The sequence below is a fragment of the Hoplias malabaricus genome, chromosome 8 (assembly GCF_029633855.1).
Source record: "Hoplias malabaricus isolate fHopMal1 chromosome 8, fHopMal1.hap1, whole genome shotgun sequence".
NCBI classification, from domain to species: Eukaryota; Metazoa; Chordata; class Actinopteri; order Characiformes; family Erythrinidae; genus Hoplias; species Hoplias malabaricus.
The window spans coordinates 38,848,185-38,976,515 of NC_089807.1; the positions used below are offsets into that span (position 1 = coordinate 38,848,185).

Sequence of the window (128,331 nt, forward strand, 5' to 3'; positions counted from 1 at the left end):
GAGGAGTGTGGTGTGTTCTCCCTGTGTCTGTGTGGGTTTCCTCTGGGTGACTGTCTGTGAGGAGTGTGGTGTGTTCTCCCTGTGTCTGTGTGGGTTTCCACCGGGTGACTGTCTGTGAGGAGTGTGGTGTGTTCTCCCAGGGTCTGCGTGTTCCTCCCACAGTCCAAAAACACGTTGGTGACTCAAAAGTGTCCATAAGTGTAAGTTTGTGAATGTGTGAGTGTGTGTCAAACGGTGAAGGACTGTTGACCCCTCCAGGGTGTGTTCCTGCCTTGTGCCCAGTGATTCTGGGTAACCTCCGGACCCACCGTGACCCTGAACTGGATAAGCGCGTATATACACTGAATGAATGAAAATGAATCACTGACTCAGGTGAATTCATTCATTATCATCCTGTTCAGTGGAACTTATCGTTGTTGTGGTCTGAGACTATTTCACACAGCCAGTCCACTTACCAGCATGGGTTTCTGGACTGTGGGAGGAAACTGGAGCACCCAGCAGAAACCCACACAGACACAGGATGAACAACATATTCCTCAAAGACAGTCCTCAGAGGACAAGATCATTTTAAAGTCATGGTGGATGGGAGTTATAGAATCTATATAAAGTAATATCTTCACCTACAGGTCAAACCACTTCTGCTCCACCATTGTGTAATGAACGTGATGCAAAAACCAAATAGGCTGAAATTCCCCTGACAATGAAATAATATTAGACCTTACTTTTAAAAATGTCCCAGCACTCGCTCTCTGTTCAGATTTCCATTTGTGATCTAATTACCGCAGTGTGAATGGGCTGTTTTCCATTCAGCTTCAGTTAAAAGCCCCATTAACAGACTAACACTCCTTCTCTCAAATGCTTCTCAGCAACCAGCATTACAGACACACAATACAAGGCCATCAGAACTGCCCAGGAAGGAGAGGGTGATAGAGTTTACTAAAATGATGTTTGTGAACGTGTACCGTACCTTTCTGACAATACATTTGCAGACACCTGCTCATCCGGTGTGTGTACGACTGATATGAAACGAACTGTGTGTGATTTCTGATAAAATAGCATTTAGACATACTCAGTTGTTGGAACACTGCTGTGTAGATTTGATTGCATTCTGCTCTATAAGTGAGCTCAGGTACTCATGCTGATCAGCCCACTCCGACTCATCGCAAACACTTTTGGATGGTGCTCCATAACTCCAAAGAAAGCAGTTCAACTGCTGATTCAGATACAGAGCCCTGTAGCCTTAATCATGGTGAATTAATACTAGCTAGCCTTGTGTACAGTGGACATAAAGACCTTTTCAATGATTGTAAAAGGCAGTTGCATTTCAAAATAAATGCATTAAAAGATACTGTGGAAGTCAGGGAAAAGACACTCGAAATGAACGTTCAGTGTAAACCTTCCTCATGCCAGAGTCACTGGTCATTTTCAATGTCTTTATGGTCTGCCAAAAGCTTGTGCTTTTGTTTCTTCAAGAGCAGCTGGTAGAATGTAAAGACGGTGAAAACAACCATCTAAACCAACAGGGCAAATAATGTAACAACCATGGAAATGTGTGGAAAAACTGTATGTCAGAGGAAATGATTGGATAGCTGTGAAAATGACTGTAAAGACATTGGAAATGACTGTAGAGACTGTGTAATAGGTGTGGCTACAGTGTAAACGAATGAGAGAGAGAGTGACAGCGATGCAACGGCAGTGGAACTTACTGCAAAGGAATTAGAAATTATATTACAACAGTAGAAATGAGTGTAGAGACAGTGCTAAGGACAAAAACAATAGGAAATTAATAAAACAAAAGTGGAGGGGAGCTGGAAAGAACAGAAATGACTGGACAGAGTGGAACTGACAATAAAAAGATAGTGGAAATGACTGCACTGTAAAAGAATGCTGTAAATTTACAGCAAGTCTGCTACAGTATTTTATTGTAATACTCAATTACAGTAATATGCTGTAAATTTGAAATACAGTAGTGTTCTTGTAAAAATACAATAAATGGCTGGGAACTCTGCTGCCAGTATTTTACTGTAAATCACAGTATTTACAGTAAATTATTGTATTATTCAATTACAGTAATATGCTGTAAATTTGAAATACAGTAGTGTTCCTGTAAAAATACGGTAAATGGCTGGGAACTTTGCTGCCACTATTTTACTGTAAATCACAGTATTTACAGTAAATTATTTTATTATTCAATTACAGTAATATGCTGTAAATTTGAAATACAGTAGTGTTCCTGTAAAAATACGGTAAATGGCTGGGAACTCTGCTGCCAGTATTTTACTGTAAATCACAGTATTTACAGTAAATTATTTTATTATTCAATTACAGTAATATGCTGTAAATTTGAAATACAGTAGTGTTCCTGTAAAAATACGGTAAATGGCTGGGAACTTTGCTGCCACTATTTTACTGTAAATCACAGTATTTACAGTAAATTATTTTATTATTCAATTACAGTAATATACTGTAAATTTGAAATACAGTAGTGTTCTTGTAAAAATACAATAAATGGCTGGGAACTCTGCTGCCAGTATTTTACTGTAAATCACAATATTTACAGTAAATTATTGTATTATTCAATTACAGTAATATGCTGTAAATTTGAAATACAGTAGTGTTCTTGTAAAAATATGGTAAATGCCTGGGAACTCTGCTGCAACTATTTTACTGTAAATCGCAGTATTTACAGTAAATTATAGTATTATTCAATTACAGTAATATGCTGTAAATTTGAAATACAGTAGTGTTCCTGTAAAAATACGGTAAATGGCTGGGAACCAGTATTTTACTGTAAAATTTACAAGAATTTTTTACAGTGTGGAAATAGTGTAATGTCTCTACCATTAAGCCATTAAACCCTCTTCTTGTCAAATGTCTCCGGTCAGTTGTGTTGTTAATTTGCCAGTAGCTTTAGCAGATACAGCTGCAGTGTACATCTCTGTGACTGTACTCTTCCTCTGTCTGTTCTGTACACTGCCATCCTCATGGCTCCAGTCTGAGAGCAGTGGGTTTCCCAGCCTCCTCCCTCTGCTCTGCTGTTCTGTGCCGTGATGGAGATGTGTGTGGTGGAAAGCTGGCAGGGGAAAATGTCTTCCACATGCTACAGACGCAATAATGGATGGCTTGGCTGGCTCCTCTGGTTCTGCCCTGCCGGGCTGCCTGCTATTTCCAGCCCAGCCGCTCCACTGCCCCCAGCTCAGGCCTGTGTTTTACTCTCCCAGAGCGGTCGCTCAGCTTCACATTAACACACGCTGCTAATGACACACCACTGTAGCCTGTGTATGCTTACTTCTGTCCCTCCTTAAACACAACATCAAAAACCAGGATAGAAAAAAAGCTCAGCCACACCAAAGGAGACCAAACTGAGTTTTTATGAGAAGAGTTTAAGTGCTGAGATGTCGAGCTGAAACTGTACAAGGCCCATACTTAAGTTCCTGGACATAATTAACATACGTTTTATGGCCAAGAGATTTCTTCTGCAGTCAAGTGTGTCAGTAAGTATTTGTCCTTCACTAATGCAATAAAAGCATCTGCTCCTCTAAGTACCTCTAGCTTAAAGGAACAGTAGGTATTATTTTTACCTTGAAATTACAGCTTCAAAATGATTGCGATGCTTCGCTAGCCTGTAATAAAGAAAACAGAGCTTTTGTCATTGCTCCTCCAAACTCAACACTGCAGAAACTTCACTATGTAACTTTTGAAGGAGGGTAGGAAACCACCCTTCTCCCTTTTATTGAATATTTGGTTCGGTCTTACATAGATGCTTATGTCCATAAAAGATCAATATCATTCATTGGTTAGCATATCTGGCTTGTTCTCTGTAGCCTGGTGGAATAGCCTCTCTCTCTCTCTCACTCACTCAGATGGTGCTAACCAGTAGAGGTGGGCGATACCGGGAGTTTTGGTATCGATCCGATACCCAGTAAATACAGGGCCAGTATCGCCGATATTGATACCGATACCGATACCGATACCGGAAGTCTTCGCCATATGCACTATGATCAATCCCAATACCAGCGTTGGTATCGATATTATCGATATTTGGATCGATCCGCCCACCTCTACTAACCAGTGCAGCCATGTGTGAGCTGACGGAACAGAACAGGGAGTTTGTGTTCTCCTCCAAGCGTGCTGAGTTGTCTTATGACTGTTTTAGCAGCAGACGGAGCAGTTGCAGTGGCTTAACGTGTCTAAAAGGAATCATAACCACTGAAAAATATGTACTGAGTATAAATATAAAAATTATAAAAAGCACTGAAAAATCCAAATGGAGTTTGGAGTGATGTGGCATTCATATTCTGCTGAATTGTAGGCCTTAACACAGGAATGAACTTGTTGTTTTTGTGGGAAGCAAACCCTGTATATCCCAAATAACAACTTTAAAGAATAAGGAACAAACCTCTTTAGCTATTAACGGTATTAAACGAAACACAGATACAAGGTTTTGTTCCAACAATGAGATTTCGGCAAAACTGAGAGTGACCTGTTACAGATTAACTCAGACCCAGTCCTTCTAACTATTCAATGCACGTTTGTCTTGCTCTAACACTGTAGACTAGACTGGGCTCATAAAGAGCTCTGTAGCCGCACAGTGGGCTTTATAATGTGCCTTAACGCAAAGAATACTACGAGAATATTGGACCGAGGACCACCTACATAGTTTTGTCCGTATCTACGTCTACTAATTATGATTTGGAGATCTTTAGATAGCGTCTTTTGAAGGCCAACTCCTGTGTGAAGCTCTTTGAACCGCCCTGCTGCCTGACTGAGGTTAGGAAGAGGGTGGTGTCTGTAATTTCTTGTTCTGTGAATAACTGCAGCTGAGTTATTACAGGCTAGCAATGGACTTTCTGAAAGGAACAGCAGGCTCCAGAGTTACAAGGTCAAGAACATGGTTGTTTAAAAATTCACAAGGTTCTGTTGTTCAAGAATCTATGGCTCATTTCATAATCATACAGCAACAGGTGCTCAAAACTTAGCAACATCAACTCTCACAACACCAAAAGTAGATGAACTGCCTGGCTTTCTTAACAGTTGTGGCGGTAGGAACCAGAGGTCACCACGTACATTAGCATTTGGTGTAGCTTTTATATGTGATTTTCACACTGATAATATGTTTGGTAAAGCCCAAATCATAGTACTTTGTATTTTATTTAAAGGTACAGTGTTATGTATTTATGTATTATTTATCTAATATAGGCCAAACCTATATCTACTGTACCACAAAACTATATAATAAATTCATATCTTAAACATCAGCCAGTAAATGTGTAACAATATACTGTAGTAACTCGCTGTCAGAGGCATTAAACTCTTCAGACGTCTAGTTCCTAGAACCACCACTGTGAAAAATTATGTCTCTTATGTTTCTTTAGAATAGAACATTGCACATAAAACTCATCTGAAAGACTTTGTATATTAAATATGTAGAAAAAAATGTGGAGTACCACTGCGTTGATTCCAAGCCAAAAGTAAGTAGAGTAGTTTAAATTACAATACATAATATCAGACGCGCTGTGTTTGAAAACAAGTAAAAGTAGTATTAATGCACTTTGGATTGATAATGTGTGATTAGTCTTGACTATAAAGCAACAGCTGTGCCAAGGTCTGACGCCTTCATTAAGGTAGGATTAATGCCATATTCAAGGCTTGTTAGAATTGCAGTAAATGGAATTGGACATCCTCTGGTAACATCTGTACAGTTTTATAGTTCTAAGTGATAAAACCTCCACTCTTCGTGGTGTAATGTTTCCACCACTGCTGTACCTGTCACGATCACCGATTCATCTGATTGATTAGCAGACACTCAGTAGGTACCAATAAATACCAACAACCAATATAAAACATGCACTACAGAACACTGCAAAAACTGTACTCAGTTGTAAGAGTCTTACCTCACTGCTGACCACCCAGCTGTGTCCGCACGTCTGCGCAGATGAAAATAGAGCTGCTCTGCTCAGACTCATGCTCCTCCCAGCTCTCAGCACATGCTCTAAACACTGATGCTGTAACACTGGACTGTGGAGCTCTCATCACTGCTGCAATCCGCGGTTCAGTAGCAGCTTGCTCTACATCTGTTTTATATCTCTATACATTCTCCTTTGTTTTTCTGTTTCATCTTGATGTCCTGGGGGAACCTAGTTCTACTGAGCCATCTAGGAGAAGATGGATATATTTTTAGAATTTTGGACAGATTTTTCTAATAAGGAGAGCTTGTTTTATTTATAAATATCATGATGCTGTATAAAAAATGCTTAAAGAGCTGAGAAATCGTGTCTTGTGTTGAGTCTGAATGAGGATCTCAGTGGTAACTCACACTGGGCTTAGATTTGCCAAAATATTAAGACTCGTTTTTATCTGTAACAGAACAGACAGGAACTCGAGAGCATTTATCAACCCAGATTAAGAGTCTTAGTATTATTATTATTATTTAATCTGGGCTAGAAGGATGCCCTGCCTTCTTTTTGTCTAGTGCAATTTGCCTGTAAGGGTCACTGAAGTACAACTGAATACTGATGTGACATATTTGTAGCGGATAATTGGGTTAAATCCACTCTACACAAACCTGGTTATAAAGCAAAGCTATGTGCTTTAATGCGTTCATGCAGGTGAATCATTCATGGACTTGCACTTTTTCCCACATACTGACCAGTGCGCTGCAGCCATAAACATAAAATCCAAATGAAGTTCACCACTGTTAAACTGTGAAGAGTTGATTTCACATAAAGAATAAGTTTAGCACAGACCATGTGACTTGGGTGAATGACACAATCACATATTGGTGCTGTTATAAAAAACAGTGTGGGTGCAAATTTCCCTTGGGAACTGGTTGACTGATTTATTAATCGATTGATTGATACATTTTTGACCACACACATACACACACACAGAGCAGCAGGCAGCCATCGGACAGCCCTGGGGAACAGCTGGGGGTTAGGTGTTATTTGAGGGAGGAGGAGTGATGTTCCTTGACAGCATCTGCCCCCAATTTTCCTGCCAATTTTAGGGACCAGCGACCTTCCTATCCTTCTCTAATCATTAGGCCATAGCTGCCCCTATTGTACATGTGCAATAGCCTGTTGCTTTAATATATCTTTAGATAAATACATTAATAAATATGGGCCTGGAGGTTGTGGGTTCGATTCCTCCGGGTGACTGTCTGTGAGGAGTTGGTGTGTTCTCCCCGTGTCCGTGTGGGTTTCCTCCGGGTGACTGTCTGTGAGGAGTTGGTGTGTTCTCCCCGTGTCCGTGTGGGTTTCCTCCGGGTGCTCCGGTTTCCTCCCACAGTCCAAAAACACACGTTGGTAGGTGGATTGGCGACTCGAAAGTGTCCGTAGGTGTGAGTGAATGTGTGTGTGTCTGTGTTGCCCTGTGAAGGACTGGCGCCCCCTCCAGGGTGTATTCCCGCCTTGCGCCCAATGATTCCAGGTAGGCTCTGGACCCACCGCGACCCTGAATTGGATAAGCGCTATCATAATGAATGAATGAATGAATTAATAAATATATTAATATTTCTGAGGATATTAGATAATCCGTTTGTATAAGAAAGAGGAAAATATGAACAAAATAAAGATAAAAAAGACAGGTATTCATACATGAATTACTACCGAGTAGAAAAGCTTTAATTTTTGTGAGATGAGAGAAAAATCTTTTGCAACTTGCCACCCAAGAGACCCCAAGGGAATAACTGGATCCTGAACCAGTTTCTGAGAGTAAACTTGGAAGGTGTAGAAAAATAAGTCTTTCTTCTGAAAGACTATAAGCTGTAAGGTGTCAATTTAAATATGTTACATAACTCAAGGGCGGCACGGTGGCACAGCAGGTAGTGTCGCAGTCACACAGCTCCAGGGGCCTGGAGGTTGTGGGTTCGATTCCAGCTCCGGGTGACTGTCTGTGAGGAGTTGGTGTGTTCTCCCCGTGTCCGCGTGGGTTTCCTCCGGGTGCTCCGGTTTCCTCCCACAGTCCAAAAACACATGTTGCAGGTGGACTGGCAACTCGTAGGTGTGAGTGAATGTGTGTGTGTCTGTGTTGCCCTGTGAAGGACTGGCGTCCCCTCCAGGGTGTATTCCCGCCTTGCGCCCGATGATTCCAGGTAGGCTCTGGACCCCCCGCGACCCTAAATTGGATAAGCGGTTACAGATAATGGATGGATACATAACTCAATATGTTTTGAACTCTATGTCTTATTGCCAGAATAAAGTGATTTTGTGGTAAATGCACAGCAAAAATTCTGTTGGGATTGGGGTATTTTGTTTACATTTAGTTTTTCTGAATATGGATTTTTTTCCCCATTAAAATAATAATAATAATAATAGTAAAAAAGCCCTACATTCCTAATATGGGTATGACGTTGCCCATAAAATAATGTCTCGAGCATTCTTTTGAAATACAACTTGAGGGAAAAATTGCCAACATTATTTTAAAAATATACAAATAGGCTATTAGCATAACGGTTTAAGCTAACGATGTGGGCATTAGGCAAGGACCGATTCATTCGGCTTGTAGCTGTAGGTCGGTTTGTTTTTGTGGGACACCGTGTTTAACACGTGAGAGTAGCGATACATGACTCTGAGTTTTCCGGAGTCGACACTGAATCTCAACGGCTGCCCCTGGAAACGAAAGAGTCGACTTCTGGGCTCCACATCATTTTAACCAATAAAACACAATGGCGATGGATAAAAGGTGATGTCGTTATTAGTTTTATATTACAATGTACAAATAAACATAGCACTCCGAGCCTCAGAGTCAGCCCATTCGACACCGATTCCCGAGTAGCTCTGAACCAAATCATTTAGGAGTCGACTCCTCACCGCTACGGGAGAGGGAAATTGAATGGAGAACGCGAGGACTTTAGTGCAACCCTGTGAGTAAATGTAACAGAAAATGAGGGGTCAACTCATTTTACGTTTCGTTAACTTATTAATTAAGTTATCGTCAGGCGTGTTTATGTTTCAGAAAGTTACAAAGACCTTAAGTAAGCCAGGGAAACTAGTTTAGGCTGTCTTTGTTGATTTTTAAGCTTGTAATTCGTATTGAGGATTTAATATCTGATTTAAAAAAATAAGAGTGAGCTTCTTACTGAAGTTAACGATGTGTTTATGAGTAGACGGCGACTGTTATACGTTCTCTACAAGCATACATTCTAAAAAAAAAGCATAAATACGAAGTAAAATCCACCCCACAGGCAGATTATTCTCAGCACTGCAGTGACACTGATGTGGTGGTGGTGTGGTAGCGTGTGTTGCGCTGGTGTGAGTGGATTAGACACAGCAGCTGAGGCTAGAGTTTATAAACCCTGTTTCTATCCACTGTCCACTCTGTAAGACACACCTACCTCGTTGGTCCACCTTGTAGATGTAAAGTCAGAGACAGTGGACTAGTCCAGCAGTGACACTGAGGGGTTTAAAAACTCCAGTTTCTCTGCTGTGTCTGATCCCCTAGATTTAAAAGGCACAATTCTAGGTTGTAGTGTGTCCTATGATATTAATCTGAAGACACACTCATTCTATAACATGGCAGCCATCTGTGTAAGATGCCATTTGGTGTTGTGTTAGGACTCAGAAATATATTTGTGTCTTTTTTTTGTTGTAGGTTGAAATAAACCCTAACTCACTGATCTTCATAATGAAGAGTCCAGACCCAAAAGCAGATGAAGCGAGCATTTTCCTGGAGGTGTGTTGGGAAAATGGCGCTGCGAGTCTCCCTCTGCACTCGTCTATCACGCTCTTTCTGCTGTCCTTCACACAGAGCACGTCCTTTCATGTCTACCTGGTCTCAGATCATCCTGACAGCTTACACGCTTTATCAGACAAGCTCCCGGACAGCTTGGCTGTGTCTGAGGTGAACAGACAAGAGGTTCCTGCTTTGGTCAGAGCCTGTCGTCTGCCCGCTGTGCTGGATGCTGATGGGGGCTTCTGCAGGGCCGGACTGGCGGTGGTCCTCAGGCACATAATCCAGAGAACCTGCAAATTAGGGCTCGGCCGCACTGACGTAGCTTCGCTGTTGGGCTTCAAGAACACCTGCCTCAAGGCTTGTGCTGAGGTGAGTTCCAGGGCCACTGGTCCCATGTGTCAGTGTATGACTAAAGGTACCTTATATTCTTGAGTGGTGCAGTTATCTAATGGCACTTTTCCATTGCATGGAACCTACATGTTCCTCCCACAGTCCAAAAACACACGTTGGTAGATGGATTGGCAACTCAGTAGTGTCCGTAGGTGTGAGTGGATGTGTGAGTGTGTGTTGCCCTGTGAAGGACTGGCGCCCCCTCCAGGGTGTATTCCTGCCTTGCGCCCAGTGATTCCGGGTAGACTCTGGACCCACCGCGACCCTGAACTGGATAAGGGTTACAGATAATGAATGAATGAATGAATGGAACATACAGTACTTAACTGTACTTGCTTTTCGGTAACTACAGCAACGGCAGCGGTAATGTTAAGCAAGATTTACTCATGCTGTATTTACTTGTACTTGTTTTTTGGGACTTAAGCAGTCGCACATCAGAGGAGGCTTTGCTTGACAATCCATTGTAGGGCATGACTTTGCATCCAGTAAAAAGATTGTTAAACACTAAATAGATGAAGTGATTTATCACTAAAGTGGGCATGACTCTGCCATTAATGTGAAATGTAGAACAGATTCACACAAAAAAAATATATTACTTGGTTTGTGTAAACTTTCATGAACAAATAGCAACAGAAAGAGAATAAATCATTTGCTGAAAAGTCATTCACATCTCATTCACACATGGGGTTCACTGAAAGAAGAGAATTGTGTATTATTTACCTTCTGCTGTTCCTAATTTGGTAAGACATTGTCTAGAATTGCACGATTCAGAAATGAATTTTTTAAAATATACAATTTGAGACAGATTTAGTGCTATAATATGTATTTTTGGTAGGTTATACAGTTATAATGTTTATTACTCTATGCCAAAAAAAAACAAAAACAAAAGTTAACTGGCTCTGACTGAAAGAGCTGCTCAAACTTTTTGGAAGGACGTAGTGGCATTATGGGAAATGTAGTTCCTGTAGTGAATTAGAAAACTGCCTTTTTACCGCTGTGATTTTAGTTGGGCGCAGCAACATTTTACTGGGGCATGAACCCATGTAAATAGGGTCTAATAAAGCCCATGGTTTGTACCTCTTTAAATGACCATGGCATAATCTCTCAAAGTGCCGTTATGCATCAGATAAAAGATTCTTTCAATTTTTTACATTTATACAGTATGCCTGCTTTTTTTTAGACTTTTGTGTAGAGTCACATTTCTCTCTGTCCAGTCAGCGCTCTGCAAAATTTACACATCACCTTTTAGTCCCTTCCAAAATGATAAAAATGCATCTGGTTCCAGTTAGGGCGGCATGGTGGCGCAGCAGGTAGTGTGTCGCAGTCACACAGCTCCGGGGACCTGGAGGTTGTGGGTTTGATTCCCGCTCCGGGTGACTGTCTGTGAGGAGTGTGGTGTGTTCTCCCTGTGTCTGTGTGGGTTTCCTCCGGGTGACTGTCTGTGAGGAGTGTGGTGTGTTCTCCCTGTGTCTGCGTGGGTTTCCTCCGGGTGACTGTCTGTGAGGAGTGTGTGTGTTCTCCCTGTGTCTGCGTGGGTTTCCTCCGGGTGACTGTCTGTGAGGAGTGTGGTGTGTTCTCCCTGTGTCTGTGTGGGTTTCCTCCGGGTGACTGTCTGTGAGGAGTGTGGTGTGTTCTCCCTGTGTCTGCGTGGGTTTCCTCCGGGTGACTGTCTGTGAGGAGTGTGTGTGTTCTCCCTGTGTCTGCGTGGGTTTCCTCCGGGTGACTGTCTGTGAGGAGTGTGGTGTGTTCTCCCTGTGTCTGTGTGGGTTTCCTCCGGGTGACTGTCTGTGAGGAGTGTGGTGTGTTCTCCCTGTGTCTGTGTGGGTTTCCTCCGGGTGACTGTCTGTGAGGAGTGTGGTGTGTTCTCCCTGTGTCTGTGTGGGTTTCCTCCGGGTGACTGTCTGTGAGGAGTGTGTGTGTTCTCCCTGTGTCTGCGTGGGTTTCCTCCGAGTGACTGTCTGTGAGGAGTGTGGTGTGTTCTCCCTGTGTCTGCGTGGGTTTCCCCCGAGTGACTGTCTGTGAGGAGTTTGTTGTGTTCTCCCTGTGTCTGCATGGGTTTCCTTCGGGTGACTGTCTGTGAGGAGTGTGGTGTGTTCTCACTGTGTCTGCATGGGTTTCCTCCGAGTGACTGTCTGTGAGGAGTGTGGTGTGTTCTCCCTGTGTCTGCGTGGGTTTCCCCCGAGTGACTGTCTGTGAGGAGTTTGTTGTGTTCTCCCTGTGTCTGCATGGGTTTCCTTCGGGTGACTGTCTGTGAGGAGTTGGTGTGTTCTCCCTGTGCCCGCGTGGGTTTTCTCCGGGTGACAGAAAAAGTTACAAAAAGTGTCCATAGGTGTGAGTGAATGTGTAAGTGTGTGTGTTACCCTGTGAAGGACTGGCGCCCCTCCAGGGTGTATTCCCGCCTTGTGCCCAATGATTCCAAGTAGGCTCCGGACCCACTGCGACCCTGAATTGAATAAGGGTTACAGATAATGGATGGATGGATGGTTCCAGTTACCACTTACTAAATTTGCCTAATGTAAAAGCAATAAAGCAGAGTAGAGTTTAGTAGAGTAGTGTATGTAACATACAAAAGCACCATAAGCTTTCTCCATATCAAGGGATAACCAGTTGGATCCACATCTTTGTCCTAGCCATCCGACCCAGTGAACATAACTTTATTAGGCTTGCTTTTCTTTTCTCTCTCAGGTGAGCCAGTGGACCCGGCTGTGTGAGCTGGGCATCCCTTCTGCAGTGGTGGAACACCTACACAGCCCCACAGAGAAGTCCCTGCAGCTGCCTGCTGCCATCCTCCACCTGGAGCAGAGGCTGGGGGAACCAGTCAGAGTCCACAATGACGACAAGATCCGCCGGCAAAAACTCCAACAGCAGAAGAACAAAAGCTCGCCTCAGTCCGTGTCCCAGCAGGAGGATGTCAGCGGTGTAGAAGCCCTCTCTGAGCCTCTGAGAGAAGGTCCCAGCACAGAGCAAACAGACGAGACCCTGGAGGATCCCAGGAGAGTGAGCCCTTCAGCAGAGCCTGGTCCTGGAGTTGAGCTGAGTGCTGCTCTTGCCAAGCTAAGTGTAGATGCAGCACCACCGTCCTCCACCAGGGAGCGGTCAGAGATAAGGAAAGTGAAGACGACAGAGCTGCCGGAGCTGGAGCATGTCTTCGCAGAGGGGCTTTACTTTACTCTCACCGATGTGGTTCTGCTGCCCTGCATCCATCAATACCTGGTAAAAATCAAAGTCTCTGGCTTCTATGTCTAGCAAGAGCCTGATTGTAGGGATAGATCCACTGCCCCAGTGCCCAGTGCAGAGGCTTTATACATCTCTACCCCAAACGTAGCATTAAGAATGACCTTGGGGTCTTGCGCAGCTGTTCCTGACCATACCATTTCATCTTTAGTTTTTCTCTGGAGAATAGAGGGTATGCATTGACATCAATTTCCAGCCGGACACGCCCCCTCAGTCGGACTGAGTGGCAAAACAATCGTCTGTGTTTACTATAGCCTTCAAAATGGTTCTATATGGCGCCTTTTTTTAAATAGGTTCTGTACAGCATCAAAAAGGATCTGCTACAGTTATGATATAATGAGAATGTGCTATACATAGTTCAGTATAGCCATTTACTTTAATGAAGAACCATTGCTGAACCCTCATTTTTAAGTGTGTTGATAGTTGAATAAACCTATTTGGGCCATTTAGAACCATTTAAAAATAAAAGATTTGACGTAGAAGCATTTATATTATATTTTTGATGAGTCCCAGGAGCCGTTTCCGAGTGCAGAAAATCCTGTAAATGAATGGCTCTTTAAATGTGTTCATGTTTCCGCTGCATTCACAGTGAACCCTAGTGTTGTAGCAAAACCAAAAGCAGATTGGTATTTCCTTCATCTTATAAAAATAGAAGAAAATGGAAATGGTTTGTACTTTTACTGATACATTTGTTATTATTCATTATACAGCACAAGATATATATATATATATTATTAAATATTATATCAGTCATAGTAATAATTTGAAATAAGGGTGTGTTAATTAATGAGACTTAAAATAACGCTAGTTCTTGTTTCTATCCAGACTTAATGATTAATTGTGACTTTATTTAATCATTAGGTAATGCTTATTGCTGTCTTATTACTTAATACTGCCTTAAGTAGCATTAATTAATGCACTATTATTGTAAAGTGTTACAGTTAATATTATATTATAGTCTTAGTCAAACTAATACGATACAAATTTTAAAAGCAAATGATGGAGATGAGGCGGCACGGTGGTGCAGCAGGTGGTGTCGCAGTCGCACACCTGGAGGTTGTGGGTTCGAGTCCCGCTCCGGGTGACTGTCTGTGAGGAGTGTGGTGTGTTCTCCCTGTGTCTGCGTGGGTTTCCTCCGGGTGACTGTATGTGAGGAGTGTGGTGTGTTCTCTCTGTGTCTGCATGGGTTTCCTCCGGGTGACTCTCTGTGAGGAGTGTGGTGTGTTCTCCCTGTGTCTGCGTGGGTTTCCTCCGGGTGACTGTCTGTGAGGAGTGCAGTGTGTTCTCCCTGTGTCCACGTGGGTTTCCTCTGGGTGACTGTCTGTGAGGAGTGTGGTGTGTTCTCCCTGTGTCCACGTGGGTTTCCTCCGGGTGACTGTCTGTGAGGAGTGTGGTGTGTTCTCCCTGTGTCTGCATGGGTTTCCTCCGGGTGACTGTCTGTGAGGAGTTTGGTGTGTTCTCCCTGTGTCCGTGTGGGTTTCCTCCGGCTGCTGAAAAAGTGCCTGTAGGTGTGAGTGTGTGAGTGAATGTGTGAGTGCGTATGTTGCCCTGTGAAGGACCGGCGCCCCCTCCAGGGTGTATTCCCGCCTTGCGCCCAATGATTCCAGGTAGGCTCTTGACCCACCGCGACCCTGAACTGGATAAGGGTTACAGATAATGAATGAATGAATGATAAAGATCATTCTAGTGGCTTTTTTAAAATATATATTAAAATATATTTCCTTGTGCTGTGATGTGTCTTGTTCATCAGATTTGAATTTGGCTTGATGTCTCAACCTCATAGCCGTCTGTGTAAATGAATTAGAATTTTTCAAGACGTTAGATTATATATTTGTCCTATGTAAGATTGTGTTTAGTGATTTTGTCTAAGCTGTAAACCAAGACCAATATATAATATAATTTCAGTGGCGTGAATAGAGTAGACTAGCTCCTTAACACCTAGGCAGCTAATTTAACTAGAGTTAGCAACGTTAATGACCGAGTGAACCTGAGGACTGCTACACTACTGAACTAATGCTGCAGTGACTCCCACCAGCTGCGAGCATCTGTGTCCATAAAAAGCGCACATTAAAATAAATGCATTCACTTATGATAAGGAGTGTCTCCAAGCTATTGGACAACGTTCTGGAGCTGGGTGTCTGTGGTATATAAACAATAAGGTCTGGTCTGTCCCTGGAGACATTAATGCTGTGTTTATTTCAAAACCCATCTCTAAAGAGAGCAATGTTTTTGTTTGAACTGCAGTTTTTATCCCAAATGCGTGATGTCAAATGTTGGCCAAGGTTTTCAAATCCCACGTATGTCCAGGGCAGACGGTAGGCGCGATCCAGAGCGCGTAAATGAAGCATTCGTGCCAGCGTGAAGTTCCGCTCTGCTTTCAGGTTAGCTCAGGCGAGACCAGTTCTCTGCCACCAAGCTTAAGGTGCAGCCCTCTTTCTCCAGGGGTGGTCCGGCTGCTTAGTCATGTGTGTCATGCCTTGTGCAGTTTCGAATCAAAGGTACAGCTGGAGGAGGCAAAGCTCTGAACAAACACACAACCCCGTGCATACCTCGGTGCCACATCCAGGGGTTTTTGTTTTTGTTTGCATGTTTCTTTCAGGTACAGTTCTTAGCAGTTTTGCCTGTGGTTGCTCAGGGATGTTCTGCCTCTGTTATTAAAAACAGGGCACCCTCATGCAAGGAGTGCCGGGTAGAAATGATGAAATTCAATATCATATCATATCATATGTATATGATGTATTCTCAACATTACCCTCTCAGATGATATTTAAGCTTCCTTTAATACACCTGGTTTGGTTGTTTTTATTGGATGGTTCTGTTCTTTGTCTCTTGAAATTGCAGTGCGCATGACTAAATTCTAAGAAAGCCTGCTGTTATTTTTATGGTTTTCTCTAAGGACTTTCTGAAACAGCTGATAAATAACACACTTTGCGGTTAAATGCCAGGGCCTGTATGCAGAAAACAGGATTAGCAAACTGAGAACAAACCGCCCAGCAACAGCATTGCTGCAATAACGGTAGCGCTACAGTCAGACCGTCCAATCAGAAGATTTTAGGCTACTTCACCACGCCCCCTTCTCACTCAAGCGAACCAATCGGAGTAGGGGAGGGCGGGACTAGTTTGTGAACGAAGCTTCTCGAAGTTCTATGTAAGCGCTAGAAAAACAAAATCCCTGACGTTTGTGAAATTCCGCCCAGACATTTTTTTAAGTCTAAAAAAGAGGACACGTCCGTGTAAAAGAGGACGTCTGGTCACCCTAGTTATTACTGTTGGGAGTAGTGATGGGAATTTCGGCTCTTTTTGGGGAGCCGGCTCTTTTGGTTCGGCTCTTCATAAAGAGCCGGCTCTTTCGGCTCCTAAATGGCTCTTTGTTTTACCACTTATTTCCACTGGTACAGAACAATATTACCTACATTTTACATGACTATATGGACAAAATATTATTGTTCAATATTAAAAATAATAAATAGTGTTGCAATGGCCAATTGTTTCTATGGCTGTCTTGTAATAACTCACTGATTGCACTCACACATTCAGTTGTATAAATAACTAGATTTTTATTTAAACACCTTAATAAAAGATCACTTGTAAACTCTGAAATACAGCCAATGGAACCCAAACCCTTTGAGGTATTACAAAATAGCTTACAAAATTAAATAATCATCCATTTCTGGGTAATATAATAAACAAATACAATGCAAAGTGCAAAACATCAGCATTCAACGGTAGTGATTAAAACAACCACAACTGTCAACAAACATTTAACTGATTTAACATTTCCTTCTTCTATTTTTTGGAAGGCAGTAGGGCTGCAACTAATGATTATTTTGATAATCGATTAATCTGTCGATTATTTTTTCGATTAATCGATTATTAATCGGATAAAAAGGAAAACAAGCCAAATTTGGTTTCCTGTCTGTTACTAGCATATTCAGGACACCATCAGTGAGAACAGCTGCTTGCTGTAGTGTGCAGATCTTCAAAACATAGTCTGCAATGCTGGGCTGTTTTTATCTGAGGTGAGAGAGAAAGTGTAGATATGAACATACACCTTTTTTTAAGTTAATAACTACTGATCTAAAATGCAGACAACAATGCAGGCAACTTGAAATTACATAAATGGATATTGGATGATGCTGCCATGTGCTGAGAATAAAAGGGAAATTCAACTAACACATATGATCAGATAGTGTTAAGATATTTAAGATTTTAGAGAACTAATGTAATTGTATAAGGAACACACAACCTACCATTATTAAAAATTAGTGTTTACATGAAGAATTAACCCAACCATTACATTAATATATTTATCAATATTTAACACAGTGTATGTAATGTAATATACACTTGTAATGTAATACTCAAACACTAACACGCAATGCCAGTCAGAAAAGACCATGAAAATCGCTTTAAATATATTATTTTAAAAAATGTTTGGATTGCTTTTCTTTAACTCTGAATGTAACTGCCGCCACATTTAAGGTGGAACGGAAAACTCGCTAAATACAAGAGTGATATAAATTTACTAAAAATGAGACATCTTGTTTAACTACTCTAGCAGGCTCTAGTGACGTTGAGTGAGAGAAAAACTAACGTCGCTAACGTTACCTTTGACTAAAACCACGGCCTGTTTTGGACCTGCTGGTCGAGCTGGGGGGGGGGGGGGGGGGCTTGTTCGCTAAACGCGAGTGTAATATCAATGATGTGCTGCTGTGCCATGCGAGATCAGCTGTGCACATTTTGCACCTAACGCTGTTTCTTGAAGGCGTTAATGTAAAGTGTTCCCATACTTTTGATGACTTGGGTCGTACATTTCTCTCTCTGCTTGTGCTAACATTATCCTCTGCTGTGACCGCCTCCGCCATTTTTTAAACCATTCTTCCAGAGTTCGTCACGCGTAGCAACCGTACCTATGTGTATAATAACTTAGACCCAACTAATCGATTATTAAATTAGTTGCAAACTATTTTAACACTCAATTTTAATCTATTTAATCAATTAGTTGTTGCAGCCCTAGAAGGCAGATTGGCATTCAGGAAAACCAAGTGTCTCAGCTTTGCTTGTTGTTCTCTGATTGTTTGAATGACAAGCCTTAGAAAAAAATGGCTCGGTCTTAAACGTGAACCGGCTCTCATCGTTCACTTACAAGAGCCGGCTCTTTGAACCGGTTCGTTCGCGACCGACACATCACTAGTTGGGAGGGGGTGCTCTGTCAGGCTGCGATGAGCCTTATATCTGTGAGCACAAAGTCGAGTGAATTTAGCTAAACACAGCCCAACACTGCACACCGACACACATTTTGACGATATAAAAAAAAACGAAAAAAAAAGAGAGAGCAAATTTCAACAACAGGTGCTGAAGGAACAGAACAACAAAGTTTGAAAATAAGCGAAATAAGACGGTGTAAACTGTTTAGAAGCACAGCTAGCGCTAACAGACACCACATTAGATCTTTCATCGAACGGAGGCTCAAAAACACACATATTTAGAGGATAAAGCCATATACATGTGAACACAAAGTCGAGTGGAGGATTTTCTGAGTGTTTTGTCTGTTTACAGCTTTCTTCCTCTATCTTTTAACTCAAACTCAGCACTAAACGGTGGTGGGGTACTGGGCTTGTGTTCCCCCCCCCACCAGTTTTCAGACCGTGACATCAGCAGCCATTGAGCTCCCACAGCGCCCCCTCCCTGTGGCTCTCTTAAATGCACATGAACATTTTAGCCGACTTTTAAAGACACAGAACAGAAATTTGACACGTCATAAACACCGCCCTCATTTTGAGACAATGTCCACATTTTTTAAAATACAGCGGTATACAATATTATCATTATACTGCCCAACTCTACTGTCATAACAACATGCAACATTCAGTAAATGTATACACTGGGACTCCCTGTCTGTAGGGAATAGCTTCCAGAACCCTCTGTAGATACCAACTGAAGTAGAAGCTCAAGTCTGCCTTGTATTTGAATATAACCTTTGTACAGTTTTAATCACCACCAGACCTTTATAACGTTTAATCCAGTGTAAAAACTCTAACTAGTTAGACTAGTTAAGTCAAATGATGCTCAGAAAGCAAGTCCTGGATAGAGACCGAGGGTCTGGGTGTGTCTCTAGATCACTTTGTGTCTGGGAGTTGAGCGTAGTAATATAGTTTTTGCTTCTTGGAACTTTCTGGAATTATTTTCTGATCCATTGTTTGTTGAATCCATGGATATGACATCTGTGGAAACAGAGAGCTGACTGTACTAATATACCATCACTGTCCAAAGAAAAACAAGTAGAAAAACAAGTTTCCTACATCATTTAAACCCAGCAGATGTCCTTCACATTGTATGAAAGTTTAATGATGAACCGGCCAATAGAAATGCTCCAAAATGACTTGGAAAGATAAGCAGGTTTTTTGCTACTTTTATGCAATTACTAATTTGTAGATAGATACTGACAGTGGGCTGAAGAGGGACATATGTGAGTTTATATGGGGGACTGATGGACCAGGGTTGACATGTGGGAAGAAAACCAGCTTGTGGATGGAGAATGATGCTCTGGGTGATGTTCTTCCAAGCCAGAATATGCTCTTAGTTCTTTGGCTCATGTGTGAGACTATTTATTATACTCTCTACAAAGGTTTTCAGTCAGAACACAGGAACGGGGTGCTGTCTAGGTTAAAATACCCGAGGACTGCTAGGACTAATGTGTGTTCTTTTTTGGCTTCAGGTGCTCTGTGTGAAATTATTACTTTCTCTGTTTATCTCCCTCTTTCTTACCTCCCCATCTCTTGATCTTCTCTCAGTTTTCGTTTGATTTTCTCTTTCCGTATCTCTGTTTTAGCTTTTCTTCTTTTCTTTTAAAGTATTCCGCTTTCTTTTTTCTCTTTCTCTCAGCAGATCTCCAGTGTTGCTCTGTTTTATACGCTGTGTAGCGTCTCTTCTTTCTTCGCTCTGACGGACTCTGCTCTCCCTGTCTTTATTCTCTCTCCACCTTTCCTCCTCTCTGCTCTGAGTGACTCTGAACTCTCTCTCTTGCTCATTCTCTCTCTCTCTTCGTGTGCTGAGCGAGAGAGAGAGGCTGAGGAAAGGCTCAACGGAGCGATGGAGCTGCTGTTTTTAGGTTCAGTGGGAATGACACTCTGATGGGTTACTTAAATCACTTGCCTTCATGTTTCTCTTATTACCTTTTCACTGACTCCATTTAAAACACACTTCTGTTGTTTCCGAAGCACACAGCAGCACATTAACCGTCTCTTTGCAACAGTTTGGTACATTTTTCACTGCCTTATAATGCAGTTCTACTTAGGGGAGGCTATATGGAAAAAATATAGCCTCAAACCCTGGTCCGTATTCTACCACAGGACGACTAAACACCACCCAGTGGACTGTGAGGTATGAATAAACCTTGCACTGTTCACTCTACGAGCTACTGCCAGGCAATTTAACCCTGCTCCATTTGCTCTGAGAGCTACAGCAGGGTGATTTAACCCCACTATAATTGCTCCAGCGGCTACTGTGGGGTGATCATCCCCTTGATGTTATTGCACAGTACCACAGTAATGTATGGACACTTTAGGGACCGCCTTGCTCCCAGTGATTCCGGGTAGACTCCGGACCCAGCGCGACCCTGAATCGGATAAGCTTTTACAGATAATAAATGAATGAATATTGTCCTAGGAATAAAAGTGTTATTTGATATTATTGTCATTTTAAGACCACTTGATATAAGGATAATATAATACCATAATAATGCAATTACACCATTTTAAATAGCAATGAACTTTTGGTAAAAACGTAGCAATTAAAGTAACTCTAGGTAGTATTTTTATCATATAGTCACAGCTAAAAATCAGTGTGATGGTTCACTGACATGTAATAGAGAGAATAGGGCCTCTGTTGTTGCCACTTCGTACTCAGCGCTGCAGAAATTGCACCATGTAACTGCTGGACGACGGTAAGAAATATGCTGGTAAACAATGGGCAGTAAAGAACTCTCCCTGAACTCTCCCTTTAATAACAGATGTTTGTATTTTGTTGTTGTGTCCCAGCTCTCCCTGCAGCAGAGTGCCCCCGGTGTCCTGTCCTGCCTCCCTCTGCTCCTGCGCTGGTACCACCGCGTACAGGAGCTCCCAGGGGTCCGCCGCGCCGCTGAGGATTGTGGGATGGCTCTATTCAGCCCTCAGGTGACAGGACCCCGCTCTACCCAACCTGAAACGCCCATACCCAGTGAAGTGGAGCAGGAAAAAGCCAGACCTTCGCAGGAGCATTTCATAGGAGGCCCTAGACCTACACTTACCAAACTCCAGGTAACGGAAACACTGTCTCAGATTAAAGGAGTACATTCGATTAATAGCCAATTCATTTTCCCACCCCAGAAGTTAGTTAAAATTGTATTGAACGTGCACTCGCTATTTATTCTCTCATTTTTTGTACCCCATTCCTCTCACCCTTATATACACACACACCCACACACACACTCTTACTGAATGAGAGATTACACATGCAGTGTGCTGCACTGCTTCTCTTTGCTGCTCCACTAAACCTGTCAGGGGCGAGTGAGGCTTACTCTCAGCAGCGATCTCATGGACGCCTCTCTCTCTCTCTCTCTCTCTCTCTCTCTCTCTCCTCCTCCTCCTCCTCTCCCTCTTTATGACCGTCTGCTCTGGAGAAGCAAGGTTCGGCCGAAGCCGGAATAGATTTATGTCCTCCACTGGGCTGCAAACACTGGCCACACACAAACACACACACACACACACACACACACACACACACACACACACTATAACTCTACTGCCTCTATCCAAGCTAATACCACTCCCTCTGCTTCACAGTTAAAGGAAGCAGCTCGTGCTTAACTGAATTAGGCCATATATTCTGGAATAAGTGCTGTTATATGCCTCACTGGCTGTAAGGTGACAGGGAAATTCTCTTACTCCACCCATTTCATTCTACAGAAACAGAGCAGCCTTGGCAACAGGTCGTTTCATTTGGTTTTCCATCATATTAAAGGACCTGGATGTGGACTGAAGCCATAGATTTTGACCGTCTGATTGCTTTTTTTGTGTGTGGTGATTTTGCATGGATGTAAAGATTAGGACGTAGGGATTTGCAACAAGGCATTAGTGCATTAAAGGAGGTACTGGAGCTTTGATTGATCTGTTAGGAGGTATTATTACTAAAAAAGATGTAGTTAAAGATGATGTAGGCCTGTGCCAGTTGATAGTAAACCAAGCTGCTACAGTAAAAGCCAAAGAGACGTTGGCGGATCATTGATCACTGGTATAAAGCAACACTGGGTAGTATTTTTACCTCTAAATTACAGCTTCAAAACCATTGTGATGCTACATTGTACCTGTAATAAGACGAATAGAACCTCTGTCATTGCTACCGCAAGCCTAGCACTTCAGAAACTGCACTGTGTAACCTTTAGTGGTGAGTAGGATACCACTTCTGCCACCCCTTGATTTCAAGACAGTTCTGTAAAAGTAAGTTACACTCTGCTACTGTAGGGGGAGCCCAGCAGCAAAAACACCAAATCTTACCTAATGCTCCTTTAACAGCGACACAAAGTGTCATTGACACAAAACACAATAGCACCCCCTTTGTGGAACAACAATAATAATAATATATTACATTTATAAAGCACTATTCATGAACACAAAGGCACTTACAAGTTACAGGTGGACAGTATAGAAACAGACAGACAACAAGAAATCATAAAAAACAAACATTTATGGCACTGGGAGGTTGAATTCAAGGGAAAAAAGGTGAGTTTTAAGCTGGGACCTAAAAGGAGACAGTGTTTGAGTGCTGGATTTGTGAGGCAAGAGAGATCCAGAGACAGGGGAGCGACTCTGGAGAAAGCCCTGTCTCCTAGGCTGCGAAGATTAGAAGAGGGAATGGATAGTCGGCCAGCGGTGGAAGATCTAACGGTGTGGAAGGGTCTAGGACTGAAGGTCTGAGAGGGAGGACTAGACCAGTTTATTTAAGACTTTGTACATGAGCAACAGGATTAAACGGAATGCTGTATTACACAGGGAGTCTGTGAAGATTAGAAATGGCAGGTGTAATGTGTTGATGCGAGCAGGTAAGAAGTTGCTGAGTTTTGAATCATCTGGAGCTTATGGAGCAGTCCCTAAATGAGTGAGTATGTGTGAAATAGAGCCCCCTGTGTTATGCAAAAACACCAGAGTGTTCTGTATATGGAGGTGCACTACATTTTGACCGTACTTTGCATCATCCAAACCCGTATTTTATCTTCCTTTCTGCATGTTGTTGTGCCTTTTCTGGCACACAGACAACAGTTGGTGAAATTTTGAAGTCAGTAAATCAAGTTGTGAGACACTCAATCTGTAGGATTAGCCAACCAAGACTTCTGACAGCTCCAATATCCACTCATACGTCTGACCGTGTTAGGACAGTCATTCTGAAATCCCCACACTGGATGTCTGATGAAGTGTCATATAGTTTAGGTGGTGATATTCAATGGGCTAAAATCACACAATATTTCTGGCTAACACAATCAAGTCCAGGGAGCAGCAAAAAAACAAAAAAACACATTCTCAAACACATTCAACGGTCATTTTGCATACAGTTTTCAATTAAGCAGAAGCTATCAGTGTAGGATATTTACCACTTTGCATACACAGAAACTACAGGGTGGGCCATTTATATGGATACACCTTAATAAAATGGGAATGGTTGGTGATATTAACTTCCTGTTTGTGGCACATTAGTATATGGGAGGGGGGGAAACTTTTCAAGATGGGTGGTGACCATGGAGGCCATTTTGAATTCGGCCATTTTGGATCCAACTTTTGTTTTTTCAATGGGAAGAGGGTCATGTGATACATCAAATTTAATGGGAATTTCACAAGAAAAACAATGGTGTGCTTGGTTTTAACGTAACTTTATTCTTTCATGAGTTATTTAGAAGCTTCTGACCACTTATAAAATGTGTTCAAAGCGCTGCCCATTGTGTTGGATTGTCAATGCAACCCTCTTCTCCCACTCTTCACACACTGATAGCAACACCGCAGGAGAAATGCTAGCACAGGCTTCCAGTATCCGTAGTTTCAGGTGTTGCACATCTTTTATTGTCATTAAAAAAGAGTCATTAATGGTGTAATATTAAAGCAGCAGTAAAGCTTTTACCTTAAGATTACAGCTTCTAAATCATTGTGATGCTTCACTGAACTCTGGGCTCACCACTGCAGAACCTGCACTATGTAACTTTTGGAGGAGGGTTTCCTACTGGGTTTCCCCATGGTTTCTAGACAGTGCTCTTGTTCTTTTAAACTTAGTGGTACACAAATCGTCTGGTAAATTGGGCATAGTCTAATTTAAACTATAAAATAAAAACAGCCACTTATTAATGAAATACCAATGTAATTATCTCACTGTAGTTTTCATGCGCTGAGAAGAGCAGTCGTGTGGAGGACAGCAGAACTGAGTACAGTCAAACAAACATTGACTTTGACCTGGACTGGTGAACCCAGGATTTAAAGACCAGCAAGTTATAGTCAAATAGATGTAAACACATGCCCTGTCTGAATGAGTGCAGTATTGTTATGCGGCGGAGATTATGTTTTTTTTTTGCCATGTGTCGTAAAAGGGTTTTAAAAACACTGAATTTGAATTTAAAATAATGCAGTAACCCTCCACTATGAAACCAATTGGAGTCATTTGGCCGGTGTCCTAACGTTACATTTACCTGCCATTGTATAATTTTTCTGGAGAAAAGCTTTTGATAACTCTATGTGAATGGAGCTTCTATTTTACATGTTATTTGTCAGTTTCATAAATAAAACCATCTGCTGATAATTTAAATCTGAGTACAAAGTTTTCAGTCTGCCTTTTAGGAGGAATAGTCCAAAATAGTGCAGATGTGCAGTCCAAAACTTTGGAAAATCCTTAAAACAAAGTCCTTTAGAGTGGTTTAATGTGAAACAAATGAACAATGTGAATGCTTCGAATAGTTTAGATGGCTACAGATATGATCCTTTATTTCTGAAATGTGATATTGTTGCCGTTTGAGGACAGAATTTTGGATTAAAGCATTAACAACAATCAGCCGTGTCATTAATGCGACCGCATTCAATGATCAGAACCTCACCAGAACCACCAGGGAGCAGGTGTTTGGCTGGCGGATCATTCTCAGCGCTCCAGTGAAACGAATGGTGGTGTTAGCAATGATTATTGTGGTGTGGTAAGGTTAAAGAGTGCTCAAATATTAAAATAACAACTTAAAAATCATTGTGATGTTTCACTGACCTCTATCATGGCTCATCACTGCAGAAACTACACTATGTAATTTTCGGTTGGGGTTAGGAAACCACCACCCCTCCCTCCCTCTCTTTCTTATAATCATCCTACTTGGACTGACCTCACTGACGTTCCCATGGCTGAATGCCATCAGCTCCTCACCGAAGTACCCTCACGTTCATTTAATTATTCCGATTTTCAGCCACATACTGTAACAGTGCTATTTGCATTTGAGATTCCACCGATGCTCAAACGCAGCACACCCCTCCGTACAGGGAAACAGCAGTTGAAAAGTAATTTCTGAAACTTGTATGATGTAACCTGGAGTGTGAGACTGACACACCTGTGTAGAGAGTGTGTTAGAGCACAGAGCATTGCAGTTCAATCTGGAAGCAGTAAAAGGTGCAGGATTTTTAATAAACAGCCCCGGTAGCCGTGCTGCTTTCTCCCTCCCTTGAGCATGTCAGCTCAGCAGTGCTTTTACTGGAACCGTCTTAAACCCAGTCTGTATTTATAAATGAATGATGCGATATTCTTGCAGCCTTTTCAGCTCTGAATCCCACTTTAATCCTCATTTAGAGAGAGAGGCGCTGCTGGTATTTGAGGATGCTTTTCCTCTCCTGTCATATTCCTCTTCCACATCTTGTCTAATGCAGATCTGGCTGAAAAGCTTTCGCCAGATAAATACTCCCTCTGAGCAGTTTCACGCATCTAAAAGATGTTTACAAACACAGATTGATGTTCTCAGTGTGTGACTTTTAAGAGAGATAGGTGTCTACCACCTCAAAGCAGCAGTTCAGTGAAAATCAAGATATCTTTCTTCCTGTTACAGCAAAAGGATCTGATGAGCAAGGATACGTCTGGTTTCTGAGGGTGGGTTTATATTTGGTCTGGAACGAAGCAGAAAATGGTAAATGAATGAAGGACAGTGAATAATAATTAAATCATTCCTTATCCATGTCTTTTATGGCTCCTGACCTTTGAAGAACAAGGTGAAAGGGGCAGGGGAAAAGAATGCAGAGCAACAGTCTGTAATTGAAGAACTATGACATGCTCATGTACGGTCAGTGGAGTTTAGAGGATAGACAATGAGTGTAGAAACAAGGAGATGGGCATACATTTATGGCTGATTGTATGTATACACTCAGAAGGAATCGACTGACAGGAATGAAACTTGATGTGCAGGACTGACATCATGAAGCATGCGAATGATTCAGGTTTCATGCTCGGTTGCGCATGTGACTTGATTGATTGAGCTATATAAGCTCATCCTGTTGTGCATACTTTGCATTCTGACTCTTGCTGTTGTGTTGGTAGCTCCCTGTCTCAGAGAAGAGTTTGAAAACAATTCCAGCAGTTGGAAGAGTTCAGGAGGGGTCAAATTGTAGTGCTCCAGAAGGCAGCATTTCAATGTATTGCGCACCATAAATGTCGTGTGGATATTACCATAGCGTGCTGTTAGTAGCAGTGGATAGAAGATGGCACGCAACAGAAACATGCAGGATCTGGGAGACCTACACAAACCACAGAGAGGGAGAATCGATGGATTGTCAGAGGTGTGCCCCAACATTCAGCGAGCAGTGATGCCCTCCATGAGTCATCCTGTTAGGACTACATCTACACAACGACTGCCCTTAACGTCACGTCAACGTCACCAAAGAATGCGATGATGTCGTGTCGAACTGCGATGAAGTCAGTCAGAATGCCAGCAGGTCGTCTTCAGTGATGAGTCCAAATCACCCTTGGTCTTCATTACAGTCGTGAGATGGATTATGGCAGGACATCATTAGGAACCTATCCAACCGAGATGTTTGGCATATTGCAGCCCAACTCCGTACTGAGAGACACTACTTCTGCTAATGTAGCTCATAGGGATGTCCCAATCCGAACTGTATCTGCTTTATTGAGCTCTTCCGATCCTCTGTTTCCACTAGGTGGCAATATCGCACTCTCTCCTCCTCTTTCTCGAGCCAGTCATGACCAATGTGAATATTCCCTCCAACAGGGAATGATGTTGCGATCTGACTCTGCTGACCGTCTGCTAAACAGGTGTCATCATGTCTCCACTTCCTGTATCCGTCATTTCAAATGAAAAGCCCTTTGCAGGGTTTTCATAAGAGTCTGAAGCGGCAGCAGTAACTCTGCTGGACTTGAGCCGAACTGTGTTTTTTATTTATTTGTTGTGACTTCTCAACTACTCAAGCACTTCCAAGTGGTGTTGGGATTATATCACTTGTTTTGAAATGTTCTTTTTTACTACTGCTGTCACGGCTGGGAACGAGAAGGCAAGGAGGTGGACGTACATGCCAGGAAACACTTTAATAAACAGGACCAAAACAAAACCAACAAGAGCAGGTGCAAAAACACTAACTACATAAAACTTAACTGGAACAGACAGCCGTGAACCGGCGTAGACGTATGTAAACCAAAAGGCACAGAAACACAAGACCAAACAAGGGAGCACTGAAACAAAGGGACTATATATACACAAGGCATGGACAAGAAACACCTGGGAAAGATAACGAGAGGGCAGGACTACAAAGGAGACACATGTGGAGACACTGACGAGAGGGCGGAGCTAAGGCGGGACTAGGGTAGAGACAACAACAACAACAAACAGAGCCTCAGAGCTCAGCTTCAGAGCACATGGTGGGGAAAACAGACACAGGACTGTTTCCGTGTCAAAATAAAAGTATCAGACCGGGACTCTGTCTCTGACACTTCTTTCTGGGTTTCGATGAGTGTGTGTGTTGTTTTTCACTTTGTCTGTGAGTGGTTTGAATCTTTTGGCTGACCAGTAGACAAACAAATACTTCATAACGACATAACAGACATGGTCTTTGGTCATTTATCATCCTAATGTCCTCAGGCTCAAAGGTCTAACATCAGTTCTGTGGTTCTAATGGTGACCCAAGGGCATCAACTTGGGAGCAAAATAGAGAGCATAGGAGGGGTCATTAATAATGGTCGTTGTTAGTCGTGTAACCAACAAACCCATCACAGCTAGAGACCTTAGTCGCATTGTACAGATTCATTTAAAAAAACAAATACTGATTTTAAGAATGATTATGAATCAGAGACGACTTCGTTTGACATACGGAGGCAATGTATTTAATGTATTCTCTGAATGAAGAGGAGCAGCTTGCCTTGTCTTTGTGTCCCATACGGCCTTTCCTTCCTCCAGAACCCGGCTCCTGCCCGGACAAACTGCTGAACACAACACAAAATCCAATAACACTTTATAGCCAGTGTAAACAGACGGGGTAGTAATGAGGAGTGCTGTAGCTCCATTCTTTTCTCTTGTATTAGCCCCCTCTGGAGAAGTCCTTCTATCTGCTGAGTCGCAGGTCCACTTGGATGCCGCAGCAGCACATAAACCCTCACAGCTGCAACTGGAGGAAGTTCATTCCAATGACTGTGTGTGTGTGTGTTTGTGTGGTGTGTGTTTCCATATTGGCTGACACTGACACTTACAGTATATAAATCAGAGATTTCCTGTCACAAATTGATATCCACTGAGAGAGAGAGAGGACATGTTTTAATACATTTGTGAGGACCAGTTGTCTTCACAAGGATAGGAATGTGCCATATTTTGTGGTATTGTGAGGACATTATGGTGGTCTTAACAACTTCTAATGCTTTTTTACAAATGCTGGTACTTTAATACTGTGAAATACTGAAAGAGTGACATGATTTATTTTTGGTTACTGTGGCTGTGGATAAGGTAAAATGAAGGTATGGTGTTAATTAGCTAGGTTCATTGTTCCAATGGGGTCCTCACAAGTATAGCAAAACCAATCTCTCTCTCTCTCACTCAGTGTGTATGTATTTGTCTCTATGTGGGTACCAAACAGCCAGTATGATGCAAACACCTGATACAACTCCTCACCTCATTAGTTGGTAAAGATTAGTGGATTTTACTGCTTTATTTTAAAACCTGTTGTTGCATTCATTTAAAGAATGAGATCCAGCAAATATAGGAAGCCAGGATGCACCAAGGTTGTGCTGTTCAATTGATATCAGTCACGACGTGGTGCAACAAAGAACAAAGGAAGCTTCATGCATATCTTATGCTGCCAGCGAGGACTTGGGGACTTGTACACAGCTCAACGCTCGTCTTTCTCTTTACAGGGTCCAGACATTTACATTAGCACTATAGTAGACTACATAAATCAGTGTAAATACCTCATGAAGATCGTTTTATAGGTCGTGTATATACGTCTGTGTGTTCCCTGCGCACTGTGTGAGTGTCTTCTGGGGTTTTGCAGGGTGTGTGCGTTCGTGTGTATGTGGTTTGGTCTGCAGCTGTTGCTGGTGGCTCTTTGCTGTGAAGGGAATGCCACTGTTCTCCATGTGTCTGAGGCATGTCCACTGCTCCTGGTGAACTTGGCTCCAGACGCTGACACTCAATCCCCCACAGCCTCTAACTCCGGCAGCCTGAGCTAATCAGCCGGCCCTGTCTCAAATCAGCAATGCACCCTCTTATCCTCCTCCATTACAGAGTCCACCGAGAGTCAAGCTCCAGCTGTCTCACACCTCCAGTCGCTGCATGCGGATTGAGGAGTGTTTACGGTGCTCAATATTGGTCTGAACGACTGGAACTGTTTTCTGGAGTTCCAGACATTGCTAGTAGGCTGCATGTGATAGTCTGGGAAAGGCTGGAGTGAGGCTACGCATAATTTCAGCCTGAAACTGTTGTGTCTTGTGGTATCTTATTCATTTCCATAGAAATCTCTGCAGTATGGCAAATACAAACCTTATGCAAATTAGTTTGGCAGTCACACTATGGTTAGCCAATCGAAAGCAAGCTTGATGGGCCTTGTTGAATTCAAGCACATGGGATTGTTTACTTCCTGAGAAAGGCAAATGGACGCTTACGTTTAGGATTTTTTTTTAATCAGAATTGCAATTTGGGAAGAGTACGATTCACAGTTTTGAAGAGCTGCAGTTTTTATCATAGTATACACTGATCAGCCATAACATTAAAACCACTTGGTCAGTACAGGGGGTCCTCGACTTACGACGTTGATCCGTTCCTACGTCGCGTCGTAAACAGATTTTCGGTGTAAGTCGGAACATACGTACACACTGTACATAAATAACATACTGTAAGCACTTATCCTATCCTCACACCTATCCTCCTCGGTCCCGAGCCGCGTAACCGTGTATTCTTCCGCCGCGCCACGCACACCACAGTTCACGTTACGACGTTTACGACGCAAAACCACTTAAGTCGAAACAAGGCTTTATACAGTAAATGGGAGATGTGTCGTAACCACGAAACATCGTAACTCGGGACTGACGTAACACGAGGACCTCCTGTATTTGTTTTTAAACAAAAAAGATTTTATTTTGTGATAATAATGAAAACTTTTTTAAGTTTATTTACGTAATCACGTCATGTATTTACGTATAATATGGCGTATGGTTTTTACGTTAGTCATTTAGACACAGCAGCATGTGTGACGGAAAGGTGTATGGAGGTGGTTTGGTTATAAAACATCAGATGTACAGCAAACAGGAATGCTATGTAAGATTAGCAAGAGGTATCAACAAAAAAAGGGAAAGCACAACGAATCTGTTCCACCACCTCAAGCAGAAGCACCCAGCTGAGTTTGAGGAAAGTCAAAATCCTGCAAGGAGCTCAACAACCAGTGAGGTCTACCCCAAGCAGACAGACTACACTGACTCAGCAGTGCATCTGTTTGGTGTTTGTTTTTTTAATTACTGTGAAGCATTAAGGGTATAATTGCTTATGTTTGCTCTTTATGAATACACTACATTTTCTGCACTGTAGCTTTGTGGTAGATTTATGTTACATTTTTTTAATGATAAATGTACTTTTGTTTAAAAATAACCCAATTTTTACTTCTTTTTTTCTATTGAATGTTTGTAACTTTACAAAGTTACATTTACACTAAAATAAAACGTAGAACTTGTATGTTGTTGTAAGTAAGTTCTCAAAGTTAATAAAATATTGTTCTGTGTTTTGTCGTTTCACCAAGAATATCACTATTGCAAATAACCCTGAAATATCATGATATTATTTTTTGTGGGTGTGGTGTGTTCTCCCTGTGTCTGCGTGGGTTTCCTCCGGGTGCTCCGGTTTCCTCCCACAGTCCAAAAACACACGTTGGTAGGTGGATTGGCGACTCGAAAGTGTCCGTAGGTGTGAGTGTTTGTGTGAGTGTGTGTGTGTTGCCCTGTGAAGGACTGGTGCCCCCTCCAGAGTGTATTCCCGCCTTGCACCCAATGATTTCAGGTATGCTCTGGACCCACCGCGACCCTGAACTGGATAAGGGTTAGAGATAATGAAAGAATGAATGAACTGACTGGTCACTTGGTGCCTAATAAATCCAACGTATCGACAGGTGCCATATAATGAGAGAATCAATGTTGTTCACTTCACTTCTGGTCAGTTGACATCAACAATGTTTACGTTTCAAGTCAAGAAATTGAAAATGAAATAACAGCTTGTGGAAGGTATTACCATTTCTGCCCGTCATTTGCATTATAGTCAATGCTGACATAGCAGTTTTCCTTTAGCCCCCATAACCAGGCTGAGTGTTTGTGTTGAACTGCAGTAATATTGCATTAGCAGTTAAAAAAAAATAATAATAAAAAAATAGCTGGCTTCATATGTCTCTGAGGAAGCATGTTGCTGTGGTTGATGCACTTTGGTCATTCTAATTTGTTCACAAACCTGATTAGAAACAAAACAGTGGGTTACATATTGTGTATTGGGAAATGTTTGAAAGTCATAAAGTTACGTTATTGCCGTGGCCCACCACACAGCTCCATTATGCACTTGGCCGTGTGATTGTAATGGAGACAGACAGCTCTAAGGTGTTTTTGTGAGGGGAAAAATACCCCCACAGGGGGTTCAGCGGGTGGTCAGAGGTAGACGTCTGATCTGTATGCATGTCTTTTGGGTTAAGGAAGAGACCTGAGGGTCTCTGAAGAGTATCAAGGGTGACTTATGTGTGTGTGTTTTTTTTTTTGTGTTCCTCAGGATAATGGCATAGAAGCCTCCTTCACTCCACACCCTTGCCCTTCATGGACCCTCCACTGGGAGAGCCTGCCTGCTGCTGTCAACCCCACTGAAGGTAGACTGTGTGTGTATGTGTGTCTCCTCTTTTGAGCCATGAGCTGTTAATTTTCTCCTTTAATGCTTCTGTGATCAATGCCAAAGCTCTCCCTAAATTAAGAGCAAATTAAGAGATTCCAATTCAAAAATCATCAAAATTTCACTGCGATATTATAATAAAGTAAAAAGGAATGATTTTCTCTCAACAGTTTGTCCTGCATATCGCACTATACCTTTATATCTCTCCCGAAAACACAAGGAAGTACTGGCATTTAAAGGCACCACTTAATGGACCTCCATGAATATTTCACATTATTTTAGTTACTGACATATATAAGTATGAATTAAAATGAAAATAGCAGCTTAATTTGCTTTAAATCTGACAGTTTTATTAAATTGATGGAAAAACCCGAGCTCGCTACGGAAATTCTTGAACGCAACCGTGACGTCACTGGTGGACAACAGCTGAACAACGCCGCGGTAAAACACCGTTATGACTGACTGTTATGACAGTATCTAGCTAAATAACCAACATTATTCATGACAATAGCCTAGCAATAAGCTAAACTCAAATGTAGAGGTACCGTTATTCTTGTAAATGTGATCGAAGTCGAACTTGAATTCATCCGACACTATAAACCTCCGTAATGCAGCTACGTAGCCGAGTATAATCTGAGCCGCCGAGTTTAGCAAGTCAAGCTAACGTTAACTAACACCAACTAAAACAGGCGAAGTGAGTGTCCTTACCCTGTTTACCTCCATGTTACAGAGGCTCTTGAACACCTTTCGTTGGTTTCCTTACATGCCCATATTGTTGGAAAAGCGCCAGTGAAATGAGCTACAGATAACGGAGTGAGCGGAGGGTCCTTTCCAAAGTGCCCGTTTAAAGTTGACAGATTTAGTCCATTTTCTGGATATTTTGGGATCTTTGGGCCATTTGTTCACAGATGTCCCACTGTACATTGAATGATTGCAGCCAAAAACAACACACCTTTTCGTCATTTTGCATTAAATTAAGTGCAACTTCTAGAGTTGTTGTCCACCATCTACGTCACAGGCAAGACGCCTATTAGAGTTTCCCAACACTGTTGGGGGGTTTAATACTTATTGCTTGAATTATTAAGAAATAACATGTTTTCTGACTATCAATAAACACAAGTTAGGAACTCAAACTTCACTGTATTTATTTGTTTGACACTTTCATATCGCTGGTGCTTAGCCTTTAAACTTTATTTTTGTGATTACATTTTTTAATCGCTAGACATCATAAATGTAATTCTTTTGTATTGATTTTACATTTATTCTTTTAATTTAAACAAATATCTTCAGTCTCAAGAAGGGGCAGTGTGATTAATCATGATTAATTACAGCTAACACTGTGATTAAATTAGTTAATTTTTCTAAATCGATTGACCGCACTCTTGCACAAGGTAGGTGTTTCTAATAATGTGGCCAGTGATTGTATTTAAACATTTATCATTACTGCAACACATAGCGGTACAGATATTTGTGTCTTTGTAGGACCCCCTCAGCTAAAGCCCAGTTTTCACTTGGCATCATTAAAATGTGCTGGAGTGCCTGAGCCACAGAGGTGTTTGCATAAAACATCACTCAACATTCCTGTGTGACTTCCTCTGCTCCCATGCTGCTTCTGCTGCAGCGAGAGCACAGTTCTCGCTATCTTTCACTCGACCCTGTAATCCTCCAACACTGGAACATCACACATTCATCAGAATATAGCACATCTTTCAACCCAGGCAACTACAGGTAGATGTTGATTAATGGCGTTTAATTCTCTCAGTAGGTTTCCCTCAGAGTAGGTCTGTGTGAAAGCCCATTTCAGGATCAGTAAGAATAAGAAGCAAGGAGAAACGAACCTCCACATCTGATATTCCGAGTCTGGAGACTGGGAGATGGTAGCAGTGCACGCAGAAAGAAACACTGCCCACTTTCTCTTCTCTTGAACTGGAGATACACAAAGCCATAAACCTGTATCTGCTTTATAGTCTTCACCCAACACAAAGAGAACTAAAGCACTTCATCTGTTCTACAACCCTCAGTTCGCCACACAATCTGTCCACACCCCCACTGTTTGGTCCCCTGCTGGGTTGCTGTAACACTCTCTACTCTTCAGGGACATTTCCTGCTTGATAACATTCAAACACGAACATCAGTGAGGTAGGACAATGACAATGGTGCTCCAGCTCATCCCAGAGGTGTTCATTTGTGTTTATTTGCTCTCTGAGGTTTTCAGTGGAGTTTTAATAATCCAGCCCAAAGTCCCCAATGTGTCTAAAGGTGTTGCGGTGGTGCTTCATCACTCCAGCACAAAGGTTCTTCCCGAAGGTGTTGTTCAGTGTTGCTTCATGAATCCATTAAACCCAAATGTGTTCAATAGTTTCCACCAAAAACCTTCAGATGCCGTAGGCTCCCGTGATCACGGGGCAGCTTCGAAACGAGTGAGACGGAATGATTTGAATGGGTTTTTGCTTTGATCAGAATCGTTTTTACAGCTGTTTGTGATCTCTATATGGTTTTGAGGCAGTTCAGAGACGAACAGTGGCCCCCTTAATGAGGGCCGAAATAGCCCTGCCCCCCGTGACAACGTCCACCGTTTCCCGCCACGTCCTCTAAAGACCTGGCGGTGCAAACACAGCACACAGCTTTTTAGACCAGCTTTGGATTTGATGTTTCAGAATGTCTAAAGCAATATTTGAAATGCTTTTTTTGCTGCATGTGCAGTATTTATGAACCAGTTTTTACAGCCTGAAATGTCATTATTTATTCAGAAAACACTTCTTCATTGCTTTTTTTTTTTTTCAAAACTTTTCCACCTCACTTTTCCACTTCAGCTATTCATTATCCCTTTTTTGTGATATTTGTGTGGATGGAAAACCCACTAATGATGCTTCATCACTACTTCCACACATCCCAGAAGTGTACACAGGAGTTTTGTCACTCATCCCAGAGGTGCTAACTGGAGTGGTGTTCAGTACCTGACCTCACCAATGTTCTCATGGCTGAATGCCATCAGATCCTCACAGTAATCCACCAACACCTAGTTCAAAGCCTTTTTGGAATTGTAGAGACCGCAGCAAGGGACACTCAGTATTGATGCCCTTATATTTAGAAGAAGTGTGGGATCCACAACCCTTCGGCCATGTTGTGTCTCTGTATCCCCTTCTTTGGCATGTTGTCCGGACATGTTTAAATATTTCCAGCTGAGCTTCCAGACCACATTCAACTTAAAGCTCGACTGAAAGTAACTTTCAACAATAAACTGCCATTAGTATTGACAGTTATTATGTGTACTTTTTTTTTCCTTTTTCATTTGTGTTTCCTATGATTGCATTTCCAAATCCAAACATTTCTTCCAGTCTTTGGTCATATTATGCTAAGTCTTTTGTGGTAATTAAAATACAGAAGTATACGTATTTGTTAGAAAATGGCAGCTGAGAACAATACATTGGTCATTGCATTTGTCATGAGTTCCAAGAAGGAAAATTAATAGTAAAAGCATATGCACCTGTTCTGTTCTGTTCTTGGGAATAATATTGAATCTAAAGTGGGAGTTTTGATTCAGACCATTTAATGATGTTAGTGCTAGTGACCATAGCGTATTAATACTTATTTGTACAAGTTATCGTTAATGACCAGAGTTAATCCATGACCAGTAAACTAAAGCATAGTGTATTCTTGTATTACTTTACTGTACCCAGATACAAAGCAGGACCTAAAGCACAGATCTGGTCTACAGTGCGGAGAGCTGCAGAGCTATAGAATGTCTGTTGTGGATGTAGGTTCTTTTTGAAATCTCAGTGCAGCATTTTCTCTCTGCATGTTCTGGGAAGCCATTCTGCTATGCTGAGTGAGTTTGTGGTAAGACGAATGTGTGTATTTCTGTGTGTGTGTGTGTGATTCCTGAGCTCCGAGACGCTGCTGGAGCTCGATGCGCTAGGTTTTCCTCAATTCAGACAGGCAGCAGCTGTTCTGCATCAGCTCTGCACACACACACACACACACACTCACACACACCCCGTCAGATACCAGACACACTGTGGAGTGATAAAACCGCTTCTGTTGTCTGAAAAACATACCATTGTTATGTAGAAAGTCACCCATGAAAGCAGAGCACATTTAGCCTGCTAACTCTTCTCCAGAGGCAGCCAGAAGAAAGTAAACAAGAATGAAAAATAATTGGGGGGGGATAGTGATGTGCTCTGTGTACTTTTAGCATCAATTTACCCCAAGCTTGCTCACTGGAACCGAGTGTCCTCGAAGGAGAATTAATAATCGCGAGGCAAGTGTAGTATTTGGGATCACACCAGTGCACTCACAGTTCTAAAGTGGCTGATTATTCTGTAATCACAGAGTAAACACAACTTGCCACGTGGAATGTCTTCCTCGGTAGGAAAGCAGCCAGATAGGAACAGGGGGATGTGAGATTTGTGTCTCTTAGAAAGTCATTTTTGACATCAACCCTCTGCGGTTAGCTGATATTGAGAACACATCTGAGGTCGCTGCTGGTGGCACGGCACTGTCATTAATGAAGCATAGCGAGCTGTAGTTCAGGTCCAACGCAAGACGAGCTGTGCACACCCGACTCGAATTCTCCTCACTTCTCGTTCAGAGGCAGAATCACAAGGTGAGTTTGAGTTATTTAATGTGGTAGGTGAGTGGAACTGGGGATGGAAGTGAAAGCAAAACCCCGGCGCATCTCTCATTGGTTTATAGTCCTCCAGGCTTGGTGTTAACACTACAGGGTGGGTCATTTATGGGTGCTGACCATGGTGGCCATTTTGAAGTCGGCCATTTTGGATCCAACTTTTGTTTTTCAATGGGAAGAGGGTCATGTGACACATCAAACTTACTGGTAATTTCACAAGAAAAACAATGGTGTGTTTGGTTTTAATGTAACTGTATTCTTTCATGAGTTATTGAAGAGTTGCACATCTTGATGGTATGGTGTGGTATATGGGGTACAAAGATAGTGGAGCCATTCTTCATCAATGGAAACCTCAAGGCCACTGGGTATGTTAAATTGCTACACGACGATGTGTTTTCCTCTTTATGCCAATGAACTAAATTAAATGAACAGTTTCCTGGAAAGTGGACTGGTCGTCGGGGCCAGTTGAATGGCCCCCAAGGTCTCCCGATCTGACCCCCTTAGACTTTTGTCTTTGGGGTCATCTGAAGGCAACTGTCTATGCTGTGAAAATACGAGATGTGCAGCACCTGAAACTACGGATACTGGAAGCCTGTGCTAGCATTTCTCCTGCGGTGTTGCTATCAGTGTGTGAAGAGTGGAAGAAGAGGGTTGCATTGACAATACAACACAATGAGCAGCACTTTGAACACATTTTATAAGTGGTCAGAAACTTGTAAATAACTCATGAAAGAAAAAAGTTATGTTAAAATCAAGCACACCATTGTTTTTCTTGTGAAATTCCCAATAAGTTTGATGTGTCACATGACCCTCTTCCCATTGAAAAGAAACCAAAAGTTGGATCCAAAATGGCCGCCATGGTCACCACCTATCTTGAAAAGTTTTCCCCCTCCCATATACTAATGTGCCACAAACAGGAAGTTAATATCACCAACCATTCCCATTTTATTAAGGTGTATCCATATAAATGGCCCACCTTGTACATTTCACACCTGAGAGCTGGCGTCCAAGAGGAACAAAACAAGCCTCAAAATCAGCCCCGTTATCCTGTAATGTGGACCAGGCCTTAGTTATGATAACAGTCATCACTGTAAGGTCAGTGCAGGTCACCTGCTCAACTGCATGCCTCAGCCTCAGTCATTTCCCACTCCAGTTTCTGAAAATGGCTAATCCCTCTTGATATTGCAGGAAGTTATAATCCGCCTTGCAATCATTTCTCCTCTTACCTAGTTCCAATATCTAATATTCTGTCTGTCACACAGTGGTCACAGACTGTGGTGAAATGAAATGAGAGAATAGGCCTCGAAAACCTCTCAGGATTGCTTCCTGCCACCATTCCTCTTGTCTTGCTCATGAAGCAGATTTCTTTCCTGTTGCTTTTTACTAAAAGGCTATATAATTTACTGAATCAGATTGGCCTTACTCACCGTCTATGCCTCTTGGATTTTACAACCCAGAACTATGTTTAAGTTTGGCTAGATTGAAATACCATTCCATTTGGCCCGACTTTAGTATTTTGTGCACTTTCTCCATATCAGGTATTCTCCAAACATTAGTTTGCTTTAGTGCTTTAATTCTTGGCCATTTTAACGCATGCACTTTAACCCAGAAATATTATGAAGTTTACCCAGTGGAGCTGTATTAATAAACGTAACTTTTGGCCCAGACTTTACACTGATTTTATAAGTAGTTCCTTAGTTAGGGCTCTGGGTAAAATCCAAAGGGAACTTTCCGAGTTTCTCTTGCTAGCACTGCACATGTGCTGCCCCATGCCTAAAGCATGTGGAACATTTCCTGCTGCAAGAATGCCTCTGACACAATATCTTGCGCTTAAAACTACCTGTGAAAGGACCACATACATTTCAGTTTCTCTAGAGTTCATATGTGAAAGAGGTCCTTGTGACATCCCTTGAGAATCAGACAGTTTTTTCAGCAGCTAGAGCACTTCTAAATCACCTTAGTTGGTCCTAGCTTTCTCCAAGATAACACAATCCAAGGCCTGAGTCCACTGGGTGTGTGGTCTTTGTGTAAAACAGAGATCTGCCAGAACTTCAGTACTGTTTCCCAGAGTGCTTATCCTCTCTGTTACCCAGTGTGTTATAAATCTACCTGTGACAAGTTTTTTTTTTTGTCGTCCACCACCTACACATCTCCTCCTTTCTCCTCCAGCTTTTCTCTAGGTCCTGTGTCTGTTCTTGAAAGTCATAGCCAGCCTTTTAAGGTAAGGTAACAGAAGCCTTTTAGATATCCAGCCTGAGTTCTTATCCTCCCTGCTATGTAATCTCTTATTAATAACTTCTCAGGGCATAGTTTTCTCAGCCTATTCCAGATCTTCTACTTTTTCCACAGTCCTCACTTGTGGTCCAGTCTATAATCTTGAAGGTAGGATTCAGCCTAGGCAAGAGCAGAATCTGTCCAGACTTGCAGAACTGAGTCAAGAAGCTTTAACTTGCTGCAAAGCATACAGTCATCACTGTATGCATTTTTCAAAACTTCCATAAACTTACTTTAAGGACGCAACGCTTGCACAGACATTTCGGCAGGAGCAGCGTCTGGTCAGCAGATCTGTCCTCCTACACAAAGAAAAACATGTTGTGCTGCTGTTTTGAGTGTTAGCTTGCGCACTCGTTCCTGAAAGGCTGAAACAGTGGGAGTGAGTCACCGCTCTGGAACCTCGCGCACCCCTGGGGACTGAATCTTATACCATTTATGAGTTGACTTCAATGATGCTACAGCCATTAAGGCTGCCGTCTTCCTGCGGTGCACCATAATACACACATCAACAGCAGAGAAACATCCATCCTTTGAGGCTCAGCCCAACTCTCTCTGTCTCTCTCGCCTCGTTTTTCTCATCTTCTCGACAGCGGCCATGCTGGAGACAGCATCTCCCGGTCTGTTTTGAAAAATAATAAGCTGGAACCGTCTGTGGGCGTGTGGAGGAAGTGAACTCCTCCGTTAAAGATGCCACTGGATGAACATGAGCTTGTGCTGCTTTTGGACTTGGGTCCTTGTGTCTTTAAACACTTGTGTAAAGGGAAGCATATGAATTTCCAGCATGTCCAGCCAGCATGATACTTCAGGTGCTGTAACAGCCACCCACATTTAAAAGAGCACTCTTGTGGAGTCGAATTAAACCCAGCGCTAGATTGAGGCCAGTGTGTGGGATGTTTCCATGGCGCAGGCTGGAAGCCTGTAGCCCTGCTCTGGCCATTATGCAGCTGCTCCCTACTCACTCAGAGCTGATAATTTGAAGTGGGCCTCTGTGCTGTTTATTATTCATAAGATACATTTTTCTTGCTCTGGTCTGTAACTGCATAATTTTCTTTTGGAGTAAATGTGGCATTTGATTGTTTCAGCGGACATGACCTCTCTCTCGTCCTTGCATGCCTGGTAAAGGACTGTTTATCCTTAACTAAACTTGCTTTCAATATACAGTAGTCTGTAGCTGTTTTCACACATGTAGTGTACAGCTGGACAGTTTCTGTGTCAGACTGTGATTTATGCATGAGGCGGCTTAAATACACCTGTTCTCCAGAATGCACATGTTCTTCAGAACATGATCAGTTGGCTCTATTCACTCTTGCTCACTTGGACATAACCTGGACTTTGTACTAGGGGGCTGGCAGAACAAAGTCTTGGTGATGTTTGAGACAACTGTTACGGATATTTGCATTCACACATACAGCCCCTCTATGTAAAGTTTTACCATGCATTTGTGAACAGGGCTTATGAGATTTCTCCAATGTCACATTCTGAATCTCTGTAGTGGTCTGCCGTGAATGTCTGAAGTTTTGTAAAAAAGCAGGGTCTTAGGCGTGGTCTAAGTATGACCCTGCTCTAAACTCCATATCAGTTTCAGTGGTGTTGAATCCTCTTGCTCCCTCCACAGTAGTTTTCAAACTTTGCTTTTCCTTGGCTCTAAGTCTGATATTATAAACTTCCAGACTGTTTACTCTCTCCTTTCTGCATATGTTTCCATATTTTGTGACATTCATTATCGACCATATTCAAGCAGAATACACCCCGATCTATTTTTGGGCTGAAAAACCAGCGGGTGATCAATCTTCCTATTGATTTGTTAAATGTGGCAGATGAGGGGAGTGATAGAATTTCATTTGTCTTGATCAGTGTTTGCATTTCTCCTCATGATGACATTGTGTTTGTAAGAGAGAAAGGAAGCGATGGAGAGAAAGGAAGAGAGCTTTTCTTGAATCACGATCACTGCAGCAGAACTAGCTAGAGCCCCAGGGGTCTCCTGGGAAATGTGATCCACAGCTGCACTGTGAATGTATGTGTGAGAGAGCGAGAAAGAGAGATGTGATGTGATGGCGCCTTGTGTACACATCTGTCCTTTGGTATCTACTGGTCTGTAGTAGGTAGGCTCAGGATGTTTACAGGTTGAGAAAGGTTTAAGGGCAGAAAAGGAGGTTGCTTGGCTGCAGGGGAGCAGTAGCTTCTAATAAATCGCTGAGGATATGAAGGAACTTGGGGGAGGACCCCAGTAACCCCAGACACTCTTAGACTTCCTTGTTACTACAGATTCCCCTGAACTCCCCTGGCTCTGAGCAAAGAAAGAATAGGTACGTGTTGATAAGTCTGATGTCAACAACTCAGCTATTTGGGGAAAAGGTGATGGAAATTATGGAAACTAGATAGTCCCCAAGTCCTGCCAACTCCACCATAGTAGGCAGCCAACTCCACCTCAGTAGTGTGAAATTTCCCGGCTTGCACTTAGTCAACTCAACTACGGCAGTAAAAATGTCCAAGAAACTTTCCCAATCAGACTTTGTTGTGCCGCTGTGAATATCGCTGACTTACAAGTAGTCAAGTGTGATACTGTAGTGAGTAGGTTCTCAGCTTGCAGATGATTGCGAAAGTCCCCAACTCATAGACAGTCAACTAAGCTACTGTGCTGTGAAAGTTCCCAACTTGCAGCAAGTAAGAGCTACTACACCTGTGAGAAACTCCTAGACTAGCAGGAAGTTGTGGTAAAAAAAAGGCTTACATGTTCTGCTACACCAGTGGAACGTTCACAACAAAGGGCCCCTAGAGACTCTTATGCCTCTTTCACAGAAGCCCGGTAATCCAGAAATGTTCTGGAGTTTACCCGGAGAAGCGGCCACCCGCAACATTTGTCTCTGACATTACCTGGACTATATCCTCCTCACGCCCCAGTAAAGTCAGGGTCAGCACATGTAAGAACGGCATGGGAATTGTTCCAGAGTTTCTCCTGCATGCACTGCACAGGTGTTGCCCCATGCCTAAAACACATGTTTCATCTACTGTTATGAGAGCGCACTGAGGCAGGAAGTCTCCCGCTGTGTGCTGCATCTGTGAACGATCATTCCGGGACATCTCCTAACCAGATACTCCAGAGTTACTCTAGAAATTCTCTGGAGTTCATGTGTGAAAGAGGCATTAGACTGCGTTCTTACTGCAGATCCCTGATACTTGGCTTTGAAGTCAACTTGGCTACCTTTGTACTTCTCTTGGGAGGAAATCCCTAACTCATAGCCAAGTCAAATTTACTTCACCTGTGAGAAAGCCTTCAACTAAGGGACAGGCAAGTTTGCTATCATTGTAAGAAGGTCTCAGACTTGTGACAAGTGCCTTATTGCTACAGATCTCCTGATATTTGGCTCTGAAATCGCAGCCGGTCAACATGGCTACCTTGGTGAGAATGTCATAGACTTACAGCAAGTCAACTTTACTACTCTTGTGAGAAAGTTATTAACTTGGTGCCAGTGCTTGGTGAGAGGGTCTCCAACTGGCAGCAAGTTAACTTTACTGCTGCCAACTGTGCTACCATTTGGGAAAGCCACTCTACTCTGCCGCTGTGGTAAGAAAGACCTCGACTAATAGCCAGTCAAATCTGCAACCGCAACAGGCAAGTACACAGCTAACCGCAAGTTGTACTCTACTGCTCCTGTGAGAAAGTCTGTGAGATTTGTGGCTTATAAACTGTGCTACCACAGCATAAAATTTCACAAGAAAACAAATCATACACACCACAAACAATACAAAAAAAGCTTCCAAAAACCCAGTGTAAAGTCATGACTGCTAATAATTGCAAGAGATTGCAGGGAATTACATCAACTTAAAGTTAACATAAATTTTGTATGCCGTGTTTCTTCTTGCGGAGGGCTTTCTTTTCTGATTGAATCATTGAAATATATGCACACAGCTCGGTTGGACTCATTTCCCTCTCTTAACATTTGAGACGGAATAGCTTTGGCATACGTTTCTTAATTGCCTTTGTTTGCTGTTTCTGATTGTTTTATATAAGCAAGTCCTCCCTCGTGTGCTTTTTGTGTGGGAGTCTGATTTTGGCACTGTGTCAGTTTTACAGCATCAGGTATGTTTTTCCAGCCTGTTCCCTCCAGATGAGGTGCAGGTACTGTTCCCTGAGGCATGCAGGGAAATCTATTTTTTCATTTGCATCCTTCTGCTCGATTAATTGAACTCTATTATTTAGCTAAATTGGAAAAGTGAATAGATTTCAGTTACACGTGGCTGTCAGAGCTGCCTTGTCGGTTTGTTAATCTCAATTAGAGGTTAATTGGCACTCCACGGCCCTCGTGGCGTCTCAAACACACCCCACACTCAGCTCAGTCTTAACTGAATCTCAGTAATTGCTGAAATGTTTTGAGTCACCCGTCTGAATGCATAACCAGGAGGCATAGGCTTCTCGCAAATGCCAGCTGATGAATATTCATGGGCTTCATGTGTGTGTTTCTGTGATGTCAGGAGCACCGCCGAGCTTGTTCTGGCGAGCGATTATGAGGACGCCCCTGAGGCTGTGCATTTCTTTGGTCGCAGCTACATCACTTGGATTCTTCCAACATCTTCATAAAACACCACCCAAGTGATGCTTTCAGCTTCAGGACATCAGAACATGTGGGCAGCTGTGATTTACAGGCTCCTCTGCTTGAGTCGAGGGGAACAACTCCTCCACTCGTTTTCTCTTTCCGTCTCTCACGCACTTTTGGCCAGATTTAAATTCAAATGGCTTTTTCAGTCTGGACTGTTTTAACATCTGTTGCCATAGCGATGGACTGAATTAGTTATACTTACAGTAATACAACTGGAGAAAAAAGAACACATTTACATGTGTGTACATAATCACTGACCTGTCCCACCCTCGCCGTCACCTGCTTCTGTACCTCCCTTCAAGCTGGAGTTTCAACCGAATGAGTTTAAAACAGCCAGATAGCAGGAAATCTTCTAACATCGCACCATCAGTCTCTCAGTCAATTACAGCTCAGAACAGTTACATAACAATTCTGGAACGTATGAGATCTGGAGATCTGGAACGTATGAGATCTGGAACGTTTGAGATTTCTCTCTTGTCTAAGAAACTCCAGACTCCTTTGTTTTTTATTTTAGAGCAAGCCCAGCATACCGGACCGAGACACTATGTTTTTTTAGCTATTTACCCAGTCACCCAAGAGCTAGCAAATGGTGAGGAAACATCATCTGAATTTTATAAAAAAAAGGGGTTTTTGATTACATTATTTTTACTTTGTTGGTTAATGTCTTTTTGCTTGATCCTGCACTTTCAGTTCTTTTCTAACTTATACTTTGTGTGCTTATACCCTTCTAACCTATACTTCATGATTTCAAGTGTTGATCTCTGTGTGTTGGGGGTGGAAGGGGAGATGGTGTACTGGGAACCACAAGCAAGTGAAGACATGTTTTAATGAGGGTAAGGTTAGGGTTAAGATAGTAGTACTTACAGAAAGGTCAGAGTCAGTGTCTATTCACACTTGGCCCTGTTGTTGCTCACTGCCGCGTACCGTGGTCAAGTCCAACAGAACCAGTTCATTTGACAATGGTGTGAGTGCTACATAACATTGTCGTTCCTTAACACGAAAGTCTACATAATGCCCACATATTTCACAATAACAAAACTGTGTATGTCTGAGAATTTTAAATGAGAAAAACTACAATTTAATGTTACACCATTGTCCTTCTTTCTGTTGTTTTGTTTTGTTTCTTTCACTTTTTTCCCTCTCTTTTTCTGAATCCTAATTGGTTGCTGTTAAAATTCTTTTTTCTTTCTCTTTCACTCTTTTAACTTTTCTCCTTTTTTTCTCTTGTAGCTTCTATATTGATAATTCTTTCTCTCTTTTTTTCAATACTTTCTATTTGTCTCTCTGAGCCCCCTCTTCCTTGTCACATTTCCCACCCCAACAAGACAACAGCTCAGTGCTTACTGTATTAACTGCAAGGCTAATATAACTTATAAATACCACACCAGTTATCACTGTGCAAACTCTGCCTCATTACCACATACCTGCCTCAAAACATGACATGTTTTTAATCAGTCTTCAAGGGAATTGCTTATTGTGTGATCTGCAGTTTTCCCTCCGAATCAGCAGTGTCCAAAATGGCCTCTGCTTACTAGGAATACACTGGTCAATCCCAGAATAGTCCCAAAATGGACATGAAAGGTAATATTTGGTTTATTATGGAAGTATTTCTTTAGCTTTGATTTCTAAAGAGAACCCCTCAGCTTTGTACTATTTCCTCAAGGCTATATGGCTTTCTTCCACCCATTGGATTACTTAGAAGGTTTTGGAGTGTTGATCTTGAATCATATGGGAATTGTATTAGCACTGCAGGTTAGAATTGGAAATGAAAATGTCTTGGTGGCTTTTTCAATATCTCTCCAGGCTTCTTTGAAAAACTCTCACTTTGAATTTCCTGTTCCCACATTTTGAGCAATTGACCTGTTTCCATTTCTTAAGTGTGTGGACAAAGCTCCAGCCTGTGGGCTTTCTTTACCAGCCACATACTGAATGTAAAGGCTTCTTTACCATGTGATAGTCTGGTTTCCACCTCCAGCTTTCGCTGAATAGAGTTTCTACATGCATAAGTTATCAGTTCCCTTAAAGCCTCTTTCTCAGCTTCTGAACTGATTTGCATCTTTTCCTGTTCTCTTTGTTCACATCAAGTAATGTCATTAAAATTGTGCCTTGTCTGGACTTTACTGTTATAAAGATGTGGCACTTGGGAGTTTATAAAGCATATTTGGCTTGTAGGCTTTTAAAAATTGGTGGGAAATTCTGTTTATTAAACCAGGTTGAAGTGCATGCATCAGAGCAGGTGAAGCAGGTTTGACACCCACAATTTTACCAGTCTAAGCAGTCCATTAAAATGTACACAGTGCAGTTTTTGCAGTGCTGAGCCTGTAGTATCAACGACTGTGTTCTCCCAATTACGGGTCAGTGAAACATCACAATTTCGAAGCCATTATTTTAAGGTTAAAAAAACCTAACAAGTGTTCCTTTAAATCATCTTTTGAAATGCTTGACCATGCCCAAACTTTAGACTGGCAGTGTGTAGTGAGGTGGGTTGATAATACATGAAATATTGTGATTGTTGTTGGTCCTGAAGGACTATAGCATTGCACGTTTTAGCATTTCCCCCCTCTCCAACCCACCTGACTCAACACCCTGCCTCATTATCCAGCCCTCTCGAGTCCCCACAGGTGTTTCAGAGCTGAGAAAACTGCTGAACTCCGCAGTGCCGGGGCCCTGTTGCTTGGATTTTGAGGACCGTGGACCTCTGGGTGTTGTGAATTGGCTTTATTGCCTCTCTCTGCTGTTTGGTGCAGCGTCGGTGAAAGGCTCGGTAGAAGCTGTTAAGCTGAAACGGCAACTGCTGAAGGGCCTCATTTCCCTTAAGTGTTGTGTAGTTTTAGCATATAGCCATGAACTTTGTACTGAAGCAGTTCCCTGAAGTTTCCTCAAAGGTCTCTCAAAGGTCTCTCAAAACATCATCGCACCCTCAGTGAGTTCATTCTGATTATACACCAGGACTGTGGCCTGAATAGAATTTTACAGATTACCCTTGGAATATGAATATAATTAAAGAAAAAACAATAAAGGAAGGATTTATATACACTGATCAGCCACAAAAACTAAAGCCACCTTCTTGTTTCTACACTGAGCTCCACCGGCTATAAAAGTACACTGTGTAATTCTGCAATTACAGAATCTAGTCTGATAACCACGTTTCCCCTGTTCTTCACTGGTCAGGGCCCCCATGGGAGCATCTGAGTAGTTCTCAGCGCTACAGTGACAATGGCATTGTGGTGTTGTTTTTGAGTGTGTGTTACACTGGTAATGTGTTATGATCAGTGCCATCCTCTATACTGAAGTAGCTGAGTAGTTATTATCAATATTTTATGTAATTAACAACATCTGAATGTCAAATGAAATTACATTTACAGTTGAAACACTGTTACCATTTTTAACATGGAATTGGACAAATTCTAAATATAAAAAAATGCTCTAAACCAAATATTCTTTGCTCATTTCAATTTAAAAATTAAAAAACAATGCTTTTGAAAAAAATTAAGTGCCTGATGACTTTGGTTGTTGCAGTTGATTTTTCCCCATGGCGTCCCTCCGCTGATTGGCTCTTTTTACTTTATCCATAAGCAGCAAGTTGATTGGTTCATTTTACCCAAGGGTGGTATTTTATCTGTAACTAGCAAGCTGATTGTTTCTTTTTTGCTGAAGGACCAGGCTACATCCATAGCCAGCATGTTGATTGGCTCTTTTTTGCTAAAGCATGGGACTTTATCCCATCTATGTTTCCACTGTGGAACACAACACTGTCCGATTAGAGCTTTTATCTTGTCCCATGGGCTATTTGTACTGGCTCAGGACAGCGGTGTCTGGAGCCCTATCCTGTGTGTGTCATTCAGTCAGTCGCAGCACTCACCGTAATGCACAGATCTGATAACCTGAGTAGCATCACTGGTGATATGTACAATGTATGCCATTGTTCTGTGAGATTCCTGAACTGCTATAACGGCTCGGACCAGGACTGCCCTCTGTCTGTTCGTGACCCCTGGACTACATCTAGAAGCTGGCCTCACAATGTTGTTGTGACTAATAGAGAGTGGTCAGTGAGTGAACGCAGTGTTTAGAAATGTCAGCCACTGTAGGAATATTGTCAGGTATCCACAGGAAATGTTCTAGAAAGTAGTTGCAGTCTAAAGCATGGGAAATGCCAACATAGTGCCACCGTAATAAAAGAACACTACCACAATCGGAGTATCCAGGCCCAGCCCTGTTGTTCACTGCAATGTTCAACACATTCTTGTCCTGAGGGACTGCTGACCTCTTCACCTCCTCCTTTAGGGCTTTATTTCACTCCCTCCAATTGTTTCTAAAGCTCACCTGGTTCTGAGACTATGCCTTAAAGCTTTAATCTCTTGACCCAGATAGCTCCAAGCCTGAGCCTGAGTGAGCCCTTCTTTGGCCCACTTTTCAGAATCAGGGAGTGAACACTGATGGTGGCTACCATGAGAATTTTAGAGCTGCAGTAAAATTGTGGGATAGAAGCCTTGTGTTGGTGCTCCGGAGTGGCACACATGTCTAAGCCTTGGCTCTGTTTTGCCGTAATGATCCCCCTGGCCATTATTTCACATATTAACTTAGGAAAATGCGAAGCCTGTGGCCTGAATGACCTCTAGCCTTTAAGATGTTTTACTTGCATTATGTTTTCCTGCCATTTTCACACAGACATTTCCTTCATTAATAAAACAACAGCTACTTTCCACACTCCCACGCAGAGATCCTGAGCCTGTTCGGTCAGACACGGAAGTAGTAATAAGAAAAGTTACTGTGAAATGTGAAGTGATGGCAGGCGATAACTACTTTCTAGAACTCCGAGCATTTGTTTGCCTCCCATGATGAGTGGGGTGTTAAATATGTGTTTGCAGCCAAGAGAAACATCATATAATTGTGTTGAAAAAAAATAATTGGAAAGTTAAGAGCTCAGGATGTGGGTGACCTGTAGCAACATGTAACACTTGGCAGTTTTTACTATGGAAGGATGCTTGGTTATTAAAATACAATAAATTCTCCTTAACCTAGCACCTACATTTTACCCCTTATTCATTGGCTTCATGGTCCAAAATGGTTCCATTTGCCTACCTCTGGATGCTACAACTAGCTGTCCATCACAGAGTCCCGGAGACTGTGACTGTCCTTGCTGTAGTTGAACTGTCCTATCATTCAATGCAATAAGGTTAAATAAGTGTGTTAAGGAGGGTGGCATGGTGCAGCAGGTAGTGTCGCAGTCACACAGCTCCAGGGACCAGGGTTCGATTCCCGCTCCGGGTGACTGTCTGTGAGGAGTGTGGTGTGTTCTCCCTGTGTCTGCGTGGGTTTCCTACCACAGTCCAAAAATGTTGGTAGGTGGATTGGCGACTCAAAAAGTGTCCGTAGGTGTGTGTGTGTGTGTGTGTTGGCCTGTGAAGGACTGGCACCCCCTCCAGGGTGTATTCCCGCCTTGCACCCAATGATTCCAGGTAGGCTCTGGACCCACCGTGACCCTGAATTGGATAAGAACTTACAGATAATGAATGAATGAAGTGTGTTTAGGTCTTGTGTTTATGGCATTTTGTAAAGATGTGGTGGCTGGTCTCATGAGTTTATCTGCAGCCTCCAGTCTTTGAATTATCATGGGAGTGTGTTCAGATTTGCTGAAAACCGTGCCACCCTAAGGTTAGAATATTTCTAATCTGCTTCTGCATGTCTGTGATTAATATCTATACAGTAATCAAGAAAAAAAGGACAAAATGAAAGATGTTTTATTAAATAAAGAATTAACTAATTGTTGTTGTTTAGGTTACAGAGATACCTAAAAAACCAAAATACATTCCTCAGACAGCCGTAAGGAGTCTGCTAAAGGTTCCTGTTTTCTACCTGTAAAATATTAGTTATAGGAACACTAGGTAAGAATTGGTAATTGTGGTCCCAGGGCTTGCCCTAGTATTATTCATGTGTACAGCACTGTATTTAAATAAAGTTTTTTGTTTGTTTGTTCTTTTTTTGTTTATTTATTTGGGTTGGGGGGAGCGTAGTACTAACAATGTACAATAACAATGTTATGTAGTGTTCCTTTAATGGTAATTATTGCACTATGTTTTAAATATATTTATAGTATATACAATATTAGCATATGCTGTGTTTTATCTTTTTGGAAACCATCTGTAATCCTTAGATTGCCAGAGACTTATTGTAAACTCTCTAACATTGATGCTGTTGTCTACTGCTGTCTTTGGTGAACACCTGTGAACACTGGAGTTCCCTGTGAGAGTGTGTGTGTGTGTGTGTGTACCAGGAATATAGAACTAATTCTGTATTCATGTACATACTGTAAACCCCACAATGCACGAAAACAAACTTGTGTGTGTGTTTCTGCTCCACTGTGTCAGCTTCTGGACACATTCGTCCTCTTTGTCTTTGCCCAAACGCACTTCTGTCACTTGTGTGGTTGATGAGCTTGGGTGTCTGGCAGGTGTGTGTGATGCTGAGAGAAATACTGAGCAGTGGTCTGTGTGTTCTCTCTGGGTCAGTCTCTGTGTGAAGTTCACCTCTAAGAGCAGCAGCTGCTTTACGCCCTGATAGTGAACTGTGTGCATTTTTGATCCCATGCAGCTGTGACAGAAATTCCATGGGCCATGACTTTAGTATATAAATCACCACAGGACCACCACAGAGTAGGTGTTATTTTACATGGACATTGACATGATGGTGGTTGTGTGTGTGGGTGTGTGACAAGGTAGACCAACGAGGAGGGTGTTACAGTGAGCAGACACAGTGCTTAAAACTCCAGCAGCACTGCTGTGTCTGATCCACTCATATTAGCACAACATACTGCAGTGACAGTGACTCTGCAGCACTGAGAGTGACCAATGGGGGACCTTATTATTGAAAATCAGGGAGAAAGTGAAGTCTGTAAAGACTACAGTATTTAATTGTAGATCTACAAAGTGCTCCTGTGTGTTCACCACAGTATATTTTGTTGCAAAAAATAGCAAAACCATAAATAAACTATGGCTGGACAAGAATTAAAAATAATAATAATAATAATAAATATATATATATACAGTAATCCCTCGCTACTTCACGGTTCATCTTTCGTGGATTCGCTACTTTGCGTTTTTTTTTAGGTGGCTTATGGGTACTATATCACGGATATTGAGGGAAAATCTAGGAAAACCGTGAAAGATGAATAGCCAAAAGTATATTTTATTATTATTTACATGTATTAGACTGGGCCTGTAGGTGACAAAATATATCATTTACAAGTATTTCTTACGTACAGTACGTGTTGTTCACGTCCACATCCGAGTGAAATTTACTGACGCTAAATCACAGCTTAGGAATTACTCTATTAAAGAAACTGGTAGGATATCACATGTAGTTCCAGCTGAAAAACATTATAGAATGACTGTTTAATGCAAAGGGTGGGTTGTTATATGTATGTGTATATACCCATATATGTATATGTATATACCCAGAATCATTGGGCACAAGGTGGAAACACACCCTGGAGGGGGCGCCAGTCCTTCACAGGGCAACACACACTCACACATACACTCACACACTCACACCTACGGACACTTTTCAGTTTTCACTTTTCTTAGCAATATTTCGGTGGCTTTTATATTATTCATATCAACATCGGAATTATATACTAGACTGAAATTAAGAAATATATTGTGATACAGATTTTGGCCGTATATCATTCAGCCATAAATTCAACTCCAGTAAAAAAAAACAAAAGGGAATGGGATTTTCACATTTTGAAAATCCCATTCCCTTTCGTCACAGAGAAATCCAATTTCGACTAGGGATTCCTAACACGGGAATGATGTGGAATACAGAATGAAGGCATGACTCTAGAGGTCTGTATCACTGTCTCCGTATTCTGAACACAGCTCCCATCTATGGTCCATCGTTTCTTTCATCTTTGTATTTTTATAGCAGACACGTTGTTTGTTTTCTAAGCTGCTCTGCTCTCCACAGGCATGAGGTTTTCCACAATGAAAGCTGAGCTGTGATTGGTCGGTTCTGTTTTTAATCCATGTTTAACAGAATATCAGAAATGGGTCCAGATCGTCTATGAAAGGTTGCAGTAATATGCATGTTTTTTTTTTTGAGTGTATAGGTCTTTGCCGTATTGCACAGTGGAACTCGGTGCATCTTGGGAATAATTGTGTGTGTGTGTGTGTGTGTGTGTGTGTATGAGAGGATTTTAAAAGAACTGCGGGGTGTCATTGAAATGAATGAGGCTCTGACAGCACTTGACTCCGTATACAAACACACACACACACACACACACACACACACACTCACACTGCAAACACACTCTCAGAGGCTGCTATTCCACCTCTGTTCTTTCTGCTGAAGGAATTTCATCACCTTTGACAGGTAGCTGCCCAGGAACCAATTTCAGTCTCTCCAAATTTCGTTCAGCACCCCTCTGAGACGCACACACACACACACTCTCACGCACACACACACACACACTCACACACATTCAGCTCTTGCCTTTGTAAGCGTGAATGTAAAACCCCTGGCCACGTTTGACTCATGTTTTTATTTTATTTTATATGTTTTTTTAAAATATTGTATATAAAAATAAAAAGACAGTGCTGCTAATGTGTGGTGCTCCTGAACAATGTGATGAGTGTGATGTCCTTTCTGAGGAACGGTGTTCTGTTGCAGGTTTTGGCTTCACACTCTCTGGAATGTGGCTTTGTGTCTGTTTGGGCTTTTTTTTCCTCGTCTGCGGTCGACTTGTGTGAGAGATTGTCAGTGTTATCAGTGATGGAGGAGTCTGAGGTGTGTGTGATTTAATGTTGAGCCCCCAGCACCCTCAGTGTGCTGCCACACCAGGACATAGGGGGTTTGTTATCTGTGTGGGCTAGTTTTTGTACTTTCCCAGGACAAAGCCCTCAAGATTTACCTGGGAAACAGAAGACCTTTTTTTTTCTTTTTAATTTAGCCACCTTAAAGTTTTTCCTCCTTAATTTTTTCTTCTACCACACTTTAATTACTTTTTAGTATTACTTTATATAACCGTGATTACTTTAAGGTTTTAATCTGGTTCCCTGCACTCACTCACGTTGTCGGATTGCTTATTATTAGATGACATTTTTCTCTTATTGATGGCCCGAGGACAGCTTTACTGTTCTGAGCTGATATAACAGACGCTGTTATTACATATGCAGAGGTTTCGTCAGTCTTTGGTTGTTTGTGGTCAATTTTTAGACAGAATATTGGGTAAAGTTTTGTCCAGTTCCCAGTGGTTTCAGGCTGGATTTAAGCAGAATGTTCTCAAGCTAAATTTGGCTTCATTATCAAATTATTGTTCATATTTAAGCTCTAACCTTAGGCTTAAAACAACACTAGGTAGTATTTTTACCTTAAAATCTCAAATAAAACCCCCTTCAAAATCAATGTGATGCTTCACTGAACTGTAATAGGTAGAACAGAGCCTTTGTAATAGCTACTACAGGGTCAGCACTGCAGAAACCGCACTATGTCACTTTGGGGGGAGGGTAGGAAACAATCTGTTTCAGGACAATGCAGTAAAGTTGAGTTACCGTTTTCAATCCTAGCATTAGCCAAGGAGGAAAAGTTATTACTTTTACCGAGTGTTTCTTCAAACATCTGGATTGGAATAATACTAGAACACCACAGACAAACTCCACCATAAGTTCTCATCTACAGTGTGTTCAATGACTTCAGTATTACACGTGCTATACTTGTGTTCCTTTAACAAGGCAGGCATACTAGTTACAATTTTGTATTTTTGCTCCTGGGCTCCTCCTACAGTTGGAGAGTGTAATTCTCTTTCATTCTCTTTTTAATTCTCTGGGGGAGGCACCAGATGGATCCTCCTCCAAAAGATACATAGTGCAGTTTCTGCAGTCTGGAGCCCAGAGTAGCAACAACAAACAAACAGGTCAGTGAAGCATCACAATGACTTTAAAGCTGTAATTTTAAGGTAAAAGTATTAAAAAAATGTGAATCACCTCTGGAAATGGTGTGGAATTCACCCAGTTACTCACTCACTCATGTTTAGCAGGTTGAAGATTCTCCACAAGGGGGTGGTATCAGCAGTTATATACTGGGCTCACTGTTCAGGAATCTCACACTATTTCTCTAAAACAAAAAAAAATGCATTCACTCAGTCTTTCACTGTGTCCATTTGTCTCTTTCCTTTTCTCACTCTCTCTTCCTCAAAGTCAGTCATTTCACTGGGACTTCTTTTCTCCTTCTTTCTTTGAGTTATGTGTGAACCGTGAGACAGGAGTGTTTTTTTTTTTCTCACAGCTCCAGAAATCCCACAGTTATTTGAGGCTGCTACTTTGCGGTCGTCTTGGTCCTCTGACTCGCCCACTTTGACCACCGAAGCCATTGTGTTCACTCACTGAGCAATGGCCTGGGAACACGGGGTTGTGTATAAAATATCCCACTGCAGGACACACTGCTGTGAACATTACCAGACCGCTGTGGCTGACCGTTACTGTCAACACATATTCCAAGCTGCTGGGCCAGTCCACTTCTGTTTGTCTCGCTCCATAGACTCTCTCTAATGGACTCCACATGGTCTTAAAGGAGCAAGAACTTTTCTCCAATGATGAAGATGATATATATATATATATATATATATATATATCTCCATTATCTGTAAGCGCTTATCCAATTCAGGGTCACGGTGGGTCCAGAGCCTACCTGGAATCAATGGGCGCAAGGCAGGGATACACCCTGGAGGGGGCGCCAGTCCTTCACAGGGCAACACACACACATTCACTCACACACTCATGGTCACTTTTGAGTCGCCAATCAACCTACCAACGTGTGTTTTTGGACTGTGGGAGGAAACTGGGGCACCCGGAGGAAACCCACGCGGACACAGGGAGAACACACTACACTCCTCACAGACAGTCACCCGGAGCGGGACTCGAACCCACAACCTCCAGGTCCCTGGAGCTGTGTGACTGCGACACTACCTGCTGCACCACCGTGCCGCCCTATCAGTGCCCAGACACTTGAACATGGCTGCCTCATAAGGGGAACCCACTCTATGGAGCATACACATGTTCATTTCGTGAGCTCTAAATTTACATTAATGGCTTTCAAAAGTTCGATCCAAAGTTGTTTACAAACATAATGTTAATAAGAGAGGTGTAGTCTTGTTTGGAGTCCTGCCCAATGACTCTTTGATGATGCGCTTACCCAGAAGGGGAACTGAACCCTGATTTGCCACATCAAAATCAGTGATGTTATATCATTACTGCTATTTTCTGGTGATATAAATGATTTACTGCTCCTTTAAGTTGCTCTGGAAGAGCTTGACCTTGCCAGCCGCTCATTCAGACACTCAAGCTGTCGGAGATTTCTTTCCCAAATCCTGTCCCATTCCTGTCAAAGCCATCATCAGCTGCTGCCAACTGGCCATTGTTCCAGAAAAACGAAGAAAGATGAACCCGAGCAGCTCAAACTGACAGTTAAGGTGTCTCTGAAATACGTGTCACCATCTTAAAGGTTTTTAATCTGTCTCCGTCTCTGTGTCTCAGTGCTATTAATAATGTTCTTCGCTGATGGGGAAATCCAATATGTGACGCTCAGAGCAGAACGACTAATACGTGACCTTTCCCACACGCTGAGCTTGGGTTATGACCAGTTAAAGCCTTTAATAAGGGACGCTTAAATATGTTTCTCTTTGGCACAAGGGTATACCGAAAGCCTTTCTACCATTTATTGCTTTTCAATCAAAATTTAATTCTTACATTGTGTGTTTTTCAAATAACATTTTCTGAATGTGTCTTTACCAATAGCCTCAAATGACACTGGCTCTGTCCTAGTTCTGGCCACAAACCCTTATCTCCTAAGCCCTGAGGTCCTATGGCTCTTGCCCTACAGTTGCAGAAAGGGGAGTTGCATGCAGCCTTAGTTTGGCTAAAGCTGTTTAGTTACATGTGGGTTTGTGATTTTGTGGGAAGATAAACAGTGGTATGAATGCGTTGGTCAAACTCAGACTCATGACGGTATTCAAAATCCAATAATATAATATAATTCTGTTAGTTTGGTGCTACCTTAAATACACCAGCTTCAGTTCATGGCTTGGTCAAATGGTAATAAAGTACATATCTATATGGATCCTAATGATTTTGCCCTGGGTTGTGGTGGCAGTCTGAGGGCCCGCTACGCTTTTGCTAGTGGAATAAAGCTGCTCCACCTCAGATAGCTCCACTTTGAATGGACAGAAATCACAGGAGACGGAGTGTAAACAGAATATGCATGCTGGATGTATCGCAAGAGTTGGATTGTTTACCAGATTAATATTTCCATTTCCAATTTAATACTAGAAGCGCAGCACCTTTTATAACCTAAGTTGCTGGAGCTTAGAAGCGCCGAGAGCTGGTCATTTTACCTCTGTCTACTCTGAGCACTATGCTGACTTCCCATACCGAAACCAACACGCCACTCAGAGTAGTCAGTAGTCTCGTTAAACATGGCTGATATTATCTTCTATGTATTTTTCAGTTTCACTATAAATTTCATTTTCAGATGGAGACATTTGTTTCTTATTCCCAGTTTTTGTATTCAGACATTTATTTAAATTTAAATGTTTCAGTGTGTTAATATTGCTGTAATTCTCCAGCTACATTTTCTTTTCCATCTTAAAAAGGCGAATATGCAAAATTGAAGCTTGCTTTCGGTGGTCCCGCAAAACTAGGCGTGTCTAGTTGCACTTGTTCTTTTTCTATTTTATATATATTTTTTATTTTTAATAGTCTCCAGTTCTACATGGGTGATTGAATCTGTGCTGTAGTGATCATGGGGCTAGTGGTTAGACCTCTGCAGAACATCTTTAAAACTGAAGTATGCATCGAGAGTAAACAGTAATAAACCCCACCACTGCAGTCCTCATTAAGCGAGTGATGGTAATAGAAAAAACAATTAGTTTATTTACCACAGTGAGAATTATTTATTGTGTAAAATTTAATTAAGCGTCATAAACACTTCCCTGTGATTTCTTGTAAGTGTTAACCAGACCCTCCGTGTGGGTGGAGGCTTGGAGCAGGAACACATTTGCTGTTTTTGATACTGAATTGAATACAAAAAAAAAATCTATTTTTGATATCTATTCTTAAGGTTGAAATGGAGGATTTGGATGTTTGTTGTGTTCTTGAAGCAGCAACAGAGCTCATGTCTCCCACTGTGCTGTGACCTGTATGTGCTTCAGTTGGGAAAGTTACTGTTAAAAAAGACACTGTAGTTGGTACCAGTTTTTCTTCAGAAAATGCCGATATTAAATATATATCACATTTTATATAAATTATTATATAAGCATTATATATATATATATATATATATATATATATATATATATATATATATATATATATATATATATATATATATATGCTGAGGAAATCTAAGTCAATTATAAACTGAACGGTCAGAAAGTCAGAGTTATTAAAAGCTGAAGAATCCTCTATTCATTTGCTCCTTCACCTCAATCTCATTTGAAAATGGGGTTTTAAGTGTCGGAATATTCAACACACCGAGTTAATTAAAGTGCTGGTGTGGGTTGCACCTCATAAGCCCACACGCAGTGAGGAGGCGATTTGGAAAACTGGGCACTCCTTTGTTTTTAATCTTTGCAGGGAATGAGCGTGTGACTCCGGGTCTGCGCTTTTCTACTGCAAACTGCTTACTGTTCCATATTTTAAACAGCGTATAAATAACTATCCTTTTGGACATGTTTTGGTTGCTTTTCTCCAATCACAGACAGTGACACTTTTTACAAAGGAAAAAACATAAACAGCTTTATTCAAGCTTTAGGTCACGCCAGTTGATTATTTTTAAGTGAAAATAATACATTTCCCCCTCAAAGAACATTATATTTTGTTAGAAATACAACTCTAGTTGCACATTAGCAACCACCTGGGAGACCATAGCCACAGCCCCATAGTAATAACCTGGAATACCTGATATAAACATATGGTAGCATTTTATTTCAAATAAATTGCTACCAAATGAATTTCTATATTCTGCATAATAGACTTGTGCCAGTGGTGAATACCACACTTAAAGCATTAGACCCTCTGTTACACTATCATCAGAATTTACTATTTATTTAAGAAGAAGATAATCCTTTGTTGATCCCCCTAGGGGGATTACCTCTCTGCATTTGACCCTTCCATGGTAGTGAACACACACACCTAGTGAGCAATTCTTTACAAACACAAGGGGCAGTGAACACACACACACAACCGGAGCAAGCGGCTGCCAGCCACCTTGGCGCCCGGTGAGCAGTTTGGGGGTTAGGCGCCTTGCTCAAGGGCACTTCAGCTTGCTTCTTTAACCTCAAGGCCACGGCTGCCCCCACTTAACATATTGGAAACAATATCAACTTAGCAACCACCTGGGAGACCATAGCTAAAGCCATAGCTGTCAGTCTGTGGTTTATTAAATGTTGTTTGTTATATATTTTAGAATCCTCTTGGTTTACTGTAATGGCGCAGCTGTCTTCATTCATTCCTGGACTCTGAGCTGTGAAGGTGCTCAGACCAGTAACAGCTGCACAAACATCAAATCAAGCAGACAATCACAGGGTGACAGTTTAGTGGAGGCTGTGAAACCAGAGCTGCCCTGTGGATCTAAAACTGCTGAAACCTACACTTGACAATCTGAAACACAGTGACTGCTTTTCCTGTGTGTGTGTGTGTGTGTGTGTGTGTGTTTGTGTGTGTGTGTGTGGGGGGCGTCTAGTCCACTACACTGAACCTGAACGAAACACCAGCATTTGTCTGTGAATGTTTACTGATAGGTGTTTTTACCTGAACAGGTGCCATAAGTACAACTTTACTCTGTGAAATTTAGCACAGTTTTAAAGCAAGAAAACCTTATTTTATAAACAGTACATTAATAATGGTTGCAGACTTGTTGTAGGTAGCAGGGTTGTTGGTTCAGCATGTTTCTGGTATTACAACACCTAGTCACTTCCTTGTAATAAGTAGAAGAGTAGAAGTGGGGAAAAGTCCTTAATTTCAGAACTAACAGTGACATTTGAATTTGAACTCACTGATAAAAATTCATAAGAAAAAACAGTATAGCAAAAAGGTATTGTTTAAACAACACTAAGTGGTATTTTTACCTTTCAAATTACAGCCACAAAATAATTGTGGTGCTTATCTGACCTGTAATAAGGAGAATAGAGCCTCTTTCTTTGCTGCTCTGGGCTCAGCACTGCAGAAACTGAATTATGGAACATTTGGAGGTGAGCGGGAAGTCCCCCTACCTCCCATTTTGATTTCATGACAGTGCTACATATGTGAATTACCCTCTTCAACTGTAGGGGGAGCCCAAGAGCAAAATCACCATATCTTACCTAGTACCTGCTGTTACTTTAAGTCCCTGAATTCTGAGTTACAATGTTTCGTGGTTACGACACATCTCCCATTTACTGTATAAAGCCTTGTTTCGACTTAAGTGGTTTTGCGTCGTAAACTTCGTAACGCATACTTCGTGTTTGGTGTACGTGGCGCGGCGGAAGAATACACGGTTACGCGGCTCGGGACCGAGGAGGATAGGCGTGAGGATAGGATAAGTGAGTACAGTATGTTATTTACGTGCAGTATGTACGTATGTTCCGACTTACACGGAAAATAGGTTTACGACGCGACGTAGGAACGGATCAACGTCGTAAGTCGAGGACCCCCTGTATAGTTTCAAGTTTAAGAGGAAAGTCCTCATTAAAGGTATGGGACTGATTTCAGATTTGATATTAAAGGGCTTGCTCCTCAATAAAACAGGCCATGTTGAAGTCATCAGAATTGTGATGTCACATTAGCACTTTAGTTTCATTTGTTCATTCGGCTCTGACTGATCCCTGAGGACTTGCATTTTTCAGACGTACAATCATTCGTTCCTTAATTCATCTTCTGGAACCACTTCATTTCTAAGTTTAAGGTTTTATCTTTTATGCCATTTTTCAATAGATTTTTAGTTTTTATTCGTATGAGAATGTGTGCTGTATCTGAGAACAGCTTCGGACATGTATCATCACGTGCCCTTCACGTGTCTTGTCTGCCCACTTTTAATGTCCTCCCCAATCCCCGATCTCCGCTGTCTCCTAAATTTATGGCCACGTTAAGGTGTCCAATCGTAACGCGGGATTACATGCATACCATGGCTGCGCATCTTTTTATGGGCAGTCTGTCCTGGCTGTGTATGCTATTTGTAATTGACTGTGGAATTTTTATGAGGAAGGGCTGTCTGTATATGGCCATCAGTCATTATCTATGGATGTCAGGCCTGTTTAAAAGAGATGAGTGGGCCAGCCCTGTCTGAACTGCCATCAAAACCAATCTGGAGCTAAACGGTGGATCAGAGAGAGAGAGAGAGAGAGAGAGAAAGGGAGATGCTCATAAAGTTTGAGCACTGCTCCTGAGCCTCTGCTCAGTCTTGACAAAATAACACCCATTTATTGAGTACTAAACATTTAGGTGTCAGTTTCTAGTGACAGTAATCTTCTGTTCACAGCCTCCGAACGGAATACTGTACATTCATATTACGTCTTAATTCATATTAATAATCGATTCATGTATTAGTGCTAACCATAACAGTTCTGTCAGCTTATTATATTTTTGGTCATTACACATTAAATAGTGCAACAGTTATATTTTTCAGATGCGGAACAATATTGGTGTCCTATGTAATGTTAATGATTGAGGCCTAAGGCTATTGCTTTACTTCCAAATCCCATTTTTTAAAAATTAAATCGGATATTATTTTCATTATTGTAACAGGCCGTAATGAATGTGTTGTTGTTGTGATTTCATATTTGCATATGACTCTTCCATTCAGCTCCCAACCAGAGTTTGGTCTCCCCCTCACTCTGTTGTTAGATAAAGATAAAGTACGTTGTTGCGCAAAGGAAAAGAATAGGACTGTTACATAATCGTCATACGAAGTGATATGAAATCAATGCCTTGGAATTGTTAATGTTTAAGGCACCAGGTTTTTTTTTTTTCTTTTTTGGGTGGGTGAGGTGGCAATGTTAGGGTTCCCATATGTGGTAAATAATCAGGATTGACACCTGTAACTAGATATGATATGTTCAATATCTAATTACGGATTTACAATCATGGATGATGGGCGGCATGAGGAGTGTGGTGTGTTCTCCCTGTGTCTGCCTGGGTTTCCTCCGGGTGACTGTCTGTGAGGAGTGTGGTGCATTCTCCCTGTGTCTGCATGGGTTTCCTCCGGGTGACTATCTTTGAGGAGTGTGGTGTGTTCTCCCTGTGTCTGCGTGGGTTTCCTCCGGGTGACTGTCTGTGAGGAGTGTGGTGTGTTCTCCCTGTGTCTGCGTGGGTTTCCTCCGGGTGACTGTCTGTGAGGAGTGTGGTGTGTTCTCCCTGTGTCTGCGTGGGTTTCCTCCGGGTGACTGTCTGTGAGGAGTGTGATGTGTTCTCCCTGTGTCTGCGTGGGTTTCCTCCGGGTGACTGTCTGTGAGGAGTGTGGTGTGTTCTCCCTGTGTCTGCGTGGGTTTCCTCCGGGTGACTGTCTGTGAGGAGTGTGGTGTGTTCTCCCTGTGTCTGCGTGGGTTTCCTCCGGGTGACTGTCTGTGAGGAGTGTGGTGTGTTCTCCCTGTGTCTGCGTGGGTTTCCTCCGGGTGACTGTCTTTGAGGAGTGTGGTGTGTTCTCCCTGTGTCTGCGTAGGTTTCCTCCGGGTGCCCCGGTTTCCTCCCACAGTCCAAAAACACACGTTTATAGGTTGATTGGCGACTCAAAAGTGACCGTGAGTGAATGTGTGTTTGTTGCCTTGTGAAGGACTGGCGCCCCCTCCAGGGTGTATTCCCGCCTTGCGCCCAATTTTTCCAGATAGGCTCTGGACCCACCGCGACCCTGAACTGGATAAGCGCTTACAGATAATGAATAAATGAATGAATTATGGATAATTTTGTGTAATTTAAACAAAATAATTAGAAGAGGCTTGAAAAATAAACCAATCCAACAACATATGTTCTCTCTCAGTGCTTGTTTCTAAAGATCAGAGAGTGAAGAAATAGAACTAGATTCTTTTTACTGTCGTGGCCTCACTTTTAGGAAGACCCTGCCAATCTTTTAACCTTCGTTAAAGAGTGCCGATGGGTTCAAGCGCACGGAGAGTTTACTGAAAAGAAGCAACAGCATCCACAGCATTGGAATGTGAACTATATTCCTTCTGAAACAGAATGTGTGTGTGTCTTATTCGGGCAGATTGATGAGTAACCGAGGGCATTTTTCCACCATGTGGCATTATATACGTAATACGATTTTGTGATCACGCATTTTATAGCTGTCTTCACTGCCAAGTGATACATATCATGCCCTCGCCAGCCAAACTTCTGCCTATTGTCAGAGAATCTGGCTCACATTGTGGCTGAACGTAGCCAAGAACCTGATACATTTGTCAGGAAAGGCCTTTTGACTGGCACTATAACCAACCAGAGACCGGTGCTGCAAATAAAACAAACCCACATAAAACAAATGCGTCAATTCCTGGTCTTATCTTATTTAAATATTTAGAGAACTTAAATTTCTGTATATTCAGTCCAGTGACTAACTCTGGTGCGTCTTCGCGTGAGTGTACAGTCACCATGCGGAATGCCAAGTGTGGGCTAGAGTGGTATAAAGCCTCCTGGCACTGGGCTGTGGATTTTGCTGAATTTCTCTGCGTTCTGAAGAGATCCTTCCAATACCTTTGGGATTAGTTGGAGTGGGGTTTGGGATCCGGACGCAAGCTTCCAAAATCCTTGCTTGTCTTGACTGATATTTATGTGTCTGAATGCAAGTCATTGTAGAAATGGTCCAAAGCCTAGTGTAAAGCCTTCCCAGGAGACCAGAAGAGAAAAGGCTGATACTGCAGCAATGAGAGAGAGGGTATATACAACAACGCTCTAATTTGAGGGAAAAAAAATTGGGCGATGTAATTTATCGTTGTTTTCCAGTGAAAAACGTTACAGGAGGAAAAAAAAACCTTCTTAACTTTCAATGAAAGTGAATGGATTGCTATTGGTCCATTCATTCATAGAAAACAAGAAATGTACAAAACTGGAGATACATGGTTTTCCTTTGGAAACGATAGGCATGACCTCATATGGTGAATGTGTAGATTGTTGAAAAGCAAATCTATTTGTGTGTGTGTGTGTGTGTTTTCCTCACTGGCATTGTGCTTTGGAATTCAATAGAGGTATTTAACCTCATTCATAACCACTGAGCTCTCCACACTGTGCATTCATTAACCTACATTAAGGCCTCCATCTTGTTTACAGCAGTCTCCTAGCTCTGAATTACACGGCTGCATCATAAAGCTGTGCCGTACTGGTTTAGCATTATGCCTGACACCCCGTATGCAAAGTCGAGTTGTATTTATCTACGTCTCGTCTTCTTTTCCACACGTTGTTCACAGCTTGAAGAGAATAAACGCTCCGACTGGTTTCGTCTCGGAGAGCTCCGGGTCTGCGGAGGTCCAAACAAAAGCCCCCCTGTGTGGCAGAGGGCTGTTTACATTCCGATCAGGGCTGAGATTGTGTGTGGAGGTGGCGGGGCTGGCTGATGAGGGGCTGATAAGGGCTCTTTTCGGGGGGGGGACGGCGTCGGTCTGCCAGGTCCAGCCACTGATGCACCGCCACATGGAGGAGGCTGCAGGCCCAACCCTGCTGGAGCGCTCTTCTCTTTTCTTTCCCCTTCTTTTCTTCTGTTCTTCCCCCGCTTCTCGCTCTCGGAGCCTGTGGGACTGACCTGATGCTTTCTCTCTGTCCTGCAGTCTCTCGCCCAGAGATGCCTGCCTGCCAAGGCAACGGTTATCATCTCAAACAGATGCTCAGTTTACCTCATTTGACTGTGAAGAGTCGGCCACTCTCTCTCTCTCTGGTGAAATGAAGGAGGATGTGGTGAGATTGTGGCATCTGTAGGGAGCAGTACACAGCAGGTAGAAAGAATACAGTTTGGCAGTCATGGTTACATTACTGCGGTGAGGAATTGGACGGTGGTTTGGTTGTGTTTACTTTTCTTGTTTATTTAGCAGCTTCCCCTCACCTTCTCAGCTTGTGGCTCTCTGCTGGAAAGGGCTGCCTCCGGTCGGAATAGCCATCCTGTGGCAGATGACCTCACTGTTGATTGATGAGAGATTGTTTAGGGTCACGTGTATTCTCTCAGCCTCGGAGTGTGGTGGCTGCGGCAGGTCCGGGCAGATGGACTGCTCTAGCTCTTGTGCTAATGCCTCACCTCCTGCTGGGTTTTTTTTTTCGCAGCAGAACACCTGTGCGTCTAAATCTGTTTTTCTGTCGGTCAGTAAATACAGTTTGGCTGGAAATATCCTGCAACTTAATATCCCACTGGAGAACAAAGTCATGTAAAAAATATTGCAACCTGAAGGAAATAGTGTGTCATTAAATGTACCTACTTTTTTTGAGCTACCTGTAAAGTGTCCGTGTGGGTTTCCTCCGGGTGACTGTCTGTGAGGAGTGTGGTGTGTTCTCTCTGTGTCCGTGTGGGTTTCCTCCGGGTGACTGTCTGTGAGGAGTTGGTGTGTTCTCCCTGTGTCTGCGTGGGTTTCCTCCGGGTGACTGTCTGTGAGGAGTTGGTGTGTTCTCCCTGTGTCTGTGTGGGTTTCCTCCGGGTGACTGTCTGTGAGGAGTTTGGTGTGTTCTTCCTGTGTCCGTGTGGGTTTCCTCCGGGTGACTGTCTGTGAGGAGTTGGTGTGTTCTCCCTGTGTCTGCGTGGATTTCCTCCGGGTGACTGTCTGTGAGGTGTTTGGTGTGTTCTTCCTGTGTCCGTGTGGGTTTCCTCCGGGTGACTGTCTGTGAGGAGTTGGTGTGTTCTCCCTGTGTCTGCGTGGATTTCCTCCAGGTGACTGTCTGTGAGGTGTTTGGTGTGTTCTTCCTGTGTCCGTATGGGTTTCCTCCGGGTGACTGTCTGTGAGGAGTGTGGTGTGTTCTCCCTGTGTTTTGAGCTACCTGTAAAGTGTCCGTGTGGGTTTCCTCCGGGTGACTCTCTGTGAGGAGTGTGGTGTGTTCTCCCAGTGTCCTTGTGGGTTTCCTCCGGGTGACTGTCTGTGAGGAGTGTGGTGTGTTCTCTCTGTGTCTGCATGGGTTTCCTCCGGGTGACTGTCTGTGAGGAGTGTGGTGTGTTCTCCCTGTGTCCGCGTGGGTTTCCTCCGGGTGACTGTCTGTGAGGAGTGTGGTGTGTTTTTCCTGTGTCTGCATGGATTTCCTCCGGCTGGAAATATCCTGCAACTTAATATCCCACTGGAGAACAAAGTCATGTAAAAAATATTAAAACCTGAAGGAAATAGTGTGTCATTAAATGTACCTACTTTTTTTGAGATAGCTATAAAATCAGTGCTGCAACAAAAAGTGGCCTGCGTTAAACAAAGTTGTATAATATTTACCTTGGTATGGTTTGGCTGTTTGCAAAGCGTTATGATTCAATTTATTTGACAGTAACATTTTAATAGACTCACAGGTAAGTGCCTGTGATGAGGAATGTAATCATTTGTTTGGCAAAGTGAATCTTTTGTAGACACATTGACTGGCACCAAAAGCTGTAGCCACTGAGGAAATGCTGGCCATAAATTGCTGGCTATACCCCAGTGTCCTCACAACATCTCCAATTACTCCGGAGCCATGTAATCATGGAGACACGGGCCCATAACAGGCACAAATGGACTCTCCCGTCTCCTTCTGACAACTACTTTCCATTTCCCAGTCCATGTCCGCGATGTAGAAAGAGCTAATGGCAGTTAAGGTCTTGAAATCAGCTCCTGGCAGATGGAGTAGGATGGTGAGTTAAGAGCTGAATTACTGTTGTTGTTTTTTTTGCTGTAACCTGTTTTACTCTCTCCGTTTTGCTAATGCTGACTTTTGCTGAGGAAACAAACATTGCTGTGAGAATTTTACATGTCCCCTGCCAGACCCAATTGGATCTCTATGGGTGGGTACTTGTCTGATCAAGTATAGACAGGATTTAGTAGGGTTCACTTCACATATGTTAAAGTAAACATGTAATTCTTGTAAATCACTTCTCCATCCTAGTTCTGTTTTGAAGAAATGAAGCTGAGTCCACGCTAAGCAGATTTTGTTTTGTTTGTTTATTTATTTATTTATTCATTTATTTTTTGCATAAGACCTGTTGAAAAGTGTTATGTGCTTTAGGGCTAACAAAAAAGGCTCTCCTACTGTAAACATTGTTACCATAGCAACACCGAACACTTTTCTGAACCGTTTGACTTATTCAACTTCTCAAGTTGCCCCCTCCAGGGTGTGTTCCTGCCTTGCGCCCAATGATTCCAGGTAGGCTCTGGACCCACCCCGACCCTGAACTGGATGAGCGCTTACAGATTATGAATGAATGAATGAATGAACTTCTCAAGTTGCTGAAGAAACACTTGGCTACATTTACATTTGCAACACTTGGCAGGCGCTCTTATTCATTAGGAGTCTTGCCAAAGGACATGTGACTTGGTATATGAGTATACTGGTGGTGTCTTCCCAGGAGATTAACTGTAGATCAGGTACTGATTAATGGAGAACATCACTTGAGTATAGCCTTAATTCGGGTCAAAAGTAATGGGGATATTAATTCAGAATTTCAATTTAACATGTGCTCCCTCAAAAGTGTGTTCCCACCTTGCACCTAATGATTTCAGGTAAGCTCTGGAGCCACACGACCCTGAACTAGATAAGCGGTTACAGACAATGAATGAATGAATGAATTCTACCTGTAAATTTCAACGGTGCATGTTAAAGGATCATTACATAGAATTACAGCTTTAAAATCATTGTGATGCTCCACTGACCTGTCATAGGGAGAAAATTGCCTCTGTCATTGCCACTCTGGGCTCAGCATTGCAGAAACTGTACTATGTACATTTTGGAGAAGGGTAGGAATGAGTTTAAAGCTGTAATTTTAAGTTAAAATATTAAAGTGCTTAAAGTGTCGCTTTAGTTGAGTGCTTTTCACTGCCCACTACTTTTCTTTGTACAGAACAGCTTTGAAGATGCCATTTTAGCTTTTGGACGAGGTGTTAGCATACCTTTGTTCATTTTGGGCATGCTGAGAGGCATCACTGATGTCATGGGAATTGTTTTCCATGCTCTATGATTGGACCCGACAGCAAGGTGATGCAAAAAAGGTAGAAAGATTGCGATGTGATTCTTTCCCCTATTATAACCTTCTATAAGTCATTAGCTGTTAGCATTAGCCTCGTAGCTCCTTTTTAAACCAAAGACCAATCCCTCATTTGAACTAAGGAAAAGAATATGCAAACGTGGGTCCTCTGATTTTAGAGCTTTAAAAGTAAAGGGAATAACAGTGTTCAGTTTAGAAATGATAACTGAAGTAGAGTAGGTATGTCTAGCCTTTGAACTGATTTCACATGCTCCACATCGAGCTGCTGAATGATCATCTCTTTAGAGCTCTGCGTCGTGTTTCTGAATGATGTGGGATGTAGCTGTATTGTTTCTTCAGGTGGTCCTCCATTAGTTCAAGGAGACTGATCACTCAACCTTTGTCTGTAGAGGACTACAGCGTCTTAGACACCAATCTCTCCTTCTTATCCATGATGGTGGCACTCTAATCTAACGATTTACAGATCTAGTACCAGTTTGGTGTCTGTAAACACAACTTCAAACTGCTCTGAAGCTTTCTGGGATCAGTGTTATGAAAAGATCAGTCATGCCAGATTGGGGTGGGGTGGGCAGCGTTTGTGTAGGTAGAAACGATGGGGACTTTTCTTTCCACTGTTTATTTAGACGTCCTTAACCCTTTAGCTCCCGAGGCTGGAAGTGTCTGACTGTGTAGGTCCTTATATTTGTGACTGTGGGTCTGTGATACGATGCATGTCCAAGTATTTGTGGGCACTTTAGCTTTAAAATTTGGGAACTGACAGGCATTCACACACTCTCTCTCTCTCTCACACACACACACACACACACACATAGATGGAGCAGTAGAACTACGTCTCTACTGATGTACATTTACAGGTCTGTGCTTGTTCTCTGTGCTGTCAGTAGGTATTTACAGATGGGAAACACCTCAGAACTGGCTTTTAAATCACTCCCTCACTCATTTACACACATTTATTCATTCATTTACTCATCCATTCATTCTCTCACTAACTCATTTACCATCTCACCCATGTGTTCACTCATTTACTTTCACTCTTTCACTCACACATCCTCACAAATGCATTCACTCACTCACACCTCTTGACATATTCACTTATTCGCTTCTTCACGCACTCATTCACACACTCATTCATTCACACAATCGTTTACTTAGTCACTCACGGGAGTATGCACTCGTTCACATACTCATTCACTCAAAACATAAACAGTTGTTTATTCACTCGTTCTGTCGCTTGTTCATTCATTCATTCAGTTGTTGATTCCCTTACACTTTGATTTATTCATGTATTAACTCATTCATTGTTTGACTCACTCACTCTGTGATCCACTCACTCACACAGCTATTCACTTTCTCAGTTGTTCACTCACTCACAGTCTTTAATAAAGTGCTCCATTAAAGGGCAGAGGTCAGGACCTTGCGTCAATGAAAGTATGTGACTTCACCACATCTAACTGCTGATGTTTCTCAAGTGTGTCTCACCTCGTCTTCTCGTATTCTCAAGTATTGTTTTAATATTTACCTGAATCGTTTTTTTTTGTCTGACGTAAAATATGAACATTTTTTTCAAAATATTGTATTCGCTTTTTACATTTTCAGACCAAAGCCACAGAGGTGTGTGTGTGTGTGTACACTTGATTAATGCTTACTGACTACAGCAGCTCTGGCAACAGCAGCGAATATTTCCAGTGTTTCTGACGTTGATTACCGGTATCCCACACTCAAATTTCCTCAAGAATCAAAGCCCTGGTTAAAGACGGCTGCTGAACAGAAGGAAATGTGAACCTGGAGATGATACAAAGGCCAAGCCCAAGCTGATCTCAACCTGAATCATTTGTTTCATTCTCTCCAACGTTTCTCCTGTAGAATCCTGTGTCTGCTGCACCATCCTCCAGCCTGCAGCGGTGCTCCCTCACTACGCCTTTAAAGATCACATTCAACAGCTGAAGGCTTGGTTTGATCTTAGGCTAAAAAATAGAGGATCACGTAAACAGGATCGTTCTGACCTACACGAAACCTTTCTGGAGAACGGGCCCCAGGTGGTACAGCTGGCAAAAATCCATTTGACTTCTCGTCTGTTCTCCTAAAAACTTTGGAAAATAAAGGTTATTTTGGGCCGTTAAAATCCCAGGCAATAATGAGCAAATGTGTTTTAAAGTCTGAATGTTCTCTCAGATTTGCCTTGAGACTCCGCCAAACCTCAGAGCCGTAAAAACCCAATCCCCTGTTTCTTTTCCTGTTGATCCCGAATCTGTGCTGAGGTCCAGGAAGCGGTGAAAACAAGCAGGTGTTGAGAAATGCAATCCGTGGTTTAACCAAACCACCCCACAACCCATCCCCCACAGTCCAGCCCCAAGAACTCTGGTTCTTCAACTGGTTCTATTCTGGATTCTTGGAATCTTGGTTCCCCCGCCTTTGATCTTTTACCCAGTGGACCATCAAGGACAATATAACCCACTGCAAATGACCCTGCCCCGCATCCTCTGCATGACAACACTTTATTTGAGGCTCTGTGTTCTTTCTGGAGCTTCTTTAGCTTGACACGCCCACAGTCTCCATCATGGTTTTACACTAATGAACCTACTATTCCTTGCTTCTAGCTATGAATGGACGTTTGATTTTCCGGAACCTGTTTATTTTGGTGGGAATGCGCCAAAATATTCCAAATTAGGTTCTCAAATTGGATCTGAACTGGTTCTACGTTGGTGGAAATGTGCTAGGAGGGCGTGGAATGGTTCTCTGCAGTGATACAGAACCATTTCATAGCTTTGAGCTGAGTTAAAGTGGTGTATTTGATTCAGAAGTAATCATCTGACCTCAGTACCTCCTCTGACTTATGTTTACAAAGCTTGGTTCCATCAAATCCTCACAGCAATGGTCCAACATCTAGTGTAAATTACAGGTTTTTTTTACTGCAGCAAAAAGGGGCATATTTGCTATTGATACCCTCGATTTCCGCAGGAAAAGTTGGATGAGAAGGTGTCCACATGACTTTGGCCATGTAGAGTGACTAGTTCTATGACTATTTCTACATTCCTTCTTGAGACTTCTGGCTCATAGAAACCTGTACCTTGTTAAGCATCTTTAATTGGGTTTAGACCACTAACACCCTACTATCAAATTAAAAATCTAATAAAGAACCCCATGCAGTCCAGTGTAATTTGCGAAGAACGCTTTTTAAGCCCTTGCCCAGAGGCTCAAGGGTTCTTGACAGAGTAAGACTCCTGAACTTGTGATGCGTGTGTGTCTTTGTGCTCGGTTGAGTAGGTGGCTGGCAGGTTCTCACATCTGCCAAGGTGTTAAGACTTGATGAGCTGGATGGAGTCAGCAGTGCTGTTATGGCTGTCTAATAAAGTTAATTATATACGGTTCCGCTGGCTCAGGTACACACATGCTCATCTTCCCGCTCAGTGTTGACAGAGCCGTGGATGCCTGTAATCCCGAGAAGACGAAAATAGTGCAGTGCGCTTCCATGGTTTTTCAAAGCCTTCACGCCTGACAAATCCTCCATGTAGCTGCAGGGCCTTCAGTCCTGGATCCGCTGCCCAGCCTCTTCTGTTCTCTCCATTGTTCGCAGCGGAGAAGATGCTGTTGAAGACAGTGACCCAGTGACAAAGCTGCAGGCGGCTGCAGGGCACGGCTGGAAAACTAGTCCTGGAAAAGGAACAAGTTGATCTCAAAATAGAGCTTCTGCGTAATGGTTAACGTCCATAAAACACACTGTGGATTTCACTCGGAAAGACGTTCGCTGGGCTGCAGTTCGAATTTAACATCTTTGTTGAGTTCCTTTAGAAGTCATATTTGTTGCCGATGGTAACAAAGGCGGAGCACGATTTGCTATCATTTATATCTATTAAAAACGAATGTGTTGAATTCTGGGGATTCTTATATTTCAACTTGTACCATATTTAAGTAAGTTCATAGATATAATAGAAGAAAAAGTCTTTGCTTTTCCAATTATACGTAGACTGCAGACAATTTAGGATGGCCCCACCCTCTTTTCTGAGTCTCCAATCACAGTGCTGGAGCTGCACTAATGTGAGAACACAATGACGAGTTTAAACGAAGCAAAACAAACGCAATAACTGTGAAAACAGTGAAAAAGACTGTGGATGGTTCTCATTTAAAGCAACAGGCAAGAACACTGCTGTGGTTTTTGATCCTTGTGGTATTTTGAACAAAGCATGTCACCAACTAAACACTTATTACAGCTACAGAGCTAGTTGCACAAGAATAGCAGAAAGTTCAGTTTCATTCAGTTCTATTCATAGTGCACTTTTTTTTGTTTAATTATTATTATTATTTATGGTGCGGCACGGTGGCGCAGCAGGTAGGTGTCGCAATCACACAGCTCCAGGGACCTGGAGGTTGTGGGGGAGTTTGATTCCTGCTCCGGGTGACTGTCTGTGAGGAGTGTGGTGTGTTCTCCCTGTGTCTGTGTGGGTTTCCTCCGGGTGCTCCTGTTTCCTCCCACAGTCCAAAAACAAACGTTGGTAGGTGGATTGGCGACTCAAAAAGTGTCCGTAGGTGTGAGTGTGTGAGTGAATGTGTGTGTGTGTGTGTGTGTTGCCCTGTGAAGGACTCTCGCCCCCTCCAGGGTGTATTCCCGCCTTGTGCCCAATGATTCCAGGTAGGCTCTGGACCCACCACGACCCTGAACTGGATAAGCGCTTACAGATAGTGAATGAATTATTATTTTTTTAAATACAGCAGCTTTATAGAATTCCAAGTCCTAGCCTCAAGGATAACACTCTCAGAAAGCAAAGTAAGACAGAATTTAAAATCGAAGTTGCTCTCCTCTCTCTAGTGCTCTCTCATGGGCTCCTCTAGCTGTAGTCCGGCAGTTTGAGGTTATGTATTTTCAGGCAGTGGATTTAGAAGGAGATCTGAAGGCAGGGTTTTCTTTTTCAGCAGGTTGTTGTTATTATTTTCAGAAACGCTCTTTCAGTTGCTTTCTGGTCCTTTCCAGCAAAAAAAAAAGTATTTTATATTACATTGTAGCACCGAGATAAGCAACATCTTTTGATATTGATTCTGTGAAATGTCCAGATTCACAGCAAAGGGCCATGTTTATCACTTTGAGTTTTGTTTTTGTGCACCATTGAAAGAGAATAAAGCCACACCAGCAGGAGATCGTGAGTGAATGTGTGGTTTGCAACAAGGAGTAAAAGATCTTGCCACTTAAATGTGAAGCAGCATGTGGCTGCTGGTTTGCTTCTCATTGATTTTCCATAGCTCTCCTGTGAGCTCTGTCCAGTGTGGTCTGCCACTGTTCAAAGTATTGCTTTTAAAGCCATGCAAACATGCTCTGCCCACACAGCTTTAATCTGTCTTAGGGAAGGGGAATGGAGTAATGGTACATTTTATATTTAAAACTATGAAGTGTCCGTATTACTCCAGAATTGGAATGGTTTTGTCAAACCACATCTGGACTCAGTGTGTGTGTGTGTTAATATTTTCTGAGATGCGTAAATCTTGCCCAATAAAAGCTTTCACATCTTGATCTTCACAGAGAATATGAAGCACACACACTGTCCTCACATGGCCAGCAGCTCGGCAGCTCCCAGTAAATGAAGCTCGGAGTAGCTGAGGGTTTGTTGAAAGGAAACAGCGGTTTCTCATCATGGAGAATATTCCAGCGCCGTACCTCAAGCATCTCTCCTAATGCTTATTAATAATCCTGGGAGAAATGGAAAAACCGGTGGAGAGGGAGAGGGAGAGTATGCGAGACACTTTCTACGAAGCCCGTATTTATAAGTGCCGTTATGACTCATTAGATATTAGGTCATAGAGCCTCATAATACTATAATTAACCATTTAATTACATATAAACACATAGTTACTATTACATTACACATGTTACTACTCATTATAATGGATTTCTGCATAATTATAAAGCACCTACAATACATATTAAAGATATTAAACCCATTATAAATGTTGTGTTTAATGATTCGTTAATAATTATAATAATTCTTTATTAATTAATATCAATAACAATGTTTAAAATGCCATCATTGGTTATTTCTCTTTTTTATATATAATTTATTATCATTTATCATTTATTTAAAAGGCTTTATAATAAATAGAGAGTTGAACATATTTAATTGGAGCTCATTATAAGAGTCATTATAGTTTATAAGTATGTTTACAAAGCATTACTGCTGTTATAAAGAGACATTTTATTTTATACGTTTTGTAAGTATGGGCTTCATAGATTGTGTGTCCGTGGCTCATCTCTTGATGGCAGTCACTGAAACAAGCCTAAACAGCTCAAGTGACTGTGCCAGCTGAGGGGATCCAGATATCCGGACACTACGTGCTGATATACTGAGGCTGCACCACAGTGGGAGGCGGAGGCGTGTTTACATCCTGTGAGTAATACACCCTCGCTGTCATTCTGAAACTTCCTATCTCCACTTCTTCACCAGCCTGTTAGATCCTGTCAGCGGTTCATGATGAATGGACCAATAGGAATAGTTCAAAATACAATGTCAGCATTTCATGATGAATGGACCAATAGAAAGGCCTCCCAATCTGGTAGTACCACTGTCACCCAAAAACCTCATTTCTGCCATTTTTCAGTCTCCTTTTACATCATGTCAACGTTTTATGATGAATGGACCAATAGAAACGGTCCAGTATCCGGTCTGATCCAGCTGCGGCTCTGGAGACTAAGGCCCACCTGGCAAAGACTCAGCCTGGGAGGAAAATGCCCAGCTTGGGCCAGCTAGCTGTCTACCTGTAGTATTGGCTTTGCTCTCCCTTGGTGGTCAGGATGGCCCTCGCCTTTCTCCATCACCAGTACAGTGCCAGCCAGGGCACATATCTGTTAGCTAATCTATCTTTAGTGTTCTTAGTGTTCTCCTGAGAGAGTGTTGAGCTCTAATGATGTTGCGTTAGTGACGGGTTGAAAAGAAGTAATGGCTAGGTTTGAAATTACCTTCCTGCTCAGTACCGTTGTGGGTGTGAGTTGTGACTTTTTTTTTCTCTTATACAGATACTGTTTTGGGAAGGTACAAGGTTTTGTTACAATATCAGCGATAGGCGTGTGTGTGTGTGTGTGTTATGTAGTGGCATTACTCAAAGCTCGAGTGAGAACACTGAAAACAAGCAATCCCAGACCACTGCCTGTTCATCACCTGTGGAGAAACAGCAACACACCGACTTAGAGCAGTGATGATGGATGGAGGGAAGAGTAGAGAAACGAGTGCAGGAGACTCACCGGATCCAAGGGAAGACCAGTAAGGAAAAATAACAGGTTCTGTATTCATTAGCTCTGAGATTACTGACTGTCATAGCAATGAACTCCACTCTTCCAGGAAAGCAGCCTTCTGTTTCACCATCTGAGTCACAGAGAGAGGAACAGGTGGAGAGAGAGGGATAGCGAGAGAGACAGAGGGAGTGAGAAAAAGATACACAGAGTGTGAGCGAGCGGAGATGAAAAACCAGTGAAAGAGGAAGGAAGAAGAACTACGAGAATGTTAAAGAGACTGGCAAAGAGAAGCAAGGGAAAATAGAACGACAAAAGAGTGAAGAAAAAGAAAAAGGCAGAACAAGGTGAGGCAGGGAGAGATCTTGCAGAGGGTGAGAAGAGAAAACGAGAGCGAGTGTTTAGTTCAGCTGTGCTTGGGCAGAACTGTGTATATTCCTTCTTTACCACTCTTCTATATCCCCCTCTTTCCTTGATGTATTTATAGTGTTTGTACGGTAACACAGCTCTGCAGTTACACCACCGAAACAGTAGGGCTGAATCTCAAATATCTTCCTCCACCCTACGTAGTGCACAAAATAGGTCATAAAACACTGATTTCTGAATTTGAAAAGTGGAAGATAATAAAAACATTAAGAATGGACTTTGAGCTTCAATTCTCCCTGGTGACCCACTGTGTGGAGCATAAACACACTCATTCAACGACTGCAAAGGACTTCTACTTTCATTGTAGAAGTGTATTGATATTTTTTCACTGGTCAGTACCGCTTCAAATCTATGATTTCATGGTTTTATCCCATTGTCAATGACCAAGGTATCTGTTCTGCACCAGAATGCCTGAACTGTACCCCGTGGGTTGAGCTAGAAACGGTGCCCACTTCTGGGAGGTTAAACACCATCAAGTCACACAAGAACAGCCACCATTTTAAAAACCCACTGACTAAACTGAGGTTTGAGTCACTACTCAAATGGAAAAAAACTGCGCCAGCTCTGATTGGTCAGCTACTGAAGTACACGCCCTTATTTGGGTACGGTTAGAGGAGAGGAGCCTGCCAGTTTTTTTAAGCCCAGTGTAAGAAATGAAAGGATCTTGCATGTCATTTAAATATTCCCATAGAACCCAAAACTGAGTAAAATGTAAATCAGAACTTGTTGTTCCTTCATTGTTGCTATGGTGTTGTGTTGCTTGGGAAGCCAAATGACCAAACAGCCTCTAGATACTCCACCCACATTCATGACTGTAATGTGAATTGAAACAGACATGGCATGTCTGAAATGGCTGCCTATTCACTATTCCCTACATTACTAACTATACACTCCACAGGGAACTGAATTTAGGAGGGTAGTGAACTATTTCAGATGTTACCTCATGCATAATTTTCTCAAACAGCGTAGTGTATGGTGGGTATATGTCATCCTACTACCAGACACTACTTTTCGTGGTGCATTGTGGGATTGTTTGAGTGTGGGATTGAAAATTGTAATTTCAGACGCTACTACAAAATAACAGAATCCCAAAATAGTTTATTAATTAATAGCATTATATAGTGAATAGGCCACACTTCTGGACACAATGACAGATACTCACGGTGCAGTTCTGGGTTGGGGATTAGTGACAGAACCGCACCATACAGCAGTATCCACTGGAAAATCATCATTAAATAAATATAACTTTTTATGGTGGTAAAACCATTACTTTAAAGAAAACAATCACAACTAAAAATCAGTGTCACAATTATGATCAGAAAAGTTGTAATTAGGTGTTAAACAAAACAAGCCTAATGCATCAAACCTTTACCTCCATTCTTTCCTGCACCCAGGAGAATAGCTGGTCTTCTTATAGCACACTTTGTAGCTGCAGTGTGGAGTATTAGGGCAGAACAATAGGAGGTAATTAAGCCGTGTAATCAGCCTGAAATTATGCAGGTTCCAATCTGCCTCAGGAATAAAAACCTATTCTCAGACAAAGCCCCACCGGCGGTACATGCTTTATAAGAGCGTAGGCTGATAGCTTCACTACTAGGTAACACCCAGTAATTCCCAAATAATATTCATTAACCTTTATCAGCACTCACTCAAAATCAGTGGACAATGAATCTGCCACATGTTCTTTTTATAAAATATGTCATTGTTAAATTGTGCTGCATTTTACACAGAGCACAGACACTTTCCGATTGTACCGCCCCTTTGTCTGAGTCTCTCCAATCACAGTGCAAAGCAAACGAACACAGCAAGCATAGAGAAAAGAGAGTACTGATTAAATATGGCTAAATTCAGAACGGAGATGAAAGAGAACCAAGGGAGCACCAGAGCTTCTGCTTCTCGCTCCATTCTCATTTGAAGGAACAGGAGCTGAAACTGGCCGTTCTGAGCAGGGCCGTTTAGACAGCGGGAGTATGCTGCTGTGATGTTTGATCCTTGTGGCTTTTTGACCAAAACAGGCCTTAGACATTTCCTTTTAGACCCTAACTCAAGAGTAATTTCCCAAAAAAATGTGACAATAACAGAACCTTGCATGCTTTTGACGCTTTATGTTGATGTGAGGAATGTTGCTCTTCTGTTAGACGTCTGTTTTCTGTTTAGCGTTGGGTTAAAATCTTCTGTTGTGACTGAAGACTAGATGAGATTTTGCCTTTAACCCATTTGTACAGAGAAAGAAAATGCGCTATTGAACAGGGAGCACACAAACACACACACACACACACACACATACATACGGAGGAGCATTGTGCTGCCAGCCACATTTTCTAAGCAGAGCAAACCACCTTTTTTATTTGAATTCTTTTTGGTCTCCTTTCAAACACAGAACTCTGGCGTGAGGCGTGAAGCGGGGCTAAACATACACAGGTCTTGCTTTTTAAAAATCCTTGAGCTGAAATTTGTTTCACTGTGTAATTGGAGTGAAATCACATAATAAATGACTAATAAATAATAGGGTTTTTTTAATATTATTTTTATCTCATTCCTATTCCCAATGTTTGCTCATTGCCAGTTCCTACGCTCCTTTTCAGAAGTGGAACACCACGGCATGTTTTTGCTCTGCTGGCCGTACATATTTACTGGAACTCAACATGCTTGGAGGAGAATGCTAACCAGTTCTCATAGGCATTTCCTTCTTTTTTAATGTTCTGTATTGTTTAGGGCGATGCCGGCGAGGCTGGACACACTATGGGGCAGGGCACACACACCTGAGCTCTAGAGCTGTAATAAACAGCACACATTTCCCAGACTGGAACTGAGAACTGAGAAAATGATGATGACAAGAAAATTTCTTCATGTCGACTGAAATTCCACTGAAAGCTTTTAGAAAATGAGCCAACTTTAGCCTATATATAGTCACATTATTACCAGTTACTGAAAGTATATAGGGGTTGAAGGGGTCATATGACGTCTGAAAGTGAAGGATGCCTTGACCTCAGTGGAGAAGAGTTATTTCCCTTCATGTCAAAGGGAGTCAGTGTGGTAAATGAGAAGTTTTCCGTTGCTGTAGAAATGGATTGATCTCCTTGCCTTGCAGTGACTAGCAAATATGATGAGAAAAATAACATCAGAGATCAGGGGCTTATTTAATCTGAAATGGGTCTCGGATATTTCACTGTCTGAACCCTTCATTGATCAACACACACACTCTGTGCTATGCAGTGTTAATCATATGGCCCTAAGAGAGTGTGAGTTGATGAAGGGAGAGTTCAGGAAGATAGCTTTTATCATTTGTCACAATATTAGCCCCTACTTTAAGCACATCATTTAAGGGCTGATATAAGAGCTGACACCAGACGTTGGCTGAAATGTGACTTGCTCAAGGGCACTTCAACTGTAGATTTGAGGGAGGACAAAACCCTGTGCTTTTACTCCGCCCCCAGCGCCTATTTTTCCTGCTTTTACTGGGTGTCCAACTGGTGACTGTTCAGTCCCAAACCCACTTCTCATACCTTCAGACTATGTCTGCCCCCATCTAAAGTGATCTCACATTTTTGATGAGCTTGTGTAAACAGATAAAAACGCTGGAGGTCTTAATATTTATGGAACTGGGCACATGCTTTTATCCAGAGCAACTTACAGTTGTGTTCATCTTACGGATGTGGACTCATGCAGCACTGAGAAAGCTGAGCAAGGGATCTATATTGTTATGTTATGCTGTTCCTGCCTGAGCGGGGGATTGAACCGTGTTGAACGGGACAGTGTTACGCTTGTCCAGAGTTAAAAAGCAGCTGAAGTGTGTGATAAACTGAGAGTCCATTACTGTGCTCTCTCTGTAGGGAAGATGTCGGACACTCGGGCTGTGCGCAAACGGCAGCAGCTAAACAACCTGGTTGCCATGGTGACGGAGCTGGCTCGTCCGGGCCACACAATAGTGGACTTCTGCAGCGGAGGGGTAAGTAACTGTCCCTGACCAGATTGTTGTTTGGTTTTGTCTTGACTGTTATTATAATAAGTGATCCAACAGGAGTTCCCAAAACTAGGGTTAAAAAAACTATTGTGACCTGCTGTGGTCAAAATCCCACAAGGCTCAAACAACACCACAGCTTGTTCCCCTTGTCTAATCAGCCCTTTTCAGAATGGCAGGTTTTAGCACCTGTTTCTTTAAATGACATTGAGCCTTAGCTCAGTTCAGAGCGAGAGCCCAGGATTGAGGAGAGAGGAGCAGAAGCACTGGATTTTAGCTGTTCTCACTTGTTTTTCTTTCTTCTCTGTTATCATTTTCTCCATGTTTAATCTTATTTCTTAGTGCTTATTGTGTTGTTTTGATTTGTTAAACCTTGTTTTTGCGCACTCATTTAAACATTGGTCCAGCATTGAGATTGCACAAGTAATTTACCTGTGTTAAATAAACATTGCTAGTGTTAAAGGCTAAGCGTCACTTAATGGACCTTCATGAATATTTCACATTATTTTAGTTACTGACAGATATAAGTATGAATTAAAATGAAAATAGCAGCTTAATTTGCTTTAAAACTGACAATTTTATTAAATTGACGGAAAAACCCGAGCTCGCTACGGAAATTCTTCAACGCGTCCGTGACGTCACCGGTGGACAACAGCTGAACAACGCCGCGGTAAAACACCGTTATGACTGACTGTTATGACAGTATCTAGCTAAATAACCAACATTATTCATGACAATAGCCTAGCAATAAGCTAAACTCAAATTTAGAGGTACCGTTATTCTTGTAAATGTGATCAAAGTCGAACTCGAATTCATCCGACACTATAAACCTCCGTAATGCAGCTACGTAGCCGAGTATAATCTGAGACACCGAGTTTAGCGAGTCAAGCTAACGTTAACTAACACCAACTAAAACAGGCGAAGTGAGTGTCCTTACCCTGTTTACCTCCATGTTACAGAGGCTCTTGAACACCTTTCGTTGGTGTCCTTACATGCCCATATTGTTGGAAAAGCGCCAGTGAAATGAGCTACAGATAACGGAGTGAGCGGATGGTCCTTTCCAAAGTGCCCGTTTAAAGTGGACAAATTTAGTCCATTTTCTGGATATTGTGGGATCTTTGGGCCATTTGTTCACAGATGTCCCACTGTACATTGAATGATTGCAGCCAAAAACAACACACCTTTTCGACATTTTGCATTAAATTAAGTGCAGCTTCTAGAGTTGTTTTAAACCTTATTCCTTGAATTAGTAAGAAATAACATGTTTTCTGACTATCAATAAACACAAGTTAGGAACTCAAACTCCACTGTATTTATTTGTTTGACACTTTCATATCGCTGCTGCTTAGCCTTTAAATGAACACAAAAGGTGTTAACTTTAAACACACTCCGTCTGAATTTAACACAAATAGTGTTGATTCCTAGTGTTCAATTCTACAGCGTCTGACTCTAGAGGAACCAGAAACTGACTGGGTGGCCTTGTTTCTCAGTTTGTTGGTAGGCTCCAGAAATACAAATAATTCTAAATATTTCTAAGGGTGTAGTTCAGTGTAACACAAAGAGAACTTTTTTGTTACATTCTACAGGGAAGGGTCTGGCTTATCTGTGTTCTCTTTGAGTGTGTGTGTGTGTGTGTGTGTGTGTGTGTATCTGTGTGTGTCTAGTGGTCTGGGTCCAGTGTCCAGTCCCAGATCTCCATGTTCATGTACTCTCTCATAGTGCAGTTGTTATGCAGTGCACAGATAGAGGCTGGAAGCACTCTTTCATGTTCAGAGTTCACAGGCGAAAGAGAACGGCTGGCGGGTCAATATTCTAACGGACCGAGCCGGGCTCTGATGGCCTGCCTTTGATCTGACGGGGCTCTTTGAAAGCACCGTCTCCAGACTTTTTCTTCTTTTTGTATGTTTGTGTTCAGGGCCATGTTGGGATTGTTTTGGCGCACACACTTCCTGAGTGTCAGGTGAGTCCAGATTCCCTTTCTTGCTTTTGTTCGGCTGTAGCAGCTTCAACCCGAGCGAGGCGAGGGAAAGGAGAAGAGAAATCCTAGCTCTGTCCTTCCCAGGTGATGCAGTTCTTCGTGAGGAGATTTGGAGTCACAAAACCCACTCCTGTTAGAGTCTGAAGACAGTTCTTGTTTATTTGAAATAGCTTTAAAGTTGTGTTTAAGGCTTTTTTTTTAATAATGAATACATTTAATGATCTAGTTTAAGATCTAATCCGTATTGGAAAATAAATTAACGAATATTTGTTGCATATTTTTGTTTTTTTCCCAAAAAAAATGACTAACCTGGCATAAAAACATCCCAAATCTTAAACTCAGTAGGGTCAAAAAGATATATGAATATTCATATCACAATGTCATACAGCATTGCTACCTCAACACAGGCGCCACTGTCTTATACCTACATCTAAATCCTCTCATTAGCATATTGGACTGTGATTGGTTCAGTCTCTTATTTTGGTGCTAAATGACAACCAGTAAATCACAGATGTAAGTAGAGACCATGAATGTTAAGTGGATATTAATCTTGATAAATACTAGATCCAGTCTTAATGACTTAATGGGTTCTATGTTGCTACATGTGATTTGACAAGAAACAAGAACACGCAAACCCACTAAAGCTATGCAGATTTGAGTCTGGGCAGGACTTTATAGGACCCTTGGGTGGCTGCTGGAAATAGTGGGGACTACAAAGTGCGTCATCTTCTAGTGGACAGTGTAGATCTCGAATTCATCTGACACTATAAACCTCAGCAGCTATAAATGCAGCTACGTAGCCGAGTATAATCTGAGCCACAGAGTTTAGCAAGTCGAGCTAACCCAGATCCCAATGCCTGAGTGCAGTGACAGGGACACTGTACTGAATAAACAGTCCCGTCCTTTGGATGAGATATAACACTGAGGCCCTGATTAACTCAAACTCCCAGTGTCCCGCTAACTCTACCATTGTGGTCTCTTTTGGCCTCCTAATCACCCCTATCTTCAAATAAACCGGTTTAATCACTCCCTCTAGTCCCCTCTCTACTTGATAACTCATGTGATGAGGGTACTGGTGCGGATTGGCTGTCCTCGCATTGGATGCTGCACATTTGTGGTGGTTGAAGTGCCCCCCTAATTTTCCAAAAAATGGAAAGTGCTTTGAGGGTTTAGAGAAGTGATAAATAGATGTGACTTTTATTCATTTGTACAGTTTTGCATCCAGATAATTGTACAAAGAAATGGTCCTACTTCAAAGTGCATAATATGAGATGTACCGCATGGTGTTATTTGTATAGTTGTACTCAGAAATCACTGGAAACTACAGAAGCTTGACATGGCTGTGTGCTGTACTGACCATGCTTCAACCCTCAGGTCATCCTCATAGAGAATAAAGAAGAGTCTCTGGTGAGAGCGAAACACAGAAGTTCACAGCTGGGGCTTAAAAACATCGGCTTCATCCAGGCCAACCTCGACTACTTCACTGGGGCTTTCCAGATAGGGGTGAGTCTGTTTTAACTGAGAATTACACCCCACTGTCACATGATCAAAAGTGAGGTTCTAGTTCTCTAATCATATTATATTAAATTAATAAAAATAATACTGTATACCTGCAGCCGCAGTGCTAATCACTCTTTTTATCAGCCCGACTGGTCTCTCTTTCTCCTTGATATTATAATATAAAAATATATATGAAAACACATGCGCAGAGGATAAATTCTCTGGAAATTTTATCCAAAGTGAGGTAAGATCTGCCTTTTAAAACGCAGAGATTAGCATCCGGACAGAATTAAACTGATCTGACGATCACTGAGTTCTGTGAAAATACAGTAGGTAATTCAACCTGTAAGTTTTCTGATCACAATGCGGAAAAATACAGATATGGTTGATTCCGACGAAAATAAAACTACTTAAATGAGTAAATTGCCCTAGGACCACTTGGAAATTCAATCCCATCCAGATAGGGCTTACCTCTGTATACCCTATACAGCAGTTTCATTTACAGTTATCAGATCAGTTAGACATTAAATATTTATTACCACTATACAGGGGGTCCTGGACTTACGACGCTGATTCGCTCCTACGTCGCGTCGTAAACCGATTTTCGGTGTAAGTCGGAACATACGTACATACTGTACGTAAATAACATACTGTAAGCACTTTTCCTATCCTCCTCGGTCCCGAGCCGCGTAACCGTGTATTCTTCCGCCGCGCCACGCACACCAAACACGAAGTTCACGTTACGACGTTTACGACGCAAAACCACTTAAGTCAAAACAAGGCTTTATACAGTAAATGGGAGATGTGTCGTAACCACAAAACATTGTAACTCGGGACTGACGTAACCCGAGGACCTGTTGTGTGTTCTCCCTGTGTCCGTGTGGGTTTCCTCCGGGTGCTCCGGTTTCCTCCCACATTCCAAAAACACACATTGGTAGGTGGATTGGTGACTCAAAAGTGTCCGTAGGTGTGAGTGAATGTGTGTTGCCCTGTGAAGGACTGGCGCCCCCTCCAGGGTGTATTCCCGCCTTGCGCCCAATGATTCCAGGTAGGTTCTGGACCCACCGCGACTCTGAACTGAATAAGCGCTTACAGATGAATAATTGTGTGTGCATTGTTGTAGGTTTCTACTTTACTCTTATCACAGAAAGTACAAAATAATGACAGTAGAGCTGGACAGTAATTCAATATCAATATACAGTATATCACAATATAATACATTTCAATAGCAATGATGTTTTTTTATAAACATTTTCAATATTTGAGTAAATATAATATTCTCAGTGTCTGTCATTGACGGACAGTCTGTAGTCTGGTGATTACAGGGTGCTGCCATCAGTAAATTGCACTCAATTTTGTTAATGAATGTTAATATTGACAAAGGCAAGAGGTTTGTTTGATGGTGACATCATATTGCTTTCAGTTCTTGGCAGTTTTTCTGTGGCTTTTTTAATGTTCATGTCAATATCGGAGTTATATCGTATTGACAGAAATTAAGAAAAGTATTGTGATATCAATTTTGGCCATCGTTCAGCTCTAAATGACAGATACATCACTAATCGTGTTTATTCATCTGGCCATTAGTCTCCAGCAAAAATGTCATAGTAAGGATGGGAATATTTTTCTCTCTAATAAACCCAGTCACACAATTCCTATGTGTTTTGGGGCAGGGTGACACAGTGGCGCGTTGTGAAGTACTCCCAGGTTCTAGGGTTGTGGGTGCAGTTCCAGCCTCCCATTGTTTGTGAGTGTCTGGGTGAGTGTGTGAAACTGTCCAGTGGTGTGAGTGTGTGATGGACTGTCGCCTTGTGATTCCTAATGATTCCGGTAGGCTCCATACCCACTGCAACCCCACACTGTTAACATCCATAACTCATTCTAAATAAGTATCCGCAAACAATTAGTATTTAAACAGAATTCTGCTTTTGTTGATACAGAGCAGCGATGGTAGATAATTTAAAAACATCATACTCAGAAATGATCATTCAGACCAACAATGGCTTTGTATTTTTAGAAGTCTTTGTTTCGTTTGCATTCATTTACATAAAAATGCCTTTAATGTTAATGTGTTCCCGGGAATGTATTAAGTGCAGCGTTTGTTTGTTCAGAGCTGAGGAGCAGCCGTTTCTTCTCGCCGTGCTGTCATCCTCGTGAATGGTAGCATTCTTTCTCGTCTGTGTGTGTGTGTGTGTGTGTGTGTGTGTGTGCTTGTTTTGTCTGAAATGCCAAAAGCACTGATTTGCCTCCGTTCTGATCCCCACTGAGTGCTAAAACTGAGCTCTGTTAGCACACCCACCACCTTAACACCCGCAAGAGCATAATCATCGCCAAATGAAGACGTCATCATGCTAAATGCAACCCTCATATGTGTTATTTTTAATGGTGGTATATAGGAATGGCTGGATATCACTTGGATAAAGCAAATGATACCTTTACGCTGTTACATTTGAGGACGGACACTGGGCTGTCCATCATGGCCATCTTCACAAAGCAGTTATTCGATATCTTTGCTTTACTCCTCTGGGATGGCTTTGCACTAGATGTTGCGGCATTTCTATGAGGATTTGATGGCTCTCAGCTGTCCTGAGCCTGAGTGATGTTGGATGATTAGCTCTGGACAGCAAACTTCACTCCGGCACATCCCAAATGTAATGGATGACACTTGTCTTGTCTACACTTGGCATTGGGCATGGGGGCCTTATGTTGCTTTGCCACTGCATGGTACCTAGGCCTGTCACAGTAATTACAATAACTACAATGTTGACTTATTATCCATGGACATTTTCTTTATTTAGTTCATTTTTGCTGACCTCAGTATCGCCCCTTGATGTTTGCTTGCATTGTTGTTTATATAAGAATTAACGTCATCACCAATTCAGCCAGTCACACTGTTCTGTTCTCTCTACACTGGAGCAGTTATGTTGATGTGTTTGAAAACAGTTGTTTTATTTTATTTATGTTTATTTTGTTTAGGTAATCTCAAATGACTTGTATACCAGTTCCAGTGTCGAAATATTCTTATTACTAAATTTTTAATAGGGAGAACACACCACACTCCTCACAGACAGTCACCTGGAGGAAACCTACGCAGACACAGGGAGAACACACCACACTCCTCACAGACAGTCACCTGGAGGAAACCCACGCAGACACAGGGAGAACACACCACACTCCTCACAGACAGTCACCTGGAGGAAACCCACGCAGACACAGGAAGAACACACCACACTCCTCACAGACAGCCACCCGGAGGAAACCCACGCAGACACAGAGAGAACACACCACACTCCTCACAGACAGTCACCTGGAGGAAACCCACGCAGACACAGGAAGAACACACCACACTCCTCACAGACAGTCACCTGGAGGAAACCCACGCAGACACAGGAAGAACACACCACACTCCTCACAGACAGTCACCCGGAGGAAACCCATGCAGACACAGAGAGAACACACCACACTCCTCACAGACAGTCACCTGGAGGAAACCCATGCAGACACAGAGAGAACACACCACACTGCTCACAGACAGTCACCCGGAGGAAACCCACGCAGACACAGAGAGAACACACCACACTCCTCACAGACAGTCACCTGGAGGAAACCCATGCAGACACAGAGAGAACACACCACACTCCTCACAGACAGTCACCCGGAGGAAACCCACGCAGACACAGGAAGAACACACCACACTCCTCACAGACAGTCACCCGGAGGAAACCCACGCAGACACAGGGAGAACACACCACACTCCTCACAGACAGTCACCCGGAGGAAACCCACGCAGACACAGGGAGAACACACCACACTCCTCACAGACAGTCACCCGGAGCGAGAATCGAACCCACAACTTTCAGGTCCAGCTGTGTGACTGCAACACTACCGGCTGCGCCACGGTGCCGCCCCTATATCATCATTAATCTCATCATCATTTGTCGCAGTTATGTCTTGGAGAATATATCGACCACATGTTGGTGTTGTGATAAAAACAGATGTGTACTCTCACCTGAAGATTTTACAAATGCCTAGTTTGTGTTGGATGTCTGGATGTCGTTATTATCAAGTCTCTCCGGCCAATCAGTGCTCTGCAAGGTTTACACGTCACATTTAGTTCCTATACGTCTCGCTTGGAACCAAGAGCGAACCGGTGCTAAAGAAAGTACCCGGTTTGAGGTACCAGGGCCAAATTTGCCCAATAGAAAAAGCAAAAAAGCAAAGTAGAGTCAAGCCAAGTGGTGTAGGTACCATGCAGTGGAAAAGCACCATTAGACTGAAGAAGCTGCTCAAGAGCGTACTATTTTGGCTCATTCTTTTGTACAGGGATGATATAAACAGTGTAGAATGGCCTATTTCTAAGACCTTTTAACACATTGACGTGTTGTTGACCTGTGATCTGATGTCTGAAGTCAAGGTTTCTGTTGAGGATTATTTACATCCCCGCTGTGTATCCAGAGTTAATTGGATTCTGCAGGAATTCTTAAGGACACAAGCTTTTGAAAGAGTTTGTAAGGAGTGAGTTGTAATCTATTGATTTCTGCCTGTAGCTACTTTTCCCAAGAATTCTCCTGTTACTGCTGAAATCTTTAACCTTGGACATGGACATCTTTTTACCAGTTTTCTTATCGGTTACAAAGCTTGATTAAAGGCATTTTTTAGCAAGAACCGCTCCTGTTTATTGCAACCCGATGTCTTTAATCCTTTTTATATATTGAGGAAGATGTAGAGGAACCTTTAATAGCACATGAGGAAATGTTCAAATGGTGGTCATTCATTCGTGCAGGCATTGACGTCTAACCCGGAGTTAAAAGCAAGTCAGAGAGGAGCAGAGTTAATTTTTTTTTCTTCTTAACTTTTGCTGGCAGAGCAGTAAAGGAAGCTCTGAAAAGGCATAATAATGATTTTTTGGCCATTATCACACTGCAGAACCCACTTTCATCAAGTTTGCTGTTGCTGACCTTAAGCTGCATAGCTCATTAACAGCAGTGTGTAAGAGAGGCTCCGCCCCAGGAGACTTCAGAGGGGTTCTCCTGCTCCAGATTGGTCTGAAATGGCTCTAGGTCAGCTTTAGCTCCTATTTGCTCATCAGCACTCTTACTGGACCTAACCACAGCATCAAAAGTCTGTGTATATGCACCATGTAGATGTACCACTGAATGTCCAACTGGGCTTCGAGTCCCAGCTTTGGTAGGATCACTACACTATACCAGAACACGTCCTTGGGCAAGAGTTCTAGCATTCCTCACAGCTGGAACTTGGCTGAAACTTTCAAGTCATTTTAAATAAGAGCATCTACCAATCATCATCCATGTCAAGACATAAATGTATATGATTGGTGCATCTCTCAGGTGCATATAACACATATGTACATTGAACAATTTGACGTCTATTTAGTCATAGATCTCAAAACAACAATTATATAGAAACTATGCAAACATCAAGTCCAGATATCAGAGCAAAAAATGTGGCCTAGTTGACCTTGTCTGTCACATATTTGTTGGAAGCAGAAGGCTGTGTTGTTGGAAAGTGCTGAAAACATGTCATCATATAAGATGTCAGAGGAGAATGGCTAGACTTGTTCAAGCAGTTAGGGAGGCTACAGTGACTAGAATTACATTCATTCGTTGTCTGTAACTGTTTATCTATTTCAGGGTTGGTGGTGGGTTTAGAGCCTGCCCGAAATCACTGGGTGCAAGGTGGGAACACACCCTGGAGGGCGACACACACTTACATACACCTATGTACATTTTTGAGTAGTCGATTCAACTACCAACTCTGTTTTTGGACCGTGGGAGGAGGAAACCGGATCACCCAGAAGAAACCCACGCAGACACGGGGAGAACACACCAAACTCATCACAGTCAGTCGCCCAGAGCGGGGCTCTAAGACCCTGTAGCTGTGTGACAGGAACCCGAGAGAACAATCTCATTTGCTGATAGGTTAAATACAGGGCTCATCCCTTCTGCAGTAATGAGTTCTGATGTCCTTAGTACTGTGTTTCTTTAGCCATGTTTTTTCTTACCTTCCCGGTGTGTGGAAAGAAGAATAGAGACATCCTTTTTTATGTGCTGTAAATATGTAAAACCTTTATCAGTACTTAATTACAAGACATTATGCGCCAAACTATTTTGTAATTAATTTCTCTTTGTGTTTTTTTTTATGAATTAGGTAAAAAACAAGCAATAAACCTACATTAATCTAAGTACTAACTGTAATGTGTAGGTCACCACACGGCATCAAGCAGTGTTTTCCAAATTCACTCGCATGGCAGCGTTTTTTCTAAAACTGTTTGCCCTCCTTCACTGGGAATGTGGTTAATAGAGGACACGACCCGCTCTCTGTAAACTCTGGATCTGGTTCTTCTGTTATGTGCTGTTACTAAAGCTTTGTGACTTTCATTTAGTGACACTAACAACTTTTCTAGATTCGACTTTTACGACTCCTATAGCTAGAGTTGACAGAGTTGACTTCACTTGATTTTAACCAAGATAGCAACTGCGCTTTAGGGAGTGCAACCATGGAACCATCCCAGACGTGTTTTACTCACATTTAACATTTGGAAACCAAGAGTCCTCACTTAGGTTTCCTCCGAGTGACTGTCTGTGAGGAGTGTGGTGTGTTCTCCCTCTGTCCGCGTGGGTTTCCTCCGGGTGACTGTCTGTGAGGAGTGTGGTGTGTTCTCCCTGTGTCCGCGTGGGTTTCCTCCGGGTGACTGTCTGTGAGGAGTGTGGTGTGTTCTCCCTGTGTCCGCGTGGGTTTCCTCTGGGTGACTGTCTGTGAGGAGTGTGGTGTGTTCTCCCTGTGTCCGCGTGGGTTTCCTCCAGGTGACTGTCTGTGAGGAGTGTGGTGTGTTCTCCCTGTGTCCGCGTGGGTTTCCTCTGGGTGACTGTCTGTGAGGAGTGTGGTGTGTTCTCCCTGTGTCCGCGTGGGTTTCCTCCGGGTGACTGTCTGTGAGGAGTGTGGTGTGTTCTCCCGGTGTCTGCATGGGTTTCCTTTGGGTGACTGTCTGTGAGGAGTGTGGTGTGTTCTCCCTGTGTCTTTATCCAGTGTGTGTCACAGTTTTGTCCCTGAATGTGAGTGTTTGGCTGTTAGCACCTCTCCACTGTTCCCTCGTTTTGTGAAGATCAGTCAGTGTAATCAGTGTGAGTCAGCTTGAATGTTTAGGGGGGGAAAATTGCCCCCCAATGTCACCTGTGATAGAGGTGGTATATTTTTGTTTCCTCAGTGACAGTATTTAGAAACTGTGCAATATTATTTTCCATGCAGTGAAAGACAGTGTAGGTGATTATGAGATGTAACTCCTCCTCAGACTGAGGCTCTTTTGAGGGGCTCTGGCTGAAGTGGCACTGTGGGGCTGATGCTGCTGATGTGTTTTTGCAGTAATCGAATGATCTCCGGCTGCGTTTTGTTTGTTTATTGCCGTAATGAGACGTTTTAGCTCGCACTCCATGGAGACCTGCCTCCACTCGGCCTTCTGTCCAAACAGTGTGGGGTTTCACACACTCTGGAGGTGTGTGGCGTTCACCAGTCGGGCTCATATTGCCTGCTACCCACACGCAGCAGTTTAATAAAGCTTCAGCATGGCCGCACCTCTCGCACCTGTGGCTGTGCATTCAGATTTGATGCTGCTCTTTTGGGAGGTGGCAGAAATGCTATTTTGAGGTAGAGCTTAGAGACCAGTTTTACCAAAGCAGATGGTTACTTTGGTTTGGATTATATTGGAGTTAATATCTCTGGGTCTGGTTTGTGTAATAGTGGAAGTTCCAGGCCACAACTGTATTTTTTAGTTAGCCACGTTCCCATCTAAATATTTTTGCTACTTTTGTCAAACTTTTCCTGTGTTTTCTATGGAAATGGGAAAGGGATAATAATTTAAGACTGTTGACCACCCAAAAATTCGCCCGGTTGGTAGGTGGATTGGCTGTTTGAACTGGTCACAGATGTGTGTGTGTGGGGGGGGGGGGGGGGTGTTTGTGACTAAGTGAAATTGTCCACAGGTATGAGTGAACATTTGGGTGAGTATGTGATGCCCTGATGGACTGCTGCCCCATCTGGGAAGAGTGCGTGGGTTTCCTCCGGGTGACTGTCTGTGAGGAGTGTGGTGTGTTCTCCCTGTGTCTGCGTGGGTTTCCTCCGGGTGACTGTCTGTGAGGAGTGTGGTGTGTTCTCCCTGTGTCTGCGTGGGTTTCCTCCGGGTGACTGTCTGTGAGGAGTGTGGTGTGTTCTCCCTGTGTCTGCGTGGGTTTCCTCCAGGTGGCTGTCTGTGAGGAGTGTGGTGTGTTCTCCCTGTGTCTGCGTGGGTTTCCTCCAGGTTACTGTCTGTGAGGAGTGTGGTGTGTTCTGCCTGTGTCTGCGTGGGTTTCCTCCGGGTGACTGTCTGTGAGGAGTGTGGTGTGTTCTCCCTGTGTCTGCGTGGGTTTCCTCCAGGTGACTGTCTGTGAGGAGTGTGGTGTGTTCTCCCTGTGTCTGTGTGGGTTTCCTCCAGGTGACTGTCTCTGAGGAGTGTGGTGTGTTCTCTCTGTGTCTGCGTGGGTCTCCTCCGGGTGACTGTCTGTGAGGAGTGTGGTGTGTTCTCCCTGTGTCTGCGTGGGTTTCCTCCAGGTTACTGTCTGTGAGGAGTTGGTGTGTTCTGCCTGTGTCTGCGTGGGTTTCCTCCAGGTGACTATCTCTGAGGAGTGTGGTGTGTTCTCTCTGTGTCTGCGTGGGTCTCCTCCGGGTGACTGTCTGTGAGGAGTGTGGTGTGTTCTTCCAAACATGAGTTTGGAACTGAAAAAATATCAAACCTAACTTTTTTATTGTTAAACTGAAACTTTTAGGACATTATTTTTTAAAAGGAAAGGACATCATTGAGCATCTTTATCACCAAAAGTCAGCGATGGAAACAAGCTCCTGGGCGGCAATAATCTCAGAAATCTTTGGTTTTTTGATGCATTTTCATTTTATCTCTTGCCATTTGTGCGGAAATTCAATAGAAACATGGCTATTGATTTCACCTCAGGGTCTGGGAAAGTAAAGCTGTTTTCAAACCTCATGATCACTCCTTTTATTTTTTATTTTTTTGCAGTGATGGAGGAAATAAAGCATCAACCCAGTGAAACAACCTGTACTTTCTGCATGTGCAGATTTCACCAGGCTCCAGGGACTTCATTGTACTTTAAGATTAGAATCAGGACAAGGAGCCTCTGAGCGGTCTTTTCTTAGCTGTGTGTGTGTACTCATCAGTTTAATTGTGGGTCCAGTCTGTGTTATTTCTGTGGGTGTCTTTCACAGGATGAGAGTCATCTCAGAGATAAAGCCAAAGTGTTTTTGGCTGTTCTCTTGCTAACGCTTGCTAATTCCTCTGTGTTAATTTCCCTCTCGTGGAGCTTATATTTAGTGTGAGACACGAGCTCTGGTGGGAGACTGGTGAGCTTCAGGTGTGAAGGGGAAAGGGCCACTGTTCTTTTCCCGGTACACTGAGAAGCTGAGGAAACACTGTCAGAATATTGAACTGAACTGAAGTTATATCGTGTGTTCCTCTGAGGTTTCTCTGAGTAGAGCTGTAGAGTACATCTCAAGTCTACTCTCCGTCAAAAGCTTGGAAGATAATTTTTTTGATAGTTGTTAACCTTCAACAACCAAAAATGAAAAATAAAAGGCAAGATGGCCTTCCGTTGTGGCTCCCCAGACTAGCTTTCACACACCCAGTGTTGGACTGACGTTTGGCACGTAGGGATAGCTTTCACGTTACAAGCTGGGTTATATGTTAAAAATTCCCTAAAATATTTTAGCCAAGATATTTGGTAAGGTTTACATGGTTTGTAACAGATTAACAGTCTGCTATAGTGATAAGTGAAGTAAGGAGGTTCTTTCACTGCTGGAACAGTGGAAAACAGAGGAAAGTTTTAGTTCGGGAAAGTCCAGACCTTAAAAGGACATTAGCTAGGGTGACCAGACGTCCTCTTTTACCCAGACATGTCCTCTTTTTTAGACTTAAAAAAATGTCCGGGCGGAATTTCACAAACGTCCGGCATTTTGTTTTTCTAGAGCTTACATAGAACTTCGAGAAGTTTCGTTTACAAACTAGTCCCGCCCTCCCCTACTCCGATTGGTTCGCTTGAGTGAGAAGGGGAAGTGGTGAAGTAGCCTAAAATCTTCGGATTGGACGGTCTGACTGTAGAGCTACCGTTATTGGTCGATAACCTTCTCTGTAAACATTTAATTGGTCAGTCTGCACGTCAGTAGTCCTTGTTTACATCAGGCAAAGCTCATGTACCTACCCTCATCTCGAGCCGCTATGCTGAAATGTAAATGTAAGTTCTCGGATGAATTAAAAAAGAAATTCCCATGTTTTCCCATGTGTAATAAAGGTGTAAAGGACCTAAAAGCACACCCCCCCCGACCCCTCCGGAGCATGTCCTCTTTTTCACCATCTCAAATCTGGTCACCCTACATTAGCAAATTGAGCACATTTGAGGATCTGGATCTCCTACCTACCCACAAACCGTGAAATAAACAACTCTCAGTTTTTTTGTGATCTGCTCAAGTCTGAAAACATTTCGTTCTGTTCCTTATATAGAAAGCAGGCACTTCAGAATTGTCCCACCTCCGCGTCCGAGTCTCTCCTTTCAGAGCTGGATCCAGGTTTATGTGTTAGCACGAAGTCAAGGAGAAACAGGTTTCAGATGGCAAATCTGAGAACAGAGGAAAGAGAACAAAGCGAAAGCCACTAAATATCAGTGTTTCTGCTCCTCGTGCCTCGTTGCTGGGTGCCTTACATTTGAAATAAACAGAGGTTTATTCTCAGCAGCCGTTGAAACGGGGAGTTTGTTGTTTGTATTTTGACCAGAGGCGATTGCTGTAAGACTGCAAGGGAAGCTCAGCACTACAACGCGCTCAACTTTTGTTCAGAATCAGCTTCTTATCACTGGTAAAGACGCGGCTTTCCTCTCAGTCATTCCCGCAGCTTCACAGTGATTTAAACAGTGAGGACCCTGAGCGTCCACAGAGTTCAATAGCGAAGTGCAGAGAAACGAGACGAGTCATTGGATAAATGATGGCTTTGTCCCGCCCATCGGATGCTCAGCGTCTCTGGGGGTCTATGGGGCAGTGGGCCGGCCTCGGCTGGCCCGGATGCTCAGCTTCTGCATGATGATTGGATGATCTGTCTGAGGCTGAATCCCTTTTTGATTGACAGCGAAATGAGCGAATCAACGATGCTTTGGTGTAAAGATCCGTGGGAGCATTACATTTTCATTCTGTTCCGAGTTGAACCGGAGACTTTCTTAAACCTCTTAGCGGCATTTTCTTTGTTAAGACGCCAGACTTAAAATCTGTGGAAATATTAGTAGAATATGTGCCCTTTTTTTTAGAAAACCGGGTGTCATCAAACTTCTGATTCTCCTGGCATTCCATATGGCCTTTAAGAAGGTCCTTTACAGCCAGGTCCAGAGACCCGTCCAAGGTGAAGGCTGCGAAAACGATTAGCTACAAATTGTTCCGACAACTAAACACAAAGCGCTGCTTTCAGCTCCTGTGGAAACGGTGAAGGTAAACACAGCGGGAGTGATGGATTGTGGGTAAAGCACGGGGCCGGTTGGTGCTGAGTTGATTTGTTGTGCTGCTAGTTTGATACGGTGGCGCCCACATGGCCAGGTTGCTAGCGGTGACGGATGCAGCTGTACTGGATTCGTGACATCACTCGCAGACCTCGGCACTGCGGGTGTTCCACTTAATTACCAACACAAAGGCCTTTTGTTGGGGACTTTTTGTTTCTTTTTTTTTTTTTTTTAAGCCAAGTCTGTGTCAAAAAAAAAGAAGCCGTCTCAGCAGAAAAGCCCCAGAGCATAAAACAGATGACGCTAATAAAGTCGTTTGATTTTGCACCACCCACACTATCCTTTATTGCTTTTGCATTAGCAAATAATTAATGATGGGTCATGCTAGAGAAAGGCTGCTTAATGCAAGCCTCACTGCAGAGCGTTCTCATTTCTCTAGGATCCACAGAGCTGACCATGTTTGTTATTGTCATATTCCAGCTCTGTGGTGCGCTGTTCCTAATCCTGTATTCATAATACTTCTTATGATAAAAATGTAATTATAGGAAACTACACACTACTCGGCCTCTGTTCTTCACACGTTGTCCATTTTATCAGCTCCACTGACCATACAGGTGCCCTTTGTAGTTCTACGGTTACAATCTGTAGTCCACCTGTTGCTCTGCATACTTTGTTAGACCCCTTTCACCAATCTTTAGTGGTCAGGAACCCTACAAAGCCACCACAGGGTAGGTATGCTATTATTTGGCTGGTGGATCGTTCTCAGTGCTGCAGTGACATTGACTGGGGGTGGTGTGTTAGTGTGTGTTGCGCTGGTACAAGTGGATCAGAAACAGCAGTTGCTGCTGGAGTTTTTAAAGACTGTCCACTCTGTTACACACACCTACCTTGATGGTCCACCTAGGACAGTAGATCATCTGTTACTGCGCAGTTTGGGTTGGTCGTCCTCTTGTTCATCATTCTTCATTAGTGGGCACTGGACTCTGTTGATTGGATAGTTCTGGTTGGTGGGCCATTCTCAGTTCTACAGTGACACTGAGGGGTTCATTTATTAAGCATAATTAGTACAGGATTTATAGGCATAGGGTTATATCTCCTAGTCTCACTATCAGAGAAAGGCTTCATTAATAAATACAGACTAAATGGAGAGCTTTGAACAAGTCCTCTTCTTTACCCCTTCGCAAATCATCAAAACAAAATTCCACCGATCTCTGGGTGAGACGACCCACAATCTTTATCTCATTACGCCTGTGAGAGTCTTCCAGAGAGCTCCAGTCAGCGAGATGTTGACGGAAGATGAGGAATGTGTGTAATATTCCTGCACTGTTTTAACTCTTTTTTTTTAAGGCGGCGGAGAGAAGACTAATGGAGCCCTCGCACTTGGATCATCTGCTTTTAGCTGAAATGGATTTTCCATGTGGATATGAGCTATAGCTTCGGTTCTGTCTGAATGATAGCTGCCACAGCTAATCAACATCAGTAAGACGTCACTGACGACAGGTCTTGGTACTGCTTCACGACGCTTGTGTTAGGGCACAGCTAAATTGGAATGTGTCCATATTATTGGGAAATGTTGTTGATTGATGCATGAAAATATGAACAGTCCCCCAGTGGAGACAGGAAATGTCAGCCGGGAAAGGACTTCTATTGGAATAAGTTGGGGAAGAATTTCATGAGCAGTCTGAGTGGATTTTAATGCATGTTTAACCTCGTTTTATGATCTTATTTACTGCTCTGGAGGATATTAAACATTGTAAAGGCAGTATAAATCGTTTCATGTTGAGTTAATAATCTTCTAGCATTAGTTAGTTTACTTTAAATTTACTGAATCTCCACAGTTCCACACCACACTCACTTCAGACTTCACTGTGTGTAAGGATTTAGTGAAATCATTTTTAAAACATTGTTTTCAACCGAATCCAGATTTTATGTGGTTCATTCAGTAATTTCATTCTGGAGAACTACTGTTGTCACAGCAAAATATACTCCCCCCTCTGGTCTGTGTTCATTCAGAAGCTCCTCATCTTTTAAAGTGGCGACTGTACATCGTTCGTGGCTGAAGTCTAACTCGTCTGTAAGTTTGTTTTCACTGTTTGAAATACCATAGAAACGGTTTAGTTTTGTAGCGTTTTTTAAGTATGTTTTTATTTCATGGAAAGTTAGTGGTCGGAGTCAGTTCCACCTTAAGTGAAGTTATACCTATCTATCTATTGTTACACCTATATAACGCCTTTCTAGATACCCAAGGACGCTTTACAATCCACACTGCTCAGAACCCTCAGAACTCTCCATCCACACACACACTGGCGAGAAGCGGCAGCCAAACGCGCACAGCGTACTCTCGACCAGGAACAACCGTCCACCTGGAGAACTGCATCGGGGCACTAGGGTTTCACCCAGGACAGAGCGCCAATCCATATCTGGGCACACACTCATTCACTCACACACCAGGACATTTTATTAGAGAAGCCAATTCACCTACCCTCCATGTTTTTGGACTGTGGGAGGAAACTGGAGACCCAGACACAGGGAGAACACACCACACTCCTCAAAGACAGTCACCCGGAGGAAACCCATGCAGACACAGGGAGAACACACCACACTCCTCACAGACAGTCACCCGGAGGAAACCCACGCAGACACAGGAAGAACACACCACACTCCTCACAGACAGTCACCCGGAGGAAACCCATGCAGACACAGGGAGAACACACCACACTCCTCACTGACAGTCACCCGGAGGAAACCCATGCAGACACAGGGAGAACACACCACACTCCTCACAGACAGTCACCCGGAGGAAACCCACGCAGACACAGGAAGAACACACCACACTCCTCACAGGCAGTCACCCGGAGGAAACCCATGCAGACACAGGGAGAACACACCACACTCCTCACAGGCAGTCACTCGGAGGAAACCCACGCAGACACAGGGAGAACACACCACACTCCTCACAGACAGTAACCCGGAGGAAACCCACGCAGACACAGGGAGAACACACCACACTCCTCACAGACAGTCACCTGGAGGAAACCCACGCAGACACAGGGAGAACACACCACACTCCTCACAGACAGTCACCTGGAGGAAACCCACGCAGACACAGGGAGAACACACCACACTCCTCACAGACAGTTACCCGGAGGAAACCCACGCAGACACAGGGAGAACACACCACACTCCTCACAGACAATCACCCGGAGGAAACCCACGCAGACACTGGGAGAACATGGAAACTCCACTCAGATGATACTTGAACCCAAGATCTTAGCACTGGGAGGAGAACGTGCTAACCACTAAGCCACCGTGCTGGACCATTATACATATGAAACAGCAAAAATAAATCAATATTGCCCACCTGTGGAGAAGGAATAGAGCAATATCCTCAATCTTTTTAATCCTTTTCAACGTTCCGAGGTCTCCACACCATCCAGATGCCACCAGATGCCATTTCTTGGCTGTTTTTTTCCCCACATTTACCAAGCCACTGCTTCATACAAACACTGGAGCCTTTTTCATTACAGAAACAGACCCGAGAGCTAGCAGATGGTGAGGAAACATTCTCTGAATTTGATTGAGTGTATTGAATTAAAATCGCGAACATTGCCTTTATATTAAATGACGGGAAACCTGATGCTTTCTTTGGTGTTCAGAATTCTTAACATTAATGTTCAATTAATGAACATTTTTTAATGATTATTTGCAGTGTACACATTAATTAAAACATTAATTTAATGTCATAAAACCAAAAGCATGTTATTAACTACCTCTTCTGATTGAAAATTTTTAAATATATGCTCTATTCATATTTTATGCCCTTTTTTTTGGGGGGGGCAATATATTATCCATAAGTTATCCATAAGCTAATACCCTCTTAAGGACTTTTAATGTGAAGGATCAATATCATGGACCCAAATGTAATATCAGCGTTGATTTGCAGCCGATTGCTCTTCAGCTAAACTAGGCTTGATTTATAGTGTCTGCTAATGCACCAAAAAATGAGGCGAAACTAGAAATGTGTGGCCACACACTTCCCAGCAAGGACCCTCCATATTTCAATGGGTTTGATATGGTACCTGTATCACAAATTCACACTTAACAGACTGGTGGGCTTTTGGAGGCTCTTTTTGGAATTTCTGTCATTTGTTGTGTTTTTCTCGCTTGTGGAACGACAGAGAGGATAAATGCATCACAGTAAGTTATGAAATATCAGTAAATGATGAATGTGTGTGAGCAGCTCTCTTTGTGTATGTAATTCATATTATACTAATAAATGGCGTAGCAGGTAGTGTCGTAGTCACACAGCTCCAGGGACCTGGAGGTTGTGGGTTCGAGTCCCGCTCCAGGTGACTGTGAGGAGTGTGGTGTGTTCTCCCTGTGTCTGCGTGGGTTTCCTCTGGGTGACTGTCTGTGAGGAGTGTGATGTGTTCTCCCTGTGTCTGCGTGGGTATCCTCCGGGTGACTGTCTGTGAGGAGTGTGGTGTGTTCTCCGTGTCAATGTGGGTTTCCTCCGGGTGACTGTCTGTGAGGAGTGTGGTTTGTTCTCCCTGTGTCTGCGTGGGTTTCCTCTGGGTGACTGTCTGTGAGGAGTGTGGTGTGTTCTCCCTGTGTCTGCGTGGGTTTCTTCCGGGTGACTGTCTGTGAGGAGTGTGGTGTGTTCTCCCTGTGTCTGCGTGGGTTTCCTCCGGGTGACTGTCTGTGCGGAGTCTGGTGTGTTCTCCCTGTGTCTGCGTGGGTTTCCTCCGTGTGACTGTCTGTGAGGAGTCTGGTGTGTTCTCCCTGTGTCTGCGTGGGTTTCCTCCAGGTGACTGTCTGTGAGGAGTGTGGTGTGTTCTCCCTGTGTCTGCGTGGGTTTCCTCCGGGTGACTGTCTGTGAGGAGTGTGGTGTGTTCTCCCTGTATCTGCGTGGGTTTCCTCCGGGTGACTGTCTGTGAGGAGTGTGGTGTGTTCTCCCTGCGTGGGTTTCCTCCGGGTGACTGTCTGTGAGGAGTGTGGTGTGTTCTCCCTGTGTCTGCGTGGGTTTCCTCTAGGTGACTGTCTGTGAGAGTGTGGTGTGTTCTCCCTGTGTCAATGTGGGTTTCCTCTGGGTGACTGTCTGTGAGGAGTGTGGTGTGTTCTCCCTGTGTCTGTGTGGGTTTCCTCTGGGTTCGTCCCATGTTCCAGAAACACACATTGGTAGGTGGATTGACTACTCAAAAAAGTTTCCCTAGGTGTGAGTGAATGTGGTTGTGTGTGTCACCCTGTGAAGGACAGGCGCCCCATCCAGGGTGTGTTCCCGCTTTGCGCCTAGTGATTCCGGGTAGGCTCCGGACACATCCCAACCCTGAACTGGATAAGGGGTTTCAGACACTGAAAGAATAAATGATTAAATGATCATGGTAATGGTGTTTTGATTCCTGATTAATGTCATGCCGCCCTGTTAGTGGAGTACAGTGTGAAGTTTAATGACTTAAGAAGTGTCATTTCCTCTAGTTGCTGGATTTCACTCTCATCTTCTGTTGACAGTGATGCTGAGGGCATCTAAGCTGGGCGTTTTCCCAGCAGCGGTGAACCCTAGAGCCAACCTGGAGCTCAGGGCATTTGGTAAAGCCACTGAAGTTCAAACATTGAAGAAGATTAATCAGATTTGATTCATGGCTTGTGATGTGGACTCACCGGTGCCGTTCCCTCCATGTGCAAATAGCTCCACGTGGATCCTGAAGGTTATTATGCTAAGTCCTACTTAGGGAGTATTAGCCGTCATTTCTGTCCAATCAGTGTCTTAATCAGAAACAAATGTCAAACGCTGCATCAAATGTCAAAAGGCCTTGCCAGCGAATAACATTCTCTCTGCCTCTTTTTTTCATGAGATCCGTGGTCGCTATGGTCCCACACATCACATGCTGGGGTAAGACTTCTCCTGTAGCAACGGCACCAAAAAAAAAACAAGTACAGTGAGTGATTATCCACTGAGTTGGACACATTCCTGAGAAATGTTCTCGTGCGGATTGGAGGGTGTTAATCCATGACTTTGATGGCCACACACACACACACATAGACTCCCTCCCTTCCTAAGCTCAGCCTAGTCATGGACTTGAGAAGGCGCATCTCCTGGAGCTATACCTTATTTATTTAAAGCCCACTTCTGACGTGTTGGGAACTAGATATTTTTTAAAGTGTCCACTTTGCAAATCTCATTTCGGTGGTCGGAGTGTGGGTGCATTTGCTGGCATAGCCACCTTGGTTTTCACTGTGGTGGCACAGGTATTTGGGCACTGAAGGTCGGAAGATGGGAATCTCTGCCCCTGATGCCAAAAGACTCAATATGAACTCCAATTTGACTGGTCAGACTGAATTGACATGTTCAAGGATATGATTTGAAATCAAATGTGTAGCTTAAATCAGATTTTGACTTAATTTGGCAGTTAGATGTTCAAACTGCAGAAAAGTGGTCCGATAATCCTATTTAAGCAGCCAGTCTGAACAAGAACTTAACTGTAATTAGTCTTGTTTGTTCATTTAATAAGAAGTTTAGTAGACTGTCATGCAGAGTGCAAGAGAAAAAGAAGCAGAGGTATAAGCAGATAATTAATTTTATTAAACAGGACAAAAATAGAACACAGGAGAGAAACAGACACTAAAACTAAAAGACTAGAGAGGGCTGGAGTATAAAACTAGAACTGAAAACCAAGAACAAAGGAAACAAATGTAAAAGTCTAAGGATAAAAAATAAAGAACCAAACACTAGACTAAACTAAACACTAAACCAACCAGGACAGAGAAAGAACATAGAAACTAACAAAAACAAATAATAAACACAAAACTGAAAAACCAGAGATACAAAAAGCCACAGACATAGATAGAAAAATCTAAGAATCTAAGGATACTAGAAACAAAAGATGTAGACAAAGCAAACTTGGAACGAGAGACAAAAGAGAAAACAAGAACCAAACAGATACAATTAACCAAGGATCTAGAATTGTAGACATGTGTCAGGGACATAGAACCAGGACTATAAACCATAAAAAACATGTAAAAGTCACATGACACTTGAGAACGGGGGAACACAAGGACAGCCTGCATGTGTGAAATGTAAAAACTGACCCTAACTAACTCACTCATGTTTAGCAGACTGAATTCCACCACTAGAGGGCAACAATAGATGTCAAAAGATGCTTCATAACAGCAACCTTATATCTATCTAAATACTATCTTTGTTTTATATTTTAAGCACTTAATCTAGAACTAGATTTGTATTTCACTCACTCATGTTTAGCAGGATGAAGATTCTCCACCAGGGGCGCCATAAGCAGCCAGGCTTTTTGAAGCTTAAAGAAAGAAGTGTTATGCAACAAGAGGATGTTGTATTCATATTTAATTAACCAGTTACATAAAAATAGTGGTCCCCTCCTTCGTAGTTTGTCATGAAGTGCACAAGTTCTCTGTCGACCTACAGACATGACTTATAGGCAAGGTTGTGTGTGATGTAGGCTTCATATATCAGCCTTCCAGGCCTTCAGTCACCCGCCATACATCACTCTTTTTTGAGGACTATTTTAAAATGGCAAAATCTGCTGCGAGTGTGTGAGATGCTGAAACACCAGTTTTATTTGTACACAGGTGTTGAAAATGGGTCATCCTGATTGCATTTTCTTGCTGTCCAAACAGAACCTCATAAATCCAAATTAGAAACTTGAGAGGAGAAAGAAAATAAAATATTCCCAATTTATATTGTATATGTTTTGGCCACAAAATGGCCACCTGTTCTGCCAACATTTCTTAGGAAATGAAGACTATTAATAAGACGTTTGTCCTCCTTTTCCACTCTAACAGCCTCTGCTGCTCTTGTAAGGCTTTACTCTAGAATCTGGCATGCAGTTCCACTTAACAAGATTCCCCAAACCCTTACACACCTGAACGGTCACATGGAAAAAGGGTGAACTAAGTGTGAGTAATGCATCATGCCTTCAGTAAACCAAGGCCAGCAAAGTGTCTACTACCTCGACTGCAGCCTTGGGAATATGTTACTGAATACATTTAGGACAGTTCACTCAATGTTCAGCAATTATTATTCCTGTTTCCAAAGTATTCTGCCCCAATCTGACCATACCCTTCCTGTCCTGTCCTGGTCTGTTATACTCTGTGCTTCAGCGCTGCTGAATGTTACACCGATGCCCTGGAGGAAACCTGTCTCAGCCCACTGTGTACTCTCCTCCTGTTGGGCCTGTCTTTACCCTCCTATAAGCAGTTTTAAGCAGTTTGTGTTTTTAATATGTGGTGAGATGTCTCCTGTCATGCACCATTACCCAGAAGCCTCAGCGAAGAACTGCTCCGTGATCAAACTCCTAACAGATCAATGAACACACTCAGCAAGCGTGTACTCCACGAGAGAAACACTCAGGAGTTTGGAATTACGGTTTAAGTGAATCATCCAGTGGGGATCCTCCTGTAAGAGTGTGTGTCTAAGGGAGGTGGGGGGAGGGGGTTCTACATATGGGTGTAAAACTATACAGACACATTCTTAACATTTTAGGTTTAAGGTAAAGCATGTTTTTTTTTTTGGTCAGTTATTTTCTACATTAATTAGCATTATCATTTACATGTTTACATTTTAATAAGAACAATGTGAATTAGATTCACTCACTTTTACTGGGTTGAGATAAATGTAAATAAAATACAAATTTATATAAAAGGAAGAAACTGTTGTGGGCAGTCTGACTGATGCTATGTGTTTAGGTGGCAGCGGTGAGTGATATTTGTTTATTTAATGTTTGTTAATAACTCCTCTAGAGGGCAGTGGTGAGTGATATTTGTTTATTTAATGTTTGTTAATAACTCCTCTAGAGGGCAGCAGTGAGTGATGTTTGTTTATATGATGTTTGTTAATAACTCCTCTAGAAGGCAGCAGTGAGTGATGTTTGTTTATTTGATGTTTTCTTAATAACTCCTCTAGAGGGCAGCAGTGAGTGCTGTTTGTTTATTTGATGTTTGTTAATAACTCCTCTAGAGGGCAGCAGTGAGTGATGTTTGTTTATATGATGTTTGTTAATAACTCCTCTAGAAGGCAGCAGTGAGTGATGTTTGTTTATTTGATGTTTTCTTAATAACTCCTCTAGAAGGCAGCAGTGAATGATGTTTGTTTATTTGATGTTTGTTAATAACTCCTCTAGAGGGCAGCAGTGAGTGATGTTTGTTTATATGATGTTTGTTAATAACTCCTCTAGAAGGCAGCAGTGAGTGATGTTTGTTTATTTGATGTTTTCTTAATAACTCCTCTAGAGGGCAGCAGTGAGTGCTGTTTGTTTATTTGATGTTTGTTAATAACTCCTCTAGAGGGCAGCAGTGAGTGATGTTTGTTTATATGATGTTTGTTAATAACTCCTCTAGAAGGCAGCAGTGAGTGATGTTTGTTTATTTGATGTTTTCTTAATAACTCCTCTAGAGGGCAGCAGTGAGTGCTGTTTGTTTATTTGATGTTTGTTAATAACTCCTCTAGAGGGCAGCAGTGAGTGATGTTTGTTTATATGATGTTTGTTAATAACTCCGCTAGAAGGCAGCAGTGAGTGATGTTTGTTTATATGATGTTTGTTAATAACTCCTCTAGAGGGCAGCAGTGAGTGATGTTTGTTTATATGATGTTTGTTAATAACTCCGCTAGAAGGCAGCAGTGAGTGATGTTTGTTTATTTGATGTATGTTAATAACTCCTCTAGAAGGCAGCAGTGAGTGATGTTTGTTTATTTGATGTTTGTTAATAACTCCTCTAGAGGGCAGCAGTGAGTGATGTTTGTTTATTTGGTGTTTGTTAATAACTCCTCTAGAGGGCAGCAGTGAGTGATGTTTGTTTATATGATGTTTGTTAATAACTCCTCTAGAAGGCAGCAGTGAGTGATGTTTGTTTATTTGATGTGTGTTAATAACTCCTCTAGAGGGCAGCAGTGAGTGATGTTTGTTTATTTGATGTTTGTTAATTACTCCTCTAGAAGGCAGCAGTGAGTGATGTTTGTTTATTTGATGTTTGTTAATTACTCCTCTAGAAGGCAGCAGTGAGTGATGTTTGTTTATTTGATGTTTGTTAATAACTCCTCTAGAGGGCAGCAGTGAGTGATGTTTGTTTATTTGATGTTTGTTAATAACTCCTCTAGAGGGCAGCAGTGAGTGATGTTTGTTTATTTGATGTTTGTTAATAACTCCTCTAGAGGGCAGCAGTGAGTGATGTTTGTTTATTTGATGTTTGTTAATAACTCCTCTAGAGGGCAGCAGTGAGTGATGTTTGTTTATTTGATGTTTGTTAATAACTCCTCTAGAGGGCAGCAGTGAGTGATGTTTGTTTATTTGATGTTTGTTAATAACTCCTCTAGAGGGCAGCAGTGAGTGATGTTTGTTTATTTGATGTTTGTTAATAACTCCTCTAAAAGGCAGCAGTGAGTGATGTTTGTTTATTTGATGTTTGTTAATAACTCCTTTAGAGGGCAGCAGTGAGTGATGTTTGTTTATTTAATGTTTATCACTAAGTGTGTTTACATGCCCTTAATGTGATCACACAACACATGGGAGCTCAGATAATGGGATAATTCTGAGTTTACTTGAGTCTGTAATCTGATTTATGCAACACAGCAGCCAATAAGATCACAGAATGAAACAAAACAAAACAAACTTTCTACTGTGGCGCTTTGTAAACATAGACAAACTAATCTCTTTTTTTATGACTTCTAAAATTATGTGGTGCCGCTTTTCTCAGCGCTTTCTGTACACAGCTGCTGAGACAGAACCTTTTTTTAAATGAACGTCTGTTCCTGTACGCAGTGTGTCCCTCCATTACTGACAGACCTGAGCGCAGATTGCAGTGAGGACTGGGGGTGAGGGAGCAAGTGGCACACATTAATTTTCGGATACAGAGTGGTGAGAGAACTTCAGGCTGTCTACGCTTTGTCCAGCTACATGTGTGTGCATTTAAAAAGATCGAGAAACCCAAAAGAAACCAGAGTATATGGGCCTTGAGAAATCAGATTTCTGAGCTGAAATCTTGGTCTCTTACACGGATTTCCTAATCTGAGAAATTCGAGTATGATGCTTACCTCTTATGTTTACGCCTGTAGGGGGCAGGAGTGAGCTATGCTATTTTATGCTTGTTATTAAGAACTGAAAATAAAGTGTCCATAGGTGTGTGTGTGAGTGAATGTGTGAGTGTGTGATGCCCTGTGAGGCACTGGTGCCCCCTCCAGGGTGTGTTCCCACCTTGTGTCCACTGATTCCTTGTCGGCTCCGGACCCACCGCGACCCTTAACTGGACCCCAAAGATTCACAAGCAAAGCAGTACCTGATGATTATTTTTACTAGTGCCTTATTAGTAATAATTATGATCATTTGTAAAGAGAATCTGGCAGCGTTACCAGACAGGGGGAGTCCTAATTACACGGTATGTAATGTGAGAGTAAATGGGCTGTATCATGTATTGTGTTTTTTTTTTCTGTAGGTGGCTCTTCATGCGTGTGGTGTGGCGACGGACATGGTGCTGGACCGATGCCTCCAGTCCAGAGCTGCGTTTGTGATCAGTCCCTGCTGCTACGGCTTTGTCCAGAACACACTGAAATTCAGCTTCCCCAGGAGGTGTGTGTATGTGCGTGTGTGTGTGGTACTCATCTGCACTCATGTTTAAGTGTGTGTCGGGTTGTGGGTTTGCATGTTATTAGGTTCTCTCTCTCTCTCTCTCGCCCCCACCCTCATTTATTCACTCCCTCTCATTCACACTCCAGCGCTGCCACTCAGAGCAACAGAAACACTCCCCAGCAACATACCACCAACACTGTGCCCTAGAGTAAACCCAGCCTGAGCCCACTTTCATCAAAATCAATCGAAAAATAAATCCCACAGTATTTGGATCAGTGCTGTGTAGATCAGCCACCAAGCAATTTAATCCAGTGGTCCATAAACTTTTTTTAAAACCCCACTCTGACACACACACACACATATACACAAAGTCCACTGGAGTTTAGTTTAAACATTGAAATTCATACAAAACTGCAAATTCTAATTGAACAAAGTAAAATACAGTGATAAATCACATTTACACTGAAATTCTAACAAGTATTATGTATTACATCTCATTTATTTACCTTGCTGTGCCCCCTGGGTACCCCACCCCCACCACCACACCACACACATTTTGGGAACCACGGGGTTAACCCAAGGTCTAGTAAGGATGGACTTCGGAACTCTTTTTGTTAATAAAACCTCGGCATTAAATAAAGTTAATGCATACATACAGGGTGGGCCATTTATATGGATACACCTTAATAAAATGGGAATGGTTGGTGATATTAACTTCCTGTTTGTGGCACATTAGAGCCTTTTGTTTGAGCCTGTGCCAGCACTTTGAGCACATTTTATAAGTGGTCAGAAACTTGTAAATAACTCATGAAAGAATAAAGTTATGTTAGAACCAAGCACACCATTGTTTTTCTTGTGAAATTCCCAATACGTTTGATGTGTCACATGACCCTCTTCCCATTGAAAAAAAAAACAAAAGATCCAAAATGGCCGACTTCAAAATGGCCGCCATGGTCACCACCCATCTTGAAAAGCCCCCCCTCCCCTCCCATATACTAATGTGCCACAAACAGGAAGTTAACATCACCAACCATTCCCAGTTTAATTAAGGTGTATCCGTATAAATGGCCCACCCTGTAGAGAGAGATTTTGTTTTGCCGTAAAGATCGGCGCTGTTTATAAAGGAAAAAGACTTTTAATCCCAACAACAGCATCTTACCTGTGAAGTATGGGGGTGGCGGCATCATGTTGTTGGAATGTTTTGCTGGAAAAAGGAAGGAAGCAGGATTATCTAGGAATACAGAACCATTGCTCCGACATTGTGAGCTGTCATTAGTTGTGTAGCTGTAATTCTGAAACGCCCGTCCCTGATTGGTTCAGAAGTTTGGAATATCACCTGGCTGTAAGTGAAGGATGAGAGACGCCTCTGCAGTGTGTGAGGTGGAGTTTCTAAATAAGGTGTTACCCTGAGAAAACTGTCGTCTGTTGTTTCCCTTCCGTCGAAGCCTGTCTTTCAGAAACCTGAGTGAAGTGAGTGTCTAAGCCGCGTAAAGCCCGTAATTTGATCCCGAAAGGGAATTTCGCCCGGAGGCACCAGCGTGGAGATGGAAAGGAGAGGAAGCTGAGGAGAGTTGTTTTCCTGTCGTCGTCGCCATCGCGCTTGTTGCCGTGCCGACACCCTGTTGACTGTTTGGTTGATGCGAGTTGTCAGAGGGTTTACATGACGACTGACGCGTACAATGCCACCGCGTGACAGTGAGCTTGAGGAGCTCTCTGGGTGGTTTAGGATGTTTTCTTTTTCACGGCCGAGCACACATACGTGTTCAACACTGCTGAAGTGCTGAGTGAGAGACGCTGGAGATCTCCTTAACACATGCTACAGGCATTTAACTGTAATGTTACTGTCAGCGTCTGACAACGGAGAACTTTCCTGAAAAATGCAGACCCTGTGGGAATGGGAGCGGGAGCTGTGTGAACTAATCTCCTTGAGCTTTGGGTTCGGTTTGGAATCGGAAAGTTTATTGTTTGGTGACTACGCTAGAAAACACTGTCGTTGTGAAGGACCACTTTTGGGGGAGGGTGGCGTACTGGGAAACCAGTGTGTGTGTGTGTTCCTGCCCTGCTCACAATCATTCTGGGTAGGTTCCAGACCCACCTCAACCCTGATCAAGATAAAGAGGTTATTGAAGATGAATGAACAAGAAAATAACAGGCTATGTACTGTTAATGCCATGAAAATATGGGCATCCCTTTATTTAAAACACGGATCTGACCCCCTGCCTCTCACTTTAACCTGTCTGAGTAAGGCCCACCGTCTCATGAGTAAGGCTCATATTTACAGAGCCTTAATTTCAGCTCTTAAGTTCATTCAGGATCAAATCAGCTTCAATCACTTCAGCATTTGACTCTATTTTATAAGAAATTCCATCAATTCTGTTCCTGCTCCAAAGCTGCTTTACTTCAAGAGCTGGTAATTGTCTCCTCACATCATGGTGATTTTTTTAATTTACACCTCAGTATGATTCTTAGATCTGACAGTCATTAATCTCTCTCATTCTCTCTCTCTCTCTCTCTCTCTCTCTCTCTCTCTCCCTCTCCTCTCTCTCTCTCTCCCTCTCCCTTCTCCCTCTCTCTCTCTCTCTCTCTCTCTCTCTCCCCCTCTCCCTCTCTCTCTCCCTCTCTCTCCCCTCTCTCTCTCTCTCTCTCCCCCTCTCCCTCTCTCTCTCCCTCTCCCTCTCTCTCTCTCTCTCTCTCTCTCTCTCTCTCTCTCCCTCTCTCTCCCTCTCTCTCTCTCTCTCCCCCTCTCCCTCTCTCTCTCTCCCTCTCCCTCTCTCTCTCTCTCTCTCTCTCTCTCTCTCCCTCTCTCTCACCCACTCTCTCTCCCTCTCTCTCCCTCTCTCTCCCTCTCTCCTTCTCTCTCTCTCTCTCTCTCTCCCTCTCCCTCCCTCCCTCTCTCTCTCTCTCTCCCTCTCCCTCCCTCCCTCTCTCTCTCTCTCTCTCTCTCCCTCTCTCTCTCTCTCTCTCCCTCTCTCTCTCTCTCTCTCTCTCCTCCCCTCCTTCTCTCTCTCTCCCTCTCCCTCCCCCTCTCTCTCTCTCTCTCTCTCTCTCTCCCTCCCTCTCTCTCTATCTCTCTCCGTCTCTCTCTCTCTCTCCCTCTCTCTCTCTCTCTCTCTCTCTCTCTCTCCCCCTCTCTCTCTTTTTCACAGTAAAAGATTCAGGGAGACGCTGACATACAAGGTGAGTGTGTGAGAGGCAGACATTCTTCTCACTCTAGATTCTCTCTCTCTCTCTCTGTCTTCTTCATTATCACTCCAGCATGTGAGATGTCACACTTTTGTCTCTGTCTCTGTGTGTTTTCTGGGTTTGAGTTTTAAAAAGCTACTGCATCAACACACTCTAGTTCCTAAATCGTGATGTTTCAGCTTGAGAAATCGTCTCAGATCAAGTCGATGTATCTAATGTATCGTTTTCAGATTACTATAAGAATATTACGGTTGTTATGTTTTCTAGTATGTGTCTGTAGTGAAATAATAATGTGTTAAATTAGCTGCCAATATTCTGAGTAGTGAACAACCATTGTTCTGACACCCAATGGCCTGGATGTAAGAGTGATTCGGTATTCAACTCTTTTAAGCATGGCCACCCCAGATGCAGGGGACCCGCTCTATGGACCTTAAACTGATTGATTCAGGGACCACTAATCGATCTGATTCTTCATCTCAAATGAGTCGTGCCTTAACAGAAAAGGCACCCTGGTCTCAAGTTGAATATGTACCAATCTGACCACCTTCAGTGGATGTACACTCTACGTTGTGATGTGTCCAAGCATTAAAACTCACCTTTAATCCAACCCTAAGCCTAAACCCAAAAATAACCTTAACTCTAAGCTAATCTTAAGCCTAATGCTAACCGTAATTCTAACGCTAACTCTACCAGTTTTACCAAAACAGTGCCACCTGTGGATGGGAGCTTGCTTGGGTTGAAAATATGTTCTGTGCTTCTTTTTGACATATATATGTATTCATTTAAAATAATAAATTACCATCTTATAAATATTTTGCTGGATTATTGGACGTATAAATGGTGCATCAGATGTGCACGTCCTCAGAAAATAAACGATAGGCATACGCAAGGTGAATACGGTAGGGGGCAGTGCAGGCGATCAGCATCACAATGGCGGAAAGTTTTGAAGAAGGCTGTGTCTGTCAGAGCGAAGTCTACGAATACCCGTGTCATTCTATCATAAGCCCTATAGTGGAAGCCTCCAGTTACAAGCGTAGCACATAGGCAAGTATGTAAATAGTTACATTCACAACGCAGACGGATGCCTACGCGAACTCATGGCCAAACAGCATGGCCTTACACAGATAGCAGGCACTTCAGGGTTGTCCCGCCTCCTTGTCTGATAAGCAAGTATGGAGAAATAAGAGTACCGATTAAATAGGGTGAAAACGAGAAAAGAGAAGGAAGAGAATAAACCGAAATTGACTAAAAGCGAGCGTTTCTGCTCCTCACTCCTCACTGCTGGGCCCCGGTGCTTGAAATTAAAAAGAGGCTCTTCCTCAACAGTGTATGAATCTAGTCTTTCTCTTTGATCCTTGTGCTATTTTGATCACAGCATGTCACTGATGTTTTATTAAGACCCCAGCAATGCGTTCTGTGTGGAAACGGTTTATAATATGTTCCCTTTAAAGAGTACAATTTCATACGTTAAGATTAAGATTTTATTTTCTTTTCAACACAAGGACAGTCTGAAAATAAAAAGCAACCCACACAGTACTAGCTCTCCTCTGAACAAACACACTGTCTCAGGAGATTACTGTCCTCATGCTATAGACTGTGAAGTCATTACAGCTTCAATAAACTCTCTGCAGTTTCCTCCGGGCACTTTATTAGTTTATGTATGGATTTCTCTTTCCCTCTGCAGTAGGTGAATGTGGAAATAGCTCTTGTTTATTCCTGCGAGTTCACAGTGTTCCCACAGGCTTTTAGAGGACCCACTTCTCACACACTTATCTGACCAGCCCTCAGTAGTGAGGAGGACGTGTGAGTGATGGATGAGCTTTAATCATCTGGACCCACAGTGGACACTTTGCTGCCCCCCCACCCCCAACCCTGCCTTTAAATCAGTTATGTCCATAAGTTTGTAGACAGTAGCAATTATATGGTGCACACTCATGGAGACAGATGTTGCAGTGAGTTCTAAGGAGAGAATTCAGTGCGTTTTTTCCAACTCTTTTGGGTCCGACCATGACAGAGAGCCGGACGAATCCTGACAGAACAGATTCTGACAGTTAGATTCGTTCTGATCAGGGTTGTGGTGGGTCCGGAGTCCATCTGGAACCCTTAGAGCTTCTATCCATCACAGGGATAAAATAATAATAAGCTGTAAATAAATATTCAGGTTAAAGGTGCAGTATGAAAGACTAGTGGAGATTTGTTTTGAATTTGCAGATTGCCACCTAGTGAATGCCCCTCCCTTTTCTCGATGCTTCAGCGTAAAATATGCAAAAGGCTCTTTCTAGAGCCAGTTACCGTAGAAACATGGCAGCCTCTGTTCAATGAGGACACGCCCCTATGTCGAGTTAAAGGACTCATTCTAAGCAAATGAAAACACACACACTGTTAATTACAGGTGATTATACACTAATGACACAATAGTTTTATATATTATACTTGATTTCTACTAATAGAGCTCTTAAATATCACACACTGCACCTTTAAGGGTATTATGCAGGGGTTTGCCCTCTCCCTATTTTTTTTGTGCTGAGGTAACTGCTTTTATTCTTCCAGGAGGGCTCAGGGTCAACAGTCTGAGTGGGAGACTCCACCGTTAGAACCAAATTTAAAGTAATTGAAAGTAGAACCCACATTTGAACCTGACCAGAGCCCCGAGGAGTGACTTCCAGGACGTCCAGTGAGGTGTGCAGCTGGGTCCTGTCTGGTGTGGACAGCCTTTTTTTAGCTTACAGAGGGCTGCACTCGCTTTTCATGTTTGCTTATGTTTCTGTTTATGTTTGCAGTATTGCACCACAGGGGGTGCTATTTCTCACATACTCGTGCACATTTTGAAACGGTTCCACAAGGGGTGCTGTTGTGCTTTGCATCAATGACACTTTGTGTCCTTGTCTGTCAAATACTGGCGTGCCTTCGTTATAGTTTGTGTTATCAGGAGACCGTTATTGATTTTGCGGATCAATGCCGGGCTTTGCGCAGCGGAGAAGAGATTCCGTTCAGATCCGCGGCTAAAGCGGAGCTTCTGGAGGAAGCCGTGGTGCGTTAGTGGGGGTGGAAAACAAAAGGTGCTTCATTGATTGCAGCTATGAACACGATTAGCCCGAGAGATTAGATGTGATAAGAGGAATCAATGGTGTGACAGGGCAATTACGTCCCTTTTTTTTTCACGGGATTCCCATCATGTCGCAGGGCCGAATCAATTCTGGGAGCGGCGAGGACTTCAGAGGGACGTTTGGATGGTTTGCGGTGACTACTGAACACATCAGAGGACCGCTAAGTGCTTTTTCATTACGTCTTAGCCCCAAAAGCCCTTACTCACAGCAAACTGAAACAAGGATCGAATTTGCCTGCAGTGCAGCAATCTGTAGAACACACACTGTGCTGCTTTGTAGCTGTAGCTAGTTACGCCTGTCGCCACGGCTGTGATGAATGGTGGATTGCTGTAATAGAAGGCTAATGGGCTGCAGTATTGATATGTGCCCACACTTCAGCCTCTGTGTGTGTGTGTGTGTGTGTGTGTGTGTGTGAGAGAGAGAGAGAGAGAGAGAGAGAGAGAGAGAGGGGGGGGGGGGGAAGGAGAGAGAGCTTGGCTCTCTCGTTCATTCTTGACCTCTGGGAGTGAAGGATAGAATCAATTAAGCCTTTAATTGGCCTGTGATGGCTGACCATCTCCTTGGTTTTGGTCTTTTTCATTCCTCGCCGCCCTCTTTTTTTTTGACCCACATGTGAGTATTAAAGATGTACAGGGTGCAGAGTCCATATTTGAGCTTGGCGTATATTTTAATAGCTGCAGAGGTTCTACAATCTCAGAAAAAGCACGAAATGAATTGGAACGCTGCACGTGAGCTTAAAGGAACACTAGGTAAGATTGGTTATATTTTGCTCCTGGGCTCCGTCTACACTTGCAGAGTGTAATTAACTTTTACAGCAGTGCCCTAACCCATAAGAGCCCAGACTCCGTTCACAAAAAGCCAAACACGGACACCTTTTTTCACATTTCTTGTCGTATTCTGTAATTACTTTTGGGTTAAAATCCCAATGTAACATAAATATCACAGCCGCCATTTTGTAACTTGAGCTTTTCCACTGCATGGTACCTACGCTTCTCAACTGGGCTCTACTCAGCTCCAATGGGCAAATCTGGTCCCTGGTACCTGGAACTTGTTTTAGTACCTGCTCACTCATGGTTCCAAGTGAGACAAGTGGCCAAAGAGAATTGTCAGTCATGAGGAAATACAGACATTCAGCACAAACTGGCAGTGCTGCTGGAGTTTTTAAAGTTGTTTAGTATTTATAGACTGTATACTTCCTGTAGAGTGATAAACCAGAGGTTCTTTGGGGGAACTACAGCTTTACACTTTGCTTTTGTTAGTTTGCTGCTCACTGATTTTTCCAGAGGTTCCTACAAGTAGCTGGTTTTCAGCTTGAACTACAGACTGAAGAAAAATCTTAAATAAATGTGCCTTTGTGGTAACTTGCATGTTTTCTCCTCTAGGAGCACATGATCCTCTGCAGGTTTGCGGACCAGACAGCTGTCCAGCTTCCCCCTGAGAGGCGACTAATTGGTGAGTTTCCCCTGTTTCACTGGGATCAGAGGTCACAGGGATCATGGGTTTCGGTCCTGTGTGTCTCAGTTTATAGACTCCTGACCACAGTCCTGACACTGGACACTTAAAGTTAGCGGTTAACATGTTAAAATTCATTTATTCATTTTCTGTAAGAGCTTATCCAGTTCAGGGTCGCGGTGGGTCCAGAGCCTACCTGGAATCATTGGGCGCAAGGTGGAAATACACACTGGAGGAGGCGCCAGTCCTTCACAAGGCAACACACACACACACATATTCACACCTACGGACACTTGTGAGTCACCAATACACCTACCAACGTGTGTTTTTGGACTGTGGGAGGAAACCGGAGCACCCGGAGGAAACCCACGTGGACACAGGGAGAACACACCACACTCCTCACAGACAGTCACCCGGAGGAAACCCACACAGACACAGGGAGAACACACCCCACTCCTCACAGACAGTCTCCCGGAGGAGACTCACGCAGACACATGGAGAACACACCACACTCCTCACAGACAGTCACCCGGAGGAAACCCACGCAGACACAGGGAGAACACACCACACTCCTCACAGACAGTCACTCGGAGGATACCCACGCAGACACAGGGAGAACACACCACACTCCTCACAGACAGTCACCCGGAGGAAACCCACGGGGACACAGGGAGAACACACCACACTCCTCACAGACAGTCACTCGGAGGATACCCACGCAGACACAGGGAGAACACACCACACTCCTCACAGACAGTCACCCGGAGGAAACCCACGCCGACACAGAGAGAACACACCACACTCCTCACAGACAATCACCCGGAGCGGGAATCGAACCCACAACCTCCAGGCCCCCTGGAGCTGTGTGACTGCGACACTAGTGATTCATAGGTAACTTTAAAACTCATTACTATATTTATACATTCCCCAGATCCATTTTTATGTGATGTATTTCTGTTTTCAAGCCTAAAGCCCTGAAATTCAAATGTCTCTAACATCAACCCACTGTGGTGGATACACCTTGAAACATTTCATCTTCTAAAGCTATTTCTTACTATTCTTACACCTAATCACGTTTCTTTGTTAGTTGTAATGAGAAGTTCTGACTTCAACTTTACTGTGATGTGGAGTTATTGTGAATGCCGCCTGTTTCATCAGTTGGAATCACTGTTTTTAAATAAAATACCCCACCACAGCTCCAGCGCTCAAAGGGGTTGTCTGTGAGGAAAACAGTGGTGTGGGTTTCCTAAATACATTGGTGGGTTGGTTGACCGTGCAAATGTGTCCATGCGTGCACTGCAAAAAATGAAATCTAAGCAAGTAAAATGGACTTAAATCTAGTCTAAATATCTAATATTGCTCATTTGGAAATTGTTGCTAGAATATTACATGATTATTTAACTTATTTCTAACTTATGTTTAAGTCATTTTTTGAAGTGTGAGAGTGACTGGGTGAGTGTGTGATTCCAGTAATAGACTGGTTTCCCAATGCCTGCTTTTCACCGTCTGATAAATGTGATACAGATTTAATCGTGTTCTGCCCATTTTACCGTCAGTTTCACTTGGAATTACATCACTTTAAGGGGCTAAAATGTCTTCTGGTTTCTGCTTCAGTGGCATTTATTTTAATACAAAGAGTGGGAGGAGTGGGTGGGACTAAACAATACTGTGCAACAGCTGTTGCATAAAGACTCTATTGTCCTTCAAATAAACAAGTATAAATATAGTACGTATCTCCACAGCATCCATGGTGTTTAACAGTATGGTAGCATCATATAGAGAGTGATCCTAAGAACCATGTGTTGACAGATGGACCAATAGAAATGCTCCAGAATGACTTCTGATCAAATCTCGTCACGTGAAGTTGTATTAATATGCAATAATAATTAGGTCTTTGCCGCCTCCTGTAACGGTGCTGTTTTGGATATTGACTTTTGTTTTTTCCCAAAGATATTTAAGTAAAAATACAAAGGAATAAACAGACAGTCACACAAAGTAAACAATGGGAGGATTCACTTTTTACTGACTCCTCTTCCTCTCCACTTCCCTCTGCCTTGTCCTTATCTTCCTCCCATCCTCATCCTCCCCCTAGCCTCATTATATACCTTCTCCTCTTCCTCCACCTCCTCTTCTTCCAGCCGTCTCTTCCTCCACCTCCTCCTTCTCATCCCTCAGCTTCATCCTGTACTTTCTCCACTTCCTCCCCAGCCTCATTCTCTTCCTCCACTTCCTCTTCCTTCTTTTCCCCAGCTTTATCCTATTATTTCCCTTATCCTTCCCAGCACCATCCTCTTCCTTTATATACTCTTCCTCCTTCTCTTCCTCCCCCAGTCGTAGCCTCTCAGTCATCTTATTTTCCTCCTTCTTCTCTTTATCCCAGTCTCATCCTGTACCATCTCCGCTTCCTCTCCAGCCCATCCTCTTCCTCCACCCCTTCCTCTTCCTCCTTCTTTTAGTTCCCCAGCCTAATCCTGTTCTTTCTCCTCTTCCTCCTCAGTCTATCCTCTTCTTCAACCTCCTCTTCCTCCTTCTTTCCCCCACTTTATCCTACTCTTTTCATGTTCCTCCCCAGCCCCATCCTTTTCCTTTATATACACTTCCTCCTTCTCTTCCTCCCAAAGTCTTATCCTCTCCCTCCATCTCTTCTTCCTCCTCCTCCTCCTTTTCTTTCCCAGCTTCATCCTGTACTTTCTCCTCTTCCTCCCCAGCCTCATTCTCTCCCTCCACTTCCTCTTCCTTCTTTTCTCCAGCTTTATCCTATTATTTCCCTCTTCCTCCGTAGCCCCATCCTCTTCCTCTATATACTCTTCCTCCTTCTCTTCCTCCCCTAGTCGTAGCCTCTCAGTCACCTCCTTTCCCTCCTTCTTCTCTTTATCCCAGCCTCATCCTGTACTATCTCCACTTCCTCCCAAGCCCATCCTCTTCCTCCTTCTTCTGGTCCCCCAGCCTAATCCTGTTTTTTCTCCTCTTCCTCCTCAGCCTTTCTTTCCCCCACTTTATCCTATTCATTTTCATCTTCCTCCCCTGCCCCATCCTTTTCCTCTATATACTCTTCCTTCTTCTCTTCCTCCCAAAGTCTTATCTTCTCCCTCCATCTCTTCTTCCTCCTTCTTTGCTTTCCCAACCTCATCCTGTACTTTCTCATCTTCCTCCCCAGCCCATCCTCTTCCTTCCCCTCTTCCTCCACACCCTCCTCTTCCTCCACCGCTTCTTCCTCATCCTCCTTTTCTTTCCCCAGCCTCATCCTGTTCTTTCTCCTCATCCTCTTCTTCTCCTGGCCTGATTCTCTCACTCCATCTCTCTTACCTCCTCCTTCTATTCCACCAGCCTCATCCCTTTTCTTTCTCTTCTTCATTCGCCAGCCCCATCCTCTTCCTCCTCGCCTTCTTTTCCTCTGCTTCATCCTCTTCTTTGTCCCCCAGTCTTATCCTGTCCCTCCTCCCCCTCCTGCTCTACTTCTCCACCGTTTCACCTGCTTCCTCTTTCTCCTCTTCTTCTCCTTCCTCCTCCCCATCCTAATCATCACCCTCCTCCTGAGCACACAGCAGTGTCATTTTTGCTTCCTCTGCCCATCATTTACAGCCACCAGAGTGACACACTCCCCGCCTCTTCACACACACGCACACACACACGCTCTGTCAAACCCCTGCCACACACTGATTACAGCTGCATTAGCCTGAGCCACTGTAGCGTTCATTCTGCTGCTGATATGACACAGCTGCACATTACAGCTGGACTCAGAAGACTGCTGCTTTCTCTTGAAATGAACTGACTTCCATTGAACTGACGTTTATTTCTGTAGTATTTATGTAAGTCATACCCTGCCATCTGTTTGTCTTTCCCACTAAGACTAATTACACCACAACTGATTCTGTGTGACTTCTACGTGGAACACTGCGATGTTTTACCAGTCAAACATCTAATTTAATTACGTTTTTCCAGATTATTTTCATTATAATATATCGATTCTAGGTTTTAGAAGTTGCTGACCTTAAATAACCCTCTCGCAAAACTCCAACTGTGCATTTTACCACCCGTTACTGCTTTCACTGCCCAAATCATTAATGGAATTCATTAAAAGTGTAAATTAAGGAAATTGGCAGATCTCCCAGGCGTCTTCCTGAAGTGACTCAATAGTTTGTGATGGCGGCAGCTGCTGTAGAAAGTTGGAGGAGGGTTGTACAGACAGTGGGTTTTATTTGTCAAAGCTGCGTAGAAGTGAGCACTCAGGATTAAATTAATATTTACACAAGCAATTTAATATATTTCATTTACCTTCAAAATGTGTCCTTTTTGCCATTCTGCTTCGTGGGCAGTGGAACCCAGTGGATTGATCGACGGCCCGAGCAATAAACAAAACCGTCCACTCACTCAGTTATGGAGCTTCCTGGAAGTGGGTGGATATACTGTCTACAGTATCTATCATATCTTTACTGTCTGATTAAACACGGTCTAAATGCAGTAGATAAAGCTAACAGTTGATGAAACTCACATTTCTATCGTAAATGGGACATTAACCACCACTTAAGGTGGAATGGAAAATTATAAAATGTTAAATAAAAAAGGCTTGGTGTGGCACCACAGAGGCCTGGAGGTTGAGGGTTCGATCCTCGCTCCAGGTGACTGTCTGTGAGGAGTGTGATGTGTTCTCCCCGTGTCTGCGTGGGTTTCCTCCGGGTGACTGTCTGTGAGGAGTGTGGTGTGTTCTCCCCGTGTCTGCGTGGGTTTCCTCCGGGTGACTGTCTGTGAGGAGTGTGGTGTGTTCTCCCCGTGTCTGCGTGGGTTTCCTCCGGGTGACTGTCTGTAAGGAGTGTGATGTGTTCTCCCCATGTCTGAGTGGGTTTCCTCCGGGTGACTGTCTGTGTGGAGTGTGGTGTGTTCTCTCCGTGTCTGTGTGGGTTTCCTCCGGGTGACTGTCTGTGAGGAGTGTGGTGTGTTCTCCCCGTGTCTGCGTGGGTTTCCTCCGGGTGACTGTCTGTGTGGAGTGTGGTGTGTTCTCTCCGTGTCTGCGTGGGTTTCCTCCGGGTGACTGTCTGTGTGGAGTGTGGTGTGTTCTCTCCGTGTCTGCGTGGGTTTCCTCCGGGTGACTGTCTGTGTGGAGTGTGGTGTGTTCTCTCCGTGTCTGCGTGGGTTTCCTCCGGGTGACTGTCTGTGAGGAGTGTGGTGTGTTCTACCCGTGTCTGCGTGGGTTTCCTCCGGGTGACTGTCTGTAAGGAGTGTGGTGTGTTCTCCCTGTGTCTGCGTGGGTTTCCTCCGGGTGACTGTCTGTGAGGAGTGTGGTATGTTCTCCCTGTGTCTGTGTGGGTTTCCTCCGGGTGACTGTCTGTGAGGAGTGTGGTGTGTTCTCCCTGTGTCTGCGTGGGTTTCCTCCGGGTGACTGTCTGTGAGGAGTGTGGTGTGTTCTCTCTGTGTCTGCGTGGGTTTCCTCCGGGTGACTGTCTGTGAGGAGTGTGTTGTGTTCTCCCTGTGTCTGCGTGGGTTTCCTCCGGGTGACTGTCTGTGAGGAGTGTGGTGTGTTCTCTCTGTGTCTGCGTGGGTTTCCTCCGGGTGACTGTCTGTGAGGAGTGTGGTGTGTTCTCCCCGTGTCTGCGTGGGTTTCCTCCGGGTGACTGTCTGTGTGGAGTGTGGTGTGTTCTCTCTGTGTCTGCGTGGGTTTCCTCCGGGTGACTGTCTGTGAGGAGTGTGGTGTGTTCTCTCTGTGTCCCCGTGGGTTTCCTCCGGGTGACTGTATGTGAGGAGTGTGGTGTGTTCTCCCTGTGTCTGCGTGGGTTTCCTCCGGGTGACTGTCTGTGAGGAGTGTGGTGTGTTCTCCCTGTGTCTGTGTGGGTTTCCTCTGGGTGACTGTCTGTGAGGAGTGTGGTGTGTTCTCCCTGTGTCTGCGTGGGTTTCCTCCAGGTGCTCTGGTTTCCTCCCATGTTCCAAAAAGAAATGTTGGTAGGTGAATTGGTGACTCAAAAGTGTCCTGAGGTGTAAGTGTGTGAGTGAGTGTGTGTCGCCCTGCGAAGGACTGGCGCCCCCTCCAGGGTGTGTTCCTGCCTTGCGCCCAATGATTCCGGGTAGGCTCCGGACCCGCCATGACAAGCGGTTACAGACAATGAAATGAAATGGTGAAAAAATGTTTGCTTCAGCTCTTGCACCACATACTGAAAGACACTTGATTTACAAAACACACTGTTCCACAGAAACACAGTGATGTAAAAGTAGAGGCATGTGAAGCATGGGACGTGTTGGAGGATCATTTCATTTCCTGTTCATGAATATGCATTATAAGGTGGCTTATGATTCACTGTAGTCAGTTAGTATTAGCTGTGGTGTGTAAGATCATGACACATACATTTCTTTTCCTTAACAGTGGGTAGGAGGCAGTATACAATTAAATAAATGCCATTTCATGCTTATTTCTATTTCTATATTTACTTCAACTTCTGATGTGTTTTTGATGATTAAACTGCTAATCAAATATGTTCAGCCCGTTAAAATATTCTTCTAAATATTTACACATACGTCTACCAGGCTTCACTTTAAGCGTAGACACACTGCGAAGATGAAACTGATAAATCTCCAAACTGTCACAGATCTGCTTTGATGTAACTTTGATAAACAAGAGTCAGTAACGTTTATGCTAACTCCCTCTGTCATCCCCAGGGAAGCGCTGTATGGGCCTGGTGGACTTGGACCGCAGCTGGGCGGCAGAGACTCATGGGTACTCAGTGCGGGTGATGACCATGGAGCCAGAGAGCTGCTCTCCGAAGAACAACATGCTAGTGGGGGTCCCTGCTGATAATGACAAAGTTGTGCAGCTTTAACATTGGCCCTAGACTGGAGCCTTGAGGAACACCACACAACTTATGAGTTCCTACAGGGGTTTGTAATGGTTCTGAGGTTATGAGAAGTGCTAAATAGTTCTTGCAAGAGACTGTGATGAAGAAAGAGTGTCTTGTGAGTACTTTCTAGAGAAAAGTACTCAAGAAAAACAGATTATTTTCCAGGATGGCTTTTTTTTTCTAGGATGGTTACCTTAAGGTGACTCCTATATTTGTGGCTTTCACACTTTCATATGAAGTTCACATCTATGAATTTCATGAATTTTAAGTAGATATTTCAATGTATATCTTGACCCATGGTTCACTGCTGTAGGTGCGGAGGGTTTGTTGTCTCCACCAGAGAATACGTTCAGAAGCTGCAATAAACCAGCCACGGCTGCAGACTTTGTTTGCAAATTAGGCGCATTGCTTTCAGTGATGCCATCCAGCATATTCTTCTCTGCCATTATCTCCTATTATGAGCGAGACAAAAGGCAGCAGTGTCTCGAAAGAGCCTGTCTCATTGCGGTTATTACTGATGTAAAATTATTCATTATAATCTGCCGTTCTCCTTTTTACGAGAGAGCCGGCTTGCATTCTTTAATTTGGATCTGCGGAGGTATTTGATTAAAACCATTGGGAGGGAATATCGGGAGACATTTATCATGCCCTCCGCGTGGCGGCCTTGGGGACGGAGGAGGATTATTTCTGAAGCGGCCCGTCGCGCTCGCGTGTCTAATGCCTCCGTCGTCATGAATATTTGATGAACCCCCGGATGATGTAAAGGTCACCGCGCTCGGCTGGACCACGGTGTGTGGGGACCAGGCTCTGGACTATAACACATTATGATATATGGACTCTCTCGGTCCACTCTGCTTTTATTTACTCTCCTCCTCCTGCTTCTCGGGGCTGGATTGTTATTGAACACACACACCCCTCTGATTCCGACCGGTTCATAAGAGCCCTTGTGTCACATTGGAGATGGAGATGAAGAGGGAAAGCCTCTCTTCTACTGGGGGCGAAGTGGCTAGCCTGCTACACACAAACACACACACACACACTCGCAAAGCTCATCTGAATTCTGCCAGCGAAGTCAATCTACCCGAGACCGAATGGCTGGAGACACGGCGGCACCTTCCAACGAGCTGGAATCATTTCAGTGGGAAAATGCGCATGACAGAAATACATATGATGAAGAACAGGGGGGGTGGCCTCGCCGTGCCTGCATTACAAGGATTTCTGACTTGCGACAAGTAGAGGAAGGCACTCCCTCGCTCTTCTGCTCTCTCTCACTTGGAAAATTAAGAGGAGCATGTGATTGATGTGCCTCAGCAAAGGTGCGCTGCCAAAATAGTACATTTCTCGCCAAGTTAGTGCCTGAGTCTTTAGCCTCCTCCAGCTGTTCCAGTGTGCTGTGCTGTATAAGCATCTGCACACCTTCTATAGGAAGCTGAAAGTGCTCAGCAGAACGGCCTTGTGAGTTTATGATGCACATACGCAGCCAGTAACAACTGCTTACCTGCGCATATATCATTCGCCTGTATTCCAATAAGACCGCACATTTATGCTTGATTTACAGCCAACGTTATGGGGCTACACTGTGGAGAAGAAAACACCAGCCCCTGTGAAAGGCCAGTGGACAGAGGTTTTACAGTAAACCATTGTAAAATTACAGTTAGTGATTCTAATATTTGGTCAAACATGGTCAACCAAAGTTAGCAACAGTCTCCTAGACACAGGGGAAACATGGCTCAGTGACAGCTACAATGCAATGCCCGATCTAACCTCCCCAACCTAATTACACCCCCCAAGGACCCTCGAAACCAGGGGAGGTGAAATCAGGGCAGCTATGGATCATTCCACCTTAAGTAGTGCAAAAGCTTGCCCCTTATTTCTTCCTTTTGTTTTGTTTTAATTTTTCACTCCACCTTAAATTGTGAAGACATTCTAAGCCTGGTTCCACCTTAAACAATGCCTGGTAACATTCGGTAACACCTTCAGTGTCACTTCAAATGCTTTCAATTAAATTTTTCTTTAAACTTTATTTAAATGCTGCCAATTTTTCCCTTTCAAATCAAGTTAGAGATGAAGACGAATACAGCATTGCCATTGACTCTCACTGGTGTGGTGTGGTGTGGTGTTCCTGCCCGAGCTGGGAATGGAACCCCAGGATAATGTGCAGGAAGTACCCAGTAAACAATTAGCCATTGTTTCAACGTTGAAATAACGTAATGACTGCCGTCTAAACAACGTTCTCTTAAGGTTGAAAAGACGTCCAAACACAGACATTGAAAAGACGACTATTAGACGTATTTTGGACGTCCATTGACGTTATTAATTGGCCCCGAAATAAATTACTTGTATAAAATGCATTTTGGACGTCCATTGACGTTATCGATTGGTCACCACTTGATAACTAACTTATTAAGATGGATTTTGGACGTCCATTGACGTTTAAAATATGTCCTTGACGGAAGACTACTTTTAGACCTATTTTGAACGTCCAGGGACGTTCCTTGTTTACTGGGGTAGCAGTGTTGTCCACTGCACTATGTCTGTTGTGTCTCGTGTGTAACGCTTGCCGTTGTCCTGTCTTTTTCCTGACATTTTTATTGAGTACTCCTTGTTTATATGTTGTTGTTGTTGTTGATGTTGTTTGCCGTGTTTAATGTTTGGGGGGTTTCTCGTCAGTTTAAAGTCCTTCTGTTGCTTTGTTAGATCTGCCTTTGGTTTGTTCTGTGTTTCTGAGCTCCTTGTTTTTGAGGCGAGGGATCGGGATGCAAGTGCAAGAAGCTTGTTTTCTTGCAGACCATGGTGAAAGAAGGGGAATCCAAAAAACACAGAACAAAAGGAAAGACAGATCTAAGAAACCAAAACAGAAGGACTCCAACCAACAAAATAACTCCGCACTTGCTGAATGAAACTGAAACGCAAAAAAGATGAAACGCCTCTGACTGAACAGAGCTACCGTAGGAAAAACAAAGACGCGAGGTAAGACACAACACACGGGTGAATGGGATCACAAGGGGGCGGAGCTACGAGCAACAGGAGACAAAGACGAGACGGAGAGAGAGGGGAGATCATTCACAGTGTTTGAATATTTTCCTATCCAACTGGGCTTTAAAGAACCAATATCTCACACTTCTCCATGGGTGTAACTTTGCTTTGGAAAGAGCTGGGGACAAGAATGTAGACCATGTGTTGTGTTTGATCCAGCAGTCCCTTGAATTCACGTTCCCTTTAAGAAATCAAGCACACCCAGTACTTAAGGTGGAACGGTATGTTTTAGGAAAAAAAAAACAACAACTGCAGCTTGTTGGTGGCTGACTTTTAATTGTCTGTATGTTCTGAATCACCACAGAAACCCATTTGTAAACCGAGTTGTTTACTTTTGTAGCACTTATGGTTTGCGTTTACTTTCATGCAACATTCATTACTCGTCTCATTTGGAGTCAGCTCCACTTTAAAAATCTGAAACCGCAAAAAAATAAATCAATTTTACCCACCTATGGGGCAGGAATAGAGCAACATCCTCAGCCCTTGTCATGCTTTTTAATCTTCAGAGGTCTTTCCACAATCCAAACGCCCCCAGATGTAGTTTCTGGGCATAAAGCAGCACACTGGAAAAAGGTGGAAACAAACTGGAGAGCTAGAAAATGGTGAGAATGCATCCTCTGAATGATCCAAAAGGTGTGTTTTGATCATTTGCAGTTATATTTAGGTGCAAGAGTTCCAGAGTTAAGAGAATTATGAAGTTTACGGAAGTCGTACTGACCAGATCGCTAGCTGCTCTTTCTACGTAGCTCAGGTGGCTCTGGGTATCCGTACAGGGTTGTACCCAAAATTAATCAGTGCCCTATTCGCTGCATACTTCACTACATAGTGAGCAATGTAGGGAATAAAGTAGGGGCCATTTAGAACAAGCCTCACCTTGTATGGGACGAAAGTATACTGGGTGAGCCGTCCATTGAGAATGAACTGAAGGCTCTGCAGCTCGAGAGTTTAAGAGGAGTCTGAGGCAATTTTCCACCATCTTGAAACTGCCCAAAAAAGAAGCAGGACTGTATTGAACATAACCTAACACTGGTTGGACTGTGGTACGTAGAGGTGAGACAAACTGTCTTACAGAGCTTGGTTAATACAGAGCCGTGGGTTTGTACTTCAGTACTGCAGTAATTTTTCCCTTTCAATTTTGGCGGTGTGTCGACCCATCGCCCTAATGAACCAACCGCCCATGGTTCACATGGATAACAGCTCACAGCGCATGATGTGATCAGTTCCCTGTACTTTGGTTAATGAGATGTATGAATATTCCATGTCCAGCTATAATTAACACATCCATCGTGCAGGTGTTGATTGATACAGTGTTGATTGATTTCTCCTCATGGACTTTAGCTCTACTCAGCTGTGCTTTCTTGCCATGTTTGTCTTTCTTTTATGAACTTGATCTTTTCCGTGGAGTGTCCTCCTCGTGTTGTGTTCGGGAGCCGTCAGTAACGCGGGAATCTCTGGAGGTGTTTTGACATTTCTCCGGTTTGACAGCGGTAGCAGAGACGCTGCTGATAGCCTTGTTTTGAATGCTGTTTTTCCATGATCCAACTCTGTTTGCAGCATTTCATATCTGTGCCGTGCCTAAACGAAAGGAGGCTGAATATTATTTTTTCGCAGGAAAGCGGGCAAATGAAAAGAACTCATTCGTGATTGAAAGTTGTGCCGAAAGCCATTACTGGAAGTGCATTGGCTGCTGTGCGTCGGAGGATCCGCACTTTTACTCCGCACCTTTCATACAGAAGAGGCAATTTCATTTGGAACGTTTGCAGGCAGTGAGCAATTTCTCCACCGGAAAAAAAAAGTGGGGAGTATTTTTGCGAAGGAAGCAACCGGCAATCTGACTCTGTGTCATCTGTGACAAAAGCCAATCAGAAAGCGTGAAGACTGCAGACTCTAATACATCTCCCTGACCAATGACGTCAGCCTTAGTGCGTCAGGTTCCTGTGGTAGGAACCTTCACTATATTATTTTTATTATTGCTTTCAGGTCGGTTTATGGTTATGTTCATCAGGGGGAATGAGCTTTTCTCAAGAGCACGCCATCCATGGAGGTTGAGGGAGGAGACAGTACTGTTCCTTTACCCCCTCCACCCCCAGTTTTCCTGCCAGGCAAGTGGCTCAAATCAGTGACCTTCCAGTCCCAAGCCTGCTTCCCTAACCGTGAGGCCATGGCTGCCCCCAAACCTTGGGATTGTGCGTTCAGGTTCCACTGCGAGGTGTTCTTCACCTAAAGCCTAAGCCGTATTCATCTATGTTAAATGTTCAGCTTGCTACAGGTTCCCATCTTTTAAGTGTCGGGAATTCCCTGGAGTCCAGGGGGCTGTGTTTGTTATGATACCTACCCTCCTCCAAAAGTGACATAGTGCAGTTTCTGCAGTGCTGACCCTGAAGGAGGAATGACAGAGGCTTTGTTTTCCTTATTACAGGTCAGTGAGTAATCACAGTGATTTTGAAGCTGTAATTTTAAAGTAAAAATACTACCCATTGTTACTTTAAAACCACCGCTTATCGTCTTATGAACAGGTATGAATTCTGTAGCTCAGTACTGGTGTCAGTATCACAAAGTTGAATCAAAATCTCGTGAATAAAGTCGTTCAGGGTCTTTTGGCTGCTAGACCTGAGGGGGCGGGGCTTTGTCCAGCAGTACTGTGGGTTGATGCTAGCAGCCTCCGTGTCAGAAGATTTACAGCATGGTACAGAAATGCGAGGTCAGTCGGGAGGATGGATGAGATGGACGACTGTGGCTGCTGGAATGCAGTGGGTAACACTACTATCCTCCGTATTGCTGGGGTTTGATTCCCACCTTTGGCAGGAACATCATGGATCTCAGCAACACAAATACAGCCATTTTGTTTACTGTCCACTGCCACCACGGAGCCTACGCCGTTTCAGAATGATGTGAAATGTTGATTGTAGTAAATTCAGCTTAGGAAGTTTGACCGGCGCGACCCACACTGCTGTCAGCTGAGCTGGACGTACGTCTCCCTGACCTCTGCAGCTCTGAAGTTTACATGAGCTTCAATAGAGAAGCATACGGTTGGATATAGCTCCTTAAGAAAAGCAGCTGCGATCTCTTCCCCCGCTGAGTCCTGGAGGGGTTGTGTGTATTGTACAAGCTGAGCATTTAAACCCTGACCTCTGTGTGTTCCTCTCGCCCGCTGGACGTTATTAGTTCATGCAGATTTCTGGCTTCGAGGACCTTTGTGTACTCGTTTGGGTGGAGATATGACGATGAGCTGAAGAATGTGTAGGAGCTCTATACTTAGCTCTGTGTGTGTGTGTGTGTGTGTGTGTGTGAGGGAGGGAGGGAGGGAGGGAGAAAGAAAGAGAGAAATTAAAATGCTCCTGGCACTCTGACATGCCTCGTCTCAGCTTGTCAAAAACACCTGAAACCTTGGATCCTGCTTTGAGGGAATTCCATTGAATACCAAGTGGGTTTTATGTTTATAACTGAATCTGGAAAAAGCTTCTTACGCACACGAGGCCGATGATTTCCTAAAACCCAGCGCTGAGATGCGCACTTTTGAATTGATTCCACTTCATTGTGCAGCTGCAGCTTTCCGAACACTTACCCTTTGACTAAGTCTTACGTTTTTAAATATTAGAAACGGTGATGTTTACAAAGCCTTCATAAAGGCTTTTAATAACTCGTGTTTCAAAATAATTTAAGTGTGATGCTTATAAAGCCTTTATAAATGTGTAATAATCATATTGGGGGAAAAAATAACAAGGGAGATATTTATAAAGCTTTCAAAAGTCATTTTCTATTTTTTTTAAAGTGAGATGCCATAATGCCTTCATAAATAAGTAATGAGTCATATTTTCAAATGTCTGATGCTTATAATGTCTTTATAAATGAGTGTTTATAAAGCCTTCATGAGTGAGTAATAAGTTGTTTTTCTATGTTTTAAAAAGTGCTGCTTATAACGACTTTATATATATGTCTGATGCTCATACAGCCTCCATATGGTTAATAAGTCATAATGAACACAGCAGATGCGTATAAAGCTTTTATAAATGAGTAATAAATCATATTGGGGAAGAAATAACAAGGGCAATATTTATAAAGCTTTCAAAAGACATTTTCTATTTTTTAAAAGTGTGATGCTGTAATGCCTTCATAAATAAGTAATGAGTCATATTTTCAAATATGTCTGATGCTTATAATGCCTTTATAAATAAGTATTTATAAAGCCTTCATAAGTGAGTAATAGTTGTCTTTCTATGTTTTAAAAAGTGCTGCTTACAATGACTTCATAAATGTTTGTGATACTCATACAGCCTTCATATAATTAATAAGTCATAATGAACACAAAGCAGATGCTTATAAAGCTTTTATAAATGAGTAATAAATCATATTGGGGAAGAAATAACAAGGGCAATATTTATAAAGCTTTCAAAAGTAATTTTCTATTTTTTAAAAGTGCGATGCTATAATGCCTTCATAAATAAGTAATAAGTTATATTTTCAAATATGTCTGATACTTATAATGTCTTTATAAATGAGTATTTACAGTTTAAAGTATTAAATGAAATGAATGAGTAATACGTTATTAGTCTATTTTTTTAAAAATGCTGCTTATAACGACTTCATAAATGTGTGTGATACTCATACAGCCTTCATATGAATAATAAGTCATAATGAACACAAAGCAGATGCTTATAAAGCTTTTATAAATGAGTAATAAATCATATTTATTTGCATGTTTACAATTCTGAAACGTATAAAGACCTTCATAAATGAGCAAAAGTATGATGCTTAAAAACATGAATCATGTAATTTTTAAATATCAACAAATGTGATGCTTATAAAACCTTTCTAAATAATAAGTCATATATTTCTACACTAGATGCTTATGGATTTTTCATCAGAGAGTACGTCGTGTTTATTATTAAGTTTAACATTCATACATTCTTCATAAATGAGTAATAAAGTCTTATTTATTTAAATATTAACGACTCAGAAAACCTTCATAAATCAGTAACGAGTCGTATTTTTTCAATATTTACGTGTTACGTTTATAAAGCCTTCATAAATGATTAATGACATTTTACAAATGATTAAAATGACTTAAAAAGCCTTCATGAATGAGTCATAAATGTGGCTGCATTGTAGAAGTGTGTGTGTTTGTCCTGTGATCAGCTTGGCGTCTGGTGGCAGTGTTTACTCCTGGAGGGTTCATTGTTGATTGTTCACAGTCGAGGCCCAGTTCAGAGATGA

The 128,331-nt window shown here is 42.9% G+C and overlaps 1 protein-coding gene across 3 annotated transcripts; it reads left to right on the top strand.

Moving 5' to 3' along the window:
• The first annotated feature begins 8,545 nt into the window (after nt 1-8,545).
• Nucleotides 8,546-120,464, top strand: gstcd (glutathione S-transferase, C-terminal domain containing). 3 transcript variants are annotated; one of them, XM_066680074.1, is made up of 12 exons: nt 8,546-8,682; nt 9,592-10,041; nt 12,748-13,275; nt 21,336-21,593; nt 32,564-32,657; nt 78,785-78,900; nt 80,828-80,872; nt 82,265-82,393; nt 105,382-105,515; nt 108,662-108,692; nt 113,188-113,257; nt 119,903-120,464. In XM_066680074.1, exons 2-12 carry the CDS (start codon nt 9,625-9,627, stop codon nt 120,061-120,063), a joined length of 1,983 nt encoding a protein of 660 aa, XP_066536171.1. In that variant the 5' UTR covers nt 8,546-8,682; nt 9,592-9,624; the 3' UTR covers nt 120,064-120,464. The 3 variants fall into 3 exon arrangements, 2 of the variants coding, with proteins under 2 accessions (XP_066536171.1, XP_066536170.1); XR_010804120.1 differs by lacking the exon at nt 8,546-8,682 and adding an exon at nt 8,740-8,863 and having other exon boundaries at nt 105,382-105,517; nt 108,668-108,692; nt 119,903-119,970; XM_066680073.1 differs by lacking the exon at nt 8,546-8,682 and adding an exon at nt 8,740-8,863.
• The last annotated feature ends 7,867 nt before the right edge of the window (nt 120,465-128,331 follow it).

Bases quoted from the DNA above. Each gene is read 5' to 3' on its own strand.
- gstcd (XM_066680074.1), top strand. From the start codon at position 9,625: ATGAAGAGTCCAGACCCAAAAGCAGATGAAGCGAGCATTTTCCTGGAG. The intron at 10,042-12,747 runs GTGAGTTCCAGG...TTTCTCTCTCAG, and splicing joins GCCTCAAGGCTTGTGCTGAG to GTGAGCCAGTGGACCCGGCT. The intron at 78,901-80,827 runs GTAAGTAACTGT...GTTTGTGTTCAG, and splicing joins TGGACTTCTGCAGCGGAGGG to GGCCATGTTGGGATTGTTTT.